General features: G+C 48.2%; 2 protein-coding genes across 4 annotated transcripts in view; one reads left to right on the top strand and one right to left on the bottom strand.

The window, feature by feature from the left end:
- Positions 1–41593, bottom strand: part of LOC138301425 (H-2 class II histocompatibility antigen, A-Q alpha chain-like) — a 43692-nt gene extending 2099 nt beyond the window's left edge. The window contains exons 1-4 of one of the 3 annotated variants that reach the window (XM_069241907.1): positions 41420–41591; positions 13930–14175; positions 10799–11080; positions 4690–4862 (exon numbers count right to left, since the gene is read on the bottom strand). In XM_069241907.1, coding sequence (XP_069098008.1) covers positions 4711–4862; positions 10799–11080; positions 13930–14175; positions 41420–41498 — 759 coding nt within the window. In that variant the 5' untranslated portion in view covers positions 41499–41591 and the 3' untranslated portion in view covers positions 4690–4710. Of the gene's footprint in view, positions 1–4689; positions 4863–10798; positions 11081–13929; positions 14176–41419 lie in introns of all 3 variants that reach the window. The other 2 variants (XM_069241906.1, XM_069241908.1) reach the window with 2 other exon arrangements.
- Positions 41594–56128: 14535 nt separating this feature from the next.
- LOC138301424 (H-2 class II histocompatibility antigen, E-S beta chain) lies at positions 56129–118834 on the top strand. Its single transcript, XM_069241905.1, has 6 exons — positions 56129–56304; positions 62265–62534; positions 82424–82702; positions 87185–87298; positions 108978–109010; positions 116642–118834. The coding sequence occupies exons 1-6, from the start codon at positions 56217–56219 to the stop codon at positions 116659–116661; spliced, it is 804 nt and encodes a 267-aa protein (XP_069098006.1). The 5' UTR covers positions 56129–56216; the 3' UTR covers positions 116662–118834.
- The last annotated feature ends 25345 nt before the right edge of the window (positions 118835–144179 follow it).

Below are 144179 nucleotides of genomic sequence, written 5' to 3'. Positions count from 1 at the left end.
ACATAATACATTATGGGGGTCATTACAACCCTGGCGGACGGTGTTAAAGCGGCTGTAAGACCGCCAACAGGCTGGCAGTCTTTTTTTTTGTATTATGACCATGGCTGTTACCGCCATGGTCATCCGCCGCTTCTCCGTTCCGCCCGCCAGGGTGGAGACGACCGCTGGGCTGGAGATCTGGGTCTCCAGCCCGGCGGCCGTGACAATACTGCCGCTGGTATTTTGACCCGGCTTACCGCCGTGGATTTCCAGCGGTAGGAACCGCCATGAAATCCATGGCGGTTAGCACTATCAGTGCCAGGGAATTCCTTCCCTGGCAATGATAGGGGTATCCCCCACCCCCCACCCCCACCCCGACTCCCTCCCCTACACGCCCCACCACCCCTGCCACACACCAAAGGTGGCAGGGCCTCCTCTCCCCACCCCGACCCCCGACATTACCTTACACATACACACCGAACATGCACGCAGGCACCACCAACACACATACACGCACACACACCGACATACATGCCAACATCCACACACACAGTCAGACACGTACACCCACATTCAAACATACATGCACACATCCATACAGACATACCTACAGACATACACACACTCATTCCTATACACACAACACCCCTGCAAGCATACACGCACTCACACACCCCCCTTCACATACACACACACACCCCCATGCACGCACACAACAACCCCCCACCCCCCTCCCCTCACGGACGATCGACTTACCTGTTCCGTCGATCCTCCGGGAGGGGACGGGTGCCATGGGGGCAGCTCCGCCGACACCACACCGCCAACAGAACACCGCTGCGCAGAATCACAGGACGTGATTAGCTGGGCAGTGTTCTGTTGGCGTGGGGGTGGAGCAACCTCCACTTCCCCGCCGCCCGCAAGTATGGCTGTTGGCGGCTCTCTGTCAGAAAAACGACGGAGGGCAGCCAACAGTCATAATACGCCGATCGGCAAACCGCCACTACTGGTGGTCTTCCGCACGGCGGTCCCTCAGCGGTCTTGTTAAAAGACCGCAGAGGTTGTAATGACCACCTATGTATTTTCAAGGCTAACAGGTCTATTGCAATTAGACTACAAACAATGCCCTTAAAACATAACTTCTCTCTGCTACAAAGCACAAGTTCCAGCCATGAGACAACTTAAACAGATAATGAATGGTGGTAAGGATTATAATTTTGGGGCCCCACTAACCTAGTGTGGGGACCCAGAGATGATGTAGACAGAAAGAGCACGTTCTGCTGAACGTTTTGGTGGTGGTCCCATTGTCTCACATTGTCCTATGACCACCACAGGCTGAATTATGAGCAAAAAAGTTTTACCAAAGTAATGCCCTGCAAAGCATTATGGGTTTCTGTGTGACACTAATATTTTAGTGTGTTGATATTACTATGATGCTTAGAACAGCCCTAGAGGGCACCACAATGAAAATAGCATTTGTAAGAAACATTGGCCCTAATTAAGACAACAGGCTGGCAATATATACCGCCACATTATGAGTGTGGCAGGTTGGCTGCTGCCAACCCGCGACATCTCTACTCATACCGCCATGGCAGTATGAACCCCTGGGTCGGAGATGTACTCCAGCCCAGCGATCCACAGCAGACTGCCGGCAGCAGTATGAGCCGGCCTACCACCATGGTTTCCGCAGCAGTAGCACCGCCATGAAAACCATGGCGGTAGGGCTACCGGTGACAGGGACTTCCTTCCCTGTCACCGGTAGATGGCCCCCCCGCACCCCACCAGCCAACACCTGACCCCCTGACCCCCTACACACATAGCGCCCCCCTCACCCCTTACACACATAGAACATCCCACCCTCCCTGCATACATGCACACACACCCACATGCACCATGCATACACCCATTCACCTTCACTTTCAGACACGCATCCACTCACACTCATCCATACATGCATTCACTCACACATACTCACACTCATCCATACACGCATTCACTCAAACATACTGACACGCATTCAGGGACGCATTCACTCAAACATACTCACACGCATACTCACACGCATACACACTGACATGCAGTCACGCACTCACTGTAACATTTATACACGCATTCACTCATACTCGTACAACCACGCATACACCACAACACTCACAGAAGCATTCATTCTATCTTCCCACCCCCGTCTGCTGTCGGATGCCAGACTCACCTTGTCTGGCGCGGAGGTCGTCCGTCAGGGAACGGGAAGGGGCGCTGCTACCGATGGCAGCGCCCAGCCAGCAGGACACCGTCAAGCCGTATTAATGGTCTTAATACGGCTGGCGGTGTCCTTCTGGCAGGGCGGTGCAGGTGGTAGCACCGCCCAGGCGCCTCAGACCACCAGCATGGATACTGCTGGATTTTCGCCCACAGCGTGTCAGAAATCCGACAGTACCCATTATATGGCGGGCGGAAGACCACTAGCACTGGCGGTCTTCTGGCACCCGTGGCTTCGGCAGTCTTAAGAAAAGACTGCTGAAGTCATAATGAAGTCATAATGAGGGCCATAGTCATGTAACGATATAGTTATCCCCTAGAGAACATAACCACACAAAAATAAAATGACAATACAGCTGTTAAACAAAAGTTCCAGCCATGATAGCACTCACAAAAAAAAAACACTATGGTGGGAGGGGTTATTATTAAGGTGTGCGGCGAGCTCTGCTCCACTGGCGGAGCTAACGGAGTTTTAAGAACTGCGCGCTCTGCTTGGAGCGCAGAGTTATCCAAAAAACTCCACTAGCCCCGCCAGCGGAGCAGAGCTCACCAGGTGAGGCAGTCTGTGCTTGAGCTGTGCAGCCCATAACTGGGCTGCAGCGTGCACCAGAGCACAGGAGGCAGGCAGCTTCTGTGGAGGAATCGTCATCGGGCGGCGAGGAGGACCCCCGGGAAGACCGACGTAAGTCCTCACCTCTTTCTTTGCATTGTTGTTGTTTGTGCACACTGGTGCACAAACAAGGATTGAAACAGCAGTTTTTGCTGCCTACGGCCCTGGACTGAACTCAGGTCAGGGCCGTAGGCAGGAAAGCTGCAGTTTGAGGCCTCTTGTGCACCGGCCTGCCCTGTGTGCCGTGCACATGGTGCAGGCCGGTGCATAATCTGCAGATTTTAACAATAAAAATGTGTTTCTAGCTCAAACAGTTCAAAAGTTGCTAAAAGCGCAGCAACATATATTGCCATGCAGTAGAAACCTCTTTGCAAAGCTGGACTGGTCACCTTTCTGTTTTTTTATTGCTGTATTTGAGTGTTAAAATGAAACAATTGAAGTGCAACCAATGCCCAGACATTGTTAACAAGTTGTAAAAATGACAAAATAATGGTGCAATACTATCATAAAGTGAGCCACATTGTGGTGCATAATTTGCTTTTTCTTGCTGCTTAATTTATTCAACCCTGCGGCAAAATTCGTCCCCCCACCACATAATACCAGTGGCCCTGCCCGTAACTCTATTTTTTACACATACTGACACCTTCACTCTGAAAATGTATCAATACACTTGCCTAAAAAGTCCCAATAGGCATAACATGCACATAAGATTTCTGGTGTTTATTGACAGTATTGGAACTACACAAATATTTGAATATGTGTTGTTGCTCCTAGATTTATTCATCATCATGCTCATTCCCTCATTAACCTTAGTGCCTCGAAAACAAAGTCTTATGCCTCCCAGTACATCAATACATTTTCTAAAAGCAAATGAGCCCTTAGTAAGAAGAAAATAAATAGCAAACAATCCAGCCTCAAGATGGTCCCTCAAGACTTGTGCAAAAATCCTAAGAACAGACATACACAGCATCTTAATACTTGTCATGCCTCACAGATGCCTCCAACAAAAGCAAAGCCTTTATCAAAGCCATCAAACACTGCAACAAACAAACAAGTGGAGCACTGTTAGTGCCTCTCCTAAAGGTGGCCCCCTGGAGGGCGGAAATGCGGTCTCACGGACTCCCCCAGACATCCCCTTGACGGTGGGTGCAGTCACTCACTGCAAGGCCTGCAAGGGATCTCTCTCTCTTCTTGAAAGGGCAGGTGGGGGGCACCTGCCCAGTGAAACATGGAGCAGCTCTAAAGCAGCCGCTCTGTGTTTCCGTTGAGTGCGCTGCTCTCACGGCGGCACAAGTTTGCGGCTGTCCTGGGGGCGGCGCATGCATAGTAATACAGCGCACTCTCCCTGCTTGCGCAGGTCACGCCTATTTAAAGGTGTGCTGTGGTGCAAACAGGGAAAGTGCTCCCTATATATAATGCAGCCCCTGGTCATGAGAAGTGTGGGGGGAGGGCCCCTGGTCATGAGAAGTGTGGGGGGAGGGCATCTCCTCTGTAGTCACACATTTGTCAAGAGGTAAGTGCTGCCTGTATTACTGATGAGTAATACAGGGAGCCATAGGTATATGGTTCATAGTTTTTGAAAGAAACTCCTGGAGGGAGTCCACGACACACCATATGCATCAGAGAATGGCTTAATACTTCTAGTTTAGAAATTTACAAAGCAGGTTCCAGTGCAAGCTGTGACAGGTTTAGGTCTAGTAGTGAGTGATTAAATGATCCTTTTCCAGCTAATGGCTGTAAAGACTCAGTGAAGCCACATACAGAAACTCACACCTTATATGCACATTTGCCGTGATTGGCACAAGTATGCCACACCTCCAGGCATGATGTTACTGGCACAGACTCACCTCTTACCTGCACTCTCACCATTAGCGGCCTATTCTTCTCTGGTGGTTGTTGTTCCTCATTCCCTTGAAGATTAGAATGATTCCCACGATTACACCAATGACACCCACAGAGAGTCCAAGCGCACACACCACAGTCTGAATCTCTTCTGAAGGTGGGACGGGCACTTGTGCATCTGCAGAGGAGAGATTGACAGCTGTCACTGGCAGTAAACACAACCTTCCCCCGCCTGGCTCTTCACTTTTGGTGCTCGCTAATGTGACCCTTGTGGTGGTCAGGGGTGTTCCCACTCGTGGGTTGACCACTGCATGGCTCTGTTTCACTGGTTGCCAGGAGCAGGGTCACAGCATGGCCTCAGTCACTGGCTCCCTCTGTTGTAACCCATGTGACTCTGTAGTGTTGACTGCCAAGAATGCGGCCTCCAGTGGTCCTCGCCCAAGACCTCCCCAGGAGTATAGGTGGCTCTTTACCTAGGTCCAATGTAGTCCTGGCTTACTCATTCCCTGTGGCTTGGCTCTGATGTCCAAGCTCTTGTCTACACTACTGGTTGTTTCTCTAAGCCCAAGAAGGTAAGTTCCGAGGAGCGGTACTTGTCTCATAGGGGATCTCCATTGATAGTCATAAACACTGAATAGTCCCACCCATGTGCGGGGACCCCAAAGCACTTTTTCACAATATATATTCTTAAGCGTATATATTCACCTTTCTTTGGGAAAGCCTGCAGAGTCACTTATGATAGAAAAAAGATTATGCAGCCTATAGGAACTGGCTAGAGTGGCACAATTCTTCATCTTGTAGTTAAAAAAGGGGGCGGGAGAATTATATATGTCTATACTTTTATGATGTTTTTGTAAAACAGCACAAATCTTTTTCACAAACCCTTTTTTAATAGAGTATATAGATGAAGAAGAATAGGACAGTGTAGCCCCCAAAGGCTGTCATTATAAGAGTTAAAAATAGAGGCTGTTTCTTTAAGAACCTAGGACCACCAGTATCCCATCATGCTCAGCAGGTGATAGTTTCTTCAGTTCTGTTTTTTCCGGCTCCTGCTGCTAGGGCCTTGAAGCACTGAAATTGGCCTTTTAGGCTTTCTCTCTTCAAAATTCACTTTGAAGTTTTATCATAACTACTTCATTTGACGTTTTTTTTCTCCCTCTTACATTTTATGACAGTAATGTGTGGTATTTTGTCAGTAAAAATGCCATCTTTATTTGACAAGTGCCCTGCTTGAGGGAGAAAGAAAGCCAAAATAGACCCCCAGCATGTCTGCATCATTTGTCTTCCAGCAAGTAATGTTCCTGATGATTGTCATCACTGCAGGAAGTTTTCCAGGTGAACCCTGAGGGAAAGGGAGAAGATTCACCTTCATGGCATGGAAGGACGGTGCAGGCAGACAGACAAAGTTGAAAGGTGGGTCTTCAGAGCGAGAAAAGGGTCAGTGCTCTACCAGGCCTCTGTCATCTACCTTTGATGTACATGGAAGATCCAAAAGAGGTTTCCAGTACAAAATGCCATCATTCCCTGTCAATGTTGAGAGGATCAACATCAAGACAAGGTACAGTATCAACTTGCTCGCTGTCAAGGGCTGGATCAACATTGACAAGGAGGAGGAGATCGACGTCGAGACAGGGTAGGACAACATCAAAGACCCATACGCCGTCAACACACCGTCGGAGATGACTATGAGTAGGTTGACCTCAGGACACTGAGACCTGTTGACGTTGAGAAGTGGTTTGCTGTCAAGGCGACAATGGAGATTGCCGTCAAGGAGCAGATCAACATCGAGACCTCACCGGAGGTCGACATTGAGGAGCATATCAACACCAGAGAACACGTCAGAGAAAGAGGAGACTCATTTCTTCATCACCAGGATCTGATTATTCCAGGACATAATCTCCATCTTCACCTATAGTCTTGCCAGATTCTCCTTCACCACCATCTCCGCCACCACCTCCTCTGCCTCTGTATTCAGTGCCAGTCCCACCGGCGCCAACACTTCCTGCGGAACCACCTCGTCCAGAACAAAGGTCATGGTCCAGAACATGCCATTGTTCACATCACAGGCGCCAGAGATCAAGGCATTCGTCATTGCATCATTCTACATGATGATCTCACCATCACAGTCATTCAAACAGATCAAGGTCAAGGTCATGATCACGGTCTAGACATCACCGTAGATACACATCATCCACTTCTGCCCTCACAGACTCTCCACCACCTAGAGTCTCCCCAGTTGATGATATTACCACCTTTCAAGAGGTCTTAGTGAGAGGAGCGGCAAAGTTAAATATCCAGATATCAGTACCTACACCTTCGACATCAGTGATATTCAAGACGCTTCACCAACGCACAGCGTCCAGACCACTCCTTCCTTTAGTACCAGGCCTCCCAGAACCGGCAATGGAATTATTTTTGACTCCGGCCTCAACCAACTCTGTTCTGTCAAGGCTACAAAAGAAATACAGACCTCCTGTTCACAGTCGTCCTTTGACTATACCACCAAAACCATCCAATCACCACCTGCAGATGCTAAGACCGGAAATCAACATCTTGCTTCAGAAACATGTGGTGAAGGCCGTTCCTCACCAACAACGGGGAACAGGCATTTATTCCAGATAATTCCTGGTACAGAAAAAAAGGCAAGAACGAATTCAGACCCATTCTCGACTTAAAATTCGTCAACAAATGGATTTGACAAGAAAAGTTCAGGATGCTGGCCTTACATCAAATCTATCCCAACTACACCTGGGAGATTGGCTCAGCTCCATCGACCTCCAAGATGCATATTTTCACATACCAATCACAAGAAAACATTGAAAGTCCTTGAAGTTTGTGATCGGGAAGGATCAGTACCAAGTACTTCCATTTGGCCTAAAGTCAGCACAGAGAACATTCTCAAAATGCATGGCAGTAGTGACTGCCCGTCTCAGAAAACATTGTGTCTTTGTCTATCCATACCTAAATGACTGGCTAATAAAGGCATCAACTTTTCAGGGAGCCCAACTTCATTTCAACTGGACCTGCAATCTCCTCCAATGGTTGGGACTTTATATCAACAGCAGCAAGTTAACACTGACCCTGGTTCAGACCTTGCATTATCTGGGAGCCTCCATGGACACCATTCAAGCAAAGGTGTCCTTTGGAGCAAAGACATTTATCGACCCTTCAGAAATGTCACTCTCTCATGAAAGGATCTAATCCAACGGTGAGAGCAGGGTCATCTCTCCTCAGCTCAATGGCTTCCTGCATCTTCCTCACTCCTGATGCCCCTCTGCACATGGGGCCCCTCCAAGAATGACTCAAGGACCAGTGGGATCAACTAATTGGCAATTGGGAGGACAGGATCAATCTGTCCCTTCATGCAAAACATTCCCTGAAATGGTGGTACTCCACTGCCCATCTGCTTCAAGCAATGACTTTTCACTAATAGGTTCCTACTCAGACCTTAGTGACGGATGCATCGCTACAGGGATGGGGAGTCCACATGTATCATCTGCATGTTGAGGGTGCACGGTGTCTGAAGGAGATGCCCTATCACATCAACCTTCTCGAGCTCCAGGAAGTTCATTTAGCGCTCAAAGCCTTTTGTCCGTTATCCAAGACACAGCCTGTGCTTGTTCAGATGGACAATACAACCACCATGTACTATTTAAAAAAGCGGGGGGGCGAGGTCCAGGCCCTTGTCACATGAGGCCCACACAATTTGGGAATGGTTGATAGCCCGAAACCTTTGGATCACGGAGACTCACCTTCTAGGTGTGCAGAATGTGCAAGCAGACGCCCTCAGCAGGGCTCTGGAACAAAACCACTAATGGGTCTTGCATGAAGACGTAATTCAACACATTTTTGACCTGTGGGACACTCACATTGACTTGTTCGCCACTGAAGAAAACAAAAAATGCTGCAGCGTGCCTCAAGGTACTGCCAACAGGAACCCTTGGGAATGCACTATGGACAACAGGTCCGGCAAATTTCTTTCTGCCTGATCCCGTCAATCCTCATCAAGCTGTGCAACTTGAGAGCGAATATGATCCCCATAGCTCCGGAGTGGCCACAACAGTGGTGGTTCATGGACCTCCTTCACTGGTCATAGCGTCCACATCGCAAGCTGTCATGCAGACCAGACCTGCTAATGAAGTTCGGAGGCCAGATGATTCACCCCAAATTTTTCTCCTTGAATTTGGCTGCATGGCTTCTGAGCTAGTGTGGTACGGATATCTGAACCTGGCACAGGTCTGCATGGAGATCCTCAAGGAGGCCAAGCGACCTTCCACCCAGTCTGCACATGTCTTCAAGTGGAAGAGATTTTGCATTTAGTGTTCCTCCACGAATGTCGATCTTAAGACTTGCCAAGAAGATGTCATTCTTCCATATGTATTATATCTGGCAAAATCTGGTTTACAATTCTGTTCCATAAAGATTCACTTGTCAGCTCTTACTGAAAATGTCCGTCACAAGCCTCTTTTTTCAAAATCGCCATAATCATTGATTTTTTAGAATGGTTAAAGATGGTTTTTCATCCAGTTAGGTCCCCTTCACCTGCCTGGGAGCTCAACGGAGTCCTTCCACAACTCATGCAGAACCCTTTTGAGGCCATTCGTAAGGCATCCCTGCAACATGTCTCTTGGACAACAGCTTTCCTTGTGAAATCACATCAGCCCGCAGGGTTAGCAAGATTCAAGCACTATGTTTTCACGAACCATACACAGTATTCCACTCTCATAAAATGGTTATAAGGTCTCACCCGAAGTACCTCCCTAAGGTTAGTTCAGATTTCCACATTAATCAGACCTGTTCATTACCAACATTCTTTCAGAATTCCTCTACTCTGACTGAGAGACCACTTCATTCTCTAGATTTGAGGAGGGTCTTAAAGTTTTATCTTGATAAGACACAGGACATCCGCAGATAGAACCAATTATTTATCAATTATGGCCCGGTCCGTACAGGGCTAGCCACTTCCAAACAAACCATTTTTAGATGGATTGTGTCCTGTATCCTGTTACGCTATCAAAAAGTTAACAAGACGCTACCAGCTAGACCTAAGGCACGCTCCACTAGGGGTAAAGTGGCTACTGCCACTTTAAGGAGGAACAGCCCTACTGTGGATATTTGCAAAGCAGCCACATGGAGGTCTGTTCACACATTCATCAAGCACTACTATCTATATTTGGATGCTAGGGAAGATGCTCAAGTAGGACAAGCCTCCCTCAGAAATCAATTTGCCTAGATGGTTCCTTTCTTCTTTCCTCTGTCTTTTCCACCGCTCCTAGTGGGGATGGCCTTGCTCTTCTGTTCAGTGCTTATGACTATCAATGAGATCCCCTACGAGAGAAGGAATAGTTTCTCATCTGTAACTCCAGTTCTCTCGTAGGGGAATGTCCATTGAAGTCATATGCAACCCTCCCTCATCCCCGGTGGACTGGACAGAGGTCACCATTGGTCTATCTATCATTCACACATCGCCTCAAAAAGAACCGAAGCAACTGTCACCTGCTGAGCATGATGGGATAGTGGTCCCTAGGTTCTAAAAAGGCACAGCCTCTATTTCTATTTTAAAAGGGTTTGTGAAAGAGATGTTTGCTGTTTTACAAAAAACTTCATGAAGTCATGGACACACAGAATTCTTCTGGCCCCTTTATTCACTACTAGATGAAAAATTGAACCACGGTACCCTACTCCTATAGGCTGCATAACCTTTTTATTTCCTAAGTGACTATCCAGGCCTTCACGAAGAAAGATGAACATCTACACTTAAGAAGAAATATTGGTAAAAAGTGCTCCATGGTCCCTGCACGTGGGCAGGGCTATTCAGTGCTTATGACTTCAATGGATATTCCCCTACAAGAGAACTGGAGTTACAGATAAGAAACTGTTCCTTCCTTTCCCTGCTCTGTAGTCAAAGAACTCAGAAGTATTTGCAGTTCCTTCGAAGACTAACCAGCTACAATTCCCTTTGAGCGGAGATGGTATAGTGCTCACAAACATTCCTATCAATACGGCATCCATTAACTGCGCCACGTCATTTGGTTTAAAGGGGAACTAGAAATACAGGGAACATTTATTTCCTTCACCACCCACTGGGGTTGCCCACACTGTGCTGACACTTACCCCAAAGCACGTTCACGGTATCCGACTGCCCCCAGTGGTCAACAGAACAGGCATACTCATCCTTTTCTGTGGGGATAAATGACAGGTAAAGAAACTTCCGGAAGGAGAAATCATCATTCGGGTAAAAGTCCGTCTCGGCGACCCCCTCGAACACACGCACTCCATTCTTCAGCCACGTGGCATTGATGACGGGCGGGAAGAACTTGTTCATGAAACAGATTAGAATGTTCGGCTCCCCCAAATCCACCGGGTTCTCTGTGAACACCATCACCTCGGGGGGATCTAAGCATCAAAACAGTGGGTGTCAAGAAAAGGCAACAAGGTGGAAATGAGGTGAAAGGGGAGTGGCGAGAAGGCCTCAGATTTAGGACAGGAAAAAGAGACAGGGAGTGAGGGCAGGAGAAGGACTTAGAGGGCTGAAGATAAGTCTGATGCAGGCACTTTTAAAGATTCATGCTTGATGATGAGAAGAAATAGACGGGGTTTGGAGAAAAGGTGGATAAGGAGTGATGAGAAGAAAGTGAGGTGGGAGAAAGAATAAAAGGAAAGCCAAGAAGACAGTGGGTAGGGCTGATGGGTGGAGTGAGATGTTGTCATTGTTGGTCAGTGCATGAGTTGTAGCCGGAAGAGAGGCTTCTTGTGTGAGCTATAGTGTGTGATCAATGCTTATGGTCACTCGGTTAGCACCAGCCAGTGAGTGACCACTGGTCAGAGCTGGGAGGAGAGGGGTAGATTTGCCTCTTCTGAGTCATGGTCCCTCCCCACACTCAACAATGGTAATACATAGGATATTGCACCCTGCACCTCTGTGTAGGTACTATATGAAGTACCTGGGAGTTACATCATCATCATGTCTAACATGTACATTTGCATGTGGAAGAGGCTAGTGAGCTCTTTTCATTTACTGTCACACCTGGAGTCCACGGTCCATGAATCATGCTATTTTTGTTAAGTGTCTACTCCATCAGGAGTCCTACTCATGGTTAGAAACAGGAACCCTTCCACTTGTTTTCAGTTCCACCTGAATGACGGCATGCCATAGAAAGGGGTGAGCTGAACGACATAGCTGGCTATGATTATAAACCATAAGATCCGCTGACTTGCAGTTGGACGTTCAAGCTTTCCATACACTAGGTGTAGCCCCTGGCCCCTGACTTCCTACACTCGCTTCTAGTGAGTGTTCAGGGTCTGCAGCACCCACCTGTAGCAGTGACTCTCTTTGATGCTGCACGTGGCCATCCTACACGTGTCCATACCAGACGTGTCTATCCTACACGTGGCCATCCTAGATGTGTCCATCCTACACATGTCCATCTGTCCATCCAGCACGTGTCCATCCTACACGTCTCCATCCCAGATGAGTCCATCCTACACGTGTCCTTCCTAGACTGGGGCCCCTTTTGTTTCTTCCCTCGCGTTATCTGCCACAATGCTGAGGCCGGGTAGTCGTGTACTAGTTCCTCCCAGAAGCCACTAGGTATGCAGCTGCCTCTCATATTCCAGCTCTATGGTCAGGCACAGCATGCACTATTCCTACATTTTCAGTCTACTCTGGAACCAGTCACTTTCACTCTTCAAGTGTTTCTCTCACTCTTTCAGCAGATGCAGGGAAACCAAGCCCCAAGTGTGGGAGGGTCCCTTTGCCCTTGATATACTCATCTTTTCTACATCCCAAGCATCAGGGGCTCATTTTACTTGCTTGCATTACGGCTCATGTCGGCCTTGCTGTGGCAAGGACCTCAAACCTTTCTTGCTTCACCCTATGCACAATATCGCTTAATGTTGCTAAGCGACACCGCATCTGGAGATTCCTCCACGATGGCCGCCAAGGTCCCCTACACCCCACCAGGACCTACTCCAGGGTTGCTTTGTCTTGGCTGGTACTGGCACCCTGTAGCCATGCTTGCAGCTCTTCTTGCGTAGATTGAGTCTTTGCACCAAGGACGTAGTGCTCCAGCCCTGGGCTTTTCCTTTAAAAATCATTGTTTTCAGATACCTTAGCTGGGTCAGAGCACCTAAGTGAAGCAGAACTACAACTCCCAGAGAACATCAGGCTGTTAAACAGAAGCCCAGGGCCCTTGTGGGAATGGACTGGCCTGGTCACCTGACCCTCGAGCAGCGGCACCAGCAGTAGGTCTTACGTACTCGGACAGTGGGAAGGCGATCCTGACCCCCACCCTGCACCCAGGTCTTACATCCTGGCTGAGACCTCTAGTGTCCTTGTTTCTGAGAAGTCTGTGCCAGACTCCTGAACTGAAAGTAGAGGTAGGACCAGGCCCTTCAAGCAGCTCAGACTCCTGAACAGGAAGTAGAGAGGTGGGACCACCCCCTTCAAGCAGCTCAGACTCCTGAACAGGAAGTAGAGAGGTGGGACCACCCCCTTCAAGCAGCTCAGACTCCTGAACAGGAAGTAGAGAGGTGGGACCAGGCCCTTCAAGCAGCTTCCCCTTCTCTTTGTATCTGTGAAACAAATGAAGCTGTGTCTAATCACGCTTCCACATGCCACTAAAGCTTGAAATGAAGCCTGCTTTTTATAATGCGGATACCATGACAGTGTATCTCAACATAACACATAGACCATGTGAGTTCTACTGATGCAGGCTGTTTTTCTGTGCCCTATTTGTGCTTCTCTGAGGCAGGATACACATAAGCAGGACACAAGTCTGGTGTAGGGGTTCTTCTGCCCAGTCCACGTTTTTCATCCGAGTAGCTGGACACACCCCTGTGAACTCATATTTTTGCATAATCTCCCCCAACTATCTCATTTACTCAGACAAGACCCACAGCACCCGGAGAAGATGACTTAAATAAATGTTGTCAATTTATGAGCTGACACCAGCGTGTGAGTTCTGGCCACTGATGGTAGTCAAAGGGATTGTCTTTGAATCTGTGGTCGGTGTGGTCTGATCTCGGGTCAATGTCGGTTGTCAGTTTTAGTGGTCAGTGTGTGATCTCTGAGTATTGCTGATGGTCAGTGTCTGACTGCGTCAGTGGTGGAGATCTGCCTATAGTGGCGTCAATGCATCTGTCGAGCACAAGAGCTGCTCTGGTCCATGCTTTGGTTAGTACTGATGATCAGTGTGTAATTACTAATAAATCTTGTTCATAAAATTGTGTGAAGGTTTATTTACCATTTTTAGCTGCTGTGTAGTTTGATCTCTTGGCCCAAATGTCTAAATTATATTTATCCACTGCCAGGTTCCCCAGAGCTCCCTGTGAGTCAAAGGAAGTAAACTTTTCAAAGTCTGGGAGCCTCCAGGACACCTCCTTCCTTGGAGACTGCACGTAAAATATTTCATCGCCGTCATTCTGGAATGTATATTCTCCCAGCTGGTCATACGACTGAGTAATTTCCGACACCATTTGCACATGGTGCACTGCAAAGAAAACGAGAAAGAGACAGTGTGAGAGAGCTTCTGCATACATCTGGCCAAGTGTTTGTGTCCCATGTCCCAGCCTAAGGAGGGGAGCGGCTGTTCTCCAGCCTGGACCATCCTCATACTCAACCCGGTCTGAGAGAGAGTCTTCTGACATCTGGCCAAGTGCTTGTGTCCCATGTCCCAGCCTAAGGAGGGGAGGCAGTTCTCCAGAACTGGACCATCCTCATACCCAACCCGGTCTGAGAGAGCTTCTTCTGACCTCTGCTCCAGTGCTGGTGTCCCATGCCCCAGCCCTGAGAAGGGGAGCGCAGTTCTCCAGCACTGGACCATCCTCGTACCCAACCTGGTCTGAGAGAGAGTCTTCTGACCTCTGGCCCAGTGCTGGTGTCCCACGCCCCAGTCTAAGGAGGGGAGTGGCAGTTCTCCAGCACTGGACCATCCTCATACTCAACCCGGTCTGAGAGAGCTTCTTCTGACCTCTGTTCCAGTGCTGGTGTCCCATGCCCCAGCCCTGAGAAGGGGAGCACAGTTCTCCAGCACTGGACCATCCTTGCATCCAAACAGGTCTGAGAGAGCTTCTTCTGACATCTGGTCCAGTGCTGGTGTCCCATGCCCCAGCCTAAGGAGGGGAGCGCAGTTCTCCAGCACTGGACCATCCTCGCAACCAACCTAATGAAATGAGCACCTGTGTATTAATTGTTTTCCATGCCCCATGTTTCATTTTTGGGGTATCCACCTCCACTCTTCCTTTGTTTAGCTCATTATTTTAGTTCTTTGGCCTGTGATGCTTTCCAATTTTAATTCTCCTTTCTTTTTTGAGTTTATATTTTATTTTGGTTTTCTTTCATTTCCCAGTGGATGCTGGGCTCCTGCTACTGACTTATTTTCTCCCGAATTACAGTCTTGTATCCTGAACACACACTTTGTGACCCGGACACGTCCCCGCCAGCCACCTTCCCACAATGGCTATAACAGCCCAGTGCAATGGTTCTGACCTCCCAAAAATAAAACCAATAAGTAACAGCTCCTAGAAGCACAGCAACTTTACATAACACCACATAATACTATATCCATTGCTGTCTCATTGGTATTGTCACTGATAATGTTGTAAGTACTCTGACAAGTAACATTCTTTGTATTATTTGTAATCACGTCTGTCACATCAAGGGTGAGGTCATCAGCAGCATATTTGGTGTTTGAGTTACATTTTTCTGGCTATCAGAGTTATGGATTGCAGTACCAATCATAACTTGTGTGATCAAGTGTTTTTTGGTTTTTCCTCATTCTGGTAGTTTGCACAAAATCTGATAATAATTGAGCAATTTGCACAAAGCCTGCATGCACTCTATTTTAAACGTTGTATCTGGTTTTAAAAGTATTATTGATTTTAGTTTTGTAGATCATGCTTGATTCCGGGAATCGTGGGGCGTATTTAAAATAATCAGGATAGTATGGCAACTCAGTGTTTTGAATATACAAGGCCCTTGCACCCCTTAACGCCACATCTGTGGCAAACGTTTTGCCGCAAATGTGACACTAATGGGCCGTTACCATTGCTTTATATTTACAAACTAGGATGGCGCCACCTTGTAATCCCTTTACGCCACATCATGCATAATATATGCATTATGTATGCAAAGGGGGCGTTCCCCCGTTAGAGGGTCACTAAAAATGGTGCAATGGAATCTACAAGATTCCATTGCGGCATTTATAGCATCATTTTTAACGCCTGTGGCCAACCCCCTAATGCCACCTGACCTTACACCGTGCAAGGCTTTCACCCATGTGCAGCTGAGGTTGCCCGCAACACCTGGCCTGCAGTCAGACCCTGCGGCCAACCTCCATAACCACCCATCCCCATGCTGCACATTGTCCTCTGGCCGTGCGTGGTGGGAGTTTTCTGCGGCCTCTCTGGGTGTGAGAATGGGTGTGAGAGGATGTATCTAGGGGAGAGAGTGGCTGTCTGATTGTCTGTCTGGGTGTGACAATGCATACATATGTGTCTTAGTGGGTGCATCAGTGTGTGTGTGGGTCTGTGAGTGGGTGCATAAGGGTGTCAGTGAGTCTGTGAGTGGGTGTGTGACAGACTGAGTGGGTGAGTAACTGTCTGAGTGTGTCTGTGAGTGGTTGTGTGAGGGTCTGACTTGGACTGTGAGTGAATGTCTGAGGGTCTGAGTGTGTCTGTGAGTGAGTGCATGAGTGTCTGAGTGGGTCTGTGAGTGGGTGCAGAAGTGTCTGAGTGGGTCTGTAAGTGGGTGCAGAAGTGTCTGAGTGTGTCTGTGAGTGGGTGTGTGAGGGTCTGACTTGGACTGTGAGTGAATGCCTGAGGGTCTGAGTGGGGCTGTGAGTGAGTGCATGAGTGTCTGAGTGGGCATGTGAGTGGGTGCAGAAGTGTCTGAGTGGGCCTGTGAGTGGGTGCAGAAGTGTCTGAGTGGGTCTGTGAGTGGGTGTTTAAGTGTCTGATTTGGGCTGTGAGTGGGTGCATGAGTGTCTGAGTGGGTCTGTGAGAGGGTATGTGAGTGTCTGAGTGGGTCTGTGAGTGGGTGCGTAACTATTTGAGTTGACTCTGAGTGGGTGCATGAGGGTCTGCGTGGGTCAGTGAGTGGGTGTGCGAGTGTCTGAGTGGGTCTGTGAGTAGGTGCATGAGTGTCTGAGTGGGTCTGTGAGTGGGTGCGTGAGTGTCTGAGTGGGTGTGCGAGTGGGTGCATAAGTGTCTGCATGGGTCTGTGAGTGGGTGTGCGAGTATCTGAGTGGGTCTGTGAGTGGGTGTGTGAGTGTCTGAGTGGGTGTGTGAGTGGGTGCATAAGTATCTGCGTAGGTCTGTGAGTGGGTGCATGAGTGTCTGAGTGGGTGTGTGAGTGGGTGCGTGAGTGTCTGAGTGGGTGTGTGAGTAGGAGAAATTGACTGAAAGAGAGATAGAATGAGAAAAAGAAAGTGAGGGAGAGAGAGTATTTTTAGGGCATGGTGTCTGATATACTTACAATGTCATATTTGTGTACAATTTAAAATCAAAAATATATTTATTATTTTAAAAAAGAATATATATATTTTTTAAATAAGAGTCCAGTGGGACTCGAACCCCCAATGGTCTGAAGGTCTGTGACCTTCACACTGAGCTATGGGTTCTCTTTTTTTGTTTTAGCCCTTTATGGGCTATCTGGGACTGGGAGGGAGCCCTCGAGTGCTCCCTCACGGGCCCTATATATTTATGTATTTATTTTTATTTTTTATTTTAAAAATAAAATGCCCTTTACTGGCTATCTGGGACCATTAAGGGCTTCCTTGCCCTCCCTCCTTATTGATTTATTTATTTAAATGAAATAAAATGCCCTATACGGGCTACCTTGCACCACAGGGGAAGCCTTAAGGCTCCCCCTAGCCCAATAGATCATTTATACCAAGCATTCCTGAAGAGAAAAAAGTTATTCTCTAAAGAGAAACGTACCATCTCTGATAACATATGGGAATGGTCATGCATAAAAATGGGTTTTCCCTGAAAAACTATTTGCAAGCTTGAATGACTAAATCCTGATTAATACATGTATACAAAGAGGCAATGTCAATAGTTACCAATATAAAATTGGGCTGCCAAGGCATCTCCGTGATCTTAGTAAGAAAATCAGTGCTATCCCTGCACTAGCTTGGTAAATTCAGTACATAGGGCAATAGAAAGAAATCCAAATACATTGATGCGTGTTCTGGAAAACTATTGTTAGCTGGAATAATCGGCCTTCCTAGGGGATTTGTTCTACTCTTATGAATATTGGGCACCATATAGAAACATGGTGCTGTAGGTCTGGCTATATGCAAAAATGTGTAATCCTCACTACTCAAAATTCCCCTGTCCCTCTAGCCCAGCAGTGATGCTTGAAAAGTGTTGATGGTTTGTTTGTATTTGTCCGTAACTGTCTGTGCCTTGTAATCGTATATGCGCTTCCTGAATCTATTTATTGGCGTTCCATAGGACAATGTTGCCACTTTTGCCTGAGGGTTTAATGATAAAGGTTGGATCTTTTCTCAAAGTGTTTAACTCTAATCTCTGGCCTCTAGTTAAATTGACGGCGTACATTTTCTTAGACTTACACCAAATGACCATCAAGTCATTAATAACAACATCATGAAAAGTATAGATATTATGATGGGGTGGATTGCAAAGGGATTTAGGTTTCAAAAATGACACGTTAGGTCTATCAATTTCCAAACCCTGTGAACATAAAAGATCCCGCTCTGATGCGTAATCTCTGATGCGTAATCTACAGTGCCTCCTTCTAACTACCTCACGGCAGCTAGCCCCTCAATGTCTCCAAGACATAAATGATCATACGTGTGATCAGTGCCAAATCCCAAAGCCTCAGATACATTGTCTGCATTAGGCTTCTTCTGTTCCTGAAGTAAATGTACGTTCATTAACTCTTCACTCAGTTCATGTGGGGACTCATGTAAAACATTTAGGTTCTCACCCATTATCTCTTTTTGGCCTGCTGAGTCGACTTCCCGTGCGGCATGGCTCTTTTGGGCTTTGGTCCCACCTTACCAAGTCTTTGGTCTTTTTCGCTGTTTCCTTTTCCTTCTGGTGGCTTTTTGCACGGTCTCTGGTTGGCTAGTAAAAACAGTATTCCTCAAGGGATGTGAATGGCAGAAAATCTTTTGATCCAGATGTAGGCTGGTCCTCCAAATCTCAATACATATCTGATCCTGAAGACATTGGGGGTTATTCTAACTTTGGAGGAGGTGTTAATCCGTCCCAAAAGTGACGGAAAAGTGACGGATATACCACCAGCCGTATTACGAGTCCATTATATCCTATGGAACTCGTAATATGGCTGGTGGTATATCCGTCACTTTACCGTCATTTTTGGGACGGATTAACACTCCTCCAAAGTTAGAATAACCCCCATTATCTCCTGTTGTCTGAGAGTCCCCATTTGCCTGAATTGCCTAATTGCCCCATCACATTTTCTTGTAAAAGTTGAAATATGACCATTGGCATAGACCTGTTTATCTTACAAAAATGTTTGTCTCTTATTTTGAGTTTAATTCCTTCTTCATAAGCAGTCATTCTCTGTCCATCTGTGTAATGAATGTCTGAACTTCATCTTGGGAGGGATGTTTAACTATAAGCTCTTTAAGTTTCACTATTTCCGCACTTATTTGATCTAGTTCGATTTCGGTGTATTTTGACAATATCCCTAACATATTCTTGCAGGTAGCCTCCATCAACTGGGACCGTTCCTCCAGCAGTTTGGGGTTCAAGTTTCGATGGATAGGGGTAATCAGGATACGCAGACCCCTAGGAATCCTCCCCTCCTCAATGTAATTAAGTGGCAGATGAACTTTTCTAAGCGATCAAGTTGGTCAGCTATTTACAGAACAGGTAGACACCACGCCCTTATTTTGCAAGGGGGGATTACATAGAGATATCCATTAAACACAACTCCTCTGAGAGTAGGTTAGGTTTCTGGTCCGGCGGAATTGCCATGATCCATGTGGGACATTAAATAGGCAAGAAACATGTCGACCTTATTCCATTAATACACCTGAGTCAGAAGGATCATTGCACCCATTACTGACTCGCTCTGTTGCTTTTAATCATGACAAGGGCTTCTACACAATGAACTGATTTTAGATCTCCCCTATTCATTGTTTATTTACCTTTCCTGCACCAATCTACTCACTCTCAAAACACCACATCTCCACTGCACCTCACCATTCAGATCGGCAACTGGAAAAGATCTCTAGCAGAGAGCCCCCCAGTGGGGCCAGCTGGGCACTGCAGCGCTGGCCCAATGTGGGGATGCCCGGTGATGAAGCATGACCCCCTTTGGAGTGTGTGATGGCTCTAGCTCCTGAACGGGGCTACCCCCATATAGGGTTCTGACCTGCATGCAGTGCTTTTTGTTTTTGTAGGAACTGCATACTTATTTTTGTTATAGTTAGGTGGGGGGGTGTACGCTGGACCTTTAACGGCCCTCGTCCCTTTTTGTTGTGAAGTGCCAAACCAGAGCCAGGTGCCCTCATGTCTGTTGTTCCCCCGGTCTCAGCCCTGAGCCCAATGCTCTGTAATGTATACGTGCCCTCCCTCACGGATGTGGTAGAAAGCTACAGACTAACCCTGTTCTTGTATGCAGATAACAGGCAAATTATCTTCTCCCGGTCTTCGGCATAGGGATACAGCACTGTAGCCCTGAAGTTGAGCATGAGCAGGATCTCTATCTGGATGAATAACAATGCTCTCAAGCTTAATGGAGAGAAGACCGAAGCTATGGTCCTCGGTTATGTGGCCCTCAGCACTGGCCGAGGCTCTTGTGACCCTTTCTGAACTAACCTCCAGGATAAAGAACCTTGGTGTCTGGTTGGACGAGAGTCTGTCATTGAAGCCGCAGGTAGTCAAGGTGGCTTCAACGTGCTTTGCAGTGCTTAAGTGGGTTAACAAAATAATTGGTGTGATATCACTGTCACCCCAAAAAACAATGACGCAAGCCTTGGTTCTTTCAAGAGTTGACAACAAGGAACATGTTACATCTGGGAGCAGGTAAGGCAGCCATTTGGAGCCTACAAGTAATCCAGAATTCCATGGCCAGGCTCCCCTAGTGCCTCCCGAAGTCTGCCGCTGGGTCAGATCTTCCCTGAAAGCTCCGCTGGCTCGCCATGGATAAATAAACACAGATCAGAGCCTTGTGCTACATGCACAAGAGAGATCTGGCACAGGCCCACGCTAGACTCAAGATCTGGTGGCGCCTTACCAGCCTGCTCGCACACTTTGAGCACTCAACCAGTCCCTCTGGAAAGTGCTTAGAATCCACCTTGCGTGCATGGGAGGTCGGTCCTTCGCGTACTTAAGCCCAAAGCTGAGGAATGCCCTCCCAGATTCTCTGTGAAGCTGCACCTCACTATCTGTGTTCCATAATAACTTGAAGACCTGGTTGTCCTAGTATGTGGGCTTGTTCCACCCTACCTTGGTCCAGCACTGGGAAGCCCTTTGGGGTAGCTGAGCGCTTCACAAGATGCAATAATACCTATAATGATGCGTTGTAAAGGCATTGCATGGTAATGCCTGTGTTGTGAAGGCACTTTCCCCTTCCCTGCAGACAGGATGTGCAGTTTTAAAACTTCCAATTGGGCCTGGCAAAATAAAACTTTTGCTAGGCCTAAACTTTAATTCTTAATACTTATAAATCACCCATGGGGCAGGGTGCCCGGACACTAAAACGTAGGACATGTATATTTTATTTTTTACATGTCCTAGCAGTCAAAAACCTCCAACAACATTTTTCACTGTGGCAATGCTGCCTCTTCCATAGGAAAACACTGGGTTACACGATAGCGCTTTGTAATGGGTAACTTCAGTTTTGCAAATGACTAGAAAAATGATTCAAGGACTCATTTTATTAGAAATTTAAAAATCCTACTTGATGGTCAAATCTGACTTTATGTTATGGTTTTGCGATATAGTCGCCGAGAATATGCACAATCTAAATTTCATCAGTTTCCCAATAATTCGCCAGATCCTTGCTAAAAACAAAATGTGATGGCCTGTTCAATATTTCTAATGTTGGCAGGCTGAAGGATGGAGAAGGAGACCTGTTTTATGCTACAGTAAGAATCCACGGCGTAGCCCTTGTGCTCATAGGACTGCGTGGACAAAAGATCCTTTGATTTGCAGGTGGTCCTCAGCATAGTCTTTATTAGTTCCTTATATTTGAGGTGGGATGGATAGCTTTCCAGTAAGAGGTGGTAAATTATTCTCTTTGATGAGTTTATCGCCAGCATGATACTCAAATTCTTTGAAGAACTACTAACGTTGGTTAGTTCTTTAAATATCAACTTTTTAATGGAGATTTCTTTTGCCGGAACACTGCCGCAGACAAAATTGATCACGGTGCCTTCATGAAGAGCAGATAATGAGAGTAACTAGAGGTTGAGGTGAAATTTACTGTGAGGTGTAAATGATCGAAGATTCAATAAGGATCTAATCCCATTCATAGAAATGTTCTTCAAGGTAACAGGATGGATCGATTGTTTGGTCATCAATATCTTTTTATAGAATTCAAAGCAAGATTGGCCTGTTTGCACTTATTTATAATGTGCTCTGGTCAAGCTAGTTTGTGATTCACTGTTGCACCCCAGTAGATGTATTTGCTTACTTATTCAGTCGTGTTCTTATCAATTTTCCAGCTGTAGTGATTCTTAGTCTTGCCAGACAACATATTTTTCATCATTGCCAGGCTGACTTGTAAATTATTGACATCATTAAATTCTTGCAGTGTTTGTAATTGAAACTGCAGACCTGGCTGAGCTGAAGAACAAATGACAATGTCATTGGCGTAACCTTGGTTTGAAATGTATTTTGACCAAGTTTAGAAGGCAGATCCATTGCATTTCTGAAGTGTATGGACAAACCATATATATGAGGCGAATAGTAAGGGTGCCAATTTACAACCTTGCTTGAATCCATTGGAGGTTCTTGTCTGTGTTGAAAGGTTTCTCTCTGTAACCTTTACTTGCAACCAAGTGCTGTCATATCAAGCCACCAAGTAGTGGAGCAATGTCTGATTAACTCCCCATTTCTTAAATTTTTCCCCAGAGTTCGGACAGATTAACTAATCAAAAACCAAAAAGTAGTCAATATAGCTAACAAACAATGGGTGCTTCAATGTTAAGGTTTGAGTGAGTAAGAGATTCAGGCCCTTATTACAACCCTGGTGGTCAAAGACCGCCAGGGCTGTTTTGACAATTGCACCACCAACAGGCTGGCTGTGCAATCCTTGGTATTACTACCGCGGCAGAAGCGCTGCGGTCGCAACACCGGGACCGGCGGTTTGCCGGCACGTTGGTCCCGGTGGTTGTAATCCTCCAGGGCAGCGCTGTTTGCAGCCCTGCGAGGGGATTACGAGTCCCCCTCCCGCCAGCCTTTTCATGGTGGTACGAGCCGACTCCCGTGTTGCGGCCGACATCCCCGCCGGCCCAGCAGGGATCTCATAATGGCCACCGCTGGAGTGCGGCTGCATTGGTGGCCGCACGGCAATTACAACTTGGCGGGCAGCGGTTGCCGCCCACCAATTTTGTAATGAGGGCCTCAGTGCCACAATGTTGTATAGTGTGAGGCACACTTGGTAAATTCGGTTTGATTAAATGGTAGCAAATTACAATATGGTGGTCCAATCGAAAATTTAATTCAATAAAGATTTCCAAATAGCTTCCCTTCAGCATCCAATAATGCAATAAGCTCATAGTTTTTAAGATCATTAGTAGCTTCTTTTTATACAGCGGATAAATAATTAATCCTTGCCGGGAAGATGGAATTTGGCATGTCTGGAGAATTTTAGTAAATTAAGTCAAAATCAATTGGCTCCAAAGCTAAGGGTCAGATTTAAAGATGATAATCCTTTTGAAGATTCTTTGAAGGTCTAGACTTTTTGACCAGTGTGCAAATATCATCCTTTGTGACCTCTAAATCTAATCTCCTTGGTCAGTTTGAAATGGTGAACCCGCGTGTTGTATTGCTTGTGCACAAAGTCAATCTGGGTGTACCATGTTTTAAACAGTATATGGAAGTCAGAAGCCGTACAAAGATATCCCATTCTGTGCCCAACTAACCTCCAAAATGATTTTGTGTCATTGGACTCTGCACCTAAGAACAGTTGAGACCATGCTGCGTCTAGACACATTATCCATAGGTCTTGTATTTTTCTTTTATGGCATTTTTGCCCCCTGATCAATTTTTTGCATTCCACCGCGGGTGGAATATTTAGGTGTTTTCTAAGCTGACGGTGATGAACTATTTTTTCTGTGTTTCACAGTGTGTCTCTGGTTTGCAGATGCATTCTGATTCTAGAGCGAGAATCGGAGGATACATAGATTAAAACTGAATTTAGAAATTGTTTTCAGTCCTTGCTCCAATTAAATGATGGATGGCTCTCCACACTTCATTTCTTCATTATAAATTTAGATTTTTTTAACATTGAGATTTTTAAGTTCACAGACATGTGCCATCTAGGTGTTTTTTGATGTATCAGGATCATGGAGGTGTTGCTATTGTGTTCAACAGGGTATCAAAACCCATATTTCCAATATAATGAGATGGGGTCTCTTTCAGCCCTTAGTGTAATCCTAAAGTCCCTGCATATTGTAGAATCAGATATCTGAAGCAATGTATAGTAAATTATAGATCCACAGAGGGTGCATTGACGACGGGCATGGCTTCACTGCAGCTCCCGCTACATTCTTCTCCACAGCACTAAATCTGATTCACAAGGCCCAACACTGAGCTTCATCCTACGACATCAAACAATTTCTGGCTACAGCCTACAGGCTGCAGCCTTGCCCTGCTGAAGGAATCAGACTTCCAGAGAAGAGACTAGGTATGAAGGTAAGCACCTTCTCCAGACCCAAAGCCGAGCACCATCTGATCAACGTTGATGGCTTCCTGGACTTTGCCTGCTCAGGGCTTTTACCGTCTTCATCGAAGGCTGCATCAAGACAAAGCCCAATGCCAACCCGTCATTGACGACTCCATCATTGGATCCAGCCTGCTGGCATGCTCCTCTGAGGACTATATTGTCTCACAAAATTCTTAGGTAACACTTTACTGGGACCTGGCTAGGCCTTCTATGAGAACAACGCTTCATTGCGGTTGGCCTTAAAAGGTAAGAGCCTTGTACAACCAGTGGCCCCAGCTTTTTAGCGTTGACATGTAAATCAAAATTTAAAAACTCAAATTTCCATTTTCCCACATTGGATTTTCGTCGTTTTGGTGTCAGTTTGTTCACTAAAATGTTCTCTATTTTTTATAAATTGGAGTGGGATTTTTTTTACATGTTGCGTTTTGTTTTTACTTTTTGACTGTTTCGGTACTTCTAAAAGCTTTACACATTTCCTTAACATACCCGGGGTTGATCTGAGGTTTAAATTAATGAAACTTTACTAAACCTAACAGGGATAGTGGTATTATTACTTGTAGGGGACACCCATCCACCTCAAGTAATAATCTGCTCTCTTACATAATCCAGTCAAGGAAAAGAAATGTATGGACTTTGAGACAAGGTGATACAGGTTTCAAAAAAGGTTTAAGTCACCTAAGAATGGTATGTTTCCCTGTTTAAGATGTTACGTTTGCTATACCATTTTGTAAGGGTTGGTTATACAGCATACAAAAACAGTAAGGGTTGGTTATACAGCATACAAAAACAGAATTACGACAATATTTAATACAAGATGTAATCTATTTGTTGAAATAACCAGGTTGTAAGGTTTATATTTCACAAACAAAATGAATATAAAAAATTTGAATTAATAAACACAAAAGTTCTAAGTTATATAAGTAGAAAGAGTATAAGATCAAGTGTGATCAATCATTTATGGAAGCTGACAAAAGTACAAGTATGTGTAAGTGAAGTGTTAAAGTGAACATACAGAGGCACGGTACCCAGTGAAAACCTCTCCAGAACGAAGGTTGGTGGATCAATTTTCTAGAGACTTTATACCTGGATGAATGACCAATACCGTTTTGAGTGTTTGTCATGGTGGACCCTGATTGTTATTTGGAAAGATCTGTGAGGAAAGGCCTCTTTTTGACATGGTTCGCCCCCACTTTTTGCCTGATGTATGATATGGCCTAGAAATGGTAGTGCCCAGGGCCCCTGCTGATCAGGTTACCTAGGCCAGAGCTCTTTCCCTAAAACTGTTATGATGCCTTGGCACAACTGGAGACCTCTTAAGTTACCACTATAAGTCCCTAGTGAATGGTACTTAGGTACCCAGGGCAGGGGGTACTAAGGACAGTCCCCTGAGGGCAGCAGCACTGAATGTGCCACCCTCTAGGGCCATCCATCCAGATGCACCCAGCACTGCCAATACAGCCTGAGTGCTCTGGTTGGTACAAACCTAAAAAGTAAACACGACATGGCACACTGTCTGTGTGCCCTGCCAACTATACACTGTATACCATATAGATAAGTCACCCCTCTGGCAGGCCTTCCAGCACTAAGGCAGGGTGCACTATATTGTATGTGAGAGCATAGCTGCATGAGCAATATGCCCCCACAGTGTCCTTACCAAACCTGGGACATAGTGAGTGGACAGAGCAGCCATTTTACTTCATGTGCTGGACACTGGTCAGTACGAGTTTCAAGGCTACATGATGGCCTCGCTGAACCCTGGGTTGTTTGGTATCAAACAACTAAGAATGATAAATCCAAACTGGTATCAGTTTTGGATTTATTACTAAGTGTACCCTGTGGCACCCTTAGAAGTGCCCCCTGGGAAAGCGAACTAGCCTGGCATGGTTGCTGACTGGTTCTAACCAGCCTGCCACTTCTAGACAGCCAATCTACAACCTTGGGGAGAGAGATTCTTCTCTTTGGGTTGCAGACAAAGCCCTTTTTGGGTAGAGAGATTCTTCTCTTTGGGTTGCAGACAAAGCCCTTACTGGGTGGAGGTGCCAACACCCCCTCCCTCAGGAATGTGCACTGCCCCGGCAGCGAGCTTCAAAGGGCTTGTAGCCTTTGAAACTCGACCCCCAGGCCTGCTGCTAGCAGAAGATGGCCGCCTTTGCTGCACACCCCCACTTTTGGTGGGAGCAACAGTGGGAAAACTACACAAAGGGTAGGAGCAGTGGCCACAACTGGCATGTACCACCCCTAAGGTGTTACCTGTGAGATGGACACTCCATTTCATTTTCTTCCATCTTAAATGGAAGGAAAATAGCCAATCAGGTATAGGGATGTGACCTCTGCCCAGTGGAAGTGGTCACTTAGTGGGTATAGCCACCCTAAGGTAGATGACCTATTGGTCACTACCAGGGTCCCTCTAAAACGCCCCCTAAATTTAATATTTAGAGGGCAGCCCTAGACCAAGACTTTGGATTTGACGGACAAAAAGAAGACCAACAGAAGAAGATCCAAAGCACAAGAACTGTGGACCTGCTGCATCAAAGAAAAGGCGTCAAACCGTGCCTGCTGTACCCAGGACCCGAAAATGACTGCTGAGGAACTGCTGGACAACTAGAAAACTCTACAAAAACACCGGAGGATCTCTAGGCTTCGTAAATCACCCAAGAACTCCCTCCAGAGTGGAGGTACCACTCTAAAAACGTCAAGGAACCAGCAAGCCAGTGAGGGTCACTTCACTGACCAGCCACTAACTCCAGAACCGGACATCACAGCTGGACCAAACTTCATCCCAACAACTGCGAGGACAACCCCCACCAGTGTGCAAAGTTTGCTGGCACTCTACCTTCCAGTGGTCAAACCGTGCCAATACCCTGAGTATTGGTCAGCTAACATCAGACACCAAGAAAAACAGCCCCCCCCCCGGCTGCAAAAGGACCAGTAGGAAGCCCCAGTCAAGGGACTTCAGGAACACCTGGATCTCCCACCAGAGTGCCCCAGTTGTCCTGAAAATGGCCCTTGAACCAACTTACCTCCTGCTCCTGAGGGCATCTTTGTGCACAGCTCCTGGCTCACCGAATCACACTGCACCAGGCCGCCCTGTGTCCTGCACCAAAGTACCTGCTGTGCCCTAAGGATCCCCCAACCTCGACACTCCAAGGGGACCCCCAGGATCAATCTTTCAACTTGTCTGTGCAGTGATTTTCCAAGTGGTCCGTCGCAGTGCCACCGGCTCCAGAGACCTTCTCCCGCTGCTCCCTCCTGAACTGCGAGCCACCTGAACTTCTCCAGCTGGCACAGTGTGCCCACCTACGACCTTGCCAACCTGCAAAGAAGAACGTGGTAAACCAACTGTACGATTTTATAAGTATTTTTAAAGTTGATCCTCCATTGATTCCTATGGTGCGTAATTATGCACAAAAATACAATTTTTTATTAAAATTCATATTTTGAAGAGTAATTAACTAAATCTGATCATCTTGGTCCTAAAATGTATATAAAAATCTGAAGCATTTTTATAAATTTGTTTCGAGTTATTCCTTTGAGCGTGTGAGTTGCAAGATTGATGCTGTGAGTACAACAAATGCTGTACACTTCCCCAGGACAGGCCTAACTGCTCGACCAAGCTACTTTAGAAAGTAGAGCATTAGGTGGTCTAGCTTTTGCCTCTGTAAACCAATGTATGGTTGCCTGGACCCCTGCACAGTGTGCCTAGCTTTGCACACTACACAGTGGAACAGCCTTGTACAAGATCTGCAGCATGGTGGAAGCTTTTGCCTATTTAAGTTTATAAGTTTTCATAATTCACGTGCAGCATCACAGGAAGACTGAAAGGTTTTTCCAGGTATTGCGTTTAGAATTTTCAATTCTATTAAGGACACGGAGGCGAGGATTATGCTTCTCTTTCTATGCTTTAATAACTTCAGCAGCCAATTAAAAAGACTTTTCACAAAAAACTACAAATCCCATGAACCCGCTATTGCACTAGAATGACCATAGAGTCCAGCCCTATAAAACCTTCCTGACACAAAGTCTCTTCCTCTTTCTTTGCATATAGACATAGCTCCTGCACTAATGCCGAAGAGTCACAATTAAACCTGGAGTCCAGAAAAAAGAAGAACGACGAACTTCCGAACCAGAACGATGAACATCCCATCAACAACGAGGAAGGAGAAGCAAGACTCCTCAGTGGAAATCCAGGCGATGGAATCTGAATCATTTATCCTCTTGATCCAGGACAAAGAAAATAACGAGCCATAAACACTGTCTTATATATAATAGAGCAGATAAAGTCAAACACTTTTTTTTATGTACACAATACAATATCAGGGTGGGAATTTATTATTATTATGTGTTTTAAAAACACATCAACATTATGAAAAACAAAGTATAAATACATCAAGAAACATGAAAGCCGAACAATAATCATGGGTGGGATAATCCTCGCCTCTGTGTCCTTAATAGATAGAATTGAAAACTCTAAACACGATAGATAGAAAATTTTTCATTCTATGTCAGGACCGGAGGCTCTGATTATGCTGTTTAAAGTCTTGCCGTTACTACTGACAACACATCCAAAATAAATCTATAATCAAACCTTTTAAACGTGGAATCCGAGGACTAATCTGCTGCGTTCAAGATATCTTCTAAACGAGAACCAAGAGTAAAATACTTTGATGCCATAGCACCCCTCACGGAATGCGCCCCAAATTTGGAAGTATCAATACCCGCTTCAGACAAAATCCATTTCACCCATCTGGCAAGAGTAGCTGAAGAAACAGGTCTAAATGGTTTTTGGAGTGAAATAAGCAGCTGGCCCAACATATCGGAGCGAAATTCAGAAGTACTCACCTCATAATCTTTTAGGCATTGAACAATGCAAAGTTTGTTATTATCCGGAAATGCTGGATAGGATATCAACCTGGTGTTGCACTTAGTCCTTCAAGATATAACAAATGAAACACCTTCAGGAGAGAAAAGTCTCCCTGCCAATTCTAAAGCTTTAATGTCAGAAACACGTTTACAAGAAATGAGACAAAGCAGGATAGTAAGCTTGGCAGAAAGTTGTTTCCTGGAGATCTAAAAACCCTAGAACAATGTTAACATCCCAGAGCTCCGAGTACTTGGGTAGAGGGGGATTTAACATCCTAATGCCCCGAATCAGTTTACAAACAACAGGTAACTGACCAACAGGTCTACCATCAATAAAGACACGGCTGGCAGAAATGGATGAACAAACATTTTTGACAGAATTATAAGCCATCCCAGAGGCGGCTAAAGATGCCAGAAAATTCAGGATCATAGTCCAATCCGCATTAAAGGGATCTGAACCCTGTGAAGAACACCAACTACACCAGCGTCTCCAAGCTGAGGCTTAACATTCATGTATGTTGGGGGCCCAGGATTGATTGATGAATTCCTGAGCTTCGTTTGAAAGGCCTGGGAGACTCCAATTTTGCCTAAAAGATGCCAAGCTAGAAGAGACAGTTGACCTGACAGGATCAAGGGGTTAGGAGACCCCGCTGGATCCAGAAGGAGGTTCCAACGCCAGGGCAAGAGACTGGGGGGAGCACAGGCTAGCTCCATCATGACGGGAAACCAAGGCTGGGCTCTCCAAAATGGAGCGATCAAAACCTTGTCCGCTTCTTGTCTCTGAAGATGAGCTAGGACCCTGGGAATCATTACAAATGGAGGGAATGCATCAGAGAGGAAAGGAGTCCAATCTTGGAGAAAAGCATTGGTAGCCCTTGCTCCCGGATCCAGACGCCAACTGAAGTACGTCGGGAGTTGAGAATTCAGATGGGGAGCAAAAAGCTTAATTGTGCACGGACCCCACAACCTCATGACAGACCTGAAAACTCACGGGTGCAACCTCCAATCGCTGGAATCCGTCAAATGACGGGAGTGCCAATCCGCAATCACATTCCATTGACCTGGTAAGTACTCCGCTGTCACAGAAATGTGATTGTGAAGACAATAATACCAAAAGTCTTTGGCAATCTCCATCAATAAAGGTGAATGGGTCCCCCCCAGCTTGTTCACGTATCGAACCGCTGAAACATTGTCCATCCTGAGAAGAATGCAACATTTCGCTTTGCCCACGGTGAAGCTGCGAATTGCAAAGGAGCCTGCTAAGAGCTCCAGGCAATTGATATGCAGAGATAGTTCCTGCTGGGACCAGCGACCCCCAGTAGAGATATGGCTGCAATGAGCCCCCAAACCCCACAGACTGGCATCCGCTTCTATGATCAGGTCCGTGGAGCAGGGAAAAATGGCTCTCCCATTCCATGCTTCCATGTGAGATAAACACCAAGAGATTTCTATCTTCGCCTCCTCCGAAAGGGGAACTGACTGGGAGTAAGACAAGCCCTTGTTCAGGTGCATGATCTTGAGGAGTTGAAGAAACCTGTAATGCAGGGGCCCCGGAAAGATCGCTTGAATAGAAGAGGCTAGCAGTCCCACCAGGTGAGCCAGGGACCTCAAGGATACAGTCGTCTTGGACAAGGCTAGTCTCAATTCTCTCTTGATATTCCTCACTTTTGTTGGAGGAAGAATCAACTGAGCTGAGGGTGAGTCCACCAGGAAACCTAGGAATTCTATAGATTGAGAAGGGATTAGAATGGATTTTTGGATGTTGATGGCAAAGCCTAAATATTGAAGGAGAGAAATCGCCCATTCCAAGTGGGTCATAACCGTCTGGGGAGATTGGGACATAATTATTATGTCGTCCAGATAAATGATCAGGCAAATGCCCCTGGTTCTCAGACATTCCACAACTGGCCTCATTCGTTTCGTGCAACACCACGGGGCTGAAGGGAAGAACCTTGAATTCATAGATTTTTCCCTCCCAACGAAACTGGAGGAAACGTCTCTGGGGAGGGAAGATAGGAACGGATAGATAAGCATCTTTCAGGTCCAGACGGACCATCCAATCTCCAGTCCGGAGAATGTCCCGTAGTAAATGGATGCCCTCCATTTTGGAATGGCGATACAGAATCCACTGATTGAATTCCTTTAGATTGAGGACTAATCTTGAGCAGCCACCCTTATTATCTAAATAATAATATTTATCACTAAACCTCGGGGATGCAACTCTGTTTTCTCTATTGCATCCTTGGATAGAAGCTCCTGAATCTCTTTTTGAATGATTATCTGATCTGCGTGGGAAAAATACAGAGTGCTGGGAAAAGGAAGTTGAAGAGGAGATTGAAAGAACTCTATCTTGAATCCCCAAACGGATTCTAGCACCCACGGGTCGTTTGAAATTTGTTGCCGATTGTGATAGAAACATTGAGTGGGACCCCCTAAGGAAACCTCTTCCCACAAAATAATTCTCACCTGCAGAGGAGGAATCCTGGATGGCGGCGGCTGTGCCCCTGAACCTTCCTCTACAGAAACGGCCTCTGAAGGAACGTCTGGAAGGGTAGAAGGAGGAGGCTTGGTCCTGATAGACACCTCAACCTCTGTGACCCTGGAAGCTGTCTCCGGTTGGATTCTGTATGCAAGTTCCAGGATCTTAGTCAGAGGACCTGACAAGTCCAAAAGCTTGTCCTGACAGGATTTCCAAGCCCTATCGATACCCTTCTTAGGGTCCTTAGTATATTTTTTCAGGTAGGTCACCACTGATGGGTCTATCTAGGGAGTCTCGGCCACCTTGTCGGGAAGATCAGGTCTGGGGCATTCAGAGCTCAAACATGCGCGTACCTCCTTATCGAACTCTTGTCGAATGTGGACTTTCACATAGTCAGTGACTTCAGGAGGAGGGATCCAAGCCGTAGATCTGGGGTGTATAATCTCACCCAGTTCAAAAGTTAACAGTTTTGCCTGCTTAGGGTTGGAGGTATGATGGGTTTTTGCCTTACGCTTGCGTGGTGGGCGCGAATCAGTTTTAGACGAACCCCGAGAAGAGGAAGCGTTGGAATCATCTGATAACTCTTCAGAGCGGGGTTCAGCAGGCATACTGTAGGGATGCTCATTAGCCAAAGAAGCCGCAAGTTTCTGGAAGGCTTCAGAGTGAATTTCTTTAGAAGGCAAAGACATGGACTCTTCACTAAGGCCCCCGGCGGGGGGAAGCCAGCCTTGTTGTTGAGCAAACCCGTAAAGGTGATCCTTTAATGGGGTAATAGCTTTAACCAATGCATCATTAACGGTTTGGTGCATGCCTGCGTCCAATGCCTGCGTCCAATGCCTGCACAAGATCCTGTTCAAAGGAGCCGGTGTGAGCTTCTTCAAAATAGTAATTCTCATCCCCCTCTTGATATTCTTCATACATAGCTGGTTAGAATGAGAGCAACCCAGAGTAAACAGAAATATATATATATAATGATGATCACACTGTGATCAAGGGGGAGGATAAAAGGGGGGAGCTGTAAATTCTGACCCCAAATTGCAGAAACTGAAATAGAGTGTGGAGGAGCACTCATACAGCTCTAGGTAAATCCTTGATTTAATTTTACAACCCTGGAGCACCAAATTTGGCAGAGCGTTCAGGGGAGCACAGGGGACGGAGGCCCCGTAATTATGGAGAGGCCCCACGGTGTTCAGAAACTCAAGAACACACTGGGTACAGCTGCACTGAAAACTACGGGACGCACGAGCCGGGATATTCTCCTAATGAGAGGGAACACGTTTGACGGCTCGCGCGTACCCGGGGCGCGCTATAAACATAAAAATAGGACAGTCCAGGCTTCCAGAAAGGGCTCCTGCTCCACAACAACGTGAGTGGCAAACCGCCAGGTTCACAATTTTAAAAAATAAAAGGTAACACTGTAAAACACAATAAAGAACAAGGAATAAACAGCGCGGAAGCCACTCATAAGGTGAAACAACAACACTGTAAGCAATACAGGAAAACAATCGCGTAAGAGGTAAAACTAGAATTAACTGGCTGCGAAGCAGCAAAGAAAGAGGAAGAGACTTTGGGGGTTATTACAACTTTGGAGGAGGTGTTAATCCGTCCCAAAAGTGACGGTAAGGTGACGGATATACCACCAGCCGTATTACGAGTTCCATAGGATATAATGGACTCGTAATACGGCTGGTGGTATATCCGTCACTTTACCGTCACTTTTGGGACGGATTAACACCTCCTCCAAAGTTGTAATAACCCCCTTTGTGTCAGGAAGGTTTTATAGGGCTGGACTCTATGGTCGTTCTAGTGCTATAGTGGGTTCATGGGATTGGTAGTTTTTTTGTGAAAAGTCTTTCTAATTGGCTGCTGAAGTTATTAAAGCATAGAAAGAGAAGCATAATCAGAGCCTCCGGTCCTGACATAGATTTAAGAAGGGATAGGGTAGGATTCGGTATCAGTCCAAGTGTGACACGTTTGTGACCTGAAGAGAAACCCATAATGCCATGTGGATTAGAGCACATTGTAGGCTTGCTGCTACTTTCAACAACATTTGCCTCTTGCAACAGGCATTCAATAAATTGTGTGTTTTCTAATGTTGTACATAAAAAGCCTTTGCATTTATACAATCAATATGGTCTTGCTTTATTTCGTTATTTTTGTAGAAATGTAAATCTATTCTCCTGGTGAAGGATAGATGACACCCCAAAACTTGTTGGGGAAATTGAAAAAGTGTGTAAACGATATTTCAAAAGCTCCGAGGGATATTTTCTATTGTGAATTCATTTGAATTATATATAAACTGGATGCACTGTATGTCTATATAGTGTGCCATTTTATTGGAATATAGGTTTGATTCTTGGAGCCAGCGTTTGATAAAAGAGTCTTCGGTTCTCCTTGTTCTGCAGCTGTTTGCATTGCTACTTTAGCGCCTGCTGGCGTCGCTGCGCTATGTCCCAACTGTGGCTCCATATTCGTATGCAGCCCTTTCTCGTTAATAATGAACCTTTACCTTAGTCTGTTGGTAGCCTGGTGGCCCTTAGTACCTATGAATTCATCTCTCGTTCACCGTGAAATACCTCCTGTACTTTGTAAGGGCTGCCTCTAGCTCTGGAATCAGGGCCAGTGTTACCCTACTAATCAAGACATGGCCTGACTCTGCCCCCGTTGACTCGGCCTCTGTGCTGCACTCTGAAGCCCGGGCCCTGTGGACTTGGCGCTTTACAGGGCAACCATTGCACACAAGTAATCAGCGTCTTCCCACTCGCTACAGGTTCTGCTTAAAGTGCTCCCCAACACTTCCCACCTCGCCAGTGGCGTAGCGTGGGTTGTCAGCACCCGGGGCAAGGCAAGTAATTTGCGCCCCCTAACCCGTGGATTTTAGCACTCGAGTCTCTTCCAAGATGTTGCGCCCGGTGCGGCCGGCCCCCCCTGCACCCCCCACGCTACGCCACTGAATTACAACATTATCTTACAGCCGGGGTTGTAACTCCCCAGGCAACGCCGCCGTTGCTTACTTGAAGTAAGTTTTGCTTGGCTCAGCCGTAACCTGCTCCAGCCTTGTCTCCGGCCCAGGCTGGCAGATGGCGAAAGGACGGGCCCCGCTGCATTGTACTGCACACTGATATAGCGCTTACCATCCTTCTGTGTGGCGCTTAAATGCCTGCTTCCTTGGCAGCAAGCCTCGCTCCGGAGGGAGTCTGCTCCAGAGGAGGGGCCTTTACATCTTCACTTTAGAGGGGAGAAGAGTCATTCGTTTGTGCAGCCAAAATGTTTAACTGTTGGTGCAATCTGAAAATTGTGGTCTTGTTCCTTTGTCGTGTCTAAGCCTTCGGACCGCTCCATGCTTCCTTGGTGTGGATCATTTCTATGTAACTCACTGCAGACCTATGTGTGTAACACCCTGCACACCCATGTGTGTAACACCCTGCAGACCCATGTGTGTAACCACTGCAGACACATGTGTAACCCACTGCAGACCCATGTGTGTAACACACTGCAGACCCATGTGTGGAACCCACTGCACACCCATGTGTGTAATACCCTGCAGACCCATGTGTGTAACCCACTGCAGACCCATGTGTGTACACTCTGCAGACCCGTGTGTGTAACCCACTGCACACCCGTGTGTGTGACACACTGCAGACCCTTGTGTTTAACCCACTGCACACCAATGTGTGTAACCCACAGCAGCCACGTGTGTAATACCCTGCAGACCCATGTGTGTAACACCCTGCAGACCCATGTGTGTAACCCACTGCAGACCCATGTGTGTAACCCACTGCAGACACGTGTGTAACCCACTGCACACCCATGTGTGTAACCCACTGTAGACCCATGTGTGTGACCCACTGCAGACCCATGTGTGTGACCCACTGCAGACCCGTGTGTGGAACCCACTGCAGACACATGTGTGTAACACCCTGCAGACCCATGTGTGTAACCCACTGCAGACCCATGTGTGTAACCCACTGCACACCCATGTGTGTAACCCACTGCAGACCCATGTGTGTAACCCACTGCACACCCATGTGTGTAACCCACTGCACACCTATGTGTGTAACCCCCTGCAGACCCATGTGTGTAACCCACTGCACACCCATGTGTGTAACCCACTGCAGACCCATGTGTGTAACCCACTGCAGACACGTGTGTAACCCACTGCAGACCCATGTGTGTAACCCACTGCAGACCCATGTGTGTAACCCACAGCAGACGCATGTGTGTAACACCCTGCAGACCCATGTGTGTAACCCACTGCAGACGCATGTGTGCAACCCACTGCAGACCCATGTGTGCAACCCACTGCACACCCATGTGTGTAACACCCTGCAGACCCATGTGTGTAACCCACTGCAGACGCATGTGTGTAACCCACTGCAGACCCATGTGTGTAACCCACTGCAGACACATGTGTGTAACACCCTGAACACCCATGTGTGTAACCCACTGCAGACACATGTGTGTAACCCACTGCAGACACATGTGTGTAACCCACTGCAGACCCGTGTGTGTAACGCCCTGCACACCTGTGTGTGTAACACCCTGCACACCCGTGTGTGTAACTCACTGCACACCCATGTGTGTAACACCCTGCACACCCATGTGTGTAACCCACTGCAGACGCATGTGTGTACCCACTGCAGACCCATGTGTGTAACCCACTGCACATCCATGTGTAACCCACTGCAGACCCATGTGTGTAACACCCTGCAGACCCATGTGTGTAACACCCTGCACCCCCATGTGTGTAACCCACTGCAGACCTGTGTGTGTAACGCCCTGCACACCCATGTGTGTAACACCCTGCACACCCATGTGTGTAAGCCACTGCACACCCATGTGTGTAACACCCTGCACACCCATGTGTGTAACCCACTGCATACGCATGTGTGTAACCCACTGCAGACCCATGTGTGTAACCCACTGCACACCAATGTGTAACCCACTGCAGACGCATGTGTGTAACACCCTGCAGACACATGTGTGTAACACCCTGCAGACACATGTGTGTAACCCACTGCAGACCCATGTGTGTAACACCCTGCAGACCCATGTGTGTAACCCACTGCAGACCCATGTGTGTAACCCACTGCAGACCCATGTAACACCCTGCAGACCCATGTGTGTAACCCACTGCAGACCCATGTGTGTAACCCACTGCAGACCCATGTGTGTAACCCACTGCACACCCATGTGTAACCCACTGCAGACCCATGTGTGTAACACCCTGCACACCCATGTGTGTAACACCCTGCACACCCATGTGTGTAAGCCACTGCACACCCATGTGTGTAACACCCTGCACACCCATGTGTGTAACCCACTGCATACGCATGTGTGTAACCCACTGCAGACCCATGTGTGTAACCCACTGCACACCAATGTGTAACCCACTGCAGACGCATGTGTGTAACACCCTGCAGACACATGTGTGTAACACCCTGCAGACACATGTGAGTAACCCACTGCAGACCCATGTGTGTAACACCCTGCAGACCCATGTGTGTAACCCACTGCAGACCCATGTGTGTAACCCGCTGCAGACCCATGTAACACCCTGCAGACCCATGTGTGTAACCCACTGCAGACCCATGTGTGTAACCCACTGCAGACCCATGTGTGTAACCCACTGCACACCCATGTGTAACCCACTGCAGACCCATGTGTGTAACACCCTGCAGACACATGTGTGTAACCCACTGCAGACCCATGTGTGTAACCCATTGCAGACCCATGTGTGTAACCCACTGCAGACCCATGTGTGTAGCCCACTGCAGACCCGTGTGTGTAGCCCACTGCAGACCCATGTGTGTAGCCCACTGCAGACCCATGTGTGTAGCCCACTGCAGACCCATGTGTGTAGCCCACTGCAGACCCATGTAACACCCTGCAGGCCCATGTGTGTAACCCACTGCAGACCCATGTGTGTAACCCACTGCAGAGCCATGTGTGTAACCCACTGCACACCCATGTGTAACCCACTGCAGACGCATGTGTGTAACCCACTGCAGACCCATGTAACACCCTGCAGACCCATGTGGGTAACCCACTGCAGACCCATGTGTGTAACCCACTGCAGACCCATGTGTGTAACCCACTGCATACGCATGTGTGTAACCCACTGCAGACCCATGTGTGTAACCCACTGCACACCCATGTGTGTAACCCACTGCACACCCATGTGTGTAACCCACTGCACACCCATGTGTAACCCACTGCAGACGCATGTGTGTAACCCACTGCAGACCCATGTATGTAACCCACTGCAGACCCAGGTGTGTAACCCACTGCAGACCCATGTATGGAACCCACTGCAGACGCATGTGTGTAACCCACTGCAGACGCATGTGTGTAACCCACTGCAGACCCATGTGTGTGACCCACTGCAGACCCATGTGTGGAACCCACTGCAGACCCATGTGTGTAACCCACTGCAGATCCATGTGTGTAACCCACTGCACACCCATGTGTGTAACCCACTGCAGACCCATGGGTGTAACCCACTGCATTTGTGCACTGCCTTAACTTACTGGCCGTGCTCCAACCCCAGCTCTCAGCTGGGCAATGCTCTCGCTGGCTGCATCTCTGAGTCATAGATTATTCACTTTTCTTTTGTTAATAAACCCCTTTTGGCTTCAAATTGTCATGTGAGCAGATGTTATACATATAAACTCTCTAGGAGGCATGTGCCTTTTTGTATGCATCTGGCATAACATTTGCTAGGTGTGTGATGCATTCGACCATCAGTGTTATTTCCCGCCTTGGGTCTGGGCCCTTTAATAATCACCCCACACACCTGTGCCTGACCTCGGCACCACAGGATCTGTAAGTTTATGCGCTGTACTAACTGGGCTCGTCTAGACTAGTTAGTTCTTGGGTGACACTCGGAAATCTTTACCAGTTGTGTCCTGAGTGGACCTGGCACTGTGCTGTGCCCCCCAGAATGAATGTGTTATTTAATGGTGCCTTGTACTGGGCCCTGGTGCTTCACAATCACTCCCCTTTCTCCACTATAGTAACTACTGTTTTACCTGCATGCTGTACTTAACCCCCTTGGAGCCCCTGTCCTCTCGGGGTCCTATTCTCAGCGGAACCCCCTTACCCCCAGCTAGTGAGGAAAGAAGGCGGAGACACAACCAACCCACTGAACACATTCAAACACCAGCCCAACCTGTAGGAAGGCTACTAAACATGTCCAAACCGCACGGAAACTGGTCAGAACCTCATCCAACGCCTTCAGGGATGAAAACCAGACACTGAGCTTCTCATGGTCTGTCTCTGGAGCCAAAGAGGCACTAGACTGATGTCTAAGAGAGAGCTCATGCACTAGACTGATGTCTAAGAGAGAGCTCATGCTTCAAGGCGACGGCAGCGTGCCATCCTCTGAACCCTCCGCTCCAGTCCCACCGCACTCCCAGAGCCTCCTCACAGCGCGCAGCCTCGCGCCTCACACCCACCGAGGTCTCTAGTCCCACCGCACTCTCAGAGCCTCCTCACAGCGCGCAAACTCAGGCCTCACACCCACCGCACTCCCAGAGCCTCCCCACAGCGCGCAACCTCAGGCCTCACACCCACCGAGGTCTCCAGTACCACCGCACTCCCAGAGCCTCCTCACACCAACCGAGGTCTCTAGACCCACCGCACTCCCAGAGCCTCCCCACAGCGCGCAACCTCGCGCCTCACACCCACCGCACTCCCAGAGCCTCCCCACAGCGCGCAACCTCAGGCCTCACACCCACCGAGGTCTCCAGTACCACCGCACTCCCAGAGCCTCCTCACACCAACCGAGGTCTCTAGACCCACCGCACTCCCAGAGCCTCCCCACAGCGCGCAACCTCAGGCCTCACACACACCGCACTCCCAGAGCCTCCTCACAGCGCGCAGCCTCGCGCCTCACACCCACCGAGGTCTCTAGTCCCACCGCACTCTCAGAGCCTCCTCACAGCGCGCAAACTCAGGCCTCACACCCACCGCACTCCCAGAGCCTCCCCACAGCGCGCAACCTCAGGCCTCACACCCACCGAGGTCTCCAGTACCACCGCACTCCCAGAGCCTCCTCACACCAACCGAGGTCTCTAGACCCACCGCACTCCCAGAGCCTCCCCACAGCGCGCAACCTCGCGCCTCACACCCACCGCACTCCCAGAGCCTCCCCACAGCGCGCAACCTCAGGCCTCACACCCACCGCACTCCCAGAGCCTCCCCACAGCGCGCAACCTCAGGCCTCACACCCACCGAGGTCTCTAGACCCACCGCACTCCCAGAGCCTCCCCACAGCGCGCAACCTCAGGCATCACACCAACCGAGGTCTCTAGACCCACCGCACTCCCAGAGCCTCCCCACAGCGCGCAACCTCAGGCCTCACACCCACCGAGGTCTCTAGACCCACCGCACTCCCAGAGCCTCCCCACAGCGCGCAACCTCAGGCATCACACCAACCGAGGTCTCTAGACCCACCGCACTCACAGAGCCTCCCCACAGCGCGCAACCTCAGGCATCACACCAACCGAGGTCTCTAGACCCACCGCACTCACAGAGCCTCCCCACAGCGCGCAACCTCAAACCAACCTCTGCACTCTTCGGCAACCCTAGATCCCAACCAGAAACCTTAAGTGCTGATAGTTCATCAAATGGAAAAATAACAACAAAGCCGAACTCTTTCATCGACGTTTGATATCTATGTGAAAACACGAAAGGGAACCCCGGAGACCCAGCGGTGCAGATCACCTTTCACAGCCGCGGTCTGTGCTCTGCGCTCCCACAGACCGCTACACAACCCCGGACTCACAGCCAGGGCCCCTGGTCTCCCCACAGCCCTGCCTGAGAGGTCAGCGCATCCTCTGCGTGCCTTCCTCTCCCTGCCCCCTCTGTACTCGAGTAAAGTACCCGTCCACCTCGTTACACCTCATAAACTCGCATGTTACAGTCCTGGCAGCATGTAACCTTCTCTAACCTAGGGACTCACCCGCTCTCATAACTCACAGGGTATCCTCTGTGCAACAGCTGCTTTAACCACTGACGTTTAGTTGCGGAGTAGTGTGTTACCAGCCATGAAGCGCCTCGGCGCCTGCTCAGGGGTAGCAGGCACTATATAAAACATGTGAGTATCTGTTGCAGGGAGCCCTTCCCAATCAGAGGCAGCGTGCCCTCTCACAGCCAATCACTCTGTCCAATACACCCACGCGCCACGCATGCACTGAAGGTGGGAAGTCAGTCACAGCTGGAGCGGGGTGAGGCCCACCCTTGCCGCTGAAGTATCTCAGACGATACAGACCTACCGAAGGGCCATTGACTCTTCGCATGAAAGCTGCCCGGAACCTCCACGAACATGTACAGAAACTCACCCGACACCTGCACTCTGCGCCTGTGACAAGGTGACTGAGCTCCTCTGTCAATGACTCACAATGTCTGTACTGGGGGGTACTTTATCTCCTCTATAGGATGGATCGTGCCCCGCTAGCTCTGTACCTGTCGGATGCCTTACAGCTCTTAAAGGACTCACCTTCGAGAGCCCCCATCTCTGGCAGTGCCAGCAGATGCCACAAGGCCACAGCCCACATGAAAGGTGCGAGGTCTCCCATGGCCTCCTCCGGACAAAGTGCCTCCCTTCTCCTCAGTCACCGCTCTGCCTCTGTAGCGCCGTCTGATCTTGTCTCCGGCTCTCGCAGCGCTGGGCGGGCCCCGGGAGGGAGGGGAGCGCGGACCGTGTACCGGCTCCAATGGTGGCCCTCCCCGCCAGTGACACTACGGTTACTAGGTAGGAAACCCCCGGCACCAGACGTTGGGACCTTGCCAGTCACTGAACCCCTGGAGGCTTCATTCCGTGCCGACCTCTTTGGGTCTGGCCTGGAGGCAGCTCACTCGCTAGACTTATGTTTGCAGAAAAAAATGATAAATAACAAATACATAACTCTATGCAGACATCCAAGAGTTTTCAGACAGCGGCCCTTTCCATTGGTCCGTTCTGCTGTCATTCTCATTTTGCCTCCCCCCGCCCCTAAGATACACCATGGGGCAATGAGTCAGGCTACTTTAACCATTGGCTTCCTCACTGTGCTTGAAGGCACTTGTCCCCTGCACAAGTGTATACTCACCAGCAAAAGTAGTGCACCCCAGTGCCTGGGATGCTCAGCCGTTGTGCCAATGTACGTTTACTGTGCTGTGCCCGACATGTCCTGGCACCAAGAACTGCTCGCTTCAGGTCGCTTTCCCTCGTTCACTGGATAGCGGCAGCTCTCCCTTCACCTATATAGTCTTGTTGTGAGAGCTTTTGGGTAATTAGGAGCTATAGTGCAGCCGTAGCTTCCTACCCTCGAAAATACCAGCCCTCGTGCAGGGCTTTAAGTGGGCCGGGTCCCTCCGGGTCTCAGACTAACCGTAATAGAAAACAGAGGTCGAAACGGGACCCTAACAGGCCCTACATTCATGCCCTTAACGTAACCTCCCAAAAACATTGATTGAGTACCGAACGATGAATGTAAAAAATGTTAACAGAATCCATGTCAGTGATGCCTGTTCTGTTTATAGTTCACGTTTAGCACTGCCACGAATGCAAGATTAAGTCAATTATTTCCAGGATGCTGTATTTTTGGTGCAGCCTACAGAATGTATACTTTGAATTCAGTCCCCTCCAGGTGTTTCTGAGGGGCCACTATTGACAGCGCTGGAGTTCAGGCTGAAGGCAGGGCCTGTTTCTTGCAGTTCAAGTCTGTGGGTCACAGAGGGGCTCATGCAATCCTTGGCCTCTCTGCAGAGCGCACAGAGCAAGGGACACCCTTTCCACCTGTGAGTATGTGTAAATGTGTGCGAAGCAGTAACACATTTGTCAAAATACTGACAGGTGAAAGCCAGAAAAAGAATAAAGAGCTTTCAGATAAGTGGGTGAGTTACGTGGGGAGGGTGAAGTGAGGGAGATGTGTAGAACTGCACTCAAGAGAGTGAAAACAGGGTGTTTAAGAGGAGAGAGACGAGGTGTAAAAAATGCAGATGGATGAGATGTGGAAAGACGAAGGGTGGACATGCCTAATAGAGAGAGAACAGAACGAGAGTAATTGATACACTCTAAAGAGCACAACCATTCCCACAACCTCAATAACAATTTCAGAATTTAGACATTTTCAAATATTAGTTACAATAAAGTCCAACAGAGTAGGTTTCTTCACTTTTGTTAACTACGCAAAGACGATTTTAATTTTTAAATGCTTTATTTTCTTTGGAAGATTGTGCTCTGCGTTTGGAAGCCGGGTCTCTAGTTGGCAGAGGTGTGTACCCTGTCCAAGTAGGGACCACAGTCCTAGTCAGGGTAAATTAGATACAATCCATACATTAACCTGTGCTCACCCTCTGGTAGGCTTAACTTAAGAGGCAATGTGTAAATTATTTGTGCAACACTTAAAACGGTATAACAGTGAAAAACATCATACAAAAATAATCTACACCAGGTTACGAACATAGATCTTAATTTAATGAAAAAAATGAGACCAAAACGACAAAAATTCAGTAACTACAAGTTGAGATATGAATTTTTAAAAAATATCCGTAATGTAGTGCTTAGAAACTCAAAGAGCCAACAAGGGCTATCTGGTCACACTAGACCAGGGTAAATCCAAAAGTTCAGGGCGACATCGATTGTGCGCAGGTCGCCTACAGGGCTCAACCTTGTCCCACTGAAAAAGTACCTTGTGGAGGGTTGCATTGATGTCGAAGATTCAATGCGAGGGTGATGCGTCATTCATACCACACAACGCTACATCTACACATTTTTACAAACATATATACAATCATAGCTCTTCGAGAAGCCTTTACTGCGCTTTTATTACTCGGCCCGATTGTGTCTTTTGTCATTGCTCTCCCAAACAGCAACGCTGCAGGGCTTTCACCTGTGTCCGAGTGATGTGTCGAATAGTGAGCTTGTAGTGTAGCATTCAAGACAGTTTGAGGTCGAGCTTTTCCGATGTAGCTCACTAAGCAGCTTTCTTTAATGTACTCATGAAACGTTCAACAAAGCCATTAGCCCGTGGCCAAAGAGTTGTGCTCTTCTGATGCTTAACATTAAGCAGATTGAGAAAGTTTCTGAATTCTTGACTATTGAAATGTGGACCATTGTCAGACTTTAAAGTCACAGGAATGCCCCATGTCCCATAGGTGCCATCTAAGCTCTCAATGACTCTTTCCTGAGTGATAGATGAGAGAGCTTCTGCTAATGGAAAATGGGAATATTCATCCACAGTCACCATCAGGTGATGTCCTTTGTCAAGTGGATCGAAAAGTCAACAGTAATTCTTTCCCATTCGTGCTTTGACAGTTCTGACATACTCAAGGGGTGTTGAGTGGTTTTTGATGACGGGCAGTTGCATAGATGACAGGCCTTTAACGCTCTTCCAACTCTTTCATCCAGATGAGGAAACCCGACTTGGTCTTGGAGAGCTGGTTTTGTGGGAATAATTTGATGATGTCCTTCATGGGCCACTACAATTATTTGTTGTTGCAGACTCACCAGATTGACAATTTATGCACACCTCAGGATAATGCTTTCTTGTGTCACAGAATGTTCACCTTTGATATTTATACATTTCTGGGATTCACTGTCACTGCTAAGAAAGAGGTTGAGTATGTTGGTTTCATGGCTGATGTGAAATAATGTCTTTTGGTTTTAGCATGTCAATATCTTGACTCATAGCGGTGACAATCAATTTGTTCCAACGAAATGGCAGCTGGTGTGTTTGATTTCACAATGAAGTGTATGCAGGCTTCAGCTGTATAAGAACGGGTATCTTCACACTGTTTAGGTGCTTTGGAGAAATATGTGGCAGGGTTTTGATCGTTCCCTGGATGATGCACAATTGTGAGGTTGTACTTTTGTAATTGTAGACCCATTCAATGCGCAGAGGCTTCTTGGCTTTTTGATTGCCAAAGACGGTCATTAGTGCTCGATGATCTGTCCCAAGCGTAAAAGGTTTTCTGTACACATGGAAATATTCACAAGCCCACACCACTGCTAAACTCTCTTTTTCAGGTTGAAAATAGGCATGTTCAGTCTGGGACAAACTTTCACTGGCATATGCCACAATATGACTTCAAGCCTTTGGATGTATATTGTGTTATACAAAAATCGCACCAAACCCAACGAGGCTAACGTCAACAACAACTTCTGTATGTAGCTGCTAATCAAAATATGCCATTTCAGTAGCATTTTCAATAGCTTGTTTGATTCTCTTAAAACATGGCTTGCACTCGTGTGACCAGTGAAATTAAACATTCTTTTTCGTCAGCTTTCTCAATGGAGCACTCCCAGTGGCAAAGTCTCATATGTATCTGGAACAGTAACTGGCCATGCCAAGTAATGAGGTAAAATGCAGACATCTTTTGGGGGACTGGCAGTTGACAGTGCTTGTACTTTAGCTGGGTCTGGTGTCATATCACATCAGAAAAGATATCACCAAAGAACTTTAGCTTTATCTTGTTGAATTCATTCACCTCTAAACCTGCATCAGCAAGTAAACAACACACTTGCCTGAGAGCTTTATCGTATTCCTTCTGTGTGTAGCTCTGAAAACATATATATCATCGCAATAGTTGAAAGCTTTCATGACAGGCTGTATGATACGTCTAATGACATTTTAAAAAATCTCTGCAGCTGATGACACTCCAAAACGGAGTCTTTTGTATAGAAACAGACCAATATGTGTAGAAAAAGTTGTAGTGCACCTGCAATTCTCCTCAATCAATCAAATCAATCACAGATTTGTAAAGCACGGCTAATCATTCATGGGGTCACAAGGTCCTCGAGTTCCAACTGATGATATCCTTTATTTAATTCAAGGTGAGAGAAGATCTTCGCACCATTCAATTGTGTTATCATGTCAGCAATGTGCGGACCTGGAAGTTGTTCTCTTTCAACTGCCTTGTTCGCTTGACACATATCCACACAGATCCGTACAGCTCCTTCACTATTCTATTTGGTCACTATCACCATGGGAGAAACCCATGGCGTTAGACCAGTAGAATGCTCAATTATATCATGCTTAGGTAACGATTCCAGTTTCTTTTCAACAGCTTCTTGTGAGTGAAATGCAATTCTTCTGTGTCTTTGAGGATGGACATCTTTATTAATATGCAATGGTACTTTCATAGTCGTAAGTTTCCGTACCCTATGACACAATGAAGGGAATTGACTTACTATTTTATGTTGAGCATTCATGTTGCAGTTTACTAAAATCAGTCCCATATCAGCAGCTGTGCTGAAACGGAGGAAACAGGCACTGGATGCGGTACCTTGAAGCACGTGAATGGGCGCTTGCATAATCGCTACGAATGAACCTTTACTTTTCAAGGGTATCGATGCAGCCCATGTTTACACTTTCGTTTTTGATGGCGTCAGTCTTAGCAATGGAGATAGTTCATTATATTTCTCCTAAGGCATAATATTTATAAATGCTCCACTGTCAATAATGAAAGGTATGGAACAACCTATTATTTTCAGTTTAATTGTCTAACAATGTTTGAATGATTTTGGTGCTTTTGCATATTACATTTTCTTTGACTGGCATTTTTCTTCACATATGGCCAGTCCAACATGCGCGCATTTATCTGAGGTAAACATCGACATTGCACAATCATCTTCTTCACTTTCACTTGATACTGATGAACTTTTTGAGGATGATGTAGATGATGATCGAGTTCATTTGGTGTTGATTTGTCTCAACTAATGTTGTCGCTTGGCCTTCTGGGCCTGTGTCAAACGTCACTTCTGGAACGTTCTGTCAGCCATTTTGTCTTCTCGCCATGACACACTTACTTTTTCCTTCGCCTTGCAAACTGTTACAAAATGGTTCTTGTTAACACATCCTTAATATATCTGCCCAATGGCAAGACATTTACCTGTGCGTGGAAATGACAATCCGTACCTAAAACACAACTTCTTGTTCTTTGGAGACATCACCTTGTGTCCTTCAGCTTTGTGTTTCTGCTTGCTTTTTTTGTTCATGACTGACTCGCTTTGGGCACCTCCGGCCTCCATGGCAGCAGCTTGTCGATAAGAACGTGCTCTTCAGCACCTGGCAGGCATGAGAACTCGCTCCAGGCTAAGAGCTTCTCTCAGCATTTGTCATCTGAATGAATCTGACAGGCTCCCGTCAATAACTCTAAGATGTATTGCTTATTCATAATTAAATTCATTGAATCTACAGTGTTTGATGAGAGTACGCAGCCTCTCAAAAAAAGTATCTATGGTTTCACCAACTCTTTGTCATTATTGACTGAAAATGTACCTTTCGTAATCTACATTCGGCAATTAATTGACCTTGAGATTCATGGCTTCTTTAAGTTGACAGTACATAACTTCATCACTTTGTGGAATTTTCTTTATGGCTTCTTTAACACCATCACCAGCAAGATTCTTGAGGTATTTCATAATCTTTTTGTCATCTGTTTCCTCTAGAGCATCAATGAAATCACCAAATGTCTCTATGCAGGTAGTACATCTATTGCTAAAAGTTTGCTTTTTGGCGGTGTTGAAGGGTGGTGGTGGTGATTTCAGGAAGGAGGCGGCAGTTTAACTGTTCACGGAATTGACTGACACTTCAAATGGAGTTCTCCCCAGCTCAACTTGACGGTCTTGGTGAATTTGTTGATGCACACCATTTTTGAGGCCTTGTGATGTGCTGGCCTCTGGATCATCTTGGGCAGTCTGTGGAACTGTGACCGCGTTCTTGGTCTCTATTGGAGCCCTTCACCTGGAGACTAATGGAGTTGTGCTAACCCGCGACCCGGCAGGTTTGGTGGTGTGCTGCTTCAGGTATGGGGCAGCTCAATAAGCACAACCCTTGTGCTTCTGCTTGGGTTTCCTCGCCCACTGCTGAGGTCGTAGAGCTCTTCTGCTGAGGCTCATGTGAATGTAACAACAGTATGCTATTTTATCAACTATTCTGTCAGCTAGCGCTCTTTTCTGCATCTGCTTGAGGCCACCTTTAGCACTATCACTCGCTTACTGTATAGCTTTATTTTGTGTAGTAGTGCGGTACCTCTCTGCGCGACCTGGCTAGTAGGTTCTTGATTAATGATGTGTAAACTTCTTAATGAAGCTTTCTTTATCTTTAACCACTTCACACTGCACTTTGACTCCACATATGCCAAACGTCAATTCAGCACTTCGACAAAGGCACAAGTGGCACGCACAAGCAGTTTGCTTGGACCATGGCAAACTCTCTGGGAGAGCACTGTCCATCTTCGGGTTAGTTACCCCTTATCCTGTCGCCACTTGTAGTGTCCTCCCCTGCCTGGGTACCCACAAAAGAATACACCAGACACGGAGCTATGTATTACACATCTTTATTCGTCTGAGTGTAGCCGCAAACTCAACATTCTAAACCTGCATTCACTTCACCACTTTCTAACACATGTCACAGCTCTACGGAGCCAAAAGGGTGCCGTATATTCATACTCACACAACACTACAACCGGGGGCAACTCATTCCCCAGAATACAGTCTATGGGCATCAAGGGACTAACTATTACCCTACTCTGGGCCGCCTCCCACCCCACTCTAGGGATACCAGGGCCAAGGGCGGAAGAAGTCCTGCCCATGGGCCTGAGTTACCCTACACACCTGGCTGGTGTACTCCTCTGGGGAAACTGGCCTTTCCACTACCGTGGTCTGGCTAGCCCCAGAATCCCTCAGAGCAGTGACTGGAACCCCATCCATTGTCACCTGGTGGAAGTGACAAAGCCTACCCTCAGGGATCACCAACTTACCCTCTGAGTCCACCTCCTAATTAAGAGAAATTATGGCATGGTCTATGAACCGCTGCTGGGGACTACTTACCCCTAAGGCCATGTGGCAACCCCTGTAAAGGTCCCACCAGTGGGTGGTTTCTCAGAACAGACCGAGTCCCCTTCCTTGTGTCCTAGCTGGGAACACTCAAAGCAGCAGGGTTGGAAATGTGGGGCCTTGGGCCACCGCCCAGCAGAACCTCTACTCTAATTCTCAGAAGGGGGATGGGGACCCTTTCCTCCTCACTTACTCTGGGACTTGTCTGGGTCTCCTTTGACCTCCCCTCACTCTGCTGGAGGGAACATGAAGCACCCTTCTTGGGGTCACTTCTAGACATCTTCCTGTGGATCCTGGTGCTAACCCAGTAGTCTGCCTCCTAAGCAAGCTCCCTGGGTTCAGAAAGCGTACTGTCAAGGCATTGGTGCGGATCTGGAAAACAAAGACTGAACATGTGCTCTTTGCAATCAAGTTATACAGCCTCTGGTAATCCTTTACCTCACTGCCCTTCACCTATTCATCCATTGCCTTGCAAAGGGAATCCACACAATCCACCCAGGTCAGTCCCTGAACTTCTGTCTCTACTTTTCTGGGGTCAAACCAAACTTAAGACCTGCTTCATCAGGGAATACCTCATCCTGTCACCCCCCTGTAGTGCCAGTTGGTGTCCCTCCCTTCAGTAGGAATGTGCCTCCACAGGCTAGCTCCCCAATCCTCCCCAGGGACCTTGTACATATGCCTAGCAATTTCATAAGCCTCAAACCATCTGGCTGTGTCGTCCCCCACCACAAAGTCAGACACCAAACCCTTGAGTATCTGGACCCTCCTGTCAGAGGGCACTGAAGACCTACTGCCACCATCTTGGCTGGACTCAGGTCCCGATCTTTGAGGCTCAACTCCTGAGCCAACATCATGATCCCCTCCTCCATGGCCAATCTTTTCTCCGCCAAGGCTCTCTCCTTCTCCAATCTAAGCTTAGCCAGGTCCAACTTTAGTTTCCTCTCCTCCCTCCTGCCCTCTGGCTCCTCCGGGACAGGCCTCTAGATGAAATGCTGCTTCCAGCCCTGGCATGGGGGGAACGTCCACTCCATCGGCTCCCTGCCCCCCAGGCAGTTCCAGTAAATATTTGTCCCGCTCCACATCATCCTCTATTATCTCATCCTCCTCCTTGTCTGGGGTCACAGGTGCATCCCAAGCTTGTAAGCAGGCCCTCAGCGCCTTTTGCAGCTCATCCTTCCCGGTGAAGTCTTTTACAGAAAGCCCAAACCCCTTGCAGACATCCTTGAGCTGAGCCACAGTGTAACTCTCCAGCTTGCCTAGCTCAGAGTCCATTTTTGCAGATGTAGGACCTCCGGTCAGAGATATGATTTTAGGGGGCAAAAATGCCTGTCGGGGAATAAGAAAAATTTAAAATGCCAACCAGGGAGAGTAGGAAAAAATGCTAATGCTCACTCCCAGGCAAGGAAGGCTGCATGCAGGAAGAGAAAAGCAGGAGTCCAGCAAGTCCAGCAGAGTTCCAGCAGAGTGACAGTCCTTTCCGCAGCACAGCAGTCCTTCTTCCTGGCAGAATGTACTCAAGCCCAGAAGTGTACTGGGTTCCTGGCGTTTGAGTTCCAATGCTTTTATCCAGTGGTGCTTTTGAAGTGGGGGAGACTTCAAAGAGAGTTCTTTGAAGTGCACGGAGTCCCCACCCTTCCTGCCCTGGCTCTAGACTCACTACAGAAGGTTTGAAGCCCTTTGTATGGGGACAGGCACCTCCTATTCTGGTGTAAGTGTCAGCTCTTCCCTCCGATCCTGCCCAGGAAGACAGACAATCAGAATGAAGATGGGTACTCAGTCACACCTACTGTCCCTTTGTTTGTGGCTGTCTAGAGGGACTGCACAAAGCCCAGTTGTCACCCACCCACCCAGAGGTGTATTCAGAGACAGGAAGAAGGCACACAGTGGTTACGGTAAAAAAATACCAACTTTTTAGAAGTGGCTTTTTCAGAATTACAATTTAAAATTTAAGTTCACCATGAGTTAGGATTTTAAATTGTGACTTCAGAGACACCAAAACTCAGGGGTCCCTGCGCTTCCCAATTGGAAAATACACTTATGAAATGTAATAAGGTAATCCCAATGTTAACCGATGGGAGAGACAGGCCTTGCAGTAGTGGAAAACGAATTTAAGAGGTTTTTTTCACTGCCTGGACATGTAAAACTTAAAAGTACATGTCCACTGCACCCTGCCCTTGGGTCTGTCTAGGGCCTAACTTAGGAGTGACAAATGTATTTTAAAAAATGGTTTGGGCCTGGAAAAAGGGTTAACTTCCAGGTCAACACGGCAGTTTAAAACTGCACACACAGGCACTTCAATGGCAGACCTGAGACATGGTTAAAGGGCTACTTAAGTGGGTGACGCAATCAGTGCTGCAGGTCACTAGTAGCATTTAATTTATAGGCCCTGGGTACATGCAGTACACTTTACTAGGGAGTTATAAGTAAATTAATTATGCCAATTGGGTATGAGCCAATGTTATGTTTAGAGGGAGAGCACATGACCTTTAGCACTGGTTATCAGTGGTTAAGTGCACTGAGTCCTAAAACCAAAAAAAACAAATTCAGCAAAAAGTGAAGGGAAGAGGCTAAAAGTCTGGGGATGACCCTGCAGAAAGGGCCAGGTCAAACAGGTGGGTAATGATTGGTGCCTCATCATGGTTCCGTTATGATTATATTGCTTGGGGGATTCTCTAACTTACCAATAGATAAGCTTCTGCCAGCCTCCCCGTCAGGGTGCGTGCATGCTTCTAGGTACTTGTGGTGCAGAATCTTCTGTAAGCGAATACCTTCGATACCCTAAAACCTTTAATTAGGGAACAACCTAACCTTCCGTAGTCTGGCATAATCTGGGTATATCACATCACCAGCACTTACAAATATTTGGCATAATGTATGAAGCGCTAAGATAAAAAAGACGTTGTTCCCGTCACGCCTTGTACCAGTTGTCATTAAGTAGTGTTCTACATGGTCAGCTGAGTATGTATGAAACATCTTCCCAGTTGCTAGATCAGTATGTCCCTTCGGTGCACACTTCCTCTGGCTGAAAATAAAAAGATGATGCTGGGATTGTTTTTGCTTTGCTCATTACTACTGTTCTTTATGTTCAAGGGGTGCAGATGCTCTGCTTCCCATGAACTGTGTGATGTGTTCCATCTCCTGACCGATTTGTTTGCACCAAGCGGTTGCACCCTGCTGCGTGTGCTCCCCTGGGAGGTGGTCCTTCTCTGAGGACATCCTGAGCCTCCTCTGTGGCTGGCCCCGGACAAGTGTAAACAGTGAGCTGAGTAAACCAAGGCAAGCCTTATAGCTCCAGAGTCCAAAGGAAGGAAGGCCTTAAATACGGCTGGCGCTAAGGGGTGCAAGACGCCACTTTTTATAAATCTGACCCAGTGTGTATATGCGGTGCGTGCGTCTGCAGGTTACCAGGGGGTGGGTCGGGTGATTTGGGTGGCAAGGGTATTTTTAGGGTTTAGGGTAGGTCGGGATATTTAAGGGGCAAGGGTATTTTTAGGGTTGGTAGGCTTTAGGGGTTGGGGTTGATAAGGTTATCTATATATGTAGGCTTTTTGCCAACATGCAAAATACTTTCATTTTCGTTGTAAAGGCATGCATGGTAGAGGCATATGGGTAGTAAACTTTTGCGTGGTAAAGGCTTGTGCATTATAATGGACGTGTTGTAAAGGTATGCATGGCTCTGTCATACAGCGTTTGGAGCATTTCTATTGCTGAATATTTTCTGATGGGATCTTGCATTATTGCCTTTCTTGACATATTATTTTGGACTTGGGTAATATGTTGATACTAGCCTTGAAGAAGTTGTTAGTGGACTTACCATAGCGTCTACTGACTCCACCTACATCCCTCCACAGTGACTGCTGACTCTACCTACAGCCCTGAGTGACTGCTGACTCCACCTACAGCCCTCCTCAGTGACTGCTGACTCCACCTACAGCCCTCCTCAGTGACCGCTGACTCCACCTACAGCCCTCCTTAGTGACCGCTGACTCTACCTACAGACCTCAGACAATTCTTACACAGGCCTGCCACTGCAGCCTGAGTGAAATAACATCCATGTTATTTCACAGCCATTTTACACTGCACTTAAGTAACTTATGAGTCACCTATATGTCTAACCCTCACATGGTGAAGGTTAGCTGCAAAGTTACTTAGTGTGTGGGCACCCTGGCACTAGCCAAGGTGCCCCCACATTGTTCAGGGCAATTTCCCCGGACTTTGTGAGTGCGGGGACACCATTACACATGTGCACTCCATATAGGTCAGTACCTATATGTAGCTTCACAATGGTAACTCCGAACATGGCCATGTAACATGTCTAAGATCATGGAATTGTCCCCCGAAGCCAAATCTGGTATTGGGGTGCCAATCCCATGCATCCCCGGGGCTCCAGCATGGACCCCGGGTACTGCCAAACCAGCTCTCTGGGGTTTTCTCTGCAGCTACCGCTGCTGCCAACCCTCTTGATAGGCTGTTACCTGATTAGGTAGCCAATCCTCCTCTGAGGGCTATTTAGGGTCTCTCCTTTGGGTTTCTTGTCAGATAACGAATGCAAGAGCTCACCAGAGTTCCTCTGCATCTCTCTCTTCAACTTCTGCCAAGGATCGACCGCTGACTGCTCCAGGACGCCTGCAAAACCGCAACAAAGTAGCAAGAAGACTACCAGCAACATTGTAGCACCTGATCCTGCTGGCTTTCTCGACTGTTTCCTGGTGGTGCATGCACTGGGGGCTGTCTGCCTTCACCCTGCACTGGAAACCAAGAACAAATCTCCTGTGGGTCGACGGAATCTTCCCCCTGCTAACGCAGGCACCAAACTTCTGCATCACCGGTCCTCTGGGTCCCCTCTCATCTTGACGAGCGTGGTCCCTGGAACACAGGAGCTGGATCCAAGTGACCCCGACAGTCCAGTGGTCCTTCTGTCCAAATTTGATGGAGGTAAGTCCTTCCCTCCCCACGCCAGACAGTAATCCTGTGTACTGCGTGATCTGCAGCTGCTAGGGCTTCTGTGCATTTTTGCAAGGGTTCCTTCGTGCACAGCACAGCCCAGGTCCCCAGCACTCCGTCCTGCATTGCTCAACTTGCTGAGTTGACCACCGACTTCGTGAGACCCTCTTTTGTTGTGTTGAGATGACGTCCCGTGCTCAGATTTCTTGAACGCCTGTTCAAGTACTTCTGCAGATGCTGCCTGCCTCTGCATGGGCTCACTCTGTTGCTGAGCACCCCCTCTGTCTCCTCCTCCAAGGGGCAACCTCCTAGTCCTTCCTGGGCCCAGGCAGCACCCATTATCTTCAACAGTGACTCTTGCAGCTAGCAAGGCTTGTTTGTGGTGTTTGTGCGTGGAAACAACTCTGCATCCACAAGCACGCCATGGGACATTTTCTGACCAAAGGAAAAGTTCCTGGCACCTTCCGTTGTTGCAGAATCCTTGGCTTCTTCCACCCAGAGGCAGCCTTTTTGCACCTTCATCCGGGGTTTAGTGGGCTTCTGCCTGCCCTCGACCCTTTCGTGACTCTTGGACTTAGTCCCCTTCCTTTGCAGGTCCTCAGGTCCAGGAATCCGTCTTCAGTGCTTTGCAGTCAGTTGTTGCCTTTTCAGAATCCCCTATCTCGACTTTACTGTCTTTCTGGGGTAGTAGGGTAACTTTACTCCTACTTTTCAAGGTCTTGGGGTGGGGTATCTTGGACATCCTCAGTGTTTTCTTACACTCCCAGCGACCCTCTACACACTACACTACGCCTGGGGTCCATTCGTGGTTCGCATTCCACTTTTGGAGTCTATGGTTTGTGTTGCCCCAGGCCTATTGTCTCCTATTGTATTCTATTGTGTTCTACAGTGTTTGCACTACTTTTCTAACTGTTTACTTACCTGATTTTGGTTTGCGTGTATATATGTGTATTTTACTTACCTCCTAAGGGAGTATATCCTCTGAGATACTTTTGGCATATTGTCACTAAAAAAAAGTACCTTTATTTTTAGTAACTCAGAGAATTGTGTTTCTTATGATATTGTGCATATGACACCAGTGGTATAGTAGGAGCTTTGCATGTCTCCTAGTTCAGCCTAAGCTGCTCTGCTATAGCTACCACCTCTTATCTACTAATAAGGGATAACTGGACCTGGCACAAGGTGTAAGTACCATCAGGTACCCACTATAAGCCAGGCCAGCCTCTTACATCTACCTACAGCCCTCCTCAGTGACTGCTGACTCTACCTACAGCCCCACTGAGTGACTGCTGACTCTAACTACAGCCCTCCTCAGTGACTGCTGACTCTACCTACAGCCCCGCTGAGTGACTGCTTACTCTAACTACAGCCCTCCTCAGTGACTGCTGACTAACTACAGCCCTCCTCAGTGACTGCTGACTCTCCCTACAACCCTCCTCAGTGACTGCTGACTAACTACAGCCCTCCTCGGTGTCTACTGACGCTACCTACAGCCCTCCTGAGTGACTGCTGTCTCTACCTACAGCCCCACTGAGTGACTGCTGACTCTAACTACAGCCCTCCTCAGTGACTGCTGACTCTACCTACAGCCCCGCTGAGTGACTGCTTACTCTAACTACAGCCCTCCTCAGTGACTGCTGACTAACTACAGCCCTCCTCAGTGACTGCTGACTCTCCCTACAACCCTCCTCAGTGACTGCTGACTAACTACAGCCCTCCTCGGTGTCTACTGACGCTACCTACAGCCCTCCTGAGTGACTGCTGTCTCTACCTACAGCCCTCCTCACTGACTGCTGACTAACCACCGCCCTCCTCAGTGTCTACTGACGCTACCCACAGCCCTCCTGAGTGACTGCTGTCTCTACCTACAGCCCTCCTCACCGACTGCTGACTCCACCTAAAGCCCTCCTCAGTGACCGCTGATTCTAAATACAGCCCTCCTCAGTGACTGCTGACTCCACCTACAACCCTCTTCAGTGACTGCTGACTCTACCTACAGCCCTCCTCAGTGACTACTAACTACAGCCCTCCTCAGCCCTCCTCAGCGACTGCTCATTCCAAATACAGCCCTCTTCAGTGACTGCTGACTCTGACTAAAGCCTTCCTCAGTGACTGCTGGTTCTGACTACAACCCCCCTCAGTGACTGCTGACTCTGGCTACACCCCTCCTCAGTGACTGCTGACTGTACCTACACCCCTCCTCAGTGACTGGTGATTCTGACTACAGTCCTCCTCCTCATTGACTGCTGACTGTACCTACACCTCTCCTCAGTGACTGCTGATTCCGTCTACAGCCCTCCTCCTCTTCAGTGACTGGTCTTGCCCACACTCTCAGCTACCCCGAGTGCCGGAGCCTCACCTGCTCAGTGACTGCTGACGCTGCCTGTGTTGAGTCGTGATTGGCCGGCCCTGAGCTGGGAGGGAGGGGCGCTATATGTCAGTGCAGGCTTCAGTGCTCTGTAAGCGCCGGTGACTGAAGTCTATAGGACACTTGTGCATCCAGAGGAGACGGGAAACACTGCTGCTCATGGGGGGCGCCTGGAGGACCACGGGGGGGCTCATGGCCCTGCTGGCCCTGCTGGGAGCTCGGGCCATCCACGGCAGAGAGACCGCAGGTGAGTGAGTGCCCATCTCAGGACAGTGCTCACTGGCTGCCCAGGTAGAGGGTGCAACAAAAGGTGAAACGCATCGAGCGCACAGTCACTCCATAGGGTCGGTTTGGGAGTTGTGCTTTGCTGTCTGTGGTAAATCCGAGTACTCGCTTCCGGGCGGGGTACCAGGGCACCGGGGCTGCGCGGTTCCCTTGCACCCTCGAGCCCGAGCCGAGCTTCCGTGTGTCTTCTGCCCGCCACCTATGCTCTAACTGAGGGCACCAACAGTTAAAGAAAAAAACAATATTTGATGTGAAGCAGTAGGGGGGGGGGGGGGGGGGAGAGAGACCCATCTAGCGGCTGAATGGCACAATGTGAATAAAAACAGTTTTTTTTCTTAGTTTATATTTTCTACTTAACTGTGCTTTCTTGTTATTGCACTTGTGAGTACTTTGGTACACGTGGGTCCTGGGCGTGTATCATACAAGAGTATTTCTTGTGTATTTAAATACACGGCACTGTTGCTCCCTGCAAGCACCGAGGCCACCTCCACGGTGCACCTGGCCACTGACTTCCCTCCTAACTCACTAAGAGGCCTGGCGGGGGCTGCGGGTGGGACGATAATATGTTTAAGTTCATGTTTAAACACTCGCTTTTAACAAACCTCATCATACCTCCCATCGGGTCCGGTACACAGACAGCGTGTGCACGGGCCCTGGCAGCCCACCCAGACCCTTGGCTCGGCTCTGCCCTGCCCCTTAATTTGTTGGCGAGCTCACCCCCACGCAGTGCTCCTGACAGTTTATACTCCCCCCACGGAGTGATGTTCTCCTCGGCGGTGGTCGGTATAACAGCATGAAGTATATATCACCCCTACTCAGGTGGGGCCCCGTGGCTTCCGGGTTACACGTTATCGGCCCTCGCAGCAGGGCCATTAACCCACTGCGCTGTTCCTGCAGGAACCTGTGACCTGCGCACAGATTCTTGCGGTGAGTGCACTGACCCTCGAAGGGAATGGAGTGAGATTCTCATCGGTGAGTTTCGGGGTACAGACACACACTTTAGTACAGGGGTACGAACATCCGGGGCGGGACCTGTGAAATATTGCCTTTCACCACTGACAAAAGGTAATTGGAGAAGGCGTTTTTCACTGGAGCGTAGATGAAGGTTGCAAGTACGGAAACTACGACACCCTCAAAGAGATCTGCGGCTTTTGTACATGTGAACATCTCATGTGTTACTACACACAGCACCGGGGTGTGAGAGGCGGGGGGGGGGGGGGGGGGGCAGAAACTAATACTGCGAACTTCAAGTTTCTCTCAAACTCCTGCAGTGGACTAGTGAACCGACTGAACTACACTCATAGGTGAACTTGAAGGGACTGACGATGCATTTACAAACGCGCTGAGGCGTAGCATGAGAGAGCCGACACATGAACAGGGCGAGCCGAGCCAGAGCCGAGCCGAGCCAGCGGATGGGTTTGGCTTTTACAGTCAGTGCACAAGCCGAGCGCTGACAGTGTTTGCCATGAAAATAATACAACAAACATCACATAAAATAAATAAGATGAACTAAAATCACAATTAAAAAAAACTATTTCTTTCCCACGTGGAGCCTTTGACATTATTGCGTCCATTATAGCTCTACACAGAGAAGTACTTATTAAAACTGATTTTTTAAACATGAACTTCGGACTTTGGCAGCCCCGCTCCGGTCACAGTGCCAGTATGTGCCTCAGATCACACAATTTGGTTAAATGCGGAGGCCTCGCTAAATGCATGTTTTCTAGATTCACTTTGTGTAAATCGGTCAGTAAGTGAGTATCCTTTTTACGTTAATAGTTAATGCTTTATTTGTACCTCCTTGTGCATGAGAGTACAAGAGCGAGAGTGGAGGCAGAAGCCACATGGGAGCTCGGCTCGTCACGGGCTCGCGGTTCCAGCAGAGCCTCGAACAGAGCCAAGTCCGGGCTCGAGCCTGGCTCGAGCTTTCAGTGGCTCGCCCACCTCTGCGCAGCTTTGAGGACAGCTCTGCTTGAGGTACCAATACTTGGGTAACATAGATTGAGGTCTTGAGAGGCACTGAGAGAGGTGTGTGTGCTTCAGTACTGGGGTAAGAAGAGTCGGTGGAGGGCAGAGTTGAGGGGCACTGAGAGAGTTCTTTGTGCTTCAGTACTGGGGTAGGAAGGGTTGGTGGAGGGCAGAGTTGAGGGGCACTGAGAGAGGTGTGTGTGCTTCAGTACCGAGGTAAGAAGAGTTGGTGGAGGGCAGAGTTGAGGGGCACTGAGAGAGGTCTGTGTGCTTCAGTACTCAGGTAAGAATAGTTGGTGGAGGGCAGAGTTGAGGGGCACTGAGAGAGGTCTGTGTGCTTCAGTACTGGGGTAAGAAGAGTTGGTGGAGGGCAGAGTTGAGGGGCACTGAGAGAGTTGTGTGCTTCAGTACTGGGGTAAGAAGAGTTGGTGGAGGGCAGAGTTGAGGGGCACTGAGAGAGGTGTGTGTGTTTCAGTACTCGGGTAAGAAGAGTTGGTGGAGGGCAGAGTTGAGGGGCACTGAGAGAGGTGTGTGTGTTTCAGTACTCGGGTAAGAAGAGTTGGTGGAGGGCAGAGTTGAGGGGCACTGAGAGAGGTGTGTGTGTTTCAGTACTGGGGTAAGAAGAGACTGAGAGAGGTCTGTGTGCTTCAGTACTGAGGTAAGAAGAGTTGGTGGAGGGCAGAGTTGAGGGGCACTGAGAGAGGTGTGTGCTACAGTACTGGGGTAAGAAGAGTTGGTGGAGGGCAGAGTTGAGGGGCACTGAGATTTGTGTGCTTCAGTAGTCGGGTAAGAAGAGTCAGTGGAGGGCAGAGTTGAGGGGCACTGAGAGAGGTCTGTGTGCTTCAGTACTGGGGTAAGAAGAGTTGGTGGAGGGCAGAGTTGAGGGGCACTGAGAGAGGTGTGTGCTTCAGTGCTGGGGTAGGGAGAGCTGGTGGAGGGCAGAGTTGAGGGGCACTGAGAGAGGTCTGTGTGCTTCAGTACTGGGGTAAGAAGAGTTGGAGGAGGGCAGAGTTGAGGGGTACTGACAGAGCTGTGTGCTTCAGTGCTGGGGTAGGGAGAGCTGGTGGAGGGCAGAGTAGAGGGGCACTGAGAGAGGTCTGTATGCTTCAGTACTGGGGTAAGAAGAGTCGGTGGAGGGCAGAGTTGAGGGGCACTGAAAGAGGTCTGTGTGCTTCAGTACTGGGGTAAGAAGAGTCGGTGGAGGGCAGAGTTGAGGGGCACTGAGAGAGGTATGTGTGATTCAGTACTGGGGTAAGAAGAGACGGCGGAGGGCAGAGTTGAGGGGCACTGAGAGAGGTGTGTGCTTCAGTACTGCGGTAAGAAGAGTTGGTGGAGGGCAGAGTTGAGGGGCACTGAGAGAGGTGTGTGCTTCAGTACTCGGGTAAGAAGAGTCGGTGGAGGGCAGAGGTGAGGGGCACTGAGAGAGTTGTGTGCTTCAGTACTCTGGTAAGAAGAGTCGGTGGAGGGCAGAGTTGAGGGGCACTGAGAGAGTTGTGTGCTTCAGTACTCTGGTAAGAAGAGTCGGTGGAGGGCAGAGATGAGGGGCACTGAGAGAGTTGTGTGCTTCAGTACTCTGGTAAGAAGAGTCGGTGGAGGGCAGAGTTGAGGGGCACTGAGAGAGGTCTGTGTGCTTCAGTACTGGGGTAAGAAGAGTTGGTGGATGGCAGAGTTGAGGGGCACTGAGAGAGGTGTGTGCTACAGTACTGGGGTAAGAAGAGTCAGTGGAGGGCAGAGTTGAGGGGCACTGAGAGAGGTCTGTGTGCTTCAGTACTGGGGTAAGAAGAGTTGGTGGAGGGCAGAGTTGAGGGGCACTGAGAGAGGTGTGTGCTATAGTACTGGGGTAAGAAGAGTTGGTGGAGGGCAGAGTTGAGGGGCACGGAGAGAGGTCTGTGTGCTTCAGTACTGGGGTAAGAAGAGTTGGTGGAGGGTAGAGTTGAGGGGCACTGAGAGAGGTGTGTGCTACAGTACTGGGGTAAGAAGAGTCGGTGGAGAGCAGAATTGAGGGGCACTGAGAGAGTTCTGTGTGCTTCAGTACTAGGGTAAGAAGAGTTGGTGGAGGGCAGAGTTGAGGGGCACTGAGAGAGGTGTGCGCTTCAGTACTGGGGTAAGAAGAGTCGGTGGGCGGCAGAGTTGAGGGGCACTGAAAGAGGTCTGTGTGCTACAGTACTGGGGTAAGAGGAGTTGGTGGAGGGCAGAGTTGAGGGGCACTGAGAGAGATCTGTGTGCTTCAGTACTGGGGTAAGAAGAGTCGGCGGAGGGCAGAGTTGAGTGGCACTGAGAGAGGTGTGTGCTTCAGTACTGTGGTAAGAAGAGTTGGTGGAGGGCAGAGTTGAGGGGCACTGAGAGAGTTGTGTGCTTCAGTACTGGGGCAAGAAGAGTCAGTGGACGGCAGAGTTGAGGGGCACTGAGAGAGGTGTGTGCTTCAGTACTGCGGTAAGAAGAGTTGGTGGAGGGCAGAGTTGAGGGGCACTGAGAGAGGTCTGTGTGCTTCAGTACTGGGGTAAGAAGAGTTGGTGGAGGGCAGAGTTGAGGGGCACTGAGAGAGGTGTGTGCTACAGTACTGGGGTAAGAAGAGTTGGTGGAGGGCAGAGTTGAGGGGCACGGAGAGAGGTCTGTGTGCTTCAGTACTGGGGTAAGAAGAGTTGGTGGAGGGTAGAGTTGAGGGGCACTGAGAGAGGTGTGTGCTACAGTACTGGGGTAAGAAGAGTCGGTGGAGAGCAGAATTGAGGGGCACTGAGAGAGTTCTGTGTGCTTCAGTACTAGGGTAAGAAGAGTTGGTGGAGGGCAGAGTTGAGGGGCACTGAGAGAGGTGTGCGCTTCAGTACTGGGGTAAGAAGAGTCGGTGGACGGCAGAGTTGAGGGGCACTGAAAGAGGTCTGTGTGCTACAGTACTGGGGTAAGAGGAGTTGGTGGAGGGCAGAGTTGAGGGGCACTGAGAGAGATCTGTGTGCTTCAGTACTGGGGTAAGAAGAGTTGGCGGAGGGCAGAGTTGAGTGGCACTGAGAGAGGTGTGTGCTTCAGTACTGTGGTAAGAAGAGTTGGTGGAGGGCAGAGTTGAAGGGCACTGAGAGAGTTGTGTGCTTCAGTACTGGGGCAAGAAGAGTCAGTGGACGGCAGAGTTGAGGGGCACTGAGAGAGGTGTGTGCTTCAGTACTGCGGTAAGAAGAGTTGGTGGAGGGCAGAGTTGAGGGGCACTGAGAGAGTTGTGTGCTTCAGTACTCGGGTAAGAAGAGTTGGTGGAGGGCAGAATTGAGGGCACTGAAAGAGGTCTGTGTGCTTCAGTACTCAGGTAAGAAGCGTTGGAGGAGGGCAGAGTTGAGGGGCACAGAAAGAGGTCTGTGTGCTTCAGTACTGGGGTAAGAAGAGTTGGTAGAGGGCAGAGTTGAGGGGCACTGAGAGAGTTGTGTGCTTCAGTACTCGGGTAAGAAGAGTTGGTGGAGGGCAGAGTTGAGGGGCACTGAGAGAGTTCTGTGTGCTTCAGTACTCGGGTAAGAAGAGTTGGAGGAGGGCAGAGTTGAGGGGCACTGAGAGAGGTGTGTGCTACAGTACTGGGGTAAGAAGAGTCGGTGGAGGGCAGAGTTGAGGGGCAGTAAGAGAGCTGTGTGCTTCAGTACTGAGGTAAGAAGAGTTGGTAGAGGGCAGAGTTGAGGGGCACTGAGAGAGTTCTGTGTGCTTCAGTACTGAGGTAAGAAGAGTTGGTAGAGGGCAGAGTTGAGGGGCACTGAGAGAGCTGTGTGCTTCAGTACTGGGGTAGGGAGAGTTGGTAGAGGGCAGAGTTGAGGGCACTGAGGGAGGTGAGTTCACAGGATGGGGTGCTGGTGAGACCCTCACCCTCTGCGGGGGGTGCAGTACAGGTGCGTTCAGAGGATGGTGTGAGACCCTCACCCTCTGCGGGTGGGGGAGGTGTGATCCCAGCGCACCCCCTGACCCTCACAGCTCCTCTTGTCTCCGCAGTGGACTTCGTGGCGGAGGTGAGGAGTGAGTGCCGCTTCCTGAACGGGACCCAGCAGGTCCGGTACCTGCGGCGCTTCGCCTACAACGGGCAGCAGTTCGTGCACTTCGACAGCGACCTGGGGTACTTCGTGGCGGACACGGAGTTCGGGGAGCCGGACGCCAAGTACTGGAACAGCGACGAGGAGTTCATACAGCGGCTGAAGGCCGAGGTGGAGCGCTTCTGCAGACACAACTACGACGTGTTCGAGAGCTCCATGCCGCAGAGGAGACGTGAGTCACCCCGGGGGGCACCACAGCGGGGGGGGGACCCCTGACCCCATGCACTCACTGGGAGCAGGGCTCTCTGGGGGGAGGCGCCGGGGGCTTCATGCAGCACCGGAGACATGGGGGGGGCACCACAGCGGGGGGGGGCACCCCTGACCCCATGCACTCACCGGGGGCAGGGCTCTCTGGGGGGGATGCTGGGGGGATTCATGCAGCACCAGAGACATGGGGGGGGCACCACAGCGGGGGGGGCACCCCTGACCCCATGCACTCACTGGGAGCAGGGCTCTCTGGGGGGAGGCGCCGGGGGCTTCATGGCGCAGAAGAGACACGCGGAGGGGACCCCAGGGCTGGTGTCTGGGAGCTGGGGGGGCGCTGCTCTCACCGGGCCCGGGGACCTCTAGGGGGGGTGCTGGGGGACTTCATGAAGCACCGGAGACGAGAGTCACGGGGGGGGCACTCACAGCAAGGGGGGGGGCACCCCTGACCCCATGCACTCACTGGGGGCAGGGCTCTCGGGGGGGACGCTGGGGGATTCATGGACCACCGGAGACATGGGGGGGGGCACTCACAGCGGGGGGGGGGGGGGCACCCTGCACTCACTGGGGGCAGGGCTCTCTGGGGGGAGGCGCCGGGGGCTTCATGGAGCACCGGAGACATGGGGGGGGGGGCACTCACAGCAGGGGGGGGGGGGCACCCTGCACTCACCGGGGGCAGGGCTCTCGGGGGGATGCTGGGGGGATTCATGGAGCACCGGAGACATCGGGGGGGGGGGGGCACTCACAGCAGGGGGGGGGCACCCCTGACCCCATGCACTCACTGGGGGCAGGGCTCTCGGGGGGATGCTGGGGGATTCATGGAGCACCGGAGACATCGGGGGGGGGGGTCACCGAGGGTCTGACCCTGCACTCACCGGCCCGGGGTGCACGTGCTCGCAGTCACCCAGCACAGAGCTAGAGCCCAACGAGCCGAGTCCCGGGCCGAGCCGAGCCGAGAAACCTTTCTCATTTCAAAACTAAACCACGTAACATGCACGTTACCAAATCATGCACCAGGCGTCACCCTAGAATGTGACAATGGCCTTCAAAACACAAACAAGCACTGCCCAAGACAACTGGACCAGCGATATTACAAGCAGTGCTTAGTTTGTAAATAAAGACGTGCCGGTGCCCAGAGCCCTCCTCTTAAACACGCGGCTGCTGCGATTAAATGTGTGAACGCGGAATACTGAGGCACCGGAATCCTGAAGCCATCTCGGGCCTCTTCAATCCATTTACGGCCACTCCCTGCCCCTTCAGCTCACACCTTCCGCTTTCTCCTCTCTCCTATATGACGCTTTTTCGTTTTTCTCTTCCCCGTCTTTCCCATATGTCTCTTTTCCTCGCAGTAAATGCTTGAGGCAGAACAATAAGCCCCGGCCCTGAAAAATAAATACCGGTGCTCATCACCGGAAACAACAAGCACAACTTAAGCACTGGTGTAAAGCTGTTCTTTTCTGTCCTTGGAATGTGTATATATTAACTAGACACATCACTGAGTGATTATACAAATGAATCCATATTTTGAGGAATGAGGGAGTGGACTGATGCAAAGAATCAATGAATAACCGAGTGCACGGCTACATGAGAGTGTGCGCAAATCAGCCAATGGAAAGAAGCTCGCAGCATGGTCAGTAAAATGTACTCAGAGACACTAGACCACTCTTACAGCCTAGGCTTCACGCGACAGCTACAATGCTATGAAAGAACTACCGTTTTATGCCACTCCAAGCATTGCACAGACCTGTGCACATGAAAAACCAGTGCTTAATTTGTGCCTGTTCTTTCCGCTGCGGGGCACCGGCACTTATCTTTGAGGGTCCGCACTTATGTGTTTCTGCCTCAAGCATTTACAGCGAACAAAACACACATATGGGAAAGACGGCGGAAGAGAAAAACGAAAAAGCGTCACAACGGGAGAAAGCAGAAAGCTCCAAGAGTGAGCCGAAGGGGCAGGGAGTGGCTGTAAATGGATTGAAGAGGCCCGAGATGGCTTCAGGATTACGCTGCCCAAGTATTCCGGGTTCGCACGTTTAAGTGCAGCAGCCGCGTGTTTAAAAGGGTTTTGGACACCGGCACGTTTTTATTTGTAACTTTGTGGAATATCACAAACTGGATTTGAGAATACCATTGTGCCACTAGGTGGCACTGCTGCTACTGATAGACAGATAGCTCAATGGGAAGGCAGTTTAATAGAGAGAAAGACATGGTGTGAAGCTCCAGTACTGCCCAGAACCTGCAATTCTGTCCCCAGAAGCTGCAGTACTGCCCCCAGAAGCTGCAGTACTGTCCCCATAAGCAGCAATACTGCCCCAGAAGCAGGAGTACTGCCCCCAGAAGCTGCAGTACTGCCCCCCAAAGCTGCAATACTGTCCCCAGAAGCAGTAGTACTGCCCCCAGAAGCTGCAGTACTGCCTCCAGAAGCTGCAGTACTGTCCCCAGAAGCTGTAATACTGTCCCCAGAAGCTGCAGTACTGTCTCCAGAAGCAGGAGTACTGCCCCCAGAAGCTGCAGTACTGTCCCCAGAAGCTGCAGTACTGTCCCCAGAAGCATCAGTACTGTCCCCATAAGCAGCAGTACTGCCCCAGAAGCAGGAGTACTGCCCCAGAAGCTGCAGTACAGTCCTCCGAAGCTGTAATACTGCCTCCATAAGCTGCAGTACTGCCCCGAAGCTGCAGTACTGTCACCAGAAGCTGCAGTACTGCCCCCAGAAGCTGCAGTACTGTCCCCCGAAGCAGCAGTACTGTCCCCCGAAGCAGCAGTACTGCCCCCGAAGCTGCAATACTGTCCCCCGAAGCAGTAGTACAGTCCCCATAAGCAGCAGTACTGCCCCAGAAGCAGGAGTACTGCCCCCAGAAGCTGCAGTACTGTCCTCCGAAGCTGTAATACTGCCTCCATAAGCTGCAGTACTGCCCCCCAAAGCTGTAATACTGTCCCCAGAAGCTGCAGTACTGGCCCCAGAAGCTGCAGTACTGCCCCCAGAAGCTGCAGTACTGCCCCCAGAAGCTGCAGTACTGCCCCCAGGCGCTATAGTACTGTCCCCAGGTGCTACAGTTTGGGAGACATGCTGCGACGGGCACGGTGTGGAGACAAGTGAAAGAAACTGTGGGGTAGCTTCAGAGAAGGCCATCATTTCGATGATATTCTGCAAGCCACCAAACCAGAGTGAGCCGAGCTGCTAGCGAAGCTCTTAGCCAATGACACTGGGGAAAAAAACGTGAAAAGCTACGATGTCAGTCACAGGGCATGGGCACACCAGAAGCTGCAGTACTGCCTCCAGAAGCTGCAGTACTGTCCCTCGAAGTTGTAATACTGCCTCCATAAGCTGCAGTACAGCCCCCAGAAGCTGCAGTGCTGCCCGAAGCTCCCAGAAGCTGCAGTATTGCCTCCAGAAGCTGCAGTACTGTCCCCAGAAGCTGTAATACTGTCCCCAGAAGCTGCAATACTGCCCCCGAACCTGCAGTACTGCCTCCAGAAGCTGCAGTACTGTCCCCCGAAGCAGTAATACTGCCTCCAGAACCTGCGGTGCTGCCCCAGAAGCAGCAGTACTGCCTCCAGAAGCTGCAGTTCTGTCCCCAGAAGCTGTAATACTGCCTCCATAAGCTGCAGTACTGCCCCCAGAAGCTGCAGTACTTCCCCCAGAAGCTGCAGTGCTGCCCCCGAAGCCCCCAGAAGCTGCAGTACTGTCCCCAGAAGCTGTAATACTGTCCCCAGAAGCTGCAGTACTGCCCCGAAGCTGCAGTACTGCCTTCAGAAGCTGCAGTATTGTCCCCCGAAGCAGTAATACTGACTCCAGAAGCTGCGGTGCTGCCCCTGAAGCCCCCAGAAGCAGCAGTACTGCCTCCAGAAGCTGCAGTACTGTCCCCAGAAACTGTAATACTGCCGCCATAAGCTGCATTACTGCCCCCCGAAGCTGTAGCACTGCCCCCAGAAGCTGCAGTACTGCCTCCAGAAGCTGCAGTACTGTCCCCAAGCAGTACTGCCCCCAGAAGCTGCAGTACTGCCCCCAGAAGCTGCAGTACTGCCCCCAGAAGCTGCAGTACTGCCCCCAGGCGCTATAGTACTGTCCCCAGGTGCTACAGTTTGGGAGACATGCTGCGACGGGCACGGTGTGGAGACAAGTGAAAGAAACTGTGGGGTAGCTTCAGAGAAGGCCATCATTTCGATGATATTCTGCAAGCCACCAAACCAGAGTGAGCCGAGCTGCTAGCGAAGCTCTTAGCCAATGACACTGGGGAAAAAAACGTGAAAAGCTACGATGTCAGTCACAGGGCATGGGCACACCAGAAGCACAGACATCCTGTCCATGAAAGGGTGTCAAAACGAGCTAACATGCTGAATAGATTGGTAATCAGATATACATAGTACTCATTATGTCCAAGCATAGACCTTTTAAGGCACTTAAAGTATTTTGGGAACATAATCTAGCTGGTACCAGGTTTGAAGTAAAACCCTTAAGGTGAACTTCGCGTTCCCTACTTGCGAGCTTCTGCTCCTGACTATGACTAGAGGTGGGTGGAGAATTCCGCTCTGCCGGCGGAGTTCGTGGAGTTTTCCCCACTCTGCCCAGAATTCCAAAAAACTACGCGAAGTGACGCTAATATGGCGAGCGGGAGCGAGATTTCTGAAAACAAGCGGTTGCAGTAGGCTGTGACCCCTCACAATGAGAAAGCTACCGCTCGAGTAGAAAATCTACTCGAGTGACAGAAAGAAGTTAGCGCCCTCTGGCGCTCTGTGTGATGCCGTTCACGCTGATTTTACAGTGCAAGAGAATCTCCTGGTGCTGAAAACCAGCCCAAACAGCACGATTCACCCAAACTCTGCCGCTCGCGGAACTCCACTGAGTCTCTTCAGGCAGTCTGCTGGGTATGATGAGTGGACAGGTGCAGTTGGGGGGACCCAGCACCACGGCAAGTCTCTGTAGTTTAACCAGACTTCTCTGAGCTCGACTGGCAGTGTTGAATGGGTCTGGATCTCTCAATCCTCTGTCCATGAGGTTACAGTACACCTGGGCACTGTCTGTCCCGTCCCGCCTGGTCTCACGGTGTTGGAGTTTATTTACAAAGTCCACTGTGAAGTTGCACCCTGAGCAATGGTGGAGTCTATTTACATAGTTCGGTGTGTGTGCATCAGGAGCGGTGGGCGAGTCCAGTGCGGAGATCACTTTGAAATCGCTCAGGTTAAATGGACGGAAAATCTGCTAAGACTGAGGACAACATTGATGAATGGGCGTCTTCCTTGAAGGCCATAACGCTTTCCAACGTGCGCTGGTAGAGCAGTTTCAGACTTCCCTTTCGTACCAGGACTCCCTCGCACAAGAGATTCCTTGAGGGCCTTTGGCCGGGCTGCTGTGTATCCATGTGCACTATGCGGGGCATATCATCGCCAAGCAAAGGCGTCCCTGAGGAGCAGCCAACAGGACCATATCCAAGTCACGCTTGCAGCCACAAAGGGTGGTTGTCTCAGGGTCTGTGTGCTCTGGCCATCGGGACTCGGGTGCACAGGCCTTCTTCCGATAGTCTTTGGGTGACCGTCTCCATCCGTGACCTCCATGTTTCCTGGAGTCTTAAAATCTAAAACATGATTGACAGGTGGTGATGTCCCGCTTGGAGAAAGGATGACCAAAGGGACTTCGTAGCCACTTGCGGTTCTTGTTCGGCATGTGCAGCTACCAGCAGGGATGCCATCATTGTCAAGCAGTGGGCGACATGTGTCTGGACGGTCTCACTGTGAAGCGCTGGGCCTGGATGCGGTTCGTGCTTCGTGGCGGCTTACAGTTGATCCACCTGCAGAGCTGTCGTTAGTGATGTCTGTGCACCCCGGTGGCTGGCTTGTGTTGATGGAAACCGTCTCCGGTATTGGTAGGAATCCTCAGTTTATTGCTCCTCTTCCTTTTCTCCTGCACACCTGTGGTGTTATGGATGTTTGGTGTGACAAGTTTGTCACACACGTTTCTTCTTCCAACCATCTTCACGATGTGGAGTCGTGACACGCTCCTCTCTCCTTTCCCTTTTCTTGCGTGAGGTGGCGTTGTGCCACAGGTCGCATGTTACTCCACATGGACTTCTTGTTGGTTGTGTCCTGCTCCTAGGACAATGTATTGTCTTCGGTTGCGTCCTCTCACAGGCTAAGCCCTGTCAATAGGACTTGATTCTTTCTCCTTGTGTTCCTCTCACAGGTCCCATCCCTTCCTCAGGGATCCCCTTGGTGCTCCGTTCGCTGGATCACCTTCCTTCATCTTCTCTCCTTCACTCGAGGGTGTAACAGTTGCGCCTCGAGGCTCCACCATTGCAGCACTTGGTCCTGCCTCGGTGCGGGCATGCTTGGCAGGGTCGGTCCCTCCGTGTGACGTGCTCAGTGATGGGCAAACAGTGGCCATCCTTGCTGGGGGTGGCCAGCTGGTGCAGCCTCTGCCATGTCACATTCCTTCTTGTTCTTTGGGCTGACTCTCTCTCTCGGGCTCCTGCCCATGCTGTCAGGTTCGCTGGTGCAACCCTCTGTGCACCTCTGACTTCGTGCTCTCAGTCTTTCTTCATGGGCGCCTTCTGCTGGTGCTTTGCATGTCTGTTTCTCCCTCTTGCTGCGGTGGCTGTCCACCTCTAGGGGCGTGCGGCGCTATCTTCCTAACCGCGCTACCAGCAGACAGTCACTAGGAGGTGCGTGCACAGTGCTCCTCACTGCTGGCTGTCCGCCGGGAGAGTAGCTTCTGGTAGCCGGCGTGCTGCTCAGTCTTTCTCCTCTCTGGGTCGAGCAGGGGTTGCTCACCTCTTTGGGTCCCTTTATTCAGAAACCTCGGTTAGTTTTGCAATGCCTTGGGACTGGGGGCAGCATGCAAATGTCATCGGGTGCTGCTGCCACTTAAATCATGGGCCACGGCAGCCTTCTTAGCGCTGCGGGTCGTTTCTTTGGCCAATGCACACTTTATCACTTTAACGGGGGCAGTAACCACCAGTGGCCACTAGGTGGCACTGCAGCTCCACTTCTCACTGGCCGCCCGCTTCCCTCTTGCTGCTGGTTACTGGGGCTGGGAATGCTGGTTGGGAGCCACGCAACACTGGAGCAGCCCGGCCCCCCTTAAAGGCTGTCTTGGCCTGGCCCTTCTCCCACAAATGCCTCAGGTAGGCAGGGCAGCCGCATTATCTTTGGAGGCCGCAGCAGCCTTCCTAGCACTGTGGGCCTTACTCTCCTGGGGGTCAGCGGGAGGGCTGACCCAACGCTCCTCTCACCTGTGGGTGGCGTCTCAGCAGGGAGCCGGCGTGCTTCTCTCTGGGGCATGTACAGATGGGGTGCAGTCTCCTCGGCGGGTACCACGCTCATGGGCAGGCAGCGAGGTGCTTCTCTCTGGGGCATGTACAGATGGGGGGCAGTCTCCTCGGCGGGTACCACGCTCATGGGCAGGCAGCCGGCGTGCTTCTCTCTGGGGCATGTACAGATGGGGTGCAGTCTCCTCGGCGGGTACCACGCTCATGGGCAGGCAGCCGGCGTGCTTCTCTCTGGGGCAGGTACAGATGGGGTGCAGTCTCCTCGGCGGGTACCACGCTCATGGGCAGGCAGCCGGCGTGCTTCTCTCTGGGGCATGTACAGATGGGGTGCAGTCTCCTCGGCGGGTACCACGCTCATTGGCAGGCAGCGAGGTGCTTCTCTCTGGGGCATGTACAGATGGGGGGCAGTCTCCTTGGCGGGTACCACGCTCATGGGCAGGCAGCGAGGTGCTTCTCTCTGGGGCATGTACAGATGGGGGGCAGTCTCCTCGGCGGGTACCACGCTCATGGGCAGGCAGCCGGCGTGCTTCTCTCTGGGGCATGTACAGATGGGGGGCCGTCTCCTCGGCGGGTACCACGCTCATGGGCAGGCAGCCGGCGTGCTTCTCTCTGGGGCATGTACAGATGGGGTGCAGTCTCCTCGGCGGGTACCACGCTCATGGGCAGGCAGCCGGCGTGCTTCTCTCTGGGGCATGTACAGATGGGGTGCAGTCTCCTCGGCGGGTACCACGCTCATGGGCAGGCAGCGAGGTGCTTCTCTCTGGGGCATGTACAGATGGGGGGCAGTCTCCTCGGCGGGTACCACGCTCATGGGCAGGCAGCCGGCGTGCTTCTCTCTGGGGCATGTACAGATGGGGGGCAGTCTCCTCGGCGGGTACCACGCTCATGGGCAGGCAGCCGGCGTGCTTCTCTCTGGGGCATGTACAGATGGGGTGCAGTCTCCTCGGCGGGTACCACGCTCATGGGCAGGCAGCCGGCGTGCTTCTCTCTGGGGCATGTACAGATGGGGTGCAGTCTCCTCGGCGGGTACCACGCTCATGGGCAGGCAGCGAGGTGCTTCTCTCTGGGGCATGTGCAGATGGGGTGCAGTCTCCTCGGCGGGTACCACGCTCATGGGCAGGCAGCGGCGTGCTTCTCTCTGGGGCATGTAGAGATGGGGTGCAGTCTCCTCGGCGGGTACCACGCTCATGGGCAGGCAGCGGCGTGCTTCTCTCTGGGGCATGTAGAGATGGGGTGCAGTCTCCTCGGCGGGTACCACGCTCATTGGCAGGCAGCGAGGTGCTTCTCTCTGGGGCATGTACAGATGGGGTGCAGTCTCCTCGGCGGGTACCACGCTCATGGGCAGGCAGCGAGGTGCTTCTCTCTGGGGCATGTACAGATGGGGTGCAGTCTCCTCGGCGGGTACCACGCTCATGGGCAGGCAGCGAGGTGCTTCTCTCTGGGGCATGTGCAGATGGGGTGCAGTCTCCTCGGCGGGTACCACGCTCATGGGCAGGCAGCGAGGTGCTTCTCTCTGGGGCATGTGCAGATGGGGTGCAGTCTCCTCGGCGGGTACCACGCTCATGGGCAGGCAGCGAGGTGCTTCTCTCTGGGGCATGTACAGATGGGGGGCAGTCTCCTCGGCGGGTACCACGCTCATGGGCAGGCAGCCGGCGTGCTTCTCTCTGGGGCATGTACAGATGGGGGGCAGTCTCCTCGGCGGGTACCACGCTCATTGGCAGGCAGCCGGCGTGCTTCTCTCTGGGGCATGTACAGATGGGGGGCAGTCTCCTCGGCGGGTACCACGCTCATGGGCAGGCAGCGAGGTGCTTCTCTCTGGGGCATGTACAGATGGGGTGCAGTCTCCTCGGCGGGTACCACGCTCATTGGCAGGCAGCCGGCGTGCTTCTCTCTGGGGCATGTACAGATGGGGGGCAGTCTCCTCGGCGGGTACTACGCTCATGGGCAGGCAGCGAGGTGCTTCTCTCTGGGGCATGTACAGATGGGGTGCAGTCTCCTTGGCGGGTACCACGCTCATGGGCAGGCAGCGAGGTGCTTCTCTCTGGGGCATGTGCAGATGGGGTGCAGTCTCCTCGGCGGGTACCACGCTCATGGGCAGGCAGCGAGGTGCTTCTCTCTGGGCCGCTGCCTTGAGCATGTACAGATGGGGTGCAGTCTCCTCAGCGGGTACCACGCTCATGGGCAGGCAGCGAGGAGCTTCTCTCTGGGCCGCTGCCTTGAGCATGTACAGATGGGGTGCAGTCTCCTCGGCGGGTACCACGCTCATGGGCAGGCAGCGAGGTGCTTCTCTCTGGGGCATGTACAGATGGGGGGCAGTCTCCTCGGCGGGTACCACGCTCATTGGCAGGCAGCGAGGTGCTTCTCTCTGGGGCATGTACAGATGGGATGCAGTCTCCTCGGCGGGTACCACGCTCATGGGCAGGCAGCGAGGTGCTTCTCTCTGGGGCATGTACAGATGGGGGGCAGTCTCCTTGGCGGGTACCACGCTCATGGGCAGGCAGCGAGGTGCTTCTCTCTGGGGCATGTACAGATGGGGGGCAGTCTCCTCGGCGGGTACCACGCTCATGGGCAGGCAGCGGCGTGCTTCTCTCTGGGGCATGTACAGATGGGGGGCAGTCTCCTCGGCGGGTACCACGCTCATGGGCAGGCAGCGGCGTGCTTCTCTCTGGGGCATGTACAGATGGGGTGCAGTCTCCTCGGCGGGTACCACGCTCATTGGCAGGCAGCGAGGTGCTTCTCTCTGGGGCATGTACAGATGGGGGGCAGTCTCCTCGGCGGGTACCACGCTCATTGGCAGGCAGCGAGGTGCTTCTCTCTGGGGCATGTACAGATGGGGTGCAGTCTCCTCGGCGGGTACCACGCTCATGGGCAGGCAGCGAGGTGCTTCTCTCTGGGGCATGTACAGATGGGGTGCAGTCTCCTTGGCGGGTACCACGCTCATGGGCAGGCAGCGAGGTGCTTCTCTCTGGGGCATGTACAGATGGGGGGCAGTCTCCTCGGCGGGTACCACGCTCATGGGCAGGCAGCGAGGTGCTTCTCTCTGGGGCATGTACAGATGGGGGGCAGTCTCCTCGGCGGGTACCACGCTCATGGGCAGGCAGCGGCGTGCTTCTCTCTGGGGCATGTACAGATGGGGTGCAGTCTCCTCGGCGGGTACCACGCTCATTGGCAGGCAGCGAGGTGCTTCTCTCTGGGGCATGTACAGATGGGGTGCAGTCTCCTCGGCGGGTACCACGCTCATGGGCAGGCAGCGAGGTGCTTCTCTCTGGGGCATGTACAGATGGGGGGCAGTCTCCTTGGCGGGTACCACGCTCATGGGCAGGCAGCGAGGTGCTTCTCTCTGGGGCATGTACAGATGGGGGGCAGTCTCCTCGGCGGGTACCACGCTCATGGGCAGGCAGCGAGGTGCTTCTCTCTGGGGCATGTACAGATGGGGGGCAGTCTCCTCGGCGGGTACCACGCTCATGGGCAGGCAGCGGCGTGCTTCTCTCTGGGGCATGTACAGATGGGGGGCAGTCTCCTCGGCGGGTACCACGCTCATTGGCAGGCAGCGGCGTGCTTCTCTCTGGGGCATGTACAGATGGGGTGCAGTCTCCTCGGCGGGTACCACGCTCATTGGCAGGCAGCGAGGTGCTTCTCTCTGGGGCATGTACAGATGGGGTGCAGTCTCCTTGGCGGGTACCACGCTCATGGGCAGGCAGCGAGGTGCTTCTCTCTGGGGCATGTACAGATGGGGGGCAGTCTCCTCGGCGGGTACCACGCTCATGGGCAGGCAGCGGCGTGCTTCTCTCTGGGGCATGTACAGATGGGGGGCAGTCTCCTCGGCGGGTACCACGCTCATGGGCAGGCAGCGGCGTGCTTCTCTCTGGGGCATGTACAGATGGGGGGCAGTCTCCTCGGCGGGTACCACGCTCATGGGCAGGCAGCCGGCGTGCTTCTCTCTGGGGCATGTACAGATGGGGGGCAGTCTCCTCGGCGGGTACCACGCTCATGGGCAGGCAGCGGCGTGCTTCTCTCTGGGGCATGTACAGATGGGGGGCCGTCTCCTCGGCGGGTACCACGCTCATTGGCAGGCAGCGAGGTGCTTCTCTCTGGGGCATGTACAGATGGGGGGCCGTCTCCTCGGCGGGTACCACGCTCATTGGCAGGCAGCCGGCGTGCTTCTCTCTGGGGCATGTACAGATGGGGGGCAGTCTCCTCGGCGGGTACCACGCTCATTGGCAGGCAGCCGGCGTGCTTCTCTCTGGGGCATGTACAGATGGGGGGCAGTCTCCTCAGCGGGTACCACGCTCATGGGCAGGCAGCGAGGTGCTTCTCTCTGGGGCATGTACAGATGGGGTGCAGTCTCCTCGGCGGGTACCACGCTCATGGGCAAGCAGCCGGCGTGCTTCTCTCTGGGGCATGTACAAATGGGGGGCCGTCTCCTCGGCGGGTACCACGCTCATTGGCAGGCAGCCGGCGTGCTTCTCTCTGGGGCATGTACAGATGGGGGGCAGTCTCCTCGGCGGGTACCACGCTCATTGGCAGGCAGCGAGGTGCTTCTCTCTGGGGCATGTACAGATGGGGTGCAGTCTCCTCGGCGGGTACCACGCTCATTGGCAGGCAGCGAGGTGCTTCTCTCTGGGGCATGTACAGATGGGGTGCAGTCTCCTCGGCGGGTACCACGCTCATGGGCAGGCAGCGAGGTGCTTCTCTCTGGGGCATGTACAGATGGGGTGCAGTCTCCTCGGCGGGTACCACGCTCATTGGCAGGCAGCGAGGTGCTTCTCTCTGGGGCATGTACAGATGGGGTGCAGTCTCCTCGGCGGGTACCACGCTCATGGGCAGGCAGCCGGCGTGCTTCTCTCTGGGGCATGTACAGATGGGGGGCCGTCTCCTCGGCGGGTACCACGCTCATGGGCAGGCAGCCGGCGTGCTTCTCTCTGGGGCATGTACAGATGGGGGGCAGTCTCCTCGGCGGGTACCACGCTCATGGGCAGGCAGCGGCGTGCTTCTCTCTGGGGCATGTACAGATGGGGGGCAGTCTCCTCGGCGGGTACCACGCTCATGGGCAAGCAGCGAGGTGCTTCTCTCTGGGGCATGTACAGATGGGGGGCAGTCTCCTCGGCGGGTACCACGCTCATGGGCAGGCAGCCTGCACGTCTCGCTGCACCACTTTCAGCCCGAGAAGCTGCAGGGGCCGCTTGCACGTCTTCCTTGCAGGCCCTTTGCCCGCTTCCCTGCTGGCACAGTCCTTCTTTGTGCCCACACATGCACCGCCGGATGGGGGAGGCCGCTCGCTTCATGCAAGCGTGAGAACTGCGACGCTATTTGCAACACCCCCATCGTATTGTTCACTGGCTTCACGCTGCATGGCCGGTCAGCATTACAGCTGCAGGGGCATCAGCATGTGGGCGGCTGCAGGGGTCTCACTGGGGGATGCCAGGGTCTGCACTGGGTGGCCTTCTTCTCGTCCTGCGCCCGTATCTGTCGTGAGGGCAGTAGGTGCAGGGGTGCCTTAGACTGAGGCTACCCTTCCCCCATAAGGAACAGCAGAGTAGTTGCGAGCACGCACGTGGGGTCAGACTCCCTCATCGCCATTGTGGTGCTGGGGGCTCTAGGCCCTCGTGTTAGCTAAAATGACCACACAGCACATGATTGTGGGTACTAGAACTGTCCCAGAGCACGTGCACCCGGCCCGTTTTATTTGCAGGGTCACCTGACCAGTGACACCTGTGATGGATGGGCGTGGGGTGAGTGTGGCCCTCAAGGAGAGCCTGCTGGAAACACATCACTATAGAAACACTAGTATGACTCCAGCAGTACTCTACAGTGTAGATTACCTATGCATAGATGCAGCAGGATCTGTATTTTAAAATAATTTCTAAAAATGCAGAACCATTGAAAGAACACATCAGTACACCGTCCAGGACATTGAAGAGGGTTATTTTTACACTGGATGTGCACATTGTGCATAAGTAAAATTCCGTCACTCACAGTGAAGGGAGCCAATGCCTGAGGTGGGCTCGCCTGTTGCCTCCTGTATTATAGGGTGCTGGGCGGAAGCAAAATCTGAATGACAGCTGAACCGACCAGTGGATGAAAATGTCTCACTAGAAGCATATATATATATATGTGTGTATATTCATGTATGTACATATATATATGTATGTACAATGTGTGTATATATATATATATATATCAAACCAAGGCCCTTTCAGGGTTAGAGTGACGCATAAATTATGCAAAAAACAAAGGAGAACTCTGGGAAGTTCCCAATTTTAGGTGGAGAGCTGCTCTAGTAAGGAGCATCCTGCAACACCAGCGACACTCTAGATTTGCTCACCTCAAATGTCTGCTTATCTAGCAAAGTTTTTAAGCATAGGATCAGCACAGTGCTATCCTCGCCGAGCTAGATAGTGACAAAATCTTTTGCCATTTGTACAGCAAATTCTTTAAGCATAGGATTGACATAGTGCCATCCTTGCCGAGCTGTAAAATAACAAAAGCCATTTACCACTCCAGGCACAGCATTACAGCTTTGGACTGGTCAAATACCATACAAGCCAACCTGGAATGAGTAAAGGTTTGACTTATACTGGGTGCTCCTTGGTGTCTGGACAAAGCTATACCCCTCTGAAGAGCTCTAATGAGAGCGAAACATATGTCAGGGGTTGCTTTACTCATTCCAGGTTGGCTTGGACGGTATTTGACAAGTCCAAAGCTGTAATACTGTGCTGGAGTGGTAAATGGCTTTTGTTATTTTACAGCTCGGCAAGGATGGCACTATGTCAATCCTATGCTTAAAGAATTTGCTGTACAAATGGCAAAAGATTTTGTCACTATCTAGCTCGGCGAGGATAGCACTGTGCTGATCCTATGCTTAAAAACTTTGCTAGATAAGCAGACATTTGAGGTGAGCAAATCTAGAGTGTCGCTGGTGTTGCAGGATGCTCCTTACTAGAGCAGCTCTCCACCTAAAATTGGGAACTTCCCAGAGTTCTCCTTTGTTTTTTGCACATATATATATATATATATATATATATGAATTCACTAAAAAACAAAGGTTACATGGACGTTATAGTTAGGTTCAGATTTTACGTGCACAAAACCATAGAAATTCAGCTGTTACGGTTACTCCAATAACTATAATTCGTGCGCTGAGGTAACTATAACTCACGCCCTCGCCACGCACATTTTTTTCATCAATAATTTTACTGCAAATGTTAGAGTGATAATGTCAATGATGTCATAGAAGATGTCAGGAGTGATGTAATATCTGGGGTAATTAGCAGTGCATGGCGAAGCTGCGAGTTATAGTTACTTGAAATAACTGCTGAATCTCTATGGTTTTGTACGTGTAAATTCTGAGCCTTTCTATGACGTCCCTGTAACCTTTGCTTTTTTCAGTGAATTTATAAGGGTGTTTTTCATTCTATTTCCTGACTATAATGTCCCTGTAACCTCTGTTTTTTTTCAATGAATTGCTAGTTTTTTTTAAGTGAAGTAAGATGCTCATCTCACTGCACCGTGTGGAGGTTGAACCCAGGGCCTGGCATTGTGCTACCCAAATCCAAGCTTGCAGTCCCCCTCCCCCCACCTCCTTGTCATCTATTGTCCAAGTTGATGCCCCTGCTCCCTCACTACAACCCTGTGTGGCTATTTTTCTGCCACTGCCCTTTCCACCTGCCCCGAACAGTTAGCGTACTGCCCCATCCACCTCCTCCCTAACCTCTGTTTCATGCACCAGCCCCCTCACTCCTGCCCTGCATGGTCTGATTTGCTGCCACTGTCCTCCATTCAGCTTGATGTCCCTGCCCACTCCTCCTGCCCTCCGTTCCCCAATTCTCTGCCCCATCATTACCCTCCTGCTTAGCCTCTTTCCCCGTGCACTATGTGCATGCCCCTGCTCCCTCCTTTTTGCCCACTATGTTCCATGGACCTGCCCCTCCTACAGACTCTGGGTGTTCTGTGGAGCTGCCACTGCCCCTCCCACCTGCCTAGCATGGTCAGGTGGCTGACTCCTGTCCCTGCCACCTCCACCCTGCCTGTCTAAGGTTAATGCCCCTACCTCCCTCCTGTCTTCCATGGTCCATCTTCCTGCCACTCCCTTCTGCCCTCCATGTTCTGTTGTGCTGCAACTGCTCCTCATGCCTGCCCTTTGTTGTCTATTGTGAAGCCTCCTCCCCTGCCCTCTCTTGTCTGTGTCCAGCACCTACCCCTCCCTTATGTCCTTGTTGGTCCTTTGTGCATGCCCCTGCCCCCTCCCTCTTGCCCACGATGGCTGTTATGCTGTCACTTACCCTCCAGCTTGCAATGTATGGTCTGTGCTGCCAGAGCCCCTCCCACCTACCCTGTGTGGTCAGATTTCTGCCCCAACCCCCTCCCCTCTGTTGTCTGTGTGTGCCATCACTTTCACTGTTGCCTTCTGTGGTGTGTTGTGCTTCACCTGCCCTCCATGGTCAGCTTGCTGCTCTTGCTCCCTTGCCCCTGCCCTCTGTTTAGCATGTGCAGGCCCTATCCCCTCCCTCCTGCCTTGCCTGGTCTGTTGTTGTGCCCCTGTCCCCTCCCTCTTGCCCACCATGGCTGTTATGCTGTCACTTACCCTCCCGCTTGCAATGTATGGTCTTCTGTGCTGCCACAGCCCCTCCCACCTGCCCTGTGTGGTCAGGTTTCTGCCCCAACCCCCTCCCTCTGTTGTCTGTGTGTGCCATTAGTCTCACCGTTGCTTTCTGTGGTGTGTTGTGTTTCCAGTGCCTATCCCACCCGCCCTCCATGGTCAGCTTGCTGCTCCTGATTCCTTGCCCCTGCCCTCTGTTTAGCATGTGCAGGCCCTATCCCCTCCCTCCTGCCTTGCCTGGTCTGTTGTTGTGCCCCTGTCCCCTCCCTCTTGCCCTTCATGGTCCGTTGTGCTGCAACTGTCCCTCATGTCTGTCCGGTTTGGTCAGTTTGATGCCTTTGCCTCTTCCCCTCTGCTCTCTGTTATCCATGTGCATGGTCCCCTCCCTATTGTTTTCCATAGTCCATTGTACTGCACTGCCGTCCCGTTTGCTCTGTGTGGTGTATTGTGCTGATGCAACCCCTGATGACTGCCATGTAAGGTCAGTTTGGCGCCCCTGCCCATCTCCCTCCTGCCCTTAGTTATCCGAGTCCATGTCCCTACCCTATTCCTCCTGCCCTTTGTGCTCCAGTGTATCATACTTGCCAACATATTGAATTTAGTAAGAGGAAGATACTGAAAAAGAAAAACCCGGGGTACTGATTTTTCAAATTGACTTACATTGAAAAAGAGGATATTTTAGGCAGGAGACAAATAAAATAAAGCCCTTTTGGGCTTAACAACATCAGGATTCTCCTGCCTGAATCAGGTCTGTTGGCATGTATGGTTGTACTGACACTGCCTCTTCATTCTACCGTCTATAGTCTCTTATATTTCCACAACATCTCTTGCCTGTCGTGCATGGTTGGTTTGTTGCCCCTGCCCCCTTTTCCCTGCCCTCCATGGGCCGTTGTGCTGCCACTGTCCCTCCCGTCTGCCCAGCGTGGTAAGCATGTTGCCTCTGCACCTTCCTCCCTGCCACAAATATCCAAATCCGTTCCCCTGACCTCTGCCTCCCCACAGTATTCTAATAAACAACTAGATTGCTAACATTCTATATTTATTACAAAAGTGTGGCACGCCTACCATTGTCTTGATGTAATCAAAACTGTAATACCTTGAGCATTTCCTTAAATTATAAAAATGAAAGTGTCTTATTCCCGTAGAAATTATGGTTAGTGCTGTAAAAAACTAAAAGAAGGACATATTTTCTGAGGTCTCAAATAGCAACAAAGCACTTTTAAATTGTTTGCTATATTTGTGTTTTTTATCTAGTTGATCACTTGATTATTTGTTACAGTTAGGGGAGAGGATGTGGCGTTACAACCAGAGCTGCAGACTTTGCAGCTGGGGAACTAGGTTTGAGTTTCAACATCAGTTCGACATCCTGTGATTTTGGGCAAATCACTTAACCTCCCCATGCCTAAAACCAAAATGAATGTGTCCTTGTGTAATGTAACTAATGGTCAGGTAAAGCACTCCAATATCTTTGGGTCAAGTCTGCGCTATATAAAATTGCAAAAAAAAATGAAGTGTTTTCACACTTCTGCAATTGGGCTATACGTGGACTACATTTGGGTGATATTTGTGCTACATTTGGGCTCTTTTTTCTCTGGTGGCCATCTTGGGAGACTTATTTGTTATGAAGCTCCCTAATCACCTCATTTACTGCAGTATCCTCAGTAGAAAATGCTTTCAGTTTTCCACTTCGATGCAATCAAGATGGCGTTCAGACATGCCACACTTTTGGCATAAATTCAGAATGTTAGCATTCTAGTTGCTCATTAGAAATCTGGAGAGAAGATGCTGATCACTAGGGAGTTAACTGGCAGTCCGCTGCTGGTGTTAAAAGTGCATTTTCCAGTCTGCATGTCAGAATTTTTATATGAAATAGAAGCGGAAGATATTTGAGAACTCACTTAAAACATGTCCTAATTTTTCTTTCTACAGCACCAACCATAATTTGTATGACAAAATTAACCCCTTCATATTCTTCCTTTCTAAATTAAATGTTTTAGGTTGTACCAGTTTGATTCCATCAAGATGGCTTCAGGTGTGCCACACTTTTGCCATACGTAAGACTGTTGGCCCTCTAATTGTTCTTTAGAACACTCTGGGAGGCTGCAGCAGAACACAAGGGCATCACACTGACCGGCTGCTCAGAATGAATGTCAGACTTCATTCTCATGGCTGAGAAAGATAGTCTGAAGTTACAGAAAATATGCTCCCATTTTAGTTTCTGAAGAATCTTCCATAACCTTTATGGGAAAATCATGAGAAAACAGTTTTCTATGAAACATAATTCATGAAATCCCAGCAGAAGGCATTTTCACAGGGTAAAATCACCTTAGAACACTCAACAGTTCCTAAAATTAGCATGATATCATCAACAAATGATTTATATTGTAACTAAAATCTGTTATCACCCCTTTATACGTTCTCCTTTTTGTGACTTTCAAAACCTGCCATTCGCTACAGTGTTTCACTGGCCGCTATCATGTATGTTGGTCCCAAGATGACTGCCAGTACTTCCTGGTCAAAGTGCTGACAGTTAATCCTATCTCACCATGAGATCTGTGCTTAGGCTCTACCCAGATAGCTGTATTTATTTTTCCTTCAATAACTCCAAAACTACTGAACTGATTTATGCCAAATAACAAACGGCACGATCTGCGTACTAAGATCTCGCTCCCTGCCAGATTTTGTGTAATTCCGTTCAGCAGTTCTGGCTGTAATTGTGTTTAATGACCCTTTGGGAAAATGCACCTTTTTTTCTTGGGCCCGCTTGACGGATCACCCTAAGTGTCAAGACAGCAGCTGAACTGATCAGTTTTTAAAATTTTGTGAAGATTCTTCAAGTTGCTCCAAAGTTATAGGCAAAACAAAAAATGATATATATATATATATATATATATATATTTATATATATATATCTCCTTTTGAATGGAGGCTGGTGAGGGAGAGGGAGTAATGCCTGCTTATCTACTGCCTCTAGCATTGCCAGGCTTGCAGTCAGTGGGATACCCCCACCCTTCTGGGTATCTATGGCTCAGGTGCTCAGCTCTTCTGTCAAGTCAATAAAACCCTCTATCCAGTCCTCTTCCAACAACCATAGGTCATCTCTCCATTGTTGAACTGCTGACTTGCTTTGCAGTGTATCTTGAGAGCCTCTTAGACATTTATAGTTCCCCAGTAGCCTGTAGCTCAGCTTAGGTGGGCCCCAAAAGTCAGAAGAAGTGTTCTTCCACAGCATAGAATGGCAAAATATTGTCCTGCCAAATCTCGAATCCAGTATTGTGAAGCTAAGTCTTTACAGAGGTGTAAATTTAATATTCCAACCTCTTCATCTACGTATCTTGAAGGTATATATATCGTCATATAGTCTTACCTGAGAAGTGGTGTTATTAATAGTAAATCCAAACTTACCTTTATATGTATATTGTCATAATATTGTGGTGTTTGATATCCTGGAGCCAGTATTTTGGCAAGGCGATATTTTCTCACTCAGTTTTGTAATATACAGCTGCTGCAATGCTTCTTCCCCAACTCATATTCCTCTGTGGGTTCTAGAGTAGGCCACTTGTTGTCTGTATCTTACCACTGAAGCACTTGAGTTGTTGCTCTCTGATGCAACTCACCAGAGGCTATAATGGGTAAGCTAGGCCTGACTCAACACAACCAGTATAAAAGAGCCAAGTGCAATTAATCATTAAACTAGTGAAAACGGCCTCATCCGTTTACATTTTCAGTCCATGTTTGCCTTGGTCACTGGTGGCTCTGTTGTGCCCCAAAGCATCCCTCCATCAGGCCATGCTCACTGCATCGGTACTACTTTAGGGTGATATACCATGTCTAGCCTCTATATTCAGCAACAAAGCCCCTTGATCGCCTCAATCAGTCCATAGTACAGGTAAGATATACTACAAAGGGCACATATTTCAGATGTAATTCATGCTTTCTAAAAAAGAGTTTAAAACACTTTGTCCTGACCCTCCATATCACCTTTCCTTCTCACAGTGAAGCCCTCAGTGAGATTGTACGCATCGAAGACTGTGGACCCGAAGAAGCCACACCGCCTCACATGCAATGTGAATGGTTTCTATCCTTACGGCATCACAGTCCGCTGGTTCAAGAATGGCCTGGAAGACCCAGGCGTGGTGTCCTCAGAGCTGCTCCAGAATGGAGACTGGACTGCCCAGATCATGGTACTATTGAGTACCACCATCCAGCATGGAGACATCTTCATCTGCGAGGTGGAACACATCAGCCTGGAGCAGCCGATCCGCCTTGAGTGGAGTAAGAGCTTTCAGTTTCATGACTCTCTCTTCCATTACCATAAATGGCCCTATGTGTTCAATAATTGTGTTTGCTAAAGCACATTCACTCTATTAAGAGAACCTTTATCCTCTTCTGCCCCCAGGAGGATCTCTGTCTTGAATAATTTAGTAGAAAGAGTGGGGTGCTTGAAAATGCAGAAAAGTTTAAGTTTAGAGATAGAGCTGCTTTTTGTATCTGTAAAAGGAGGTGCCATGATATAGTCCTTGCTAAAGGGAGTATGTATCTTCCAAAAATTTGCAAACACCCTTTCATTTCACTAATACTCAGCCATAAACATTTCACTCAAACCTCCTTCTGATAGACAACCCTTATTAATCATAGCTCCCCTTGTAGAGTGAGCACTAATCTTTGACATATCTGATACTCACATCAGCAATCTCATTTCTCTTGTAATCTTCACAGACATTACCAGCATAAATGGCTTTACGTATGAAATCAGCAGCTGTGATATTCCTGCTGGCCTGAAGTGCACTGTGCAGTCCTCGTTCAAATGCATCTCACCACACATCACTTTGGATGTTTTAAAGATTTGGGATAAAAGATCAACACACTCATTGCCTTGGTTTGTTTCACTATCTGAGACATAAAACTCACTACCCCCTCCCAGAATTCACAAACAGCCAACACTCTTCTAAAAGAAATCAAACAAAAACATGCCACCAACTTCACACTCAACTGTTTTATAGTTAGATATCTATTATCAGTCCATCACATCATTACTTTTTAAAAGACCCTCCCTATCCCACATTGGACTATAAATAACCCTTGGTGATCTGCAAATTCTAATACGTTTCATTGGTCTTTTAAACTAAGGCATCTCCCATTCTCTCAACAGAAATTACTAACATGTCACCATTTTGTATGAGAAAGCAGACTTCTAAACAAACTTGAGAGGACATTAACCAAAGTTGCCACAAAGACTTCCATGGCATCCAACCCCCTTGCCATGCACCAACAACTCATGCATTTCCTAGTTACCAAAGTCCAAGATTTGTTTAGCACTCTTGCAGTTGCCTCCAAAAGTCCCTTGAATTCCTTACCTCTCCTGAGAACTTCCAAGCAAGACAGTCCAGAACTTCTTCTTCCATAAGAGGACACTCTTCTCCGTCTATTCCTTGTAAAAGACTTCTGCTCACACCAACTAAAAAGTTTCCTGAATTGGTAATTATAAAGAACCTGAAACCCGTGGTTGCTACTCCCAAAATGGAGTTACCAGAGCCAACAGAGAAGCATACCTCGCCCCCAAACTATGAATCATCACAATTAGTGGAAATACGTCACTTTTCATCTCTCACCAATTCTGGTGAAAAGCATCTACCGCATTCACACCTGGATCGTGTCTCCAGCACTCCGATCACTGCGGTTTCTCACAAATATGGAACTTCAGTCTGCCACCAGATCCTTCAGGCATGGCAAATATTCTGCCTTAGTATCTATCTTGTGTTCCTAACAGAAATACCAAAACTCCTGTGCTATATCTGATAACTCATTTGATCTGGAACATCTAAATCGATTTATATAGCATACAGCACTGCCTTTATCTGGCTTCATTAATACAGAGCAATTTCCTTTTTGACTCAAACCTTTATAACATCAAGAAACCTGCCTGTCTCTCTAAACTACGTATGAACATTCTCCTCTCTTGTGCGTCTTCAACCATTCTCCAACTGTACTAACCTTGCAACCCAACCACACTGGCTTGCTTCGAACTCTCTAACATACTCTGGCAAAGTCCCAAAAATGGCCAGACTATTCCAGCCTCCAAAATCACCATCCACCATCTTAATTAATGTCTCAGCTTCTCTCCATACCGAAGGGCTCTGTGTTTTCAGCCTTTGCGAAGCCCTGTATTGTAACATGATTTGAAACACCATCTGAATTAAGGACAACAATAACCCTATCATCCTGGTCAGATTGCCCAATCTCATCCTTTCTTTAGCACCAAACCAAACTCATGTCTTTAACTCTGAACCTTCCTCATAGGTACATCTTTGCTGCATCCTGGGTATCCACCTGGAGTCCTAAAATCTCCAGAGACCTTGCAGGGATCAACACAGACTTTCCCACTTTTATCACAATACCCAACTTCCCCAAAAGTGAACAAAGTTGATCCAGTCGAAAAAGAAACTTTTCTCAACACTGAGATCAACCTTGCACTCATAAATATGCCTCTTCTGGTTTCATTATATCCATAAAGCACCATGGCGTTGAAGACAGGCCGAATGGTAAACTCACAAACTGATACAACTTTCTGACCTATTGTAATTGAAGATAAATCTGCATTTTTTTCAGCCATGGATACTTTGAAATAAGAATTCTTTGGGTCAAATTGTACTAACCAGTCACCCTCCTGAAGGATATCACTCAAAAGATATATCTCATTGATTTATGACTAGCCTCCTGAATGTGTTCTTCTTTTCCACTAGGAAAACATTGTCACAAACTCTTTTGCTTTCCAAAACCTTTCCAATCACAAATGTTATTGGTAGTTGCTGAACCTCTTGGCTTGACTGATTTCCATGTTTTTCTGAAAAATGCAGTTCTCTTGAATCCCTCACCTTTGAGGTATTTTCTGCCATTTTTACACTGAACCCTCACGCAATCTGCAACACCTGAGGTTCTTGTGTCAACTTGCTTCAATCCTGAGAAAACTGAACACAACCCTCCCCCTTACCCTGAGGGAAAGAACCAGCAGAGATCTCCATACTCACCTTGGACACCTGCTTAAGCTGGTAGTCTGCTTGCTTTGCCTCTTGCAGATCACTCATACTCATCTAAAAGAGCTGCAGAAGTGTAGCAATGAGATGGTTTCATACATAATGATAGCCTCTGATCTTGCCATAAAATCATCTATCAAGCATTCTGATATGTGGTCTTTTTGTTATAGTAAATTCTACCATTTGTCAGAGAGCATGGGATCTTTTATGTCGAACCAATCCCTGTTTTTTACTTTTTCCCTGCTCTGGACAACCCTTTTCCTGATATTGCAAACAATTTTAGACTTATGTTGCTTTTTTTGTACCTTCTGATGGATGACACTATCCCTTTTCTCCACATCTACTGACCTTTTAAACCAGGTCTTTATCCACTCAAGATAGAATTTGGAAATGTTTCAAAAGGAGTTAGTCAAATGTGGAATGGTTAGAAGAGAGCAGAGCATACAGTATACCACCTCCTTTACAGGCCTTGCCCATTGAATACACTGCTCTTTGTTCCTATGCTCCATGGGCTTGTGGATGACAACAGCAACACTGCGATGACATTACATTCATGCCCAAACATCTGCATCCTTAACCAAGTTATTCTCTATTGTCCAATACAATTAAGCTGGGAAACCCTTCTCTCATAAAAATGCTCCATCTATGCTTAGATTGGACTCAACCCAGACAGTTCTGAGACCAAGACTGTTTCCATTTCCACACCCATGACGTTGAAGCTAATGAGTTATTCAACAATATATAGTCAAACTGTGACCTAACATGATGTGCATGAGACTGGTATGTATATTCCTTCTCCTCTAAGTGCTGTCTCTCCACATGTCCCAGAAACCTATCTCCTGGAAGCATTTCTTAAGGCCTTTTTTGAAAGCTCCTGTGAATCGCGTTCTTCAATTAGATCTATCCTTCTCTATGTCCCTATGCAAACCCAGATAATTTGTCTAAAGATCCTTTCAGGAATCCATCCTGTTTGGGGCATGGAGTGTGCTGATTATGACTTTTCTACAGACTAGGGTCTCCTCAAGCATAAGAAGCCTGCATCCCCGTCCATCCTTTTCTTCTGTAGTTCAACAGGGACCTCCTTCCTAATAGATATAGCCGCTCCATTGTGTGTGGACCCTATGAATTCTTAAAATGCATTGGGGTATAATCTGTTTCATTCGAAGTTGGTCCGTCTTCTTTAAGTGAGTCTTCTAAAAGCATATTTCATCCCCTTGTAATGTGTCAGTGCTGATGCAGGAGTCTTTCCTTCGCTGTAGTGTGGCCTGAGAAAGATCCTGGTAGACCAGGCATAATTCACCCCTGATTTGTATCTAGGACTAGCAAGAACCTGAGTCCTGCCACTGGTTACTCTTAGCGTCTCACAAAATGGGTCTGTAAATAGGACTAGTCATCCGGTCATGACCTCAGAGCTGAGTGGGCTCTTGATTGGTGCTAACCTTGAGTGACCATGCACTTGAAAAGTATAATCTCTCATTCACTCACTCTGACTAAGCTCCTGAGTCCCTGTAAAAATGAGGGAACCCTTAATGAGTAGATGTACCTCAGAGCGAGCTCCAGGTTAACTCTTACCCTGAGACTTTCTCTAACCCACGAGTCAGCGTTGGTCTTCTCCATTCCCTGAGTGGCCTGGTTGTCTCTTGTGTGAGCTCCTGAGTGATCTCCCCGGATTGTCTCTAACCCTCGAGTAACTCTATAATGCCTCTCACCTTTCCTCACACAGAGCTTCAAGCCTCCGAGTCGGCCAGAAACAAGATGGTGACAGGAATCGTGGGCTTCGTGCTCGGAGGGATCTTCATCACCATTGGACTTGTGTTCTACCTGAAGAACAAAAAAGGTGAGGATTTAAAGAGGAGGCTGAGGGATGGCAACACTAAGGGACGATAATGGACATAGTGAGGGATAGTAACTGTGAGGACTGTAACAGTGTAACAGTGAGGGACCACAATGGACACACTCATACACAGAAACTGTGAAGGACATCAACAATGAGTACCATGGCAGACATGGTAAGATATAGTAAGACTGAGAGATCACAGTGGACACAATGAGGAATAGTAACACTGAGGGATGGTAACATTGAGGGACCACAGTAGACAAGGCGAGGGCTAGTAGTAGAAAGGGGCCATGATGGACAAAGGGAGGTGGCATGAGGCGTCCTGATGGACACTATGAGTAATAGTAACACAGATGGATAGTAACATTAAGGGACCACGATGGCCATAGTGAGGGACAGTAACAGAGATGGAGGGTGCCAGACACAGTGAGGTATAGAAGCATGAAGTACCACAATTGCCTCAGTGAGGGATATTAACAGGGTGGGACTTTGATGAACACAGCGAGGGACCACAATGAACACAGTCAGGGATAGACCTCAACCACTTCCCCTCTTTATTTTTTTGTACATAGACAAAAAAAAAATATATATATATATATATATATATATATATATATATATATATATATATATATATATATATCGAGAGAGAGAGAGAGAGAGAGAGAGAGAGATAGATATAGATAGATAGATAGATAGATAGATATATTCAGTTAAAAAACTAAGGTTACAGGGACGTTATAGTTCGGTTCTGAATTTAGTCGCACAACAAAACCATAGAAATTCAGCAATTATAGTTATGGTTATCTCAAGTAACTACAACTCACACCCTAAAGTAACTATAACTCTCGTCCGCCAAGTTTACTCTTCGATCATTTGACTGCTAACATTACATTGATATTCATAATTATGTTATAATAAAAAAAAGTCATGAATGCTGTAAAATCTAGGGTAATTAGCAGTGCACGGCGAGGGCGTGGGTTATAGTGACCTTAGGGCGAGAGTTATTGTTACTTGAGATACCTATAATGTAATGTAACAGCGGCCACTGCTGCCCCTGCGGTGCGGGGGCGCAGGCTTTCACATACTGAAGGGCAGGCCCCACAGTCCCTACTGACGTGAGTGTGGGGGGCCCCTTCAGCATATCTCGAGGGGTCCCATACAAATTTTGTTATGCCACTGGGAGGAGTGAAGTGTTGTAGAGTGGAGTAGGGGGAGTAGAGTATTGTAGAGTTGAATGGAGGAGAGTAGAATTTGATGGTTCAATGTATGACTGAGGTAGTGGGGTGGATTAGAGTAGAGTGGGGTGGGGTGGATTGGAATGGGGTGGTTTGAAATGGGGTGAGGTGCATTGGAGTGGGGTGGCTAGACTGGATTAGGGAGGATGATTGGACTGAAGTGATAGGACTAGGGCAGGGCAGATGGGGGTGGATTGGATTGGCGTGGTTTTGAGTTGGGTGAATCGGAGTAGGGTGGATTATATTGGACATAAATGGGGTAGATTGGATTGGACTGGTATGGGGTGGGTGGATTGGACTGAATGGAGAGGGCTAGGGAGAATTGGAGTGAGGTGGGCTGACGAATTGGCGTGAGGTGGATTCAACTGGGGTGGATTGGATTGGAGTAGAGTGGGGTGGATTGGACTAGAGTGGGTTGGATTGGACTGGAGTGGGCTGTATTGAGATGGAAGTGGGGTGGACTGGATTGGGGTGGTCTGGGTTGAGGTGGAGTGGATTGGATTGGGGTGGGTTGAGTTGGATTAGAGTGGGGTGGATTGGAGTGGGGTGAATTGCACTGAGGTAGGGTGTATTGGAGTGGGGAGAATTGGACTGGAGTGAGGTGAATTGGACTGGACTGGAGTGGAGTGGGATAGACTGGAGTGGGGTAGACTGAGGTAGGGTGTATTGGAGTGGGGTGTATTGGACTGGAGTGGACTGTATTGGGATGGAATTAAGTGGGGTGGAATGGATTGGGTTGGATTGAGTGGGGTGGACTGGATTGGGGTGGATTGGATTGGGAGGGTGGATTGGATTGAGGTTGATTGACATGGGGTGGGATGGATTGGACTGGAGTGGAATGGATTTTTTGTAGTGGGGTGGATTGGAATGAACTGGACTGGAAGTGAGAAGGGTGGACTGGACTGGACTGGAGCGGGGTGGATTGGATTGGGTCGGATTGGAGTGGGGCAGATTGGATTGGAGTGGGGTGGATTGGATTGAGTATGGTGGATTGGACTGCAGTGGGGTTGATTGGATTGGTGTGGGGTGGGATGGATTTTATTGGGGTGGGTTGGATTAAGGGGGTTTGGAGTGGGGTGGATTGAACATCAGTGGATTAAGGTGGACTGTATTGGACTGTAGTGTGATGGGTTAAGGTGAATTAGATCGGAGTGGGATGGATTGGAGTGGATTGGGTTGGAGTGGGGTGGACTGAACTGGACTGTTTTGGATTGGAGTAGAGTTGGGTGGACTGGAGTAGAGTGGGGTGGACTGGAGTAGAGTGGGTAGGACTGGATCAGAGTGAGGTGGGTTGGAGTAGAGTGGGATGAGGTAGATTGAAGTGGGGTGGAGTGGATGGGGTGGATTGGGCTAGTGTGGGGTGGATTACAATGGGGTAGGATGGGGTAGACTGGAGTGGAGCGGGATGGATTGGATTTGGGTGTGGTAGGGTGGATTGGATTGGAGTGGAGTGGGGTGAGTTGGATGAATAGGATTGGAGTGGGGTGGACTGGAGTGGGTTGGGATGGAATGGAATGGGGTTGACAGGAATGGAGTGAGGGATTGGGTTGAGTGGGGTGGTTTGGATTGTAGTAGGGTGGATTGGACTGGAGTGGGATGAATTTGATTGGAGTGGGGTGGAGTGGATTGGTGTAGAGTCGTTTGGGGTATATTGAATTGGAGTAGGGTGGAATAAGGTGAACTGGATTGGACTGGGTGGATTCCAGTTATACATTAAACAAATATTTCTGTTATCAGCCTTGAAGAAGTCTCTGAGAAGAGACGAAACATGTGTTTGATGAACTCTTGACTTGTCAAAGAACATCGATGCAGCATAAAGCATTCATGTTTTATTTACAATAACAATTGTTTAGTCTGAGGATGAGCTGTCTATTAACTCGAGATTATGTTTGTAATTAGGGGCCAGATGTAGGAAGCACTTTGCGAGTCGCAAATGGCAAAATTTGCCGTTTGCGACTCGCAAATGCGTGATTCCTATGCAGAAATGCATTTTGCGAGTCGGGACCGACTCGCAAAATGCATTTCCGAATCGCAAATAGGAAGGGGTGTTCCCTTCCTATTTGCGATTCGCAATGGTATGCAATTCCATTTGCGACCGCGTATGCGGTCGCAAATGGAGTCGCAGTTACCATCCACTTGAAGTGGATGGTAACCCATTCGCAAACGGGAAGGGGTCCCCATGGGACCCCTTCCCCTTTGTGAATGGACCCCATATTATTTTTTCAGGGCAGGGAGTGGTCCAAGGGACCACTCCCTGCCCTGAAAATTCCGAAACTAAAGGTTTCGGAATTTTTTGAAATGCAGCTCGTTTTCCTGTGAGGAAAACGGGCTGCACTTAAAAAAAAAAAAAAAACTTTATTTAAAAGGCAGGTCGCTAACATGGAGGCCTGCTGACGTCAGCAGGCCTCCATGTTAGCGAGTGCCTATACTCGCAATGGGGTCGCAAACTGCGACCCACCTCATAAATATTTATGAGGTGGGTCTTTGCGACCCCATTGCGAGTTGCAGAAGGTGTCTGAGACACCTTTCTGCATGTCAAATTGCGACTTGCAATTTGCGAGTCGCACAGACTCGCAAATTGCAAGTCGCAATTTGATTTTTTCCTACATCTGGCCCTAGATCTTCTGTTTGTTGATAAATTCTATCATCAGAGAATTTAAAAGTCTCTGATTTAATTTTTGTGCATATTTGTTTGGTACTAAAATTGATTATATTGCCACGTGTTCCTGAGCTCTTGGTGGTGACACGTCTGCGTAGAATTGAGTGTGCTCCACTACCATTTGTATTTATCTATTTTTGCAGAATTTATTTCTGCCTAAAATGTTCACATCAGGGCAACAGGTGTGTTGTAGCGTTGAGCACCATGGTTTCGATATTTCTTACACACGAGATGTGCAGTAATTGGACCACTTTTGCCATTTGTGAAGTGTTTTGTAGATTGAATTAGAGCGGAGTGGATTGGGGTGTACTGCACAATAATGTGTTAAGGCATAGTTTCAAAAATTACACCTAAGAACGCATGTTTTTGCCAGGCATGCACCTTTGGTTTGCACTAGAAGTTAAAAAGAACAAAATAGTACCTCAATCATGTCGTAGCAGCAGACAGGCACTGATTAAGTGTAATCAATCAGTGCTTGGTCCCTGCTCCACTGACAGGAACGGATATAATGAAATGCCAACTGTAACCAATTATGAGGCTGTAAAGAAGAGTGCCACGCAATCCAACAAATGATAAGCGACAGGCGGGCTCCAAGCCCTTTTCTAAACACAAAGGCATCTCACAGTGCAATACGAATGTGCTAGCACATGCTATTGCACGCCCAACCCTAAAAAGGAGGGGGCACAAGGGTTCCCCATCCTAGGGCTCTTTTGAGCCCTGGGGACCACCACTTCACTAGAGCTTTTTTTTTTTATCTTAGGGGGGAGCCACGCGGACCCCCCCCTCCACTGGGCTCCTATGAGCCCCTGGGACCACCACCACCACCTTCCCGGGGCTTTAATAATAATCTGCAGGGGGGGCGTATGGACCCCCTCTTGGGGCTTTGAAATGCCCCAGGGTCCACCACCTCTCTGGGGTTACATTAATATGTCTTTAGGGGGGCTATGCAGGCCTCAGGGATCACTACCTCCTTGGGGCTTTTTTAAAATCTTGGAGAGGGCCAGTGGGGACCACCATTCATTGGGCTGTTATGAGCCCCAAAGACCACCACCACCCCAGGGCTTTAATAATAATATAGAGGAGCTGTGGGTATCCCCCACCTGGGGTTTAGAAATGCTCCTGGGACCACCACCTCCCGGGGCTTATTTAACTTTTATTGAGAGGGTCATGCGAATCCCCCGGGCCCCAGGGACCCCCACATCCCGAGCCAATATCATTTATAAAACTGGGTGGGGAGCCATGTGGACGCCCTCCCCTGGCTGATTTTGGCCCCAGGGTCCACCCTCCCTGGGGCCCAGCCACATCTGCCTGGGTGCCCTGGCCCCACCCAGTGTATAATAATGGGGGCCGCAAAGGGAGCTTGAAGGCCCCCGTTATCACAGCTGGCTCCCCGCCTCCTGCAGGAGCCGGTATCGCTACAGCACATAGGGAACTGCAAGAAATGTATCTCCCTGCCTGCAGGAGCAATTTTTCATCTGTTTCCCTCCCGGCATGACAGCAGACAGGGAAACAGATGAAAACTCCTGTCTCAGCAAGCGGGAGCAGTTTTACAGCTCCCGCTTGCTGGGAGCGGAGTTAATATTTGCTCTTTCTTAGTGGGAGCGGTCACACCTCCCGCCAAGCGAAAGCAAACAGCTATCTCTCAAGGGTGCCCACCTTGGGAGATAGCAGGAGCTGGCCTTGGGGGAATGGCGGACCTTAGGGCCATTAATGGCTTCAGGAGGGGGGCGCACGGCTCCCCTCCTTTCTTTTGCATAGGCCAGGCCCGGGAAGGTGGTGGTCCCTGGGGCTGTATATGGCCCAGGAGGGGGGGGTCTACACAGCCCCCCCAGCAAATTTTCTATTGAGCACCAGGGAGGTGTTGGTCCCTGGGACTTGTTGTTGTCCCCGTAGGGGGGTCCACACTGCCTCTCTCTGTTATTAAAATAACGCCCCAGGGAGGTGGTGGTCCCCGGGCTCAACCGACCCCAATGGTGGGGGTCCGCATCCCCCTCCATTTGTATTTTGAAGCCCCAGCGAGGTGGTGGTCTCTGGGGCTCAGAAGAGGGAAGAGGAGCCCCATTTACCCCCCTCCTTGTTTGTTAAATACCCTCATGCCCCTGGGGCCTGGCCCACCCTTGGGCTCAACTAAAAATAAGTGCGAGAGATGGCACTTTTTTTTTAGCTAATCTGTCACAATTTTGCAGCAACTTTTTTTTTTAAACTTGTTTTTGTGGCCTGACGGGGTCTCTGGGAAATCCCAGCATCAAGGCCAGTGGGTCAGGGTATTCCTACCCTGCCCCCTTTTCTTTTTTTCAATTTTTTTTTGGGGGAAGGGGGACTTAGTGGAGCCCGGGTGCCAAAATGGCTGCCAACACTTCCTGGTTGAAGTTTTCCCAGCCAATCAGATCTCTGCATGAGATCAGGAGGATTTGTGAAGTTTTCGTGCCTCTGGATATACAAACTAGGTTTTCTTTAAATAACTCAGAAACTACTGAACGGATTCACACCAAATACCAACAAGCATTTGCAATGCAATGGGTCTCGCATTTGCTTGAGTTAGAGCTATTGATTTTGTAAATTCATAACTGGACTTTTCTTGTCACACAATTTGGTCTTTTCCTGCCACATAATTCCAGTGGCCCTGCATATAATTAAAGCACTTCTTTTTAACCTTCTTTGTCTATCTGCAGCCAAAAATGAAATTCTTGCCATTTAGCATCCTCATTTAAATCCGCTACCTTACTTCCAATAGAATACTACTTTCACCACCCCAGCATCAGAGCTGCTGGCTGGCTAACACAATCCCCAAAACAAGACAGCCACAGAGGAGAAATAAAATAAAAGGGTCACCCAAACATATCAAGAGTGTTCAAACACATACGAATTCGAACATGTGTAAATGTACATTGCATGAGATGACGTAAACATTTAGGCCCATATTTATACTTTTTTTGCGCTGCATTTGCATCATTTTTGACCCAAAATCGGCGCAAAAGTACAAAATACAATTGTATTTTGTAAGTTTGTGCCGATTTTGTGTAAAAAAGTGGCGCAAATGCGGTGCTAAAAAGTATAAATATGGGCCTTAGTAACACAGATTTTGCACATGCTAACTTTTCCCCACATGTAAATTATTAACCCCTGTAGGTGAACATTTTTTCCTACCTCCACCACAAATATATTTTCTGCACTGGAACGTCACTTTCCACCCTTGGAAGCAGCTTTACACAACGCTTCCCTAATATTCTGTACGAGTAACTTTTGGACGCAAATTAAACTTTTATGAATTTTGAATTCGCACAAATGTACACATTGCTTTCCCTCTGTAAACTGAAATGTGTTGGAAAGACATTAAACACAAATCAGCCGAGATCGAATCTTCAAAAAGTATGTGTTTGCTTGTGTGACCTAAAAGGTCGTCTCGCACTGTTTTAATCGGGCGCGTATTTTTCCATTAATCTTGAGAACATTAGGAAACTTCTGAAAATGAAGACGCTGAAAAATCTAGAATTTCCATTAAAAGATACGATTGCAAAAATATGACAAACACAGGGGCCGTTGGAAAAATGGTTTCAAGCTAAAATAAATCAAATCTATCAGCTCCTTCGCGGCTGCCTGCTTGCTAAACCTGCAGGGTGCCTCTTCTCATCTGTGGGCTGGTCTCAAGGTAAATACTGAGCTCATCAACGAACCTTGTGTACATTTCGCAGCAGCGCGGACTATATTTGTTTAATAGGTTAAAACCGTCCTCAGCGGTATTGTAGCCATGATCCTGTAGGTTTGATTCGCCTTTCCAGAAGGCAGGATGAGTTGAGCTGTTCCGATGCAAGGATCCCACAGTCCTCCGCGGCGAGCACCCAACAATCTGTTCCAAAAGCTGTAAGGGCAGAACGCAACGCCACCGACACAAGGAGCTGCTGCCCGACCTTCATGACGGAATGCTAAACATACATAAATAAAAGTGCCCGTAGGATAGAAGCGAGGTTTACAGAGAGGGAGCTATTGTAAGGTGTACACTAGCCTTTTGGGTTGGATGTGGTTTACACGGGCGAGCGGGCGAGTGCCCATTAAAAGCAGATGACCTTCCTCAGTAACACGCTTGTGGCAGGGAAACGCCCTGAGAATAACGATACAAATACAGTCAAAAGATAGGAACGAAAACAATCTAACAAAATATTAGGAATTCATGTCACAGTGTGTGTGAGGAGAATGGAACACGTAGATTGTATGCACGTACTAAAGACACGTCGATCAATATGCTAAAAAAAGCATGCCATATTTAGTTGCCACTGTGTTTAACGTTGACATATTTTTGATAACAAGATATTAAACGTGACATACCGAAACAAACAAAAACAGCATATTGATACTGCCGCCCGAGCTGGTGCTGTGAGCACCATGGTCACCGTGAGGGAGAAGGGTACAGACAAAAGAGAACAAGCAAGATTGCGCTGCGAAAACAGACAGAAAGTAGTCCACAAACCGGACAGAAAACAGCGAGCCTCACATGTTTTCAGTACTTGGTCGCTGCGCTCGAGGACGGCCAACCATCGGAAAAGGCATGACTTCCACTAATGAAAGCAAGCAGATTTTGAAAGGCAAGCCCATGAACCAATGAAAGACACTGACGTAACATGGACGGGGCTCCGAGCCCTTTTCTATCTACAAGAGTGTCTTGCAAGCAAAACTGTCTAGTGGTTCAGGCCGTAGACATGTCGAAAATCCCTATGGGAAATTGCATAGGGAATGCTTGTTTTGGGAACCCCCTCCTTCTTCTTTGTCCCCGCTTGACGAATCACCACACAACTTTCAAGTCAGCAGCTGAAGTGAGTGACAAAATAGTTTTGAAAATTTCGTGAAGATTCGTCAAACAGCACCAAAGTTATTGGCAAAACAAAAAACACTTTTCCTATGGAAACTGGGTCCTAACTAGTTATAGTTATGTTAGGGTACAAGTTATAGATACCTGAGATAATTCTAACTATAACTGGTGAATTTGTATGGTTCGTACATTTAAAATGTGAGCCTAACTATAACGTCGCTGTAATCTTTGTTTATTTAAGTGAATTTCTATGTTTTTTTTTATATTCTATGTCCTTACTCTAACATCTCTGTAACCTTTATTTTTTCAGTGAATTTCAGTTTTTTTAGCCTATAGTAATTTCCATTCATGTGGCGGCGGTTGGCCACAGTGATTGGGTGCAAGAGGGTGTCAGTGGGAATGTGAGTGGGTGTGTGAGAGTATCAGTGGGAATGTGAGTGGGTGTGTGAATGTGTGAGTGGGTCTGTGAGTGGGTGCATGAGGGTCGGACTGGGGCTGTGTGTGTGCACAAGTGTCTGAGTGAGTCTGTGAGTGGGTGTGTGAGTGTCTGAGTGGATTTGTGAGTGCGTGCATAAGGGTCTGAGAGTGTGGGTGAGTGGGAGAAAGATTGAAGGAGAGAGAGCAAAAGACAATGAGAGAAATATAGAATTTTTGAGGCTTTGATGTATGATATACTTAGAATGAGATATGTCTGCACAAATTGAATACAAAAATGTATTTGTCAATTAAAAATAGTAAAATCACCTTTCAATATGAACATTTGTAGTTGAAAAAATTTTAAGGAGGGAAATGAGTAGGGATTCACCTGGACTCGAACACTTATCTCTCTGGTTGAAAGTTTGTGACCCTCACCATTAGGCTAGCTGTTTTTTAGCCCTTTATGTGCTATCTGGGACCATGTGTGTGGGGGGGGGGGCTTAAGGCCAGCTAGGCAGTCCCCACACAATTATTCATTTTTTTATTGTGTGCCTTTTAGTGGCTATTTGGGAGCATGGGGGAAGCCTTAAGGCCCCCAGCAGTCCCACCTGGCTTACGCCTCCTGCAGGAGTCAGCATTGCTACAGCAACCAAGCAGCTGCTTTAAGTAGCAGCTTCCTGCTTGCTGGAGCAATTTTTCATCTGTCTTCCCAGCATGCATATCTGCGTGCAGGGAAGACAGATGAAAACTCCACTTTCTGACAGTGGGACCTGCTTGACAGGTCCATCAGTGGCTCCGCGAGGGAGGCCGCGTGGCCCACCTCCAACGTAGAAGTAGCCCTGGGGAGATGGTGGTCCGGAAGCAGACCCCCTTTCTTTTTTTTTTTTTACTATTTGCCCCAGTTGGTGGTCCCCAGAGCTGCGGGGGGTGCATGGATGTCGCATAATATTTGTACACAGCCCCAGGGCGGCAGTGGTCCCTTGGTTTGCGGGGATGCTGTGCCCCCCCCCCTCCGGATAATATTTGTATACAGCCCCAGGGAGGTGGTGGCCCATGGGGCAGCGCGCCTCCTGCATTATGATATAAATGCCCCCAGGACTTGGCCCACCCAGGGGCTTAAAAAAGACAACGAGCAAGAGCCTGTGCTTTTTTTTTCAAAAAATTATGGCAGATCCACTGTGACTCCCGCTGTGAATTAAAGCTAATGGGTCAGGATGACTCTACCCTGGCCCCTTTATTTTTAACCATTTTTGTGGGAATCAAGATAAAGTGGAAAAGCAGCAAGAGCACAACAGACCACAAAGCCTTCAAAGAAACCATCACATCGCACCACCAGGCTCTTCAGATCAGCTAGAAAACCAGCCATTCAGGAGCTCATCAACACCTATGCACACAACAGCAAGGAACTCTTCAGCATAGTCAAAGAATTTGCAAAACCCGGCTCAGACACCACAGACACTCCCCTCCCCCCCAGGACTTCTGCGACAACCTTGCCACCTTCTTTCACCCAAAAATCCAGGACATCCACGAAGGATTTGCAAGACAAGACCCGCCCCTCGTCCACCAGCACCACCACGGACTCTAACCCTCTGCTGACCATGAACAACTGGGCCCTCCTCATCCCTGAAGACACCCTGAAGCTCATGAGTTCCATCAACTCTCGGACCCAGGCCCCCACTACATCTTCAACCGAGCCAGCGCAGCATCGCACCTGAACAATGCCGTACCATCAACTGCTCCATCAAGACTGCCATCTTCCCGGATGACTGGAAACACACAGTGATAAACCCCCTACCGAAGAAGCCCTCCGCAGACCCGACGTAGCTGAAAAACTACAGACCAATCTCACTGCTCCCTTTTCAAGCCAAGGTAATAGAAAAAGTGATCAACACACAGCTCACCGAGTTCATTGAGGCGAACCACATCCTAGATCCCTCCCAGTCCAGATTCAGGAGCAACCACTAGACCAAAACCGCACTCCTAAAAGCCACGGATGACATCCGCCCCCTATTGGACCATGGTGAAACAACTGCCCTCATTTCCTGGACCTCTCCACCGCATTTGACACTGTCTCCCACACCACCTTGTGCATCAGATGACACGACGCCAGCATCCGCTGCAAAACCCTGGAGTGGATCCGCTCCTTCCTCACCGGCCGAATACAGAGAGTCAGGCTCCCGCCTTTCACCTTGAAACTGATGGAAACCAGCTATGGAGTATCCCAGGGCTCCTCTCTGAGCCCCATCCTCTTCACTGTCTACATGATCCTGCTAGCCAAGATTGTCAGACACCACGTGCTCAACATCGTCTCATACATTGACAACACACAGCTAATTTTCTCCCTCACTGACTAACCATCAACATCCAAAAGCAACTTTCACAACGGAATTAAGGCAGTCGCCGACTGGATGAAAGACAGTTACCTCAGGCTCAACTCAGATAAGATGGAGCTGCTCATTCTGGGCCCCATCCCCACTACAGAGTACTACGCCTGGGGGTCCACTGCCCTCGGAACTGCCCCATCTCCCACTGATTACCCACAACGCAACCTCAGCATCATTCTTGACTCCTCGCTGTCTACGGCCCACCAAGTCAACGCCATCTCATCCTCATGCTTCCATGCACTCCACCTGCTCTGGAAGATTTTCAAGTGGATCCCCATCGACTCTAGAAGAATAGTCACCCAAGCACTTGTCAGCAGTAAACTTGACTACAGAAATGCACTCTATGCCAGCATTGACAAGAAACTCCAAACAAGACTCCAGAGAATACAGAACGGCGTGGTCAGATTCATCCTGGACATCCCCGTCACAGTTACATCTCCTCCTACCTAACCGACCTACACTGGCTCACTGTCAACAAACACATCACTTTCAAGATCCTGACACATGCCTTCAAGGCCCTACACAACATCAGACCTGCCTACCTCAACCACCGCCTCTCCTCTATACATCCCCCAGGCAACTCCACTCTGCTTAACTGGCCCTCGCCACTACGCCTGCGATCCGCAAGAACATGGCTGGAGGAAAATCCTTCTCCTACCTTGCCACGCAGACCTAGAACACGCTGCCGCTTCCCATCAATCAGTACCCTTCGCTGTCTCAGTTCAGGAAGGACCGCAAGACCTGGCTCTTCAACTGATCTGCGTCCCCCCATCAGCGCCTTGAGACACCCCCGGGTGATAAGTTGCGCTTTACAAATTTCTGATTGATTGATTGGACTCAACTGAAACTGAGTCCCAACATGGCTGACAACACTTCCTTGTTGAAGTGTGGTCAGCCAATCAGATCTCAGCATGAGATTCGGACGGGTCGCAAATCCTTTGCGTCCCTATGTAAGCAATTTTAAATTTCTTTTAATTGCTCTAAAGGTACTGAACGGATTTACACCAAATTACAAAAATGCCTCTTCCTGGATCAAGAGCTACCTTTCTGCCAAATTTGGTGTAATTCCATCCAGTGGTTTTGGCGCTATCGCTGTTCAAAATCCCTACGAAAAAATGAATGGGAAAAAAGCATTTTGGGACTCCCCCCTTTTTCTCACACCCTGCTTGATGGATCACCCCAAACCTTCCAGACAGTAACTGAAGTGATGTCTGTTGTTTTTTGGAAAATTATGTGAAGATGCATCAAACGGCACCAAAGTTATAAGCAAAACAAAAAATGCATTTTCTATGGAAACTATGTCCTAACTATAACTACCTAGTGGCGGCTATTACATATATATATATATATATGTGTGTGTTTGTGTATATATATTATATATAATATATATATATATATATATATATATATATATATATATATAATTGTGATGGGGGGTTAGAGAGAGGTAGTACCTCTGATGGGGGGAAGACGTCATGCTCTTCGGAGTAGTTCATCCAGCTTGGTCCTCACTGGACACTCAGCTCTCACCTGTGGCTTCCTGTAGCTGTTTGCATGCAACAGCAGCCACACCCGAGCAATGGCTTTGACTGGCTGGTAAAACCAGGTGAGGGTAGCCAACGGGTCTGAAACCCTGGGTGAGTTAGGGCTTGTCTACCTACACATGCGAAGACTGGATCTGGCGGACTGAGCCGAGGAAATCACCAGATTGGTTCAAGTGGCAGGAAGGGGGACTCAGCAAAGTGCTGTGGAGTGCAAATAGGGCATAGTGAGACACATTAGGACACTGCTGGCCATCCAGCGCATCCTGACCCATCTCCAGTCGTCTCAACTAAGTCCTGCTGCTGGATCAAGATAGGCGAGGATGAGAGAGTGAAGCTGACGATCTGCACAGCTCTCCCTCACTATAATCCGGTTCATGCGCAAGTCAAGACATTATCCTCCCCATCCGTGAGCGATGAAGCAGCAGGTGTGGATACATTGGAAGCTGTAGCCACAACTTCACTCACAGGTGCCCCAGTAATGGGTCCCTTTCCACTGGACAGAAGCAGCAGTGGAGTTCGACAGCCTCCTGGGTGTCTGAATAGCCCAATTTAGGATTGCTCTGCTCACCTCCATGGCCTGAGGAAGGGGCTAGGAAAGGTTACCTAAACATAGCCTGCTTCACCCCTATCCCTGGCCTGCTTGCCGCGCCAGACGGGGACCCCATTTGTCACAAGGGAACTCAGCAGGTACAACATCCAGATCGCAGCCCTCTGCGAGGCCAGGTTCGCGGACAAAGGCCAGCTGACAGAAATCTAAGCCGGCGATACCTTTTTCTGGAGTGGCAGCAGCAGCAGCATTGAACATCATGAAGCAGGAGTGGATTTTTCCATCAGATCTAATCTAATCAGCAAATTAGCAGCCTCCCAAAAGGATTCAACGACCGACTCATGTCTCTGTGGCTCCCCCTGAAAGGAATGCGCCACACCACCTTCATCAATGCACATACCCCCACCATAACAAACCCAGAAGAGATCAAAGACCAGTTCATGAAGACTTGGAGTCTCTCATAGCATCTGTGCCCAAGCAGGACAAGCTCGCCGTCTAAGGTGACTTCAGTGCCAGAGTTGGTGCAGACTACCAGACATGGGAGGAGCCACTGGGAGGAAGGGAGTCAGCAAAAGCAACAGCAGTGGTCATCCACTTTTGAAGATCTGTGCAGCTCATGACCTGTTGATCATAAACACAGTCTTCCACCTACCCAACCATAACAAGATGTCCTGGATACACTCACACAACAAGCACTGGCATCTCATTCATTACATCGTAGTAAGGAGAAGGGACAGGCAGAATGTTAGAGTGACTAAGGCCATGTGCGGCGCAGACTGCTGGACAGACCACAGACTCATCCTTTCAAAACTCCACGTGCACATCCCTCAGGCGGAGCCCACAGGGGAAAAAGACCAATAGGCAACTGAATGACAGTAAGTTAAAAAGGCACTCTGTGCACCAGAACCTCAGCGAGGACCTCAACAGAAAGCTTGTCCAACTCAGCTTTGGCACAAACGGTGCAGACGAGGACTGGGCAGCTTTTAGAGATGTGGTTTACAACACCGCTCTCGCTAACTTGGACCAGAACACACACAAATACCAGGAATAGTTTGACGACAATGATGAAGACATTCAGAAGCTGCTGGATGAGAAGCATGAAGCCGTCAGATCCCTCCAGCAAGGCACTACATCTGACTCCAAGAAGGCAGTCTACAACTCCATCAATGGCAAAGTGCAAGCAAAGCTCAGAGAGATGAGACGCCCGGCTCAGCAAAAAATCAGAAGAGATCCAGAAGTACGCTGACAGCAACAACTACAAGCGTTTCTACGATGCTCTGAAGACCATCTATGGGCCACAGTCCTCTGGAACATCACCACTGCTTGGTGCCGACAAGAACGCCATCCTGAAAAAATGGGCTGAGCACTTCAACAATGTCCTGAGCAGGCCTTCCTCTATCAATGCAGAAGCCATTGACCGAATGCCGCAAGTCGCCATCAGCACCTCCCTGGCAGAACCTCCAAAGGAATCAGAGGTTAAGGAAGTAATTAAGCTTCTCTCCAGTGGTAAAGCACCAGGCTCTGACACATCCCAGCTGAAATCTACAAGGCAGAGGGACCAGTCTAGTTACAGAAGCTCACTGCGCCCTTTCAGACCACATGGCAACAGGAAGTTATCCCTCAGGAGCTCAAGGATGCCTCCATCATCCATCTCTACAAGAGAAAAGGAAACAGGCAGTCTTGTGACAACCATAGAGGAATCTCTCTCTTGGTCATTGCCGGCAAAATCCTTGCCAGAGTCCTCCTCAACCGCCTCACTCAAAACATGGAAGATGGACAACTGCCAGAGAGTCAGTGTGGCTTCAGAGAGGGCCTAGGGACAGTGCATATGATACTTGTAGCACGTCAACTACAGGAGAAGTACCAGGAACAAAACAGGGACCTTTATACAATGTTTATGTGGACCTGACCAAAGTCTTTGACACCATCAGTCGTGAGAGGCTGTGGCAGATTATGGAGAAGTTTGGAAGCCCAGGCAAATTCATCAGTATGGTGAGCCAGTTCCTTGACGGGATGCTTGCTCGAGTACTGGATGATGGAGACTCCTCTAATGCCTTCCCAGTCACCAATGGAGTCAAGCAAGGGTGTGTACTGGCACCCACGCTGTTCAGCATGATGTTCTTGGCCATGCAGTCAGATGCCTTCTGCGATGATGATGAAACCTGCATCAAAATCAGATATAGGACTGATGGCAGGCTCTTCATCCTGTGGAGGCTACAGGCCAAGCCCAAGGTTGAAGAGGACTCTGTGCACGATTTCCTGTTCGCAGATGACTGCACACTCAACGCTGCCACAGAGGCCCAGATGCAGCAGAGCATGATCCATTTTTCCACTTCCTGCAGAAATTTCAGCCTCACAATCAGGGCCAAGAAGACTGAGGTCTTACATCAGCCCACACCGCAGAAGACGTATACGGAACCAACTATCACCACTGAAGGGAAATCCTGAATACTGTTGACAAAGTTACATACCCCGGCAGCACACTCTCCAGATCTGTGAATAATTGACGATGAGATCGACACACGCATCGCCATGGCAACCTCTGCATTTGGATGGCTGCGGTAGTCAGTGTGGAAGAAGAGAGGCGTCAAACTGTCCACAAAGCTGAAGATGTATAAGGTAGTCATACTGCTCACACTACTGTATGTCTGTGAGACCTGGACTGTGTACGAGCACCATGCCAAAAAGCTGAATCGCTTCCACATGAACTGCTTTGTACCTGGCAGGACAAAGTTTCAGACACAGATGCCCTCTCTCAAGCTGGTCTGCCAAGTATCTACACCCTGCTGAGGAGAGCCCAAGTCAGGTGGGCAGGTCACCTTGTAAGTATGCCAGACAAACGACTCCCAAAGAGACTGTTCTATGGTGAACTGGCAGAAGGCAAATGCACACAAGGTGGGCAGAAAAAGTGCAAGGACACGCTGAAAGTCTCTCTGAAGAGCTTTGGCATTGATCCAGACTCCTGGGAAACCCTAGGGCAAGTCCGCCCCACCTTGTGAAGATGCATCAGCAAAGGTTCTACCTCCTGCAAGCAGGCGCAGAAGAAGTGTGAGGTGTGCAAATTCATAGCCAACTCTTTGCCAACCAACCCAGGAAACCACTTGTGCCGGAAGTGCAGCAGAGCTTTCCGAGCTCGCATCGGACTGATCAGCCACAGCCGGAAACACTGTACCCAGTCAACCTCCTCAACCTGCTGTCCTTAGTAATCTTTGACAACAACGGACGAACAACATATAATGAAAAAAAACAAAGGTTACAGGGACATTATAGTTAGGTTCTGAATTTACTCGTAGAAAACCATAGAAATTCAAAAGTTAGAGTTATTTCAAGTAACTATAACTTGTGCCCTAAGGTAACTATATCTTGCGGCCCCTCCATGCACAGTTTTTTCTTCAAAATTTGAGTGATAATGTTTCATTTTTATTTTAATGACGTTATAGAAGTTGTCATGAGTGCTGTAATATCTAGGGTAATTAGCAGTGCAAGGCGAGGGTCCGAGTTATAGTTACCTTAGGGTGCGATGGTGGGAATGAGAAAGAGAATGATAGCTCACCATTACTGGAACAGATGGCTCAGCACTGCCTGACCCACTGCCATATTACCTTCAGGCGTGGCATCCAAGCAGTAGTGTGGTGCTGTGAGGTGAGGGTGGTACAAAAAGACTGCTTTGCAAAAAATAAATATCTAAAAAATTATTTTTATCATGTGAATCCTGGGCTCTCCCTTGGGCCTCAGGATTTGCAAATTCCTCACATTAGCTACGAACCCTGAAAAAACAACAACAAAGTAATCAGTGCACTACAGCTGCATTTGGTCAAAGTCCGTAGGCTGTTGTTGGCCTCACATGATGTGGGTACGGAGCACGGCCTGGTGGCAGTTCAGTCCCTTCTGCCAATTCCCCGCTCACGCGGCCAAAGGCCATGCCAGGGGCATCAGCAGCCCACACCCTAATGGGCCCTATGGCTATTCCCTTCTCTGCACAAGCCTTGCTCATCAGTATGTGGTCACACGCTGCAGGTTGGGCCTTTGACCTGGCTACCTAGGATAATATCCCGTCGAGGACCACCTAAATCAGGGGCTGGCCTCCCCCACAAGGAGTTGTGTGCTGGGCTGGGCTGGAAGCCACATACTGTGGCCCACCCCCGCTATGCCTGGCCAGCTGCTTTGTGTTGCTGGGTTTGCCCGCCTGCAGAGGTTTGGAGCATGTCCTAAGCTCAGGTGAATCCCTGAGGTCAACCCCCACTGTGCAGAAACAAAAGGCCATGTGCAGCTGGGGCTGACTGCCTATGATTAGTAGGGTGCAGGGAACTGTTGTATGTGGTATATGATTAAAAAAAAAAGGTTAGCTATGATAGTAACACATTAGCATTTATTTTTTTTGTTTTAAAAATGAAGACATTCACTGAATTTTTAATGTTAGGGTTGTAAATTAAGACTAAAAAAACACCGATATGCGCAATGTATGGTTAAGAGCATAATCCATAACTCGCATGACAGACATTTGGAATTATAACTGGGTAACAGTAAATTACGAGGGTGTTTTTTACCAAGCTGTTCTGAGTGACATGAAATAAACAGCGAGAGCAAGGCTTGAACAGTCGGTGATGTCACTCACACAGCGAATTTGCTTTTTGCCCATCTATAACTTTGTTATGTATGGCTGCCCAAATCTTCTACCCCTACTTTTAACTGCTACGCAGGGCGGAAGATAATGAGAGAGCTGTACATATTATGCCCTCTCCTCCCTGACGCAAATGTGAAAAACAAATACTTGAGCTGCCATCCTTAAGCGGCCCCGCCGCCCTGCCTGCCTCCCCCTCCTGCTCTGGGCTCTCTCCTTTCATCCAAAGCAGACATGCGGCGTGGCACTGACCGGCTCCCCGAGGGCCCTGCCACCTGGCCTGAAGGGCCCCTAGGACCCAGCCACAGTGGTAACCAGTTGTGTCATCAAGTGTTGCTATGTCATAGCAAGTAGTTGTGAGCTTCAGAGACTGAAATAAATGCCAGACACTCTCTCTGAGAGCCATACATGACAAGTATCTCACAGCTCACACACTAAGGGCCAGATGTAGCAAAGGTTTTTCCCCATTCTGTGTCTATGGGAAAAAGTGTTCGTACATATGGCCCTAAATGCGTTGGTGATGAGCACACAGTATTTATCCCACCAAGTAACACCTCCAGCCACACGTAACAGTTTACACTTCACCCAATAAATCCTGCATCCATTGTTGTCTTTCTCCTAGTGTGAAGGGTAGTGTCATACTAATATCACCTGTAGGTTTGTTTATGATATTTGTAATTGCATCAGTCACATGAAGGGTCAGGACAGGAGCATTGCATCTCTTCTGCGGGTCACGGTCTGAATGTCTCTTATGCAACTGGTTTGCAGTCCTGCCAACTTGAGAATTTGATTCGTTTTTTGGTTTTACTTTGTATCCATAATGCCACTCTGGGGGTCATTACAACCCTGGCGGTACAAGACAACCAGGGCTGTAATGACAGAAGCACCGCCAACAGGCTGGCGGTGCTTCCCGGGTCATTACGACCGCGGCGGAAGAGCCGTGGTCGCACCGCCGGGGCCGGCGGTTTTCCGCCACAATGGCCCCAGCGGTAGTAATCCGCCAGGGCAGCGCTGCTAGCAGCACTGCCCAGGGGATTACGAGTCCCTCTACCGCCAGCCTTTTCCTGGCGGTTTGAACTGCCAGGAAAAGGCTGGCGGTACGGGAAGTCGCGGGGCCCCTGGCCCACTGGCATGGGCAGTGCAGGGCCCCCTGACAGGGCCCCGTGCAGCTTTTCACTGTCTGCATAGCAGACAGTGAAAAGCGTGACGGGTGCAACTGCACCCGTCGCACGGCCGCAACACCACCGGCTCCATTTGGAGCCGGCTCCTGTGTTGCGGCCGAGATCCCCGCTGGGCCGGCGGGCGGAAAGTAGGTCGTAATGAGGGCCTCTGTCTTTTTTAGTGAATTCTTAAGGTTATATTTAAACATATGTAAATGTGTTACCTCAGAGCTAACCATACCTTCACATTAACCTCCCGCATGACATTTGGCAGACCACTAGTATGTTTGTTTGTCTATTGGCATGTCGGGATAATCAAGGAGAGCACTTTCACAGGAATGGGATCAAAGATCTTCAGTTCGTTGGTAACTTTGGAGCTGGTGGAACTGATTGTTTGACAACACGCCCCATCCCTCATCTTTGCTCCTCTTAATGAATCTTCACCAAACTTGACACACAAAACCCAGGCACAGTAAATATCGGCCAGATTTCATGTGGATTTTGAAATGACGGCACAGATATTACCAGGTGAACTTTTTAGCCACTTTAACTGTCTACCCTTAAAGAATCTGCACACATTTAAAAAACCCACGAGTAAGTGAAACATGCCACCATCTGCCAAACTTTGTGCAGATTTGTCAAACAGCAGAAAGGATAGGCAAATAAAAACCCCTTTCCAGTCAAGATAGTTCAGACCTCTGTAGCCATTCACACCCACCCACCACATTTCTGTAATCCAAAATGATTCTCAAACATCATTGAAAGTTTACATCAGAGAAAGCAAAGGCACTTCAATGAGTAAAGTTCTAGTTCCGTGTCACCTCTGATGTGTTTCCGTTCACCGCTGTTCTGCAGTGAAGAACAAAGGTTCCTGAGGGAGTTAAAATGGGAAACCTCGCTTTTTTTGGGGACCCTTTATTTCAACGCTTGACCCTTGACAAATTTGCACAAACCTGTCCATGCTAAACGCAAAACACACAAGTTTTGTGCAGATTTGTGAAATAATTTCACGGTTATTAGTAAAACGAGCAGTTTTAAAGTGGAAACTCCAATATAACCAGAACATTACATTGGCTATTGTGTGTTTGTGTGTGTGTGAGAGAGAGAGAAGGGTAAGATTTAAAACATACAATTATACTTCAATTTTATACTAGCACATACCTCCCTGTGTTGTAATGCTCCCTGAGTCCTCATGTAATAGCATAAAAAACTCATGTGCAATCCACTGACTTCCAATGTTCTGCTCTCCATGTAGTGACGGGTGCATCCTTGTGATAGAGTCGTATCCTTAGCTAAGGATTTTTGAGTGACAGCACACCAAGTGAGCAATTCTTGAGTGAGAGGACACTGAGTGAGAGGACACTGAGTGAGAGGACACTGAATGAGGCGTTCTTGAGTGACAGGACTCTGAGAAAGGGATTGTTGAGTGACAGGGCACTGAGTGAGGTATTGTTGAGTGAGAGGCTACTGAGTGAGGGATTGTTGAGTGACAGGACACTGAGCAAGGCATTCTTGAGTGATAAGACACTGAGTGAGACGTTCTTGAGTGAGAGGCTACTGAGTGAGGTATTGTTGCGAAACAGGACACTGAGCAAGGCATTGTTGAGTGATAGGACACTGAGTGAGACATTGTTGAGTTACAGGACACTGAGGGCTAAATTCACAAAGGTAAACTTAGACCTAAAGTTTAACTTTACACCTGAATTCTAACTTTACACCTGAAGTCTAAGTTTAGACCAAAAGTCTAACTTAAACTGAAAGTCTAACTTCACTACTTTTCGGTATTCACAAAATAAAGTTACTCCTAGTAAGTTTACAACTAATAATTTTACTGGTATTAACTTAACTTTATTAATAGGAAGTTTATTTGTACTAAACGTACTAGTAGTAACTTACCTTTCTGAATACGAAAAAGTAGTAAAGTTAGACTTTTGGTCTAAGGTAGTCTTTTGGTCTAAGTCAGATTTTTGTTCTAAACTTAAACTCCATGTTTAAAGCTAGACTTTTGGTCTAAACTTAGACTTTTGGTCTAACTTTACCTTTGCAAATGAGTCCCTATTTGAGGTGCTGTTGAGTGACAGGACACTGAGTGAGGCGTTTTTGAGTGGCAGGATGATTGAGTGAGGCATAGTTGAGTAACAGTGGCTGAGTGAGGCGTTGTTGAGTAACCGGATGACTGAGTGAGGCGATATTGAGTGACAGGACACTGAATGATGGATTATCGAGTGACTGGTCTCGGAATGGAACACAGACCACAGAGTGAGTAATGTTGAACTTTAACAAGACATTTCTTTGTTTTCCACAGGAACACGTCAGTTCATCGATTGTGCGCCTGAAGGTAATTTTAAAATATTACATCTACAGACTTTTATACATATGCGGATTTCATCTCAGTCGGTGATATTTGCTGGGACTACCTTTGGAAGGTACAGTCCACATCCTCTGTATTCAAGTTACCCTCATACATGGCATAGGTGTGGCCTGTAGAGCACCTTGGACTGATTACATTGCAGAATGTCTTTCCTTTCTGTCAATATGCACCTTGGTGAACTGAGTACAGGGGTGCAGTGCCCCCATTCACAACAGAGGTGGTTTGCTGAGTGGGCGCTATGTTTCAACTACATGCTTGGCAAACTTTTTACTGTATTTAGAGAAAACACATTCCGAAAATGAAAATGTATTTTCTCTTTACAAAACAACGCATCGCCCCTCCTATGCCAGGGAGTTGGCACTTTGTGACCGTTCTCCAGTTTCCATCAGTGATGGTCACCATGCCATAAATAGATCCAGGTGACTACCGCAAGGTCCTGGCACCCCTGTGCCAGCTGAGCCACCGCGCTAGGGGCTACTGTGGGAAGAGCCTAGCAAGGCTTCTCGTGCCCCTAAAGGGCCGGGGAACCACAGGTTTTGTAGGGCAGGAGACCCAGTGTTCAATAGAGGCGTTCGACCTCCACAAACCCTAAATGAGGTTCTCACTTCCTTATCCTGGTACGATTGTCCCTCCTGTGAAAGTTGTTGGGAGCAAGAGGAACAAAAGTATCAAATACAAGACCGAGCGCCTGTGGAGAGGACTCTGCTGTTCTGTGTACACCTGGCAGTCCTGACCTGACAGGGTCCCAGAAGACAGCATAGATGGAGGAATTACCTGAAAAGCCATATCTTGAGTTTTTTCCTGAAAGTGGTCAGGCCTGGTGCAGTGCCAATGGAGACAGGTAGAGAATGCCAATGTTTGGCAGCGATGGATGAAAGAGTGGCCGCCAAGCCAGGTTATAAGACTGGAGATGGGACCCTTAGTGGATCAAGAAAAGAGGCATGAAGATGGATCCTCTCTATCTCTAGCCCCACTGGTCTTTCACCTTTGAAGTGACAGATGCCATGGGTGACTGATTCAATATCAATCTTTCTGTCGCATTTTGCACTACCTGGAGACGGTGAATTAGATACTCTGGAGCGACCAGATATAAGGAGCTGCCCTAGTCTAGCCTAGAAGCAATGGATCTTTGGAGCACAGTGATGAATCTGGAAATAAGAAGAAGAATTTCCTCCACATCCTGAGAAAAGAAAAGGAAATGGCTGAAACACAATTAATCTGGTTAGACAAAATAGCTTTTTGGCATTGAAGGAAGCATAGATATTTTACAGACTCACCCAGTACAGGTGGAGGTCCAAGACCCAAGGGCCACCACTGGGGTGATGATGAAATTGGCAAAATGCCAAAAATGAAAACCTCGGTTTTGTCACAGCTACATTTAAGGGAATCATCCATTTCAGATGCTGCAGACATGCAGGAGCAGACATTTGTTTGTTCTCTGTAGGACACATGTCTGAAGTTTGAAAGCGCGTGCCAAGGAGGTCAGAGGGGTAGTGTGCCTGTTGAAGATTCGGGGGAGTGAAGAGCCCTTCGGATGCCCAGAGCAGCGGGAAGTGGCTGTGGAGTGGAGGTAGGAAGAGATACTGTCTGGCAGTTAGAAAGGACCACAGACATGAGTGCTGGTTCTCAGATACCTCGATTGCAGGTTCTCAAGGTGGAATGCGAGACCTCATCGAGCGCTGACGGCAGATCGAGAAGAACTAGAGCACCAGAGGTGCCTTGGTCAAGTAGCATTTTTCAGTCATCGATTACAGATAGTAGAGTATTTCAGTGATATGGAGTGTGAAAACCAAGAAGCCATTAGGTTCAAGATAGTTAAAAAGTTTTTTATCGATGGCCATTTCAAGAATTTTAGAAGGAAGGGTTAACCGCGAAATGGGGTAATAATTTATGGGGATCCTTGGGTCTGCTGATGGTTTCTGGAGAAGACACACCCTGGTTGCCAGCATTCTAGTACCATTGAGTTACGGAGAACTGTATTGCACATGTCCGTCAAGCCTTGGATAGGGAGTCAGAAATGAGAGTGAATGTAAGAGTGGGCCAAGGATGAAGTGGATTAGACCTTCCAGACTTCCTTGTATTTTTCAGAAGAATTAAAATCGAAGCTCTTCCTAGAAGATACAATGTTATCCCAAACCACTGATAGCATGACAGAAAACTCAAGGTGCCCTCTGGGCTGGTTCAAGATATGATTGATGTTTTCTCAAAACAATGGCTGAAGAGGACAGATGCAAACAAGCCAATGGTCAGGGGGTGGGATGTCACCAAAGCACACTCCCGGTCTGTCGTAAACAATAGTTCATCTGTGTTGTCAAATCAGACCTGAAAGCAAGCAAAGACGACCAAAGAGCACAAGATGGCCCAGCTGCTAGATAAGTGAATTCACTTCATTAACAGACACTTCAAGCTATTTAAATATTGTGTGGGGGCATTTTAGAAAAATATAACACCAAGAGCAGATCTTCAGAGAAGGGGAAAACACAGCATAGAAAGGAGAATATGATTATTGCTGCTGAATGTGTGTTAATAAACAGGAGAGGCTGTGCGCGCAGATGATGTTTCCTTTTTTACACAATTGAATAGGAATGGCAGACCTGTCTCACTAGAGTGGTCTCATAGGTTTCGGAAAATGATATATTGTATAAATCACAAACCGTGTCTCCAGTTGATGGACTCCAAGGGGCAGATTTCAGAAAAGTGGTGCTGCACACAGTCCAACTGCACCCAGGCCAGCGCCACTCTTCTTGTGACCCCTAGCACCCCCTAAAGCCACTATTTCTGCGCCGTATCTGGAGGTGGTAAGGGAACTAGGATAAAGATGCTAGTTCGGAGCTTTGCAGGATTCGTGTAAAAAAATAAAATTACGCTAATCCTGCAAAGCACATTGATGCCCATTATGATTAATGGTGTGCATCCTTTTAACGCCTGCTCTGAGCAAAGTGCTGAAAGAAATTACACAAAAGATGTTGGGGGAACACCCCCTTTGCATACATTATGCATAGCGCATCCGTGATGTAGTACAAAGGTTTACAAAGTGGTGCATTGCATGCATTGTAACACTGTGTAAATCTGCCATAGCATTTTTGCCCATCTAATGCCACATTAGCGTAAAAAAATGACGCTAATGTGTTATTGGATGGCGCAAGAGGCTCCTAAATCTGCCCCTAAGTTGTGGAGCGACAACTCTGTCCAGTATTCACAGAGTAGAAGTGAGATACCCTGAAATAGTCTTAGAGTTGGTTTGGTTCTGCTGATTTAAGAGGTTGGTTCCTTCTCATGAATTGCACCACAGCCTCCTCATAAACTGAGAAACATTCAGACATTCTTAAGCACCACTAATGATACATTTCAATAGTTTTGCACTTGGCCAGTCAACTCTTAAAAGGGAGTTAAGGGTTTTTACCTACCCGAAGGAATCTTTGACGAAAGTGCAAAACACCACATTGGTTTGCACAGTTTCCCTAATATTGCTTGCAGAGCAATAGCACATGTGGGTAAAAAATGTACTATTCAATCGGATATTCCCCTTTTTTTTCAAAATGTGCTCTGCTTCTCCCTTTTTCTCTTATACATTAAACTTCCAATCATTTTTCCACCTTCCCCCTTTCAAGCAGATTGGGAATCTGATGGAAGGGGCAGTTAGAAACTCGAGACAGCAGTATAGGACCATATTTCACAAGCTGCCCATCAAGGATCTTTTAATATGTTTACCGATACAGCATGGACACCACTTACCACCGTTGGCCACAGAAGCGGTCAGGGGCATTCGTACCCTCAACAAAACCCCTCTCATGGAGAGCGGTGGTGCCCCTTTTCCATCGATCTGCTATCACAGCCCATCACTGCAGCTGCCCGGCCTGGCCTCTTCTCAACCCTAAATCCCATGCACCGCCTGGCTGGAGCTGCGCTGTTGAGTATCTACAAGCGACTGCTCCTGGCTGTGGGACACAACCTTGGTCATGGGGAGGGGGGGCTGGACTCGGCTGTTTGGGGGGGTGGAATGGGGTAGCTTGGCAAGGACCACAGCACTCCCCTCCTGAAGGCAAGAAGGTGGCACTGATGCAGCTTTCCACCCGGGTGAGGCTGGCTGGACAGCTGATATAAAAGGAGATTGGCGCTAGATTGGCTCTAGATGCCCCAGCTGGTTTCAAGGAACACAGGGAGAACAAGGTATTGTGAACCCCAGGTGTGTGTCCATAGAACTGTGGTCCACTGAGCCTGGCGCCTGTTTTGTTAAGCTACTGCAGAGTCATCATTGCTCTGGTGTGCTTCCTGTTGTCCTGCTGGCAAGTACATTGTAAAGTAGACAACTAGATGGCCTCCTTAGGTAGTATTTACTTGATTCCACTTATTGAAGGGGCAAGGGGCAAGCAACATTGCATTTTTGCTCCATTTGTGCTTGATTATTGCAGATACCTTTATGTAGAGAATTCCAACTGGTTTAAGAGACACTAAGGGCAAAGAACTTATTGTTCTGTGCACTCCTCCTCACTGCTAGTCACCCCATGGCCCGCCCCTTTCATAAAGAAAGGATAATAAACACTGCTGCTGGGTGGGGCGATGCTCCTCCACCCTCACGGAGGAGCAGCCCCTGCTCTTATCCCATTTACAAGCAGACTTCAGGGAAGGAGTGGGGGCCTGAGACCAAGTAAGCAGATTCTACTGTGTATGCTCCAGGTATACACCATTTAAAACATCGTCTTTGTACATGGTCTTCATTGGACAGCTTTAACTCGGTAGACGGGACGCTGCTCTGAGCCGAAGTAAAGGAGCAAGGTCTGCCAATAAATCTCAAGGCTGACATTAAACAGCTATAGTGAATACTAAAGCTAGTTAGATATGCCAAGAGGGGAATGTAAAACTGAATTTGACATCAAAAATGGTCCTCCCTCCTACTTTATTTAACCTATTTGGGAACAATATGGACAAATGGCCATTGGATTTGAACTTGGATGCATGACGATGGTGGGAGAGACATTATCCTAAATACTTTTAGCCCATGATGCAGCTTTGCTTACAGCAACTGAACTACCATTGCACTGCTAAAAGGGTTCAAAACTTACTGCAGCTCTAAAATAACTCAGCACAAATATCTTAAAAACCTACATTTATGAAGCTGAACTCAAGGAATGATCTGAAGTCAACATTCAAAATCCAGACAGCCAACCTGGAGTGGGTTAAGTCTTTTCACCACCAAAGCAATTGACAAAAATGCACACCCAAATTTAAGAGTGCCTCCTGCGCCTCATTTGACGCTAATGCGGCTCAACGAGGCCAAATTCGCCGTGCCAGATTTACACAATGCATGCATTGCGCCACTTTGTAACCCTTGCGCCACATTATGCCTGCGCCAGGCATAATGTATGCATGGGGGCGTTCCCCTGTTAGGAGGACCTCAAAAATGGCGCAGTGAGATTCCACTCAGTAGTTTTTAGCTGCTATTTTTAACACCTGCACAGAGTAGGGGTTAAATGGGGCACGCCAATATTTATAATGGGCCCCTATTAACCTTGCACGATTAGCGCCAACATTTTTGTTAAAGCTAATCCTGCAATGTACTACAATAACGTCAAAATTATTCCATAACCTGCACCATGGTGTGCCGTATGTTTAATACTGCGCACACATGATGGTGTTAGGGGGCGCTGATGGGTTCTTGAATTTGGGCCTTAGTTGGGTAGAACAAATTGCGGGAAACAAGTCAGAAGACATGAGTTGGTCTAGCTTCTCCAATTATCAATGGTAGAAGATGGTTTGAGCCTGCTCTCCAACCTCAAGCTGTGGGGGCGAAGGAAGGCCCAAGGGCTTGAACTAGTGGGAAATTTCTGCGCACTTACTGCATCTTGAGGTAGGCGCAATCGTGGAGGGTCTCAGAGCTGGGCTGGGCCTAGAGGTGAGGCTCTGATCTGCATTAAACCCAGTTGTGTAGCTGAAGATGTCTCTTGCAGCATTTCTTTCACCTCTAAAGGCCCCTAAACACTTCTACCACTTCACTATATCGCTGCAACATTAAAAGAAGATGGCTACGCTGAATACTGGGGGAACCCGGGTCAATAAACAGAAGAAGATACTAAAGAGGCGCTCTCGACATCTGACGTTCACCAACCGCTATAACAGGGAGGCAGCACTATATTGCAGCATAAAAAGTATTGAGTCTACGTTCATACCAAAGGCACATGGACTGCCCATTATGTTTGGAGGCAAAAAGGAGTTTGCATGTTAAATTTAGACAAGAAGTTCTTTCCGTCTTGGCTAAAATGTGGGTCGAACAGTTCCACCACCCACTTTTTTTGGAGGCATTGAAATGATGTTATCCAATGGAGTCAGGCGCTTCCTTCAGTCCGATACCCTAATCGTCCATCTTTGGAATCAGTTTATCTCAGAATATTATACAGCTTTAAGTCTAGCCGAAAACATGTTGAATGTCTTTATATCTGGTTAATATGTCTTTTAAATTTATTGGCTTGATTGTGCATGAAACAAATGCATTTTGACATATTTTTTATATTACATGTTTATTTTCGGGTAATTTGTTTGAAAACGCTATTTTCTTCAAAGGCAGCTACAAAAGGGTGCTAATTGGAATTAAGATGTTTAGGTTCTGTTTGCCTTTCTTACATAGTTAATAAAACAATGAGCAACTGTGACACTCATTGAAATTAAGCAAGTCTATGTCATAATTGTGGATTTCCTGTACTTCCACATAATTTTCAAAGTTTGCAGGTTTCACCAAAAATATTGCTTCTATCTCAAATGGATAAAATTAATACCACAAGAGAATATTCCCCATAATTTGCATTTTTTGCCAAATATTTAAGACCTAAATTCCATATAATCCTAGTAGCCTAGAGAATGTTAAAGTTCTGAATAATTGTTGAGGATGTTATTATGATGTTTAAATCTGTATTTCATAGGCAACTGTGAAATATTTTCTGTCTTTCATGGCTCCCTGTGAACTATGGGGTTTTATACTATTTATACTTTTTATTTTTATAAATGATGAAGTAATTCAATTATTAATGTAACATTAGTTCTGATGGGGTTAATTGTGTCTCTATTGTTTTCTATGGGAGTGTGTCAATACCAGTGGTGGACAGATGTGGTGCTTTATTTACTCAAAGGCTGGGCTGGAATACATTTACTCCTGTTTTGACATCTAGTAACTTTAGAAGCGTAGTTTGTGACTAGCAATAGGTTTACTCATTTGTGGGTTTGTGTTTTCCGTGAGCGTGTTCTTCCCTCCACACAACTCCTTAAAATTCCATAAACTCCTCTCATTTAGTAGTAAATATTCCTATTTTCCAGCCACTTCCCCTGGTTCCTCCCACATTTACTACAAGAATGTAAACCAGCGTTCGCGGAGGCCCCCACACATGAGACAGAATCTTCCGCACAGGGAAGATAGAGATGGCGTAGGTTATGAATTGCATCTTTTAGTACTCAAGTAGTACTACTGGAGTCTTACGTACTACAAGGTGCAGTTTGTGAATCAGGCCCATTGCATGTAGAGATTGACTAAAAGCACAAGCGCTATTCACGTCTGACTCTTTCTGTCCATGCCTCTGTGAGTTAATCTCCATTCTCATCCTTTCTTACAGAAGCCAATTTCATGAATTAGATGAAGTCTTCTAACTCTTCGGCCTTAAGGAAGCTCTAGGACTCCCTCCTGCAACAGCCTAAGCTCAATACTTCGGAACCACTGATGTCTGTGACCAAACATGCAGCGACCGACTAACTTGTCACCTCTCGTGCCTCCTCTGTTGCCAATGGAAAGATGTTCAAAGTCTGTGGTGTGAATGGGTGTATTTAATACCAATACACAAGGGCTACATAGGGATTCAGTCGTGAACGCATCTTTGGTCTACATGGGGGCCTACAGTAGTGCCCTCGGTGTGCAACCTTCAGTCTTTGACACTCTAGTCCACATGAGGTTTGCAAAGGTGCTGGAGATGTCCTTTCTGCCCATTGCTGGACACTCTCCACACCAGGGTTAGACGCTGCCTTACCTACAGTCGGAGACACATCAGTTTCCATCCTCCAAAGCTCATGAGGGCCGCCCACGTACTGATTCAAGTCTGAAGAGCCCCTAATTAAACTCTTCCATCATCCTAGTGCAGTGCCTGCCCTTGGGAACCTTCCTCTTGTTTAAGGCTGAATTCAAGTTTGCCTATATACAGTCTTTTGGGTGGGGCATGAAACAAGGCCTTCCTTTGGTCGTGGTGTCTCTAGGATTTGAGCAGTAGAACTTCAGTCCTATAGTAAATGAATTCATCAAGGAGTTACATTAGGAACACAATCCTGTACGCAGCTTTATATGTTAAGGGGACCCTAGGTCCAAAGTACTACAGTTTCTTTCTGCATGGTAATAATTTGCTACCGTTCTCCTCTGTATTGATGTCACATGCACAATGGCTTTCATTGATATTATAACCGTAGTGTGAAAACTTCCTCTTTAGTTGGTGACAGCTACCTAAAGCTCATATTTAATAAAGCCTTGGAGCCCTCGTAGCGGGCTATACCGGCCATTAAAGACCTGCTCCAGTGCTAAAAGGGAGCGGGACTTTAATTGCTGGCATAGCCCAGCCACGGAGGGCTATAAGGCTATTAGAACATTCAGCCACTAGAGGGCAGAATATTCCAAAAAATAAAACAAAGTCCTCACGGAGCCTGAGGGGATTAAAATCCCCTCAAGCTCCATGAGATCCTTCTTCACAGCTGTTGCTGTGTACAAAGAACATTGGAATAGTGGAGCTCTGAGCTTTTACCGGCCATTAGAAGCCCGGAGCACTCCAGTGTCTCTGGTGGACCCCCCAACATTCCAATGTTCTAATTTATATTATAGCCCTCCTGATAATGTCATCCATCGCAGGACACTGGATATTGATGTAAGTCTATGTTTTATCTCTTCTGTAAGACATCTTATGATGAGAATTTAGAGTTTCTTGAGCACCCTCTCTTAGGGTGGCCTTTACAACATCAGTACTTGGGCTGGTTCTCCTGCTTCTCATCTTGCCCGTATTCTGATAGAAGTCCTCATAGGTGTGTACCATTGATGTGCCTTATTGTCCCCCAGAAGACATTTTGCACGAGCGCTTTTATGATCCTTGACCATGAAACAATAGCAGCAATGAAAGACTAACCTAAATGCAAGCTGTTCTTTGAACAGAACTGTTGAACGTGATGTTCTTCTGTGCCTGGCGATGCTCCCTGAAGATGCGGATGGTGGAGGGACCTTCATGTACCAAAGAAGGGGTTGAGTTGTTGATTGTGCACCTGCTCTTCTACCAACATTACCCGGTGAGACCCAGGGCTTCCTCCTGAGATCAGTAGACCAATAGCTTTCAGGCAGGGTTCTCCTGGAGGCCACGTCAGTAGTATGAAGGTCACAATCTTGTTATCAGTGGGTTGGAAGCCTGGTCTGGTCCAGCTTTATCATTTCACAAGTTCTTTTAGACTTCAGCAACCTGTGCCCATTTTTCAGTCTGCAGTATAGCTATAGAGCCCTGTGGGTGGGGGGCGGGGAGGTTGAAACTAGGCCAAGGATACATTGTGGCACCACCCTGTATTAGTCTACATTAACCACCCCGCGTGCCGCTGCCTGAACCTGCACCTAATAATCGATTATTGAATGATTCTGTTGAGATGAGTCTCCTGGTCTAGTATCAGGAATCAGTTTTGCTTGTTACTTTGATCAGCTTATGCTTCAGGCCACTGTGATACATGTGAAGAAGTAACTACTGGATGTGGGGTGTGGGGTGTTCAATAAAACAATAAATGTGTCTTAAACCATGGTGGTGCCTCGATCTGTGTTTCAATCCCTGTCTCATCATCATCAATTTACTTATAAGAAGACAGAGCTTCTCCAGGTTGTGTCTCAGGTGTCAGGTCCAGAGGGTGGAAGGAGAGAATCTGTGGTTGGCTGGAGTGGTAAGTTGGTCAGTGCACTTACCCCTTGGCGCCGCATACTCGATATTGTGGTCGAACAATCATAGGTCACTGTGGACGTTTTGAAGAAACAGCTCATGACATAAAAGCTTGAGGCCCAGCCTTCCATTCGAGTTGAAGAATACCCGGAGCTCCATTCAGAACCTGCAGTTACCCCATTAATACGCATTTATCTTCTGGTGAACCTGTGCAAACCGAGTGAGCGGGCAGTTTTACAGCGTTGGTAAAACTCCAGCGACTTTATAACGTGCCAGAAAGTCGCAAGTGATTTTAGCAGACAATTTTAGTGCATGTAACAAAATCGCAAACAAAATGCATGAGCTAAACCCGAGCAGTTGCAATAGGGCGATTCGGTCCCAAAGGCTTCCTTCACTCACAGGCAAACACACTTGAAACTTAAAAATGTGAAGAATTCATTCTGTGAGTCCGCATCACACCATCAACCCATAAAAGTGCCCCAGTGACTGCGATACTGAACAGGTACAGCCTTAATGACCCCGCCCCCGTGCAGGTGGCAGAGGTCTCCCCCATGTGCCTGTGCATGTAGCCATCAAGCTCTGGGTGCAGCTGTCTCGGGGCCTCGCCGGGCACTTCCGCACATCCCGATCCTGATGGCAGCCTGCTGTGGGACAGAAGCGGGCGGCACCGCACCGACAAGCTGTGGCACTCCCTGGATGGAAGAGAAGAATCGGGGGGTCACCAGCACAAGAGTCAATCCTCTGAAACTGTCACTCTAACAGGACTGTCACCTTCAAGATCCTTTCCACCATGCAGAGAGGGGGCGTGGCCTTGGCAAGGGGGCGGGGCGAGTGGGCGCTGGACACCCTGCTGTGTCCAAGCTGCACCTGCCTCACTCTCCTTCGAAAAGTTTTAAGGCGTGGGCGAAGTAGCCCCCCAGCTGCCATGGCCCCCCTGGGAAAGTGTTCTTCCTCTCTTTCACCTCAGTCTGTTTTCTTTCTCTATCTAAACTTTTATCCTCTCTGTCCACCTTTACGCCTGTCTCTGTCTGTCTACTCCGTGCCATTTTAAGGATTTTGGAAGTCCAGGGAGCCTGTTAAAGTTTAACATATATTTTAGTATTGTTTGGCATCATGCATGGTTGAGTTAGCAGAAAACGGATAATAAAATTTGAATTTTGATTCATAAAGGTCACTCCAAACTATATCTTGCCAGGCTCCCACCAGAAAGAATTTACTCCTCTGAAGCCACCTGCCATGTCCTGGGAACCTTTAGACGGAGCCCGCCGGTGCCAAGCATTCCTGAGCCCAACCCCTATTCTAGGGAGCGGTGCCCAGCTCCCCGGGTGCCTGTTCACAGGGTCGCTGTGTGATGAGCTGTGAAACAGCGTCAGACGCCAGCATGTTGTGGGCAGGTCTCGCCTAATGACCTGACAACACATCCACTGACATGGACACCACACTACACACATCATGCCTGCGCTGGAGACGCGCGTGCACCAGGCTGTGGCGCACCAGCTGCAGTGTGTGCTGTGGCCCCGTTCCTGGCAGCGCCGGCTCCTTCCGGCACACCGCGGATACGGTGCCGAGGCCAGCGCCATCGAGCATCTCATCCACCTGGATCCAGTTCAGGAATCCTTGCGTGACGCAGGCGACCTGCACTTAGCAGCTAGGACTGACTTGCGTGCACTCAGTGCATGCTCGACAAGATGTGACGCCACGGCGGGTGGTTCCTAAGGTGCCGGGGTGACAGGTCGCTCACTCATCCTACTGACCCCTCCGAAAGGTCAGGAAGCAAGAGTGCCTCACCCAAGGAATGTGCAAAGGATGCGTGACACTGACCTGTGCCTTCCCAGTGCTGGCCAAGACTCCCAGGCAAGACCTCATGATCAATGCACGCCACACCCCGTGGAAGCACATGGACTGAGTATAAATCTCCGCCCTGCAACGCGCAGAAACACCCCCTATCAGTGGAGTGTCTGATATCATGACGGTAGACATTATCAGCAAATGTCTAGTTGCGTCGCGTGAGTGTGCGATGGACCTCTTCCTGTCCTGTTGACAGGGCAGTGCCCGCGCCTCGTCATTCGAACTGTTGCTGAACTTACCTGCCTGGCCCTTAGAATTAAATGTCACTCCTGCTATAACCTCACCTCCCACCGTGCCCAAGAGCTCCGTTCCACCCCCATCCTGTGCCAATCTGACCCATCTGTGGCAGTACCAGCCCACACCCATGCCCCGGGGGCCGCATCCTATACTTACCTATGTATGTTGTAGTGTATGTAGCTGGAACGTTGGCTGGTGGTATTAGAGCACTTTACATAGCAGCAGTCAGCAGACCTCAGCATCACAGAGAGACCACTTGTCTCTTGGAGTTTTCAAGCTCATGACCCCACTAGGGAGCGGCAGGTGGGTCAGTCTCTGGTTTAAGGTGTGAGTTCAGCCGGCGTGGGCTGTCTTTTCATTTCCAGCACAGCACAGCCCTCTCAGACCCTGGCCACATCATATGAAACGCTATATGAAGCCAAATTGTTGTGTTATCCTTACAGTATGAAGACCACCTGTAAGAACCTGGATTATTAGTTGTGAAGGATGCGAGTCCCCCACAAATAATAGGCCTGCCATTGTCTTTTTACTGGGAGCCGAGTACTCCATTGTGGCACAACATGGCTCCCTCAGGGTAACAAAGCAGAGCAGCCCTCAGCCTGCCCAGGGGAGGTGGTGTGGCTAGTAACCCCAGCTCGCTGGCACTCACTAATAACACTCAATAAATGATTGTCCAGGCTGTGCTGTTTCTGTTATTCATCCAGTTGTCTTCATTCTTCATGTCACTTTCATTCATCACTACTTTCTATATATTTTGTTAAACTTAGTTGTCAATTTTCCTCATTTCTTAACTGCAATGGTTTGGTGTTCCTGCACATTTGTATGTGTTATTTGCAGTTGTTCTGGTGCAGTCACAACCCAGTGGGTGACACACCACTTTACACTGGAGAGGTTTTACGAAAAAATATTGAGTATCATGAAATTTAAGAGAAATGAAAATCAGGTGCCAGCAAAGGGAAAACACTGGATTTAGGACAGGGCATGCCCCACCATGGACCCTTTACAGGGGGGAAGCATTGTGGCCCAGATTTAAGAGGGCCTAGTGCCACCTAATGGCACATTAGCGTCATTTGTTTACGCTAATGTGACGTTAGATGTCCAAAAACACTGTGTCAGATTTACAAAGGGGCGCAATGCTTGCATTGTGCCACTTTGTAACCACTCGCGCCACATTATGCCTGCGCCAGGCATAAGGGTGTTCCGGCGTTAGGGGGGGCAAATAAATGACACAAAGAAATCTAACAGATTTGTTTGCGTCATTTTTTCAGCACTTTAAGCCCCTTAATGCCTGCTCAGAGCAGGTGTTAAAAGGAGGCTCCCATTGGCTTCAATAGGCCTCAGGGTGCTTTGCAGGATTAGCGTTAACATTTTTGACGCTAATCCTGCAAAACTGCGAACTAGCATCAAACATTCTGACACTAGTTCCTTAACTACTGCCATGGTGCGCTGTATATTAAACACGACGCACATATGGTGGCGTTAGGGGGCGCTAAGGGTCACCAGGTAAGTGGGGCTGCACTGTGTGCAGCGCTACTTTTCACAAACCTGCCCCTATCAATCAATCAATCAATCGGATAATTTATAAAGCGTGCTACTCACCCGTCAGTGTCTCAAGGCGCTGCGGGGGTCGGGGGCTACTGATCGAATAGCCATGTCTTGAGGCGTTTCCTGAATGTTGGGAGATCCTGGGTCTGTCGTAGGTGGAGCGGTAGGGAGTTTCAGGTCTTGGCGGGGAGGTGAGAGAAGGATCTTCCTCCGGCGGTGGTGCGGCGAGTGCGTGGGACGGAGGCGAGGGCGAGGCTGGCGAGGGCGAGGGTGGCGAGGCTGCCCCTATGTTTTAAAGGCTTTCTGAAACAGAGCAATCAGAGGTCAGACGTGACTGGACCGCAGATCCTATGCAGAGGAAGGTTTTTATGCCAGGGAGGGCCAAGTGCTCCCCGAGGGTACCATGGTCAGTGGCAGCTGCTGAAGAGTGAAATTGGGGTGAAGTAATCGAGCTGCGGATGGTGGCAGAAGTGGAAATGTAACAGAGGTGGGGTTTAAACCCGCGGATCCGAGGTCTGTCTTCTTTCAAACACTGGGTTTAGGTCAGCATTTTCACATTCGAAAAAAAAGCGCCTTCACTGTTCAAGTGAGAAATAAAGTTAGACAGCGTAAAAATACTTTAGCATTGTCTTCTAAAATGCTACATACCACATTATATCTGTTTCCAAACTGCAAACAAATATTCCCTTAACTCAGGGCCACTGGAATTATGTGGCACTGGAGTGCCAAGTTATGCTGCAGGGTTGAGTAAATTATGCTGCAGGGTTGAGTAAATTATGCAGCAGGGTTGAGTAAATTATGCTGCAGGAAAGGGCAAATTATGCAGCGAGATGTGGCACCTTTTTTGATGGTTTTACTTAATTATTTTGTCATTTTTGCACTTATTTACACTGGGCATTGGTTGCAGCTCATTAGTATCAGTTTAACACCCAAATAAATAAAAGATCAGTATAAGGTGACCAGTCCAGCTTTGCGAAGGACCTTCTACTGCACGTGTCCCTGCGAATTTAGAAACTTTTGAACGTTTGAGCGAGAAACAATTTTTTTGTTAAAATCCCCATATTATTCAGCGGATGATGGAATATGTGGCAAATACAGCAAATGTATAATGCAGAGAAAATCGGTTCAACCTCTGGTTCTCCCTAGAACCGGCTATTGTAACTCTTTTTAGAGGTCTCCCCAAAACCCGCCTCACCCCTCTGAGTCCATCATTCTGCAGCAAGTTTTGTCTGTGGGGTAAAAAGAAACAACCATCTCACACCCATGCGTCTCCCTCTCCACTGGACACCATAGAAGCCTGAGCGAGATGTATGAGGCTGATGTATGAGACTGATGTATGAGGCTGATGTATGAGACTGATGTATGAGGCTGATGTATGAGGCTGATGTATGAGACTGATTTATGAGGCTGATGTATGAGACTGATGTATGAGGCTGATGTATGAGACTGATGTATGAGGCTGATGTATGAGACTGATGTATGAGACTGATGTATGAGACTGATGTATGAGGCTGATGTATGAGACTGATGTATGAGGCTGATGTATGAGGCTGATGTATGAGACTGATGTATGAGACTGATGTATGAGACTGATGTATGAGACTGATGTATGAGGCTGATGTATGAGACTGATGTATGAGACTGATTTATGAGGCTGATGTATGAGACTGATGTATGAGACTGATTTATGAGGCTGATGTATGAGACTGATGTATGAGGCTGATGTATGAGACTGATGTATGAGACTGATGTATGAGACTGATGTATGAGACTGATGTATGAGACTGATGTATGAGGCTGATGTATGAGACTGATGTATGAGACTGATTTATGAGGCTGATGTATGAGACTGATGTATGAGACTGATGTATGAGGCTGATGTATGAGACTGATGTATGAGACTGATTTATGAGGCTGATGTATGAGACTGATGTATGAGGCTGATGTATATGAGACTGATGTATGAGACTGATGTATGAGGCTGATGTATGAGACTGATGTATGAGACTGATGTATGAGACTGATGTATGAGGCTGATGTATGAGACTGATGTATGAGACTGATGTATGAGGCTGATGTATGAGACTGATGTATGAGACTGATGTATGAGGCTGATGTATGAGACTGATGTATGAGGCTGATGTATGAGACTGATGTATGAGACTGATGTATGAGACTGATGTATGAGACTGATGTATGAGGCTGATGTATGAGACTGATGTATGAGGCTGATGTATGAGGCTGATGTATGAGACTGATGTATGAGGCTGATGTATGAGACTGATGTATGAGGCTGATGTATGAGGCTGATGTATGAGACTGATGTATGAGGCTGATGTATGAGACTGATGTATGAGGCTGATGTATGAGACTGATGTATGAGGCTGATGTATGAGACTGATGTATGAGACTGATGTATGAGGCTGATGTATGAGACTGATGTATGAGACTGATGTATGAGGCTGATGTATGAGGCTGATGTATGAGACTGATGTATGAGGCTGATGTATGAGGCTGATGTATATGAGACTGATGTATGAGACTGATGTATGAGGCTGATGTATGAGGCTGATGTATGAGACTGATGTATGAGACTGATGTATGAGGCTGATGTATGAGACTGATGTATGAGACTGATGTATGAGGCTGATGTATGAGACTGATGTATGAGACTGATGTATGAGGCTGATGTATGAGACTGATGTATGAGGCTGATGTATGAGACTGATGTATGAGACTGATGTATGAGACTGATGTATGAGACTGATGTATGAGGCTGATGTATGAGACTGATGTATGAGGCTGATGTATGAGGCTGATGTATGAGACTGATGTATGAGGCTGATGTATGAGACTGATGTATGAGACTGATGTATGAGACTGATGTATGAGGCTGATGTATGAGACTGATGTATGAGACTGATGTATGAGGCTGATGTATGAGACTGATGTATGAGGCTGATGTATGAGGCTGATGTATGAGGCTGATGTATGAGACTGATGTATGAGGCTGATGTATGAGGCTGATGTATATGAGACTGATGTATGAGACTGATGTATGAGACTGATGTATGAGGCTGATGTATGAGGCTGATGTATGAGGCTGATGTATGAGACTGATGTATGAGACTGATGTATGAGGCTGATGTATGAGACTGATGTATGAGACTGATGTATGAGGCTGATGTATGAGGCTGATGTATGAGGCTGATGTATGAGGCTGATGTATGAGACTGATGTATGAGACTGATGTATGAGGCTGATGTATGAGGCTGATGTATATGAGACTGATGTATGAGACTGATGTATGAGGCTGATGTATGAGGCTGATGTATGAGACTGATGTATGAGACTGATGTATGAGGCTGATGTATGAGACTGATGTATGAGACTGATGTATGAGACTGATGTATTAGACTGATGTATGAGGCTGATGTATGAGACTGATGTATGAGATTGATGTATGAGACTGATGTATGAGGCTGATGTATGAGGCTGATGTATGAGACTGATGTATGAGACTGATGTATGAGGCTGATGTATGAGACTGATGTATGAGACTGATGTATGAGACTGATGTATGAGGCTGATGTATGAGACTGATGTATGAGACTGATGTATGAGACTGATGTATGAGGCTGATGTATGAGGCTGATGTATGAGACTGATGTATGAGACTGATGTATGAGGCTGATGTATGAGACTGATGTATGAGACTGATGTATGAGGCTGATGTATGAGACTGATGTATGAGACTGATGTATGAGGCTGATGTATGAGACTGATGTATGAGGCTGATGTATGAGGCTGATGTATGAGGCTGATGTATGAGACTGATGTATGAGACTGATGTATGAGGCTGATGTATGAGACTGATGTATGAGACTGATGTATGAGGCTGATGTATGAGGCTGATGTATGAGGCTGATGTATGAGGCTGATGTATGAGACTGATGTATGAGACTGATGTATGAGGCTGATGTATGAGGCTGATGTATATGAGACTGATGTATGAGACTGATGTATGAGGCTGATGTATGAGGCTGATGTATGAGACTGATGTATGAGACTGATGTATGAGGCTGATGTATGAAACTGATGTATGAGACTGATGTATGAGACTGATGTATTAGACTGATGTATGAGGCTGATGTATGAGACTGATGTATGAGATTGATGTATGAGACTGATGTATGAGGCTGATGTATGAGGCTGATGTATGAGACTGATGTATGAGACTGATGTATGAGGCTGATGTATGAGACTGATGTATGAGACTGATGTATGAGACTGATGTATGAGGCTGATGTATGAGACTGATGTATGAGACTGATGTATGAGACTGATGTATGAGGCTGATGTATGAGGCTGATGTATGAGACTGATGTATGAGACTGATGTATGAGGCTGATGTATGAGACTGATGTATGAGACTGATGTATGAGGCTGATGTATGAGACTGATGTATGAGACTGATGTATGAGACTGATGTATGAGGCTGATGTATGAGACTGATGTATGAGACTGATGTATGAGGCTGATGTATGAGACTGATGTATGAGACTGATGTATGAGGCTGATGTATGAGACTGATGTATGAGACTGATGTATGAGGCTGATGTATGAGACTGATGTATGAGGCTGATGTATGAGACTGATGTATGAGACTGATGTATGAGGCTGATGTATGAGACTGATGTATGAGACTGCCTGATCCCCGAAAGGGCCTACACACTCCTCGCTACTGAGCAAAGAAGAAACAAACTGAAGCTATCAGGAGGCGCCAGACCTTCGCGAAATACCGATGCTTTGTGGTGAGAACCTCTGACTTTAAAGAGTAACAACTCCTGGCACTGTCCTTGTCAGGTTACGCGACCAGAATATGGAACACCTTACCCCAAGCCTACGCCCCACAACTTCATTGCTGATGGTCAAAGTGGGGCTCAGATCCCTTCTCCTACAAAGAGATTTTGGTTACATATTTCCTTAACCAACCCCTCCCAATGGTAATGTACCCTCCCCGAGGCTGGTATTAACTGCACTACCTCTGTTTCACTTGACCTAACCTTGCTGCTTCGACATATACCACCTGCATCCTCTAACAACTGTAAGTCTTTTGTAAGGATCGACCACTCCCCTCGAAGCTCCCTTTATATATACTGGACACTTTGGGCCAGATGTACGAACAGTTTGCGAGTCACGAATCGGCAGCAAACCGGTTAGTGAATGCAACAAGGGCCGTACACTATGTACGAAGCCCATTTGCTAACCTAAAGTTGCGACGCAACCGAATTGTGACTCACAAAAAATGACGACCCAAAATAGCGAGTCGGTATTTGGGAATCACTAATACCGACTCGCAAACTGGATGTATAAGGCAGTCGCAAAAAGAGAATATTCGCTATTTGGCCAATTTGCACATGCAATTTTCAACCAATTCAGACCAGGTGCTAAATGGGTACAAACTATAAAAATAGGCCCAATCAACAGTCAATCAAAGATTTGTAAAGCGCAGCTAATCACTCATAGGATCTCAAGTCGCTAAGGGCCAGATGTAGGTAGTTCAGATTTTGCGAATCGGAAATTGCGAGTCGGTGCGATTCGCAATTTCCGATTTGCAAAATCGGATGCAGAACGGTGTCTCAGACACCGTCTGCGATTCGCTATGGGGTCGCAAAGACCCACCTCATTAATATTAATGAGGTGGGTTGTATTTTGCGTCCCATAACGAGTCCCTGCACTCACAGGGATGGTGGCCTGCTGAAGACAGCAGTCCTCCATGTCTGTGACTGCTTTTTAAATAAAGCAGTTTTTTACATTTATTTTGCAGCCCGTTTTCCTTAAAGGACAACGAGTTGCAAAATAAAAAAAATACCGAAACCATTTGGTTTCGTTTTTTCAGTGCTCTGAAAAAACATTTTAGGCAACATTCACAAAGGGGGAGGGGTCTCATGGGGACCCCTTCCCTTTTGCAAATGGGTTACCACCAGTGTGACAGTGGTGGTAACTGTGAATTGCTTTGCGACCGCATTCGTGGTCACAAAGCAATTTAGCATAGCGATGCGAGTAGCAAATAGGAAGGGAACACCCCTTCCTATTTGCGGGTCACATTCACAATTTGCGAGTCGGTACCAACTCGCAAATTGTGAATGTGCATCGCGATCGGCATTTTGCATGGCGCAAACTGCGATTTTCGCAGTTTGCACCATGCAAAATGCTTGCTACATCTGGCCCTTAATGTAGGCGTGCTGTTCAGTCAAAAAGCCAGGTCTTGAGATCCTTCCTGAACTGCTTCAGTGATGTGGTCTGCCTGAGCTTGAGGGGAAGTGTGTTCCATGTCCGGGCTGCGAGGTAGGAGAAGGATCTTCCTCCTGCTGTACTTTTCTGGATTTAGGGGACAGCTGCAAGGGCGAGCTGGGAGGAACGGAGACGGCTGTAGGGTACATAGAAGGTGAGGTGGTGGTTGAGGTTTGCTGGTCCTAAGTTGTGTAGTGCCTTGTAGGTATGGATCAGGACTTTGTATGTGATGCTCTTGTTGACTGGGAGCCTGTGTAGGTCTCTGAGGCGGGAGATGTGCCTGTGTTGGGGGATGTCCAGGATGAGTCTGGCTGCTGCATTCTGGGCTCTTTGTAGTCTTGATTGAAGTTTCTTGGTAATGTCGGCATACAGGGCATTTCCATAGTCCAGTTTGCTGGTGATGAGTGCGTGGGTGACTGTCTTCCTCACGTCGGGGGGAATCCATTTGAAAATCTTCCGTAGGAGATGGAGGGTGTGACAGCTTGATGAGGAGACGGCGTTAACTTGTCAGGTCATCGATAGACTGGAGTCCAGGATGATGCCAGTTTGTGCACATGGTCCGTGGGGGCGTTACCCAGAGCGGTGGGCCACCAGGAGTCGTTGCAGGCAGAAGGGATGGAGCCGATAACGATGATCTCTGTCTTGTCCGAGTTGAGCTTGAGGCAGCTGGCCTTCATCCAGGCAGCGACTGCTCTCATCCCGTTGAGGAAATTCCTCTTGGCTTGTGCCTCGGACAGGGAGAAGTTCAGTTGGGTGTCATCATCGTAAGAGACTATGTTTAGCTTGTGTTGTATGGTGATCTTAGCGAGCGGGGCCATGTAGATGTTGAAAAGCGTCGGGCTGAGTGGGGATCCTTGGGGCGCTCTGCAGCAAGTTCTGGTGTGAACGGTGTTAGTCTGACCCTCTGTGTTCTTCTGGTGAGGAAGGACCTGATCCAGTTCAGGGCTTTGTCTCGGATGCCGGTGTCATGCAATCTGTCGCAGAGGGTGGAGTGGGAGACAGTGTCAAATGCAGCGTAGAAGTCAAGGAGGATGAGTGCGGCTGTGCCTCCGTGGTCCAATATGATGCGTATGTCATCAGTGGCTGCTAAGAGTGTGGTTTCGGTGCTGTGGTTGCTTCTGAAACCGGACTGGAAAGAGTCCACGATGTGGTGTGTCTTGAGAAACTCAGTGAGTTGCTGGTTGACGGACTTTTCCGATACCTTGACTGGAAAGGGGAACAGAGAGATGGGTCTGTAATTCTTCAGCTCTCTAGGATCGGCGGTGGGTTTCTTGAGTAGCGGGCTGATTTTGGCATGTTTTAAGTCTGAGGGGAATGTGGCGGTCTTGAAGGATAGGTTGATGGTTGAGCAGAGCACCGGTGCTATGGAGGCGGTGGCCAAGTTGAGGATGTGATGAGGGCATGGATCCGAGGGTGCTCCAGAGTGGCTGGAGTTCATAAGTCTTTGGGTGTCCTCTGTGGTGATGGGGGTCCAGAAGTTCAGTGTCTGGCGGGGTGCAAGGTCTGTGGTAGTGAGTGGTGCTGGCAGGCTTTGGTTCCTGAAGCCTTTGTGGATGTCCTGGATCTTACAGTGAAAGAAGGTGGCAAGGTCGTTGCAGAGGTCTTGGGAGGGAGGGATGGATGAGGTGTCTGCCCTGGGGTTCTTGAATTCTTTGACGAAGGCGAAGAGCTCTTTGCTGTTGTGAGTGCTGGTGTTGAGGTGTGCTTGAAAGACGGCTGTTTTGGTGGTTCTGATGTTCTGGTGGTGCGTGGTGACTGCTATTTTGTAGGTTGTAAGGTCTTCGTGGATTTGCTGAGCCTCCATTTACGTCCCAATCGTCTGCTGGGGCGCTTGGACTCCTTTAGGTCTGGGGTAAACCACTTGGGTGTTTTGCTCTGTCGATTCCCTTCTGAATTCCTTAGGCTCAGTTTGAGAGCCAATGGTGTAGGTGCTTCTGTGACTTTGCCCCAGTATGTGCCGCTGAGGAGGGGGCAGGCGGTGTGGTGGAGTGCAGTATTCTTTGTGTATGTAGAGTGGATGCACTTGTGGTCGGTCTTATGGTGTTCGGAGGTGTGGGAGATGGTGATGTTGACTCCTGTTGGGAAGACAGGGTTGAGAATGTGTCCGGCTCTGTGGGTGGGGACGTTGATGAGTTGTTTGAGGCTGAGAGTTGTGAGGTTGTCCAGGAGGTTTGAGGTGTTGGGGTCATCAAGGGTATCAAGATGGAAATTGAGGTCCCCGAGTAGGATGTAGTGGAGGAGGGGAGCGCTTGGGGGGCGCCGAGGTCGGCGATGTCTTGCAGAACTGGGTTTGGGGCCCAGGTGGCCTGTAGATGAGGGTGCCATGTAGGGAGGTGTTTGGGATGGTCTGGATCTGGAAGTGTAGGTGCTTATGCGTTGACTGAGACTGCGACTCGAAGCTGGTAGTCAGGCAGAGGTTGTTCTTGTTGATTATGTCAATGTCTCCTCTGGCTCCTCCGGGCCGGTTGGCTCTGTCCTTGTGGATGATTTTGTAGTGGTCTGGGATGGCCGAGACGAAGTCTGGGGGCAGTGGTGAGGGTGATCCAGGTCTCCGTGAAGAAGGTGATGTCCGGGGCTGTTGAGTCGAGGAGGTTCCAGACGTCTACCACGTGTTTGACGAGGGAGCGTGTGTTGAGGAGTATGCACTTGAGGTGGTTGTCCGTGCTTGGTGCAGGAACATGGGGTGGTCCTTGAAGGGTGCTGGAGCAGGCGTGGTTCCTGGAGGACCATGGGTGTTCCTGGGGTCGGCTTGGTGACAGGCTAAAGATGTTCCTGGCTTGAGGGCGCAGAGAGCGCTGGCATCGAACCGGTGAATAGGGCAAGAACCAGGGTGTGTGGCGATGGGCACGGTCCAGGTCCAGTCCTTTGGCGTGCCAGCTGCGTGGCTGCGCTGTGGCCGACATTAAGAAGGGGAGGGAGGCGGGTGGTCCGGTCAGCTGGGAGGCGGGGGCGAGAAAATCGCTTTGTGGGAGCAGGGCAGCAGCGGCGCGGGGAGTGCGCGGGAGGGAGAGGAGACGAGAGGGTAACAAGAAAGAGACAGAAAAATGAAAATGATGTAATAACAGAGGTAAAGACAGAATTAAAAAAGCAGGAGTAAAGAGACAGAGAGACACAGAAGATACTTACTTGCAGGCCACCAGGGATGAGGTGCAGGCAGGAGCCTGCGGGTGGAGTAGGGCCTCGAATTGAGTCAGGCAGGCTCTGAGTTCATTCCCAAGGCAAAGGCAGCAGCAGCAGGAGGAGGAGCTGGGGAGGGCAACAGACGCTGACCAGGGTGTCAGTGGAGTCGCCCACTCACAGCGTTGCGGCCACCATTAAGAAGGAGAGAGACGTGGGGGGTCCAGTCAGGTGGGAGGCGGGAGGGTGAGAAAATCATTTTGCCTGGAAGGGGAAGGGGGACAGGGCCACAGGGGCAGCATGGGGAGAGCGTGGGAGGGAGAGGAGGTAAGAGGGTAACAAGAAAGAGACAGAAAAATAAAAACAATGTAAAAACAAAGGTAAAGACAGAAGTAAAAAAACAGGAGTAAAGACAGACAGAGAGAGACAGAAGATACTTACGTGCAGATGGCCAGTATGCCACCAGGGATGAGGCACAGGCAGGAGCCTGCGGGTGGAGGAGGGTCTCGAACTGAGAGTAAGTTCCCAAGGCAAAGGCAGCAGCAGCAGGAGGAGCTGGGGAGGGCAACAGAATGGTGCCCAGAATGCACCACGGCTGCCCACAATGGCTGCCTTGTACCTGACCGCAAGGAGGATGCGCACACTGGCTTCTCAGCAGAGGAGGAGGTGGAGACAAGAAAGGATTTTTCGCATCAGGATAATCCTTTTCCAAAAGACAGAGGAGGAAATAAACGACCAACACAGGCTAAGTCGCACAGTTATCCTGGATATTATAGAGCTTTTAAGGCCACATTTAGAAAGCACAGCAATTACGTCCCCACCCATGTGCAGCTGTTGTGCTCATTACACTTATGAGCCAGTGGAAGTTACCAGGATTTGAAAGGTGTTATAGAAGGGTCGTCTCAAAATGCACTTTCACGTTTCTTTAGGGGACTCCTAGATACCACCGCTACATACACCAGCCCAGGAATGTGCCGGACATACAATCTACGAAAATGAAGTTTTACAGGATAGTCATGTTCTCCCCCATGTCATTGGGTGTATAAATGTGACACGTGGCTATGTGTCCGCCATCCCATAATCAATATCTATTTAGGAACCGCATAAATACCCATTAACTTAACATTCAGATTGTATTCAATGCCCACAGCATAATCACTGATGTAGTGTCACAATTTCCCAGAAGCACACATGACTCTTACATGTTTAGGCACAGCGCAATTTACAGACGACTGGAAAATGGGGAGTTTAATGATGGATATTAATTAGGTACTGAAAATACATGTCCTAATGAATATGCAGTTGCCTAATACACACCAGATTGGGCCAGATTCACAAATGTAAATTTAGACCAAAAGTCAAAGTTTACACCAAAAGTCTAAGTTTAGGCTACAAGTAAAGTTGGACTTTTGGTCTTAGTTTAGACTTTTGGTCTAAACTTACACCAAAAGTCTAAACTTAGATCAAAACTCTAACTTTACTACAAGTAAAGTTAGACTTTAGGTCTAATCTTAGATTTTTGGTGTAAACTTAGACTTTTGGTCTAAGTTCACCTTTGTGAATTGGGCACTAAATGTATGTTGCCACACAACAATGTATGTTGCCACACAACAATGTATGTTTTTCAGGTGGCAGTGCGTATGCCCTATGCCGTGGATTCTCACACTGTACCTCTCTCCCACCAACCAGAACGAGAGGAGATATAACACAGCATATTGTTGCACCAGAACTGTAATAGAGTGCACATTTGGGCTCCTGAAATCCCAGTTTCGCTGCTTGCACAAAAGTGGGGGTGCTCTGCAATATACACCAGAAATTGCCTGTAGGTTGGTAGCAATCTGAGCCATACTACACAACATTGGCTGCAGGAGAGGCCTACACATTGCTGTGTCTCAATCCGATTCTGAGGATGAACAACATGGAACCCTAGTTCAGCATCCAACAGAGGAGAGCAGAGCAGCGGAGGGGGGAAGGAGATGCAGCGACCACATTCCCACACATTACTTTGCAAAGTAAGTCATGTTTATATCAACATTATGAAACAAATATGCTTACACAATAGTTTGAGTGATCAATGTGAACAAACCTTTATTGTCAGGTGTTTCAACACTGTTTCAAAATATTCTCTTTTGCACATAAATATATGTAACAGCACCTCAACATGTAGGTTGGTTACAGCACTAACATAACATGAAACAAAAAAGGTCCTCCAGGATCCGTACCCCTCAATTTTCCCTGTGACTACATCCAGTATGGGAGGCACCATCATGCGGAGGTGCAGGAGTACGGCTATTACTGGATCGCAGCACTCGATATATCCGCACTATCAGGTTGGCGTTCAACAATCCCACTTGGAGTTTGCGCTCTGTATGGTCTCCACAGCAGTAGTAATCTGCCCACGGCCCCTTGCCACATCCCGACTGAAGCACCCCGTTTTGTCCTTTAGTGTCACAGTGCGCTTTGATAGGGCTGAGGTGGCGTGTGCAAGACGTCCAGTGGACCCACACGCACAGCACCGCTCCTCCCGCTGCGCCTCTGGTTGCTACCGTCCTCTGCCATCTGTGTGCATAGTTTCTCAAAGACATCTGTTAGGCTGTCCTTTCTAGTGGCCATTGCATTGAAACCCACTGATATTGCATGCTTAATGTTATGTAATTTACAGTTGACTCATTTTATTTGTTCGTGCTGCGGGCACTGAATATGCAGCATGAATGCCTCAAGACCACCATACATCGTTTCCTGTTCTGTGGTGGCTTGGTGACAAAGGTGCCCACACATGAGGTATATCACGGCACCTACGAGCACGCACTGCAGCATGCCAGTGTTGGGGCCTGACAACTTGTGGCTGGATTGGAGTAGGTGGCTGGATGTCATCCTCTTCCTCACGATACCGGTTGTGGGGAGAAAAATGCACCACTGGGGTGGGCATGAGATGGTGTGAGCACACTAACCCCCAGTACTGCTCCTTCCTTATCCATTTGGACCTGCTCTTCTCCCTCACCAGTTGGACATTCCATTTCTTTATCAGGTGCATCTATTTTTAAGAATGGACACGCTATTAATTTCACTGTATGGGGAACCAATTTTAGTTGTACAAATATGTTGTAATAAATTTCTGACACTGAGTACAAACTGTAATTATTTGAGTACAAGTCCCATGATGTACCATAAGGGGTACATTTTCTATGTGATGGTGCCACACTGGTCTTCCTGTGTCACTTCTGTTATTACGTGCATGTGCTATACAGTGAATCCGGGGTAAGCTGACTTTTCTATGGTGCAGCTGCCGATGTGTCAAGGCTGCAGATGCAACTACTGCCTCTGGCTCCAGGGTCGTCTCTACCATTGCCTCCAGCGTCGTGGGTGGACGTACAGTTACGGGACCACCTCCGGTTGCCCAGGACTCACTCAGGCGTGTGGTCACCCGCTCTTTGGTGCGAGACCGTAGGTCATACCGCCTCTTCCTTACTTCTTCCACCGAGCGCTGTGCTGCATCAACAGCATTTATTTTCAGCTGTTTGTCCTTCCAGGTTTTGCGTTTCTGGGCTGCAGGCACAGTCATGGATGTACGACCAAACAGCTGCTCATGGGTGTTGCAGCACTCTTCTGTCAGTAGCTCCAGTTATTTTTCAGGGAACTTTAGTTTGCTCTTCCTTGCTTCTGCCTCCTTCTGCGGCTGCCGGCTGGCCACTGCCGTGGTGATTCTAATGCTCGAAGCACTCCTCAGGTCACTAGTGTTGTGCAACACTTCTCGCCTCCTCACTGTGCCTGCTCTCCAGGCTTCTCCTGGGCAGCACTTCCTGTGGCTGGGGTCCTTGCCATGACCCAGGAAGCAGAAAAATGAGTTTTGTTTCATTGTGGTTGCAATTTGCAAATGCATTCGGAATTGGTGACTACATTTGCAATTTGCAGCCAAATAGGTAATTGCAAATTGCAATTCCATATTTAGCGATGCGACTCGTTGTCAAATCGCCACATCATGCTGCCCTGCCTACGTGCATCCCATTTTGCAATTTCCTAATTGCGAATCACAATTATTGGTAATTAGAAAATCACGAATTGGTTCTTTCATACACCTCGCCCTTCGTAATGATTGCAAAGAGCGAATGTCCTCGACCCCTCCGCTTTGGAACATTCAATCTCTTGTAATGAAACCTGTTTTGTTGTGAAGCGCTCTAACACCTTCGGATAATGGCTGTGCAATATAAACATGCATACATAAATAAATGCACAGACAAGTATTGCAACGAGGAAGATGATGAGGAAGTAATCACCAGTGCAGAGATCAAATATGATGTCATTACTGTAATAGAGAGATATTTAATGAAAGACTGCATGTTACATTGACGTTACCTATCAGTACATTAACTTTGCTATTATTCAAAAGCCCTCTTTAGTATGATTTTATCACTCTGGTTACATTTAACACTGGTTTAGTTTAAATGCCTTTTTTAATACCTAGTAGAACTGAAAACACCCTGGCATCACCCAGACATGTAGAGCATCAGGTTTCTTACACTGGTATCCAGCAGGGGTCGCTGCGGAGGCACACTCCTCTGAGGTTTCATGCACTAGACCTGATAACAGCACCTCCTTCCCTAGCAACAAGTGGCACTGCTCTCTCCTCGCCTCTGATTGGCCGAGCAGAGTTTTGCCTCGCTCCTGGTGGCCGCGTGCCAGGGTGTGTTGGCTTTTGGTGTTAGGGGATTTTTCTTGTTTTGAAGTCGAGTCCTCCTCCCTCCAGGAGTTAGTGTTTTCCTGAGTTTCGCTTCCTTGTCTGGCCTGGCTTGCACACCAAGCCCTAACGCCGCATGGACTTCTCTGTAGCAAACAGAGTCTATTTCTGTGGCCAGAAAAGGTCTTGGAGCTGTGTGGCAGACAGCACCCTGTCCAAGATGCTGGTAACTGGCCCATCAGGTCCATTCTTGGCGACTGAGGCCTCCAGAGGGCCGGACTCAAGCTGACAAGTAGCCTCCATCACTGGAGCTGCCATGACAACAACACCTGCACTAGTGTCATACACAGCCAGTGAAACACACACCAGCCAGAAAGAGAAGCCGCCACCAGAATCCACTCTAACACGACGAACAGAATAGATTACAAAGACACATTTTAAGTTTGTTAGAAGTATTATATACGTTTTTAAGGAAGCGTGTCTTATATTTGAACAAATGAGGATACGGTTTAAATGGTTTTTATTTTACTTGAAAAATGTGTGTGAAGTAGAATATGTTTCAGTGGATTTTCTGCCTAATTTTGAAAACTGAGAAGCCAAATGAAAGCTAAGTAATGATTACTAAAATGAAGATCACAGAACATGTCAGCTGTCCGAAACATCTTTCTCTTTCTCGAACTGGGCTTCAACTCTTAGCCGAGAACGCTTGCGTCACTCTGGGCTTTCACGGGTGGTGGATCCCACCGAGGTGGGCGCAATGCAGATGTGCGTTCCACGGATCGCAAAGCGGATTCGCTACCTTCAGATTCTGACACTGCATCCAGAAACCGAAACATGCTGTCAAATAGCTGTCGCAGCCATATCAAGTTTCCCAGGTCCAAGCATGATGGTCTGCTCCAGTCCAGGTTTTTTCTTTGAATTTTGGGACTTGTTCTCTTGCCTATGCCATTATAAAACAGACCTACAGGACCCAGAATTCAAAGGAAAAGGCCTGGGCTGGAGAAGCACATCATTCGTGGACCTGGGAAGCTTGCCAGCGGTGCTGTCAGAGTTACTGTGGAGATGGGATGTCTTTATTGGACATCAAAAGGAGGTTCCGGCTGTAGTTGGGCGGAATTATCAAGCTGCATTTCCAATGGTCAATGGCATGAGGGTTTTCATTGTGGCTGTGGAGCTCACAACCAGCATAGAATTTGATTAGCCAACGATTGCCCCAAGAGAGCCGATGGAGCTCTTGCAGCAGAAACTCGCTTACCAAGGTGTATGGTAGTCCACGACATGGCTACACGTGAGTAGGTTTATTGACCAGCTGGGTGGAAGTGACGCAATCCATGTCTTCAATAAGGGTTTGATTGTGAGTATGAGTTGTATCATCTGCCCAGATGTTCAGATCTCCCACAATCAGTGCTCAATCAGAGGTAGCTCGCGTGTGCTGACCACACTATAGAAGATCTGAGTGGAAGCAAGCTGGGGGTTTCTTACAAGGGAGGGGATTGGGCTAATGACCCCCCTGGATAGGAAGTACTCAAATGAGTCACGGGATGGACTTTGGATCTCTTTGAGTGACAAGTGAACTGAGATAGACTAAAGCAGCCCTGCCTTCCCTGGTAAGGGCTCTCTTCTTAGTCATAACATTATAGATCAGGAGAAGGGGACTGGTAATATCTGGCACTGAGAGGGGAGTGAACCAAGTCACCGTGATGGCAAGGAATTGGAAGCCATTTTCTGGGAAGAGATGCACTCCGTTGTGGCGATCGGAGGCTCAGCCAAACATATGTGTTTTGCTAGGCATTTACCATATGTTTTCTGTTGATTGTTGCCACTTTTTGTGGAACAAAGGTGTAGAAAGATGATGGGAGCTACTCACAAAGGGAACTTAACCTTATGAGTAATATGCATGTGTAAATTACTCTTTTATGTTTGAGTAACTTTGGTAATTCTGGCTATTCACAAAATAGGAGTGTAAAGTTACTCAAAAATGTACATTTACACTTCCCTCCAAGAAACAGGGGGTGGAACCAAATTTATGAGTGTAAGTTACAACTGCCAAAAAGGAACAGTAGTAAGCCCAGCACCAAACATGGCCAACCAGTGTAATGTTTTTTAACTTTAGGTGGAATTTACTTATTTAATTTAATATATTTAAATTCATTAACGATTTAAATCAAAATTAAGATAATAGGACTGTAGCATTTTTTATTTTGTTATATATTTAAATTAAACATATAAAACTAATTTACACTAACATTTAACACTATTCAATTATTAGAATGTTTGTTAAATGTTTACAGTTCTTCATATTCTTTACAGTACGAAGATCTTCATGCTCACTGTAAAATCTCCTTACAGTAAAGGACAGAGAAAAGTAAGAAAGTGTATTTAACTCAACACAATTACTACAAATATTTTTCTTTCTTTGTTAATGTTTGATATTAAAAATTGTAATGTATTTATTTTAAATGTAGATAAACAAATACTGTACAGCATTATTAAATTAATTTTCAAATAAATCTTTAAATATATATTAAATAAAACATGTTTTTGAAGTTTTTATTGAACAATACATTCCCTCCGATGGTAAAAATAATAATTTCTTTATTATGCATTAATAATTATTAACGATGATTTAATAAATTATTAAAATGCAATTTCATTATATTTTAATAAATATGAATATTACATTAATTTATAAGTTAACAAAGATTGTTAAAATATTTTATAATTAAATAATACATATTTTATCTTCAGATTTTTCAACATTAAAATGTATATGTTTTATTTTCCACTACTTTAATTAATTTAATTTAACATTATCTCCTATGTGTTTTTTTAAAGTCAGTACCTCCTCTGGGTGCTACAATACCAGTTTTTGGCCGTGTGCGGTGCTGTGCTTACTTCAGCTCTTAGCCTGAGTAAGTTCCTACTGTTTTGGGCCCCTTGGTAGGTATGTAACTTAAGAAATACAATTTGTGAATAGCATTGGGCTTACTTTTTTTGTGGGTGGTTGAATGTCCCTCTAAATGGCCCTCACTTACCCCTTCCTACTCCTCTCTTAACCCCTCCCATTAATTTATAAGCATGTCCCTTTTTTTGGGCCATTCTCCCAGGCCCCTCCCTCATTTATTACTAAGTAGTAAAGTTATGTGTGTGAGGATCTCCCCTTAGAAAAGACAGCAGAGGTGGAGGTGGAAATTTACACTTGTTGGTTTACAAACATTTTGTACTACTTTAGTTTTACTATTGTAGTTCACTAAATGCACTACACAATGCAGTTTGTGAATAGCCCTACCCCCGTATGCAGCCCAGTTTTAAAGTGGTTGCCCCATGGAAAATGAACATGTGTCCTAGACCTGTGGCATGTATATAAGTCTTATATGACACCCCAAAAGCACAGTGAGATTTAATAAGACTCTTTCCACCCTGCTTCCCCATTGACCGAGGCACTCATCGGGATTGCCCACTCTGCCTGCTGCTCTTTGCTTTAGCAATAGAGCCACTGGCGGAGGGGATCCAGAGAGACTCATATGTGACCAGCTTTCAGAGGCCCACAGCCAAGATGGTAGCGTGTCGATGTAGACAGACAATATGCTTCTTTTCATCCAACCCCTGCACAGTTCTCTATGAAGACTGACACAGATGGTGCATATATATGAGAATGCGTTGGGGTTATCTGTGAATTGCAGCAAGTCAACATATGTACATCTGGCAAGCGCTTCGCCACATCCCCATTAGATGTCCAGTTTTGCAGAACTGACAGGCACTTCCAATACTTAGAAATACATATCACCTGTGCTCAACAGAGGGCCTGAGAGCTAAGAACCCGACAGTGACTTAGAATCAGTTCCAGCACCGAGCCCCAGATCTGCTGCTGCGATCACTGTCTATAGGGGCTCTGCTGCTGTGTCGGTCCTCACCGCCTTGACCACATGGAACAGTTCCCTGCTCCTTGATGTCTGGTATGAGGAGCACCATGGTGGTCGCAAGGATGAACTCATTTACATGTTGGTGCTTATCCTTCCAAATGCTCTCAGAAGTAAGCATGCAAAATGCCACCACTGAACAGCAACACAATGTTAGGAACCACCAACACAGAAACTGGAACCGACTACACCGATCACCTCAACTTCAAACTGCAAATTTTAAGCCAACTTCACCTGGGTGAAACCCTAGTCTACCGACTCCTGCTCAGCTGAACTCTCAAGATCACACGGGTCAGCCCTATGCAAAAGCAGATCAGGAGGTCATGCCTTCTCGCACATCACCTCTAAAGTGTAGAACGACCTCTAAAAGCACATTAGAGTCTCCTCATCACTTCTTAAATTCAGCAAGGAGCTGAGCACCTTGCTCTTTGAGTAAGGCCCCCAAGGCCAGCCCGGCACGCCTGCAAAGTGCCAGGTCACCTGAAAAGTGTCATGTGCCAACATAACAGCTGTATCTTCAACAATACTGGTAGTGTGCCCCACCAGGACACTGCTGGGTCCTGGGAGAGGATAGTTTACTCCTAAAAACCACTAGACAGTGCATTGCATGTCTTGAAGTTGAGCTTGCTGTCACTGTGAATGCCCAGGGTCTCTGCGCTGTTGTTGAGTCAATTGTTCAGTGTCATCAATGAGAGGTAGTGATGTACTACATGGTGTTTACTGCCTTGTGCAATGTGTAGAAGTTCTCTCTTGTTGGAATTCAGCTTTAGTAAGGATGTGGTCATCCGTGCTCGGGTGATGGCGAGGCAGTCCTTACTCATTCAATGCCATTGCCCGATGGCATTTTCAGCTAGAGCTGGATGAACTGTTTGTAATGCTGATCTTTTCACCAGTCACAAATATTTGCAGGGGCTTCAGGTGCAGGTTGTAGGTAACGTGTGAGAAGATGTAGCCTTGGCGAACAATGAAAAGAGGACTCGGCACATCAAAATATCTTAGTATCCAAAAAATTATTGTCCCTTGGGGAACACTGTTGGATTCATAGTTGGAATTGTGTGAGGGGCATAAAATGTGAATGCATCATAGAGTTTATTGGATTGTAATTTGAAAGAGCTACGTTAGTGGCTATGAATCTGCCTTCCTGACAGTCACGTTCTAAGGAACTCAATTAAAAGTAATTCAAGCTACCTCCATATATGAGAGATCTTTTCACTGGTGACGAGTTGACTGGCATTGTCCCTGACATGCAGTAGTCACTTCATGAACAATGTTGTAAGAAAGCTGTGGAACTGGCTGTGGGTATGGAAAGCAAGGCATCTTACATGGCTCACATGTCTGTCTCACATTCAACCAAAGAGGTTGTTGCTGAACGAGGTACTAAAATGATTAAGAAAAGCAATGTTAAATCAAAAAACCCTTGTGTTATAAATGTGTGTTATAAATTGGGTCTCTAGCTGGCAGAGGTATACACCATTGTCCAGGCAGGGACCACAATCCTAGTCAGGGTAAGTCAAACACAATCCAAATTATTCTGTGCCCACCCTCTGGTAGTTTGGCACTGAGCAATCAGGCTTAACTTAGAAGGCAATGTGTATAGGATTGGTGCAATAAATCATACAGTAACACAGTGAAAACACCACAAAAATACACCACACAGGCTTACACAAATAGATAATGTTTATCTGAATAAAATAAGATCAAAACAATGAAAAATCAATTTGTACACAAGCAAAATTATGAATTTGAAAGATTAAACCCTACTAAAGCGCTTAGAAACACAATAGCTCCAACTGGGGCTTTCACTGCATCATTGACGGAGTAGTTCCTAATAGCCCGATGCCACAGGCACCGGTCACAGAGTCGCACGGACCACCAGGCACAGTACCTTTGAAAACGAAGAAACAAAGACGTTGCATATAGTCATGAGGTGAGGTGTTGCTGGAGCCGGTGCGGTGTTAGTCCCTTACGGGGAGGTAAGACGTCGGTTCCGCCCTACAAGGCAGGGAAGGTGAAGTGTCGGTTCCATCTGGTTGCAGCGGGAGCTAGTGCGGCGTCGGTTCCTTGTGACCCGGCAGGGTTGATGGATCCGGTCAGTCAAGATGTGATGTGTTGTCTTCACAGTGTTGTGATCACACTGCAGAACATAAGCGGCATCGAGGTGACAACAGTCTCGCATTGCAGGCTGCTGTTGTTACATGCAGCAAGGGCCACAGATCAGGCAGCGAGGACCACAGAATGGGCAGCGGTGTGGCATCAGGCAGTGGCGACGGTGCAGGAGTTGCTGAAGTCGGTACTGGAGTCGTTCAAGTCGGTGATCTAGCTATAAGTTAGTATGTGAAGTCTTTGTTGGCCCTGAGACTTCAGAACAGGAGGCAAGCTCAATCCAAGCCCTTGGAGAGCACTTTTGGGGAAGGCAGAGTCCTTCCAGCAGAGTCAGGGAGCTGCAGACAGCAGGGCAACAAGCAGGGCAGTCCTTCTCAGCAAAAAAGTCCAGTTGAGTCCTTTGACAGACTTCAGGTGTAGACCCAGAAGTGTCTGATTTTGTGGAGTCAGACCCCCACTATATATACCCAAAAATGCCTTTGAAGTGGGGGGAACTTTAAAGAGTGGTTTTGAAGTGCACAAGTTCCCCTTTCAGCCCAGTCCTGTTTGCCTGGATCCCTTTGGGGGGTTATCAGTCCCTTGTGTGATGGCAGGCCACTGACCTTTGAAGTGTAAGAGAGAGTCCCTCCACACTTCCTATCCAGGGAGATCCATTAAGTATGCAAATGAATGCAGATGTGATTGAGTGTGATTGAGTGTCCTGTGTTTATGGCTGTCTGGGTGGAATGCACAAAGGGAGCTGTCAACCAGCACAGACCAGGCATGGGTTGGATGCAGGCTGTAAGGCACAGATGGTAGTAAGTGCAGAGAAATGCCCACTTTCTAAAAATGGCATTTATCAAATAGTAATATTAAATCCAACTTCACCAGTAAGCAGGATTTTCTATCACCGTTCTGGCCATTCTAAACATGAGATGGCTAATCTTTTCAGAATAGAATCTACCACTTAAAAGTATATGAGGGCCAATCTATTGCCAGTCTATGAGAGGAGCAGGCCTCATACTAGTGTAAAACTAATTGGTTTCACTACTAGCACATGTAAAACACATAAGTACATGTCCTACCTTTTACTTACATAGCACCCTGCCCTGTGGGTTACCTAGGGCCTACTTTAGGGGTGACCTATATGTAGAAAAAGGGGAGTTTAAGGCTTGGCAATTGGGTTTAAATGCCAAGTCGAAGTGGCAGTGAAAGTGCTACACAAGTCTTGCAATGGCAGGCCTGAGACATGGTAAAGGGCTACTTATGTGGGTGGCACAATCAGTGCTGCAGGCCCACTAGTAGCATTTAACTTACTGGCTCTGGGCACATGTAGTGCACTTTACTAGTGTAGGAAAGTACCATCTTTCTTGGCATGTCACCCCCATTTTTACCTGTGTTGTCAGTATGTTTTTGCCTGTCTCACTGGGTTCCTGCTGGTCAGGACCCCAGTGCTCCTAGTTTATGTCTGTGTCTGTATAGTGCTTAACTA

The sequence above is a fragment of the Pleurodeles waltl genome, chromosome 6 (genome assembly GCF_031143425.1).
Source record: "Pleurodeles waltl isolate 20211129_DDA chromosome 6, aPleWal1.hap1.20221129, whole genome shotgun sequence".
NCBI classification, from domain to species: Eukaryota; Metazoa; Chordata; class Amphibia; order Caudata; family Salamandridae; genus Pleurodeles; species Pleurodeles waltl.
The sequence above is the reverse complement of the archived record's forward strand: the minus strand, read 5'-3'. Positions and strand labels throughout refer to the sequence as shown.

Coding starts and splice junctions, on each gene's coding strand:
- LOC138301424 (XM_069241905.1), top strand. CDS start 56,217: ATGGGGGGCGCCTGGAGGACCACGGGGGGGCTCATGGCCCTGCTGGCC. Junction 56,305..62,264: donor CCACGGCAGAGAGACCGCAG/GTGAGTGAGTGC, acceptor TTGTCTCCGCAG/TGGACTTCGTGGCGGAGGTG. Junction 109,011..116,641: donor CATCGATTGTGCGCCTGAAG/GTAATTTTAAAA, acceptor CCTTTCTTACAG/AAGCCAATTTCATGAATTAG.